Source organism: Dreissena polymorpha, chromosome 10, assembly GCF_020536995.1.
Source record: "Dreissena polymorpha isolate Duluth1 chromosome 10, UMN_Dpol_1.0, whole genome shotgun sequence".
Lineage (NCBI taxonomy): Eukaryota > Metazoa > Mollusca > Bivalvia > Myida > Dreissenidae > Dreissena > Dreissena polymorpha.
In genome coordinates this window covers 70020755-70164933 of record NC_068364.1, presented here as the reverse complement: position 1 = coordinate 70164933, position 144179 = coordinate 70020755, and the positions used below count along the sequence as shown (strand labels likewise).

The following is a 144179-nucleotide window of genomic DNA, read 5'->3' as shown; positions in this document are numbered from 1 at the left end:
ACGGTATCATATAGTCGTTAGGGAATAATGTAATGCGTGTGTCAATTAACGCAAAATACTACATTTGAGATAAATAAACAACAACAAATATTTATCAGAAATCTGCACAGTGAATGTGCGTCACGGAAACGAGTGTTGGAAAATTGGAGTTCAGTCTACTCACAAAGTTAAAGCATTTATTATAATAAAATGAGTATCGTTTGTTTATGGAAAGAGACAAACATGATTTGAATTATATGTTAGTCAGGATCTTTGTATACTTAGATTCATATGCATATTCTGCTTTATTATGTTTGTTACGCTGTACAGTTTAATGAAATAGCATTGAACTGAGGTTGTCAAGTGCAAGATATTGAAAGGTTAACAAATAAAATATATTATTTTAACTCCATTTAATACATCATTCACACAACAATAACACTAAAGGGTGTTTGTCAATATTTGTTTATGTTTTCCCCTTATGATATCTAATTTAAAAAATACTGAATGAAATTAATAGCTACTCTTAAAGAGCTTATGATCAAATGGTGTATTTAAGAATCTATAGATTATTGCAAGTTTAATATGCATGTGGATGGATATTGACTACATATTGTCTTCATTGTAAGAAGACATTAAAGCAGCATTTTATAATATAAAAATGCTGTCAAACATGCACTTAAAAACAATTTTATTTATTTTTACTTATAATCATATTTATAATGCTTAATGTTTCCCAATTTCATCGTTTATCGCGCTATTTTATCCAATTTCATGGTTTATCACGCTAATTTTCCCAATCCAAATGGCACAGGCTGAAACAAAAAAAAGCAAAAAAAATCACTTAACAGATTAAATTATTAGCAAGTAAATTCATCTAATGCTTTATGTACCGTTAAACTGATATGTGACCCAGTCATGGCGTTCTAATGCTCAAAATGATTGAAAAGGTTAAAACTACTGACAACAGCCCAAAACTACTGAGAGATGCCCTCCATACTACTGAGAAGCAACCGGTAGGGTAAACAGGTCTGTTTTATGAATACACCGAAATTTCGTGGGAACAAAAAACTATGAATCTACAGTATGTCAGATACAATGGTTTGACATGTAACTCCTAAACTGTTGCTATGATCTCTGTGCAGACACTTGGTTTATCCTTCACCCAGTCATAAGACCAGTTGCGGATCCGAAGATCAAACAATTTTTGGCCCATTTGTTTCCCTTCAGAACATACTTTACAACACTATGAATTACTGGGTTTGTAACATCCCAACATCTCTGTGATATTATGGCAGTAATGTGTTACCATTGAAAAACAGTTTAACCCATTTATGATGGTGGACTCTCCCATACTTCTAAATTGGATCAATTTATTTCCAAAATAAGGGATGTCTTGTATACTGATTTCTATATTTGGAATATTTCTTACAGAAATTTCTTTAAGCAAACAGCGCAGGCCCTGATGAGACGCCGCATTATGCGGCGTCTCATCTGGGTCTATGCTGTTTGCCAAGGCCTTTTTATGTCTCCTTTTTTTTTCCTGGCAATAATTATTTTCCAACAACAGTCTGTATGAGAATCAACTTGATGGTTCAATCAATTGCTTAGCCTCAAACGCTTCCTCATCACGTGAATTGCTTGGGATAAATGAAACAACCTCCATGATAATCCTTCATGACTCCTCTGTTCTTTTTTTCCTTTGCCCTTAAAGTGTCAAAGGTGTATGCAATAGTAACAAATGCGTTAGTAGAACATGGTGCAATTGGTCTTCTTAATTTTACCCACATTTACACTGCTTGCTGAATTTCAGACAGATAACTTTGTGAAACTCCTTGATTCAGAATAATCTAGTGTTTTATTACCCTTGTTTAATTCTGCAATAAACAACATGCAAAAGTCCTTGGTTCCACAGATCACAATGTACCAGAACTATGTGGGCCTTGTTCTGTGACAATGTTGCCCAATTCTTGTGGGTATGGCCCATCCTAGGTTAGCCTTTGCAGTCTGCATGGTCTTATCAGGGACAGCACTTTAACCCTTTGCAGTCTGCATGGTCTTATCAGGGACAACACTTTAACCCTTTGCAGTCTGCATGGTCTTATCAGGGACAACACTTTAACCCCCAAAACTTGATTGTTGCTAAGAAGAGAATTATTTAAACGAAAAATACCAAAAAAATGAAAGTGTCTTCCCTTATTTGTACTGTGCAGATTGCACTGGCTTATCTGGGACAACACTTTACGTACACACATAAAGCCCTGTTTTTCAATGAGGTAACTTTGTCCATTTATATTTCAGTGCTGGCCCTAAGGGAGACAACTTGTTTGAGTGGGTGTCCACCATCCTGGGACCCCCTGGCACTGTGTACGAGGGCGGTGTCTTCTTCCTGGACATTCATTTCACCCCAGAGTACCCCTTTAAACCTCCCAAAGTAAGTCCTAGACATTCATTTCATCCCAAATTACTCATTTTAACCCCCCAAGTTAAGTTCTAGACATTCATTTCACCCCAGAGTACCTCTTTAAATCTCCAAAAGTAAGTCCTAGGCATTCATTTCACCCCAGAGTACTCTTTTAAACCTCCAAGAGTAAGTTCAAGACATTCATTTAACCCTGTAATACCCCTTTTACCTCCAAAAGTAAGTTCTAGACATTTATTTCCCCCTACATGTATAGTTCACCTTTTAACCTCCAAAGGTAAGTTTTAGACATTCATTTCACCCAGTAGTATTCCTTTCCACCAAATGTAAGTTCTAGACATTTATTTCACCCTACATGTATAGTTCTCCTTTAAACATCCAAAGGTAAGTTTTAAACATTCATTTCACCCTGTAGTACCCCTAAAAAATTGAACCTCCAAAAGTAAGTTCTAGACATTCATTTCACCCCAGAGTACTCTTTTAAACCACCAAAAGTAAGTCCTAGGCATTTATTTCACCCCAAAGTACTCTTTTAAACCTCAAAAATTAAGTCTTAGAAATTCATTTCACCCAGTAGTACCCTCCAAAGGTCAGTCCTAGACATTCATTTTAACTCAGAGAACTCCATTAAACCTCCTTAGGTTAGTTTTAGACATTCATTTTACCCCAGTATACCCTTTAAACCTCCTTTAGGTGAGTTTTAGACATTCATTTTACCCCCAGAGTACCCCTTTAAACCTCCTTAGGTGAGTTTTAGACATTCATTTTACCCCAGAGTACCCCTCTTAACCTCCTTAGGTGAGTTCTAGACATTCATTTCACCACAGTGTGCCCCTTTAAACCTCCTTAGATGAGTTCTGTTAATGGGCATTGCTTTTGGAAAAAAGGGCCTAATGCATGTGAGTAAAGTGTCGTCCTACATAAGCCTTTGCAGTCCACACAGGCTTATCAGGGACAACACTTTCCATCTTAACCCTTTGCATGCTGGGAAATTTGTCGTCTGCTAAAATGTCCTCTGCTGAATTTCTAAAATTAGCATTTTCTGTGATTTTTTTTCAAAGAATACTATCAGAATAGCAAACAGTTTGGATCCTGATGAGACGCCACATTTTGTGGCGTCTCATCTGGATCCAAACTGTTTGCAAAGGCCTTTAAAATTTGGTTCCAGCACTGAAAGAGTTAACTGTTGTTGTTTTGTTGACAAAGAAGACCCTTTCTTAAAACGAAAAATGCAATAAAAGTGGAATATTAAAACATAGCTCACTATGACTTTTAAAGTTTCTTCCTGTACTTGACATTATGTGTTTGACATTTTTACAAGTGATAATTGAGTCAATAACATTTATGTAATACAGTTTATTAAATGATTGTTATTGAAATAATGTGTGGGGATTCACAGTCATGTTTTTAACACCCTTAACTTTTCGCTGTAGCTAGAATGCTCTTTACAGGGGTGTGATTTTATCTCCTTTCAGCCGATATCCTTTCTTTCAATGTCAAACTTATTTTACAAATAGTTGTAAACTTTACTGAATCTATATTAAAATAAAGAGATTAATTTAAACCTGTTAGGGGTGCAGGGCATCCCCCCCCCCCTGAGGTTGTTTTTAAATCCCACCCCTGTATTTACACAAATGTAGGTACAGGTATTATTTTATGCATTTTTAACTCACCTCTGTTTAACTCTGTGAGAAATTTACCCCAGCATAAAATTCAATACAAAATAATGCTGTTCACGAAACCAACACAGATGCTTACTGTCTTGAAGATTTCAAAGCATGAATTGATGAGTTCTTTCATCACAGTTCACAGTTTTAACTTCAAAAATTTCACATGACCGTTTACTACTCTTTAAGCCATTTGAAGTCCTTTAAAAAATCAAGTAAGGTAAATTAAGGTCCTTACATAATATATTCAAGTTTGAAAGGCTTCATTTCCAACTCTAAGATACTAAACAGCATAAAACCTGAACAGACTGTGAGTTACTCACAGACTGTTCTGGTTTTATGCTGTTTGCACATAGCCTTTTTATGTCCCCCACCCACTATAGTGGGGGACATATTGTTTTTGCCCTGTCTGTTGGTTTGTGTGTTTGTTTGTTTGTTAAAACTTTTAACATTTTGCCATAACTTTTGCAATATTGAAGATAGCAACTTCATATTTGGCATGCAGGTGTATCTCATGGAGCAGCACATTTTGAGTGCTGAAAGGTTAAGGTCATCCTTCAAAGTCAAACCTAAAAAAAAACAAATCCAAGGGAAGTAATAAGCTTTAAAGGGAGATAATCATCTGAACCTGCCAAATGATAAAAAAATATAATAAATCAAAGCGGCACAGTAGGGGACATAGTGTTTCTGACAAACACATTTCTTGTTCACTTTGCCTCTGAGTGGGAAAGGGTTAAAGGGGTATCATCATTGGTTTGGAAATATGTATGTCATAAAAGAGATTTACTTTGAATAAAGTCTATTGTGATAATTGTGATACCCCTTTTAATAGCTCTTGATGCATAAAGTGGATTTTACCATGCTACCATGAGTATTTTCACAGATTCCACATCTTATTAGAAGCCTTTTAATTACTCTTTGAAGTCATGCACATTTAGATACTTATTTACACAGATAACATTTCTCATCTGAAACCCTTTAAATGACTTATTTAATCCAGATTTAATAAAATGGCTGCAGCTTACAATTCGCCTGCTCATTTATCACTGCAACATCAACATTGGAACGTGTGTTTATGAAAAGTTTAATTATGAACACAATTTTCTGCTGCAGGTGACAATTTGCACCCGCATTTGTCACTCCAACATCAACATTGGAACGTCTTTTAATGACTTCTTTAATTGCGAACACAATTTTCTGCTGCAGGTGACATTTCACACACGCATTTGTCACTGAAACATCAACATTTGGAACGTCTTTTAATGACTACTTTAATCGCGAACACAATTTCTTGCTGCAGGTGACATTTCGCACGCGCATCTACCACTGCAACATCAACAGCCAGGGCAACATCTGCCTGGACATTCTCAAGGACAACTGGTCGCCAGCTCTGACCATCAGCAAAGTGCTGCTCTCCATATGTAGCCTACTTACTGACTGTAACCCCGGGGACCCCCTGGTCGGTTCCATAGCAACGCTGTACCTGCAAAACCGGCAAGAGCACGATAGAGTAGCTAGGCAGTGGACCAAACGATTCGCGACTGGGCTGGAGGCCAGAAACAGTATTAATGGTAGTAACGCTAGTAACGGGAATAGTGACTCGAACAATGTATCTGACAGTAACACGCCTAGTCCAGCGTCAGTTTCATAGTGGGTCTGTGTCTGTCAGTGCGAGGTTTGTGTGGGCGTCTTTGGTGATGTGACAACGAGTGGTGTATTTGTTGAGGAAAAATGGTTAATTTCTGAATGATAAACGTGCTTGAATCATAATGTTTGAACTTGTGTTGTCATTGAACTAATGCCACATACTTCGTGTCTAAGGGGGTATAAAAATGGATTGTTCAAGGTTACCTTGGATACTGGAGCTTTCTGAGTGTTGCAGTGGGAAATAAGAAAAACTTGCTGCGTTATTTACGAGTCGGCAGCAGCCAGCATGGACATTATTGTGAACGATCTGTGTTTCTGTTCTTTTGCTCCAGTCATCTGGGGGACACCTACTGGAATTGGATTGGTCCTTAATGATGTTACATTTAAGCAACCGCATGCAAAAATGGGTCTTGTGCCATATGCGACTCTGTCTGATAATGAGGCCACAAAACCTTGCATGATGTTATATACTGACAGTGATCTTCCTGATCAGGCTGCGTGATTTTGACGGTGGGTCTTGAGCTCTCTGGCCTAAGACCCATTTTCGCATGCGGTTGCTTAAATGTAACATCATTAAGGACCATTTAGTTCAATAGATTACAAATTGTTTGTATTTTGCACTGCAGATAATTGTTGATTATTCCTCCAAGGGGATGTAAACATAGGAATTAATTTTTAAGCATGTGTATTGAACCAAAGAATAAATGAATGACGTTCGCATGCCATTTGTAAAAGTTTTGTTCTCGCCTCTTTTGTTCAACCCTTTACCACATATTTTGACGCATTTGTAGTTCCTTGCCAAGTTAAATTTAATTAAAAACCTTTCTTACCAGATTCAAGTTTGAAAGGCTTCATTTCCAACACTTAGATACTGATACTCTATGATTGTTATGAGCAGCAAACAGCATAAAACCTGAACAGGCTGCGAGTTACTCATAGGCTGTTCTGGTTTAATGCTGTTTGCACACAACAATTTTCAATTTGCTTTTGAGTTTGAAAGGGTTAACAAATATATAATTATATATAGGTAGTGAAATACATTTGACAGGCTGAATTTGTATTCTTTCCTTGTTGTTACACTCAGGCAAACTGTATGATTAACCCTTTCCCCCATAAGAAGTGAAAATGGCTTTTGCAACCAGCATAAAACCAGAACAGCCTGCAAGTAACTTGCACTTTATACAGGTTTTTTTATGCTGTTTGCTGCTCATCAGTAACTAAGGATTGGAGATGAAGACTTTAAAACTTGAATCTGGTAAGAAAGGTCTTTTATTAAATGTAACTTTCTAAGGGATTACAAGTGCATCCAAATACATATCTAAGTGGTAAAGGATTAAAAGTATAATACATCCCAAAGATTTGCCAATATTTGGCTGAAAAAATGTGGTGAAATAAAATATGCATCCACACCATTATTTTGAAGATAAAATTATATTATTTAAGTGGACATTGGCCTTTTTTTGGTTAAAGTTAACACTTACAAATGGGTTTTTATTATTTATTGTATTGCAATTGTTAAAATTGATTCATTCTCCACTTCACTTATACACAAACATGTACCATGTCACTGTTGTTATTGCTATGTTTTGCATTCATTTATTATTAAGAAGAGTAAAGTAAATGTCTTTTTCATAAAGTGAGTAGGGTGAATGAATTCACTCTGGCATCTACTTAATTTTTAGCTCGGCTGTTTTCGGAGAAAACCCGAGGTATTGTCATAGCCAGCTCGTCGTCCGCCGTCAGCTGTCCGCCGTAGGCGTCGTGCTTAAACCTTAACATTGGCTCTAAAATCAAAGTGCTTCCACCTACAACTTTGACACTTCATATGTAGATGCACCTTGATAAGTTCTACACGCCTCACCCATTTTTGGGTCACTAGGTCAAAGGTCAAGGTCACTGTGACCTCTAATATAAAACTTTAACATGGGCTCTAAAGTCAAAGTGCTTCCACCTACAACTTTGAAACTTTATATGTAGATGCACCTTGATGAGTTCTACACGCCACACCCATTTTTGGGTCACTAGGTCAAAGGTCAAGGTCACTGTGACCTCTAATATAAAACTTTAACATAGGCTCTAAAATCAAAGTGCTTCCACCTACAGCTTTGAAACTTCATATGTAGATGCACCTTGAAGAGTTATACACACCACACCCATTTTTGGGTCACTAGGTCAAAGGTCAAGGTCACTGTGACCTCCAAAAAAAGAAAAATTCTGACAAGCTTTTGCAGCCAAGCGTGGCACCCGTTATGCGGTGCTCTTGTTTAAAAAAGGCACTTGTTCACAGATTTTTGTTATCACTATCGAATAATGAAAATGTAATTTTTAAAAGTTGAATAAATGTTTAAGGATTCGAACCTCATGAGACCTCTTGATTGAAAAGTTGTTTTGCAACCACTTAACATCTCATACTTAGATACACAGTATATTTCAAACTTTATGAACATATACATTGATTTTCAAAATTATTATTGAGAAGTGTTAAAAATGCTTTTATCATTTACCTATTTCAATTGATAATTATGTATAAGCAAGCCAAAATTTTGAACATTTACATAATGCAGTTTTTATTTTGCTTTTTTTACTATAATGCAATTACTATTTTTTCAATCTTTGAGAACAAAAATTGTCATTTTGCCAAACTGCGAACATGTCACTTAAATTTGGTGAAGCAAGAACGCTCGTCATGCTTAGATGGTGAAAAGGCGCTTTTATGTTTTAGAGATAATGTGTTAGTATATATTTATTAAGAAGATACATTTTCAAGTCACCGTACAATTCTGTTTAATTTAGCAAAACTATTACCAGTTATTTCCTTGAAATATTTAAATTATCCTTCCTGCGATTAAAATTCCCGCATGTGGAATATAATTATACAGATAGAAAGAGGGAGAACATGAGGCATATATGGGCTGTGCTCTTTGAAAAGGGGGTTTAAAGCATGTGCGTAAAGTGTCATCCCAGATTAGCCTGTGCAGTCCGCATAAGCTAATATGGTCTATACTTTCAGCTTTATGATATTTTTCGTTTAAAGAAAGTCTCTTCCTAGTATAAATGTAGATAAGGCGGAAAGTGTCGTCCCTGATTAGCCTGTGTGGACTGCACAGGCTAATCTGGGACGACACTTTGCACACATGCATTAAACCCCCTTTTCTCATGAGACATATATCTATCTTCAAACAGTTCCATCTTATTACAGAATAGGCCCTTTTATGGTCAAGATTTGCAACCACATGTAGGTATATCTACATCGGATTATTTTAAAGACAGGCTTTGCTTGTCAAAAGCCCCTACAATTTGTTGTGGGCCCCTAGCTTTGCAGACAAAACTCTTACTTCACACAAATGCTGAACAAGGATGGGGCAAGGGTAATTAGAATGTCCTTTAATAATTTTTATGTCCCCCACTATAGTAGTGGGGGACATATTGTTTTTGCCCTGTCTGTTGGTTGGTTGGTCTGTTGGTTGGTTGGTTGGTTGGTTGGTCTGTTGGTTGGTTTGCGCCAACTTTAACATTTTGCAATAACTTTTGCTATATTGAAGATAGCAACTTCATATTTGGCATGCATGTGTATCTCATGAAGCTGCACATTTTGAGTGGTGAAAGGTCAAGGTCATCCTTCAAGGTCACAGGTCAAATATATGTGGCCAAAATCGCTCATTTTATGAATTCTTTTGCAATATTGAAGATAGCAACTTCATATTTGGCATGCATGTGTATCTCATGGAGCTGCACATTTTGAGTGGTGAAAGGTCAAGGTCATCCTTCAAGGTCAGAGGTCAAATATATGTGGCCCAAATCGCTTATGTTATGAATACTTTTGCAATATTGAAGATAGCAACTTGATAATTGGCATGCATGTGTATCTCATGGAGCTGCACATTTTGAGTGGTGAAAGGTCAAGGTCATCCTTCAAGGTCAGAGGTCAAATATGCGTGGCCCAAAAAGCTTATTTTATGAATACTTTTGCAATATTGAAGATAGCAACATGATATTTGGCATGCATGTGTATCTCATGGAGCTGCACTTTTTTTTTTATCCAAATGGCTTTTCTCCTCGCTTAGCAAGATTCATAGAAGGATGTTACAATGGACTGGTTTAGAAGGCTGTTACAATTGACTGGTTAAGAAGGGTTATACAATGGACTGGTTAAGTTTAGAAGGCTGTTACAATGGACTGGTTTAGAAGGCTGTTACAATGGACTGGTTTAGACAGTCTGGTGACCTTTTGGTTTTCACCAATCCAGGGTAGTTTTTCTTTAGCTATGTCCTTATTTTGTGACTTTTTCAAGCAGTTGTGTACATTAAAAAGGTCCCTCATTAAATTGTGTTTGTTTTTAAATTTCATTAGGTATGAAGAATGCTTTGTTCAAAAATGCATTTTTGGGCAGATATTGGTCTATTTGTATGAAGTTCTACTTTGAATATCATTCATAGAGATTAAATCGAAGACCCATGTTATTTGTCTTTATAGGTAGATGTCCTATATATATATATATATTATGTTGCATGAGTTATAATTTTGCGAGTACCTTTTGTTTTAAATATGATTATTAATTGACAATGATTTTATTACTGTATTTTGTCTACGGTCAACAATAAAATTGTTAAATTTATAATTGTGTCCAAGAGTTTGATCTTTATCAATGTTTTTAGAGTTGTTATAATGTTAAGTATATAGAGGATATTTGTTGGATTTGGTGGAATATCAATTTTAAATCACTAGTGATCATAGAAAATGAATTAAAATCAACATTCCACTGAATCTTTCAAATTTTCTTTTTCTTTTATGCTTGCAGATGATTTCTTTTTAGCTCACCTGTCACAAAGTGACATGGTGAGATTATGTGACCGTGTGATGTCCGGCGTGTGTGCGTCCGTCAACAATTTGTTTGTGTAGACAGTTGAGGGCACAGTTTTCATCCAATCTTTATGAAATTTGGTCAGAATGTTCATCTTGATGAAATCTGGGTTGAGATTGTATTTGGGTCATCTGGGGTCAAAAACTAGGTCACTAGGTCAAAAACTAGGTCACATAATAGGTCAAATATTAGAAAAACCTTGTGTAGACAATAGAGATCGCAGTTTTCATCCATTCTTTATGAAATTTGGTCAGAATGTTTATCTTGATGAAATCTGGGTTGGGATTGTATTTGGGTCATCTGGGGTCAAAAACTAGGTCGCTAGGTAAAAAACTAGGGCAAATAATAGAAAAACCTTGTGTAGACAGTAGAGGTCACAGTTTTCATCCAATCTTTATGAAATTTGGTCAGAATAATTATCTTGATGAAATCTGGGTTGGGATTGTATTTGGGTCATCTGGGGTCAAAAACTAGGTCACTAGGTCAAATAGTAGAAAAACCTTGTGTAGACAGTAGAGGTCACAGTTTTCATCCAATCTTTATGAAATTTGGTCAGAATGTTTATCTTGATAAAATCTGGGTTGGGATTGTATTTTGGTCATCTGGGGTCAAAAACTAGGTCACTAGGTCAAAAAATAGGTCAAATAATAGAAAAACCTTGTGTAGAAAATAGAGGTCGCAGTTTTCATCCAATCTTTATGAAATTTGGTCAGAATGTTTATCTTGATGAAATCTAGGTTGGGATTGTATTTGGGTCATCTGAGGTCAAAAACTAGGTCACTAGGTCAAATAATAGAAAAACCGTCAACAATTTGTTTGTGTAGACAGTAGAGGTCACAGTTTTCATCCAATCTTAATGAAATTTGGTCAGAATGTTTATCTTGATGAAATTGGGTTGGGATTGTATTTGGATCATCTGGGGTCAAAAACTTGGTCACTAGGTCAAAAACTAGGTCACTTGGTCAAATATTAGAAAAACCTTGTATAGACAATAGAGGTCACAGTTTTCATCCAATCTTTATGAAATTTGCTCAGAATATTTATCTTGATGAAATCTGGGTTGGGATTGTATTTGGGTCATCTGGGGTCAAAAACTAAGTCAAATAATAGAAAAACCTTGTGTAGACAATAGAGGTCACAGTTTTCATCCAATCTTTATAAAATTTGGTCAGAATGTTTATCTTGATGAAATCTGGGTTGGGATTGTATTTGGTTAGTCAGGTGAGCGATTCAGGGCCATCATGGCCCTCTTGTTATTTTTGCCGAAATAATGACATTGTAACATCATGAAAAGTATGTCATTTCACAATTATCTTCACTGTTTTAAACTGAATTATCAGTTTTAATTCACTGATATTTCTCTATAAACCACAGAGAGTTATAAAATAAACTTATAATCACAAAAATAACATGAGCATCAAACTGAAGGCACTGTTCTGGTAAAATTTCACCTCAAACGCTTCAGCGCAATCAACAATGAGTATATTAATATATGACACAAATAAAACAATTAAATTGCTTAATATATGCTTTTGAGATTCTTTGTGTTCCATTTAATGTTTGCAAGCTATTTAATTACATACAGGATTAGGGACTTATATCTTGTAATCTGAGATTAAATAAATAATAAAGAAAAATAAATCTACATTGTATAAACTGTTTATGCCAATTCTAAAGAAAGTCTTTCAAATAAAATAGGATTTTTTTATCATGGCCCTCTTGTTATTTTTGCCGAAATAATGACATTGTAACATCATGAAAAGTATGTCATTTCACAATTATCTTCACTGTTTTAAACTGAATTATCAGTTTTAATTCACTGATATTTCTCTATAAACCACAGAGAGTTATAAAATAAACTTATAATCACAAAAATAACATGAGCATCAAACTGAAGGCACTGTTCTGGTAAAATTTCACCTCAAACGCTTCAGCGCAATCAACAATGAGTATATTAATATATGACACAAATAAAACAATTAAATTGCTTAATATATGCTTTTGAGATTCTTTGTGTTCCATTTAATGTTTGCAAGCTATTTAATTACATACAGGATTAGGGACTTATATCTTGTAATCTGAGATTAAATAAATAATAAAGAAAAATAAATCTACATTGTATAAACTGTTTATGCCAATTTTAAAGAAAGTCTTTCAAATAAAATAGGATTTTTTTATTTTTTTTATACCCCCACAAACGAAGTTTAGGGGGGTATATAGGAGTGAACGGGGTCACTTAGTGCGTTTTAACATTCAGCATGTTGTCCGCTCTCTAATTCAAGTAGTTTTCATCCGATCTTCACCAACCTTGGTCAGAAGTTGTATCTAGATGATCTTAAGGCCAAATCTGAACATGGGCCTTGCCAGATCAAAAACTAGGTCACAGGGTTACTTAGTACGTTTTACACATTGAGCATGGTGTCCGCTCCCTATTTCAAGTAGTTTAAATCCGATCTTCACCAAACTTGGTCAGAAGTTGCATCTACATGTTGTCTAGGCCAAGTTCGAACATGGGCCTTGCCGGGTCAAAAACAAGGTCACGGGGTCACTTAGTGCGTTTTAAACATCGCGATGTTGTCTGCTCTCTAATTCAAGTAGTTTTCATCCAATCTTCACCAAACTTGGTCAGAAGTTGTATCTAGAGGATGTCTAGGTCACGTTTGAATATGGGTCATGCCGGGTCAAAAAGTAGGTCACGGGGTATCTTAGTGAGATTTAAACCTCACCATGTCCGCTCTCTAATTCAAGTAGTTTCCATCCAATCCTCACCAAACTTGGTCACAAGTTTTATCTAAATGATCTCTAGGACAAGTTTGAACATGGGCCATTCCGGGCCTAAAACTAGGTCACTGGGTCACTTAGTGCGTTTTTAACATTCAGCATGGTGTCCGCTCTCTAATTCAAGTAGTTTACATCCAATCTTCACCAAACTTGGTCAGAAGTTTTATGGAGATGATCTTAAGGCTAAGTTAAAACATGGGCCTTTCTGGGTCAAAAACTAGGTCAAGGGGTCACTTAGTGCGTTTTAAAAATTGAGCATGGTGTCCGCTGTTTTTTGTGATGCAAAATATTATGTGTCAATGCGGCATGTGGGGGTATTCGTCATGCCTGTGACAAAGCTCTAGTTTTCTTAAAGGGGCCTTTTCACAGATTTTGACATTTTTTTTAACTTATTCATTAAATGCTTTATATTGATAAATGTAAACATTGGATCGTAAAAGCTCCAGTAAAAAATCAAGAAAAAAAATAAAAAAAGGAAAAGAACATTGCCCGGAGCAGGTTTCGAACCTGTGACCCCTGGAGTCCTGCCAGAGTCCTGAAGTAAAAACTCTTTAGCCAACTGAGCTATTCCGCCGTGTACACATGCTTGACGTATTTTATACCTTATATAAGCAATCTTCGTAGTTTCACAAAATTTAACGACAAAAACAGAACTCTCCAAATTATTCAATCGTTTCGCGTTGCAATGCTTTATAATTTTTAGGTTTTAAAATCGTCAAAAGATGCATATAATGGCTATATTAGAGCATGGTTAATGTTCAGTATTACTGTTTCCTCACAAATATCATAACTGAAACGAAAACTTACGAATCTGAAACAATTTTTTTCAATTTTGTCAATTTACCAAAGCGTGAAAAGATCCCTTTAATTATGGTAGAGTTATGCATTTCAGTTAAAGTTGTATTAATTATTGTTCACAAATTTCTGTTTCTCTTACAAATTTCTGTTTCTCTTTTTACTCTCCTCTTGTAAACGGCATTTCTGAGAAAAAAATCTACTGGAATTTATTTGTAAAAAAAGGTGATATTAAAGGGAGAGAAATTGTTTGCTTATCAGGTGGCTCTATGTAAAAGTGACTTCCCTTGAACCAATGTTCCCATTTGCACTGTAAACAAAACAGAATACTGCCCACTTAAATTGAAATTTGAGGTTTATTTTTCAGGTGTGTTAAAAAATAAATAAATTTATACCAGTATGGTGAAAATGAACTTGTTAATTTAAACAGTAAAAGAATTTCAAATACATGTGTCCTTATATGAAAGCAACATGCAACCCATGATGTGTAAATACTAAATCTACTTAATTGATCACTTAAAACAAAACCTTTGGAATTTAGGAATTAAAATCACCATTTTAAATTCTTCCGATAAATTGTGGGGAATATTGAGTAAATGTAATATCTACATATATATTAATATGATGACTGTTGGCATTAACAGACTGGTTATGGAGGTAAATTAAGGCCTGCTGTGTGTTAGTCATATGTGTCTATGACATGCCTTATGCCCAGTTTTCTCAGAACAAGACACATATGTCAGCTACTACCTATCCTTAAGTTATTATTTTTCAGGCAGATCATATTGAACATCACTTGAAACAATGTCAGGAATATAACTTAACATTTGAACCCAAGTAGCCCACAACAGGGATAGATAGCTCATTCGGAAGAGAACTGGACTTGAAAGTCCAAGGATCGCAGGTTCGATACATGACCCTTCCCCTGCCACATAACTTTTTTCCTGATTGGTAGTGAAATCCCTTCAACAGCCATTGTCCCCCTTCCATTGATATAGAGGTGCTGTTGGCATTTACTAGTAGATGTGTTCACCTTAATTCTGGTACTCCAACCTCCGCCCAGGGGTTTGACAGGGGCCAGCAATGGCTGGATCAAATCCCTGCCTCCATAACCAACCACGTGATAATAGCCTAACCCCGTGGTAAATTTATCGTTATTTTTCTTTTTATAATTTAGGTAATTTATTTTTATGCCCCCGGATCAAATGATCGGGGGTATATTGTTTTTGGCCTGTCTGTCTGTCTGTCTTTCTTTCTGTCATTCTGTCCCAAAACTTTAACCTTGCAGTAAAGTTTTGCAATAACTTTTGAAATATTGAAGATAGCAACTTGATATTTGGCATTCATGTGTATCTCATGGAGCTGCACATTTTGAGCGGTGAAAAGTCAAGGTCATCCTTCAGGGTCAAGGTCAAAGGTCAAATTTTGCAATATTGAAGATAGCAACTAGATATTTAAAGTGCGTATCTCATGGAGCTGCACATTTTGAGTGATTAAAGGTCAAGGTCATCCTTCAAGGTCAAAGGTCAAATATATCATGGCTCCAAAGCGGCAATTAGGGGGCATTGTGTTTCTGACAAACACATCTCTTGTTTTATTAAGAACCTAAACTTATACATGATTTTCAAGAAATTATATTACTTTTCATAAAAAACAAAAAAATAAAATCTGGTAGAATTTTCTTGTGATGGCAGAGATTGTATATGAGAGCACGTGTGGAGATGTTTGGTAATCCAGCATACCTCGGGTGTTAGTGTTCATCTTGCTCTGATAATACTGAAATGCTCTTGAAAACTTGAAAACCACAAAAATACAACGTCACAAATAAACACAACATAAAAAGCCCACTTGTGTATACCGGTAGTTTAAATTTCCTTGAAATCTACAACCACATAATATTTTGGGCTAAGCGCTGTTAATATACTATCTGAATGTACTGCCTATTAAATTGCAAGATAAAGTTAGGTTGGTGATGTTTGTCTGGTCAAAAACTATACAGACTGATGTGTTTAGTGTTTGGCTAACAAAACGTGATACATTGATTCGAACTGCCTCTGCTGTTTGAAATTTCTCAGTAAGTTTTGAAAACACAATTTATTTGAAGTGCCTCTGAATCATTCTTTGAAAATTTTGAAAACAGGCAACACAAAGATAAAAGAAGAAGCAGGAACATACAGTGGGCAAGTTATAACGCACAAAACACTCTAGTATTTCTTAATATGAAATGATATCTTGGACAGGTTTGAAAATAGTTTCAGTTGGTTGATAAACATGGCTGCCAGGGGTCGGGGCATTTTTTGCTTTAGTAAAACCTTGTTAACACTATACAATTCACATATTGTTCAATCTTATAATATATTGGATGAGTTCAAATTGGTTCAGGTTTTAAAAAAAATCATGGTCACCAGGGATCAGGGCATTTTTCCTTTTATGGCTATATTAAAAACACTCTAAGTCACTTTTATTTTCCATCTTCATGAAACTTGGTCAGAACATTTGTTCAAATGATATCTGAGTTTGAAAATTGTTTTGGTCTGTTACAAAACATGGCCACCAGGGGGCGAGGCATTTGTCCTTTTTATGGTTATAGTAAAACCTTGTTTACTCTCTAGAAGTCACATTTATGGTCCAATCTTTATGAAACTTGGTAAGAACTTGTGTTCTAATAATATCTCAGCTGACTTAAAAAAATTGTTGTAGTTGATCGTAAAATTGGCTGCCAGGGGCGTGATATGTTGCCTTATGTAGCAACAGTAAATTTTTTGTAGCACTCTAGAAGTCACATTTTTTGTCCAATTTTCAACAAACTTGGTCAGGAAATTTGTTCTAATGATATCTGGGCTGAGTGCCAAAATGGTTCCTGTCTGTTGAAAAACATTGCCGCCAGGGGACGGGGCATTTTTCCTTATATGGCTATTGTAAAACCTGATTAACTCTCTAGAAGTCACATTTATGGTCCAATCTTTATTACCTGATCAGAACATATGTTCTAATTATAAATTGATAAAATGATAATGACAAGTTCGAAAATAGCTATGGTTCGTAAAGAAATATGGCTGCCAGGGGGCGGGGCATAATTTGCCTTATATGGCTTAAGTAAAACCTTGTTAACTCTCTAAAAGTGTCACATTTGTAGTCAAATCGTCATGAAACATGTTCATACATATGCTCTAATGATTACTAGGTTGAGTTTTAAAATTGTTCCTGTTCGTTGAAAAACATGGGGGCCAAGGGGGCTGGGCAATTTTGCTATTGCTATAGTGAAACCTTGTTAACTCTCTAGTTGACATTTAGTCAAGTTTGAAAATGGTTTCAGAAACGTCTCAAATTTCTGAGATCATTTAAGTTCCTCTGAGGTGAGCGACCCTGGGCCTCTGGCCCTCTTGTATAATGATGAGTTAGCCCTTTAACTCTTTCAGTGCGGGAACCGAATTTTGAAGGCCTTTGTAAACAGTTTGGATCCAGATGAGACGCCACAGAACGTGGTGTCTCATCAGGATCCAATCCAAACTGTTTGCTATTCTGATAGTATTCTTTGAAAAAATTCGAGGAAAATGCTAGTTTTAGAAATTCAGCAGACAATATTTTAGCAGATGAAAAATTTTCCAGCATGCAAAGGGTTAACCACAAAACTTTTACTAAATACACAGCATCTGTTCATGTGTTAAATCTTCTATGTGACTCAAGAATCCCTTCAAACATGTAAAAGATTCTTTCTAAAGCCTTGCCTGTGTAAAGAGCTGATTTGCATTTTTGAGATTAGGGGCCCACATGATGTGAAGATACATACATACATGTTTGTCAGTTATTTGTTCCCACACATTCAATAGCTTGTTAAACACAGCTATTCACCACAGCCCCAAACATCTGCCAGAGAACCTTGCTTTATGGGAGATATATGAAACACCACAGGTTTCTATGGTTACTATGATTATGTTTTACACATGTTTGATTGTTCAGATTATGTGCTCAAGCTTAAAATGCCTTTCAATAATCAAAGTACTGACAGTACTGGTGTGACGATGCTTTTGAAGAGGATTGATATAAAAGTATCTATTTTAGTTTATCTACATCACCACAATTGTATGTGGGTACGAAAATGTTGGGTAGGAAAAATATGGGTTCGAAAATTTTGGGTACAAAAATTATGCAAAAAAAAATTGGGTACGAACAAAGATTTGGTTACGAAAACAAATTTGGGTAGGAGCAAAAATTATGGTTACAAAAAAAATTGGGTACGAAAAAAATTGGGAATGAAAAATGTAGGGTACGAAAAAAATAATTGGACGGGACAGTAGTACACGTGGGAAACTTGATCCATTCAGCGAAACTGGGAGGTGGGTTACATTCTCGATCAAATATAACAAGAAATATCTTTAAAAAGATATTTAACGTGTATTTTCTGTACCACTTATCTTAAAAAAACGTTCTGTTACACTCAAACATTTGTTGGTTATAACATAACGTTTCAGCATATAAATTCAAAACTTGACATGCTCTTTAATTACACCATGCTCTTTAATTTCACATGTACATCATACCATAATATAGCTTTATATTTCGTTGTTCCTTTCCTAAGTTTATGATGCAATGTGTACGAAAGTGATTTCACATGCCCATGTGCATGAACATATAATTTTTCTCTTTTGATTTTTGTTTTTTTCAATAAGCTTAGGAATGTTTGTTCGTTAAGTACGGCAATAATTTCATGATTCCCGAAAGTAGGTATGAGCACATAGTCGTAAGAGCACTTGAATACATGAGTTTGCCCATGAACACATGTTAAGGTTAACTAAATTTCCGCGATATGACCTAATATGTGTTTAAAACAGCAAACAATATCCAACAAACAAATGAATTATCAAACATAGTATGTGCACTGATGTGGCTCTGTAATTTCTGTTTGAAAAGTTTATTAAATATGCAAAATGAGAAAGCACGCATAAGAGCGAGTTTCACAAATGTCATATGGCTATTATGCTGTTTATATACCATAGTCGCTACAACGTTTACAAATGGCAGGTTCGAAATAATTCGTTTTTTCTTTACACTCATGATCGCGTTGAAAGTTAATTATACACGTTTTAATTCGCAATTATTTACTGAATCACGACAAATGTCAAATACAATACAGAAAATGCATAATTGTTTCATTGATCTATACACATATAATGGATTGAATATAACTGATTTAAAATTAACTTTTTCAAACTACATGTATTATTAAATTAGCTGAGCTTCCTATACCTTTATCAATGATAATCAGCGAGGTATGCCGATAAGAAAATCGAGCTATCTCAATCAGGCTGTCTCGGTCTCTTACATAGGTCGCCATTGTGAAGAATTTTTTCATGGGATGATAACTTAGACGAGCTGCTTGCAGCTTCGCAGCATCGTCAAAAATTCTTCTTAAAGTCCAGTAAAAATGAAACGACACTCATCTTATGTACATAGAATGATAAGCACTAGTGGCTGTATAAAACTACAAAATACTTAATGGGGAGGTACTCCCATTCACTAATCGGGCACTGGTTGTACTTCAGACCACTAAGCAAGGGAAAAGCATACTACTTGACATTTGTCCCAATATCAAAGAAGTTAGTCATGTGCCTTAATTGGGCAATTACCCCTTTGCATGCTGGGAAATTTGTCGTCTGCTAAAATGTCGTCTGCTGAATTTCTAAAATAAGCATTTTCTTCGAATTTTTTTCCAAGAATACTATCAGAGTAGCAAACAGTTTGGATCTTGATGAGACGCCATGTTTTGTGGCATCTCATCTGGATCCAAACTGTTTGCAAAGGCCTTCAAAATTAGGTTCCAGCACTGAAAGAGTTACTAGTATTGTATTAAACACAGGCCTAAATGCTGAGTTGTAGTGCAACAACTGAAAAATTATTTTTAAAGCAAACCCTTGTGATGTCATCTTTCTTACATGTGATTGCACAGAATAATTTTTTAAACTATTTGCATGCTGGGAAATTTGTCGTTTGCTAAAATGTCGTCTGCTGAATTTCTAAAATTAGCATTTTCTTCGATTTTATTTCAAAGAATACTATCAGAATAGCAAACAGTTGGGATCCAGATGAGACGCCATGTTCTGTGGCGTCTCATCTGGATCCAAACTGTTTGCAAAGGCCTTCAAAATTCGGTTCCAGCACTGAAAGAGTTAAAGCTCCACAAAAGCCTCTTTCTACCAAAGGGAGAGGGAAAACTATTCGGATTAAAATAAACGCTTGTTGTCACTATTCACAATGTATGGAAAATAAATAATTAGATCTACAAGGGTTACATCCACTTGCAAGAAAAAATGTTCATTGATTATTTTATATTTAAAAGAAAATATGATCCATTAATTTATTATATGTTTGTACAAGGCATTTACAAGACATTCAGAACTTGAAGAAAAGGAAAAATGATTACAGAAATTAGGCACTCTTATTTGTTTATCAACATACAGAGTACTAAGAAGTCAGATAGTTTAAACAAGAAATAACTTTAAGGAAGATTTGGCATAACATATCCTGACTTCGAAATAAAGCAAGAATTTTTTTATTTTAAAATAATTAAATTGAAAACAAAGGCGAAATTGCTTGTTTTTTCACTTGTTAGTAGCATATCCACTGCATGAAATGTGTGTTATTAAGTGCACGCATATTCAAACCAGGCAATAGTGTTCGTAATACATGGTATGTTAATATTTGATTACCACAAATTTTTCTTTTGACACATTCAAATCACACTTTCAGAGCTACATCATACAAAAATAGGTCTTATGGCATTTCAGCTAGCGTAGCTCAAGCCCAGCTAGTCTGTGCAATTGCGCGGTCTGGTCAGGAGCTGCGGTGTCCCCTTAAATATGCGCGAATGTATGTGGTCTCAACAGGTATCTCCTGATACATCTGCAAGATGCGCAGGCTTGGCTATAGCTATGCTGGCCGCAAATGATCTATTTTTGCATGCTGCATGTCTCTTTGCTTCTTGTAAATGGAACATCTTAGCACAATTCTATTTGATAGAAAATTGAAGTCATTATGTTATTAATAGCAAACGGCAAATTTTGGTAGACAATTCAGGCTTTTGTGAATGATTTCAAGACGGGCTAATCAAGTCCAGCAAACATTTGTTTAAACAATTTCCGTCATATCAGGACACTACTATTTTGGTAGTGTGCATTTTCTCATCTTGAAAGCAATACTGTGTTATCAACATTTATCAATAGTTAATTATGTCTTCCCCATAAGATTAATTGACTGAGTAATGCCCCTGAAATTATGCTAGATGGATTTTATTGTGAACCAGTATTTGTAACTCGGCCAAAATGTGTGTCTTTGTGACTCATGAACATTCAAAGTGGTCTGGCATTTCTTACACTAAACATAAGCTCATGGGGATTTCTCTCCAATCAGCCACTGAAATATTAACCCATTTATGCCCAGTGGACTCTCCCATCCTTCTAAATTGGATCAATTTATTTCCAAAATTAGGGATGTCTAGTATATTTATTTCTATATTTAGAATATCTCTTACAGAAATTCCTTTAAGCAAACAGCGCAGACCCTGATGAGACGCCGCATCAAGCTTTTTGCCAAGGCCTTTTTTCTAGACGCTAGGCATATGTGGGTTAAATACAATCAAATGTTCTCTGTGGACTAAACCTTGTTTAGACATGCAATCCTTTTTTGCATTGGGTGCATTGTGACCCAGTAAATACATCTGCATGCCAGATTTTCTTTTTGCATTACCAGATACCTAAAATTTAAACAGGGATTAGTTTAAACCTATTTATTTTAGCTCGATTGCATCGAAAGCCTGAGGCTTATATAAACGCTCTCGAGCCCGTTTTCTGGGCCTAGAACCAGTACTTGAAGTCTTTGGGAGAGATCTAAAGAATGCTCCCACCGTGGAGATCGAACCCATGACCTCCCGATCGCAAGGCGGACACCCTATGCATTACACCACTGCGACCTTGACAGGGATTTGAGTGTAGAACTGTTGTGTCTGCTTACCCAGTAATTATATAAAATACAATACTTTCATGCTCAAACTTTAAAACAAGGCCCATGTAATTGATTTACACATGCGAGGGGGGATTATATATCTGTTACCCAAGATCAGCACCTAGCCAGTCTAACATTATACCAAGCTTTGTTATTGTTGTGTTCAAAATTGCCATAGTATCTATGTGCTAATGACATGATCTAATTATTGTAGTTAATTATATTCATAAGTAAGCTACAAGAAATGTTGGTAGAGGTAGACCTCAACAATGTTATTTTTAACTACCGTAATTACTGTAAGTTTTCAGACACTATAAGTTTTCAGAAACCCATTTTTGTTGGCCAAAATAATTATTTTTGTGACTTTTAATTTTCGGACATGCGCGTTTTCGTCTATCATTAATGACTAAGTTTTTAAACAGTATATTTTACAGCGCTATTTTACCAGATTTCGACACTGTATTCGCTTATCTTGTGACACTTAGATCATAAAACCTGGCAGACGTATGCCTGAAGGCAACGTACCATTTGTGTAATTGGGTAAATAACCATTTATACCGGTAGAAAATGATCGCTTCACCAAACAGCATTTTAAATGATATTTGCCTTTGAAGGAAGGGGTACCGGTATGTCTAATGTTTTTACTTTTTTGTTCTGTATCATTTCAGGCAAGGGTAAGCAAAGCTGTGAAGTTTTTATTTTAAAGCAGAAACACTATTGTGCATTGATTTATTGCTTTTAATTCAATATAATTATAATTTTCGGACATTTAATTTGTGTCTCTAAATTTTCGGACACCTGAATTTTTAAAAATATTTTCCTTATCTAAATTTTCGGACACGAAAAAATTTATTTATATTTAAGTGTCCGAAAACTTAAGAGTAATTATGGTAGTTATTAAATAAGTCTACAGCTTAATGCATTAAAGATAATCACCCTCCTATGGCCTCTTGGGAGTTCTCTGGTTATCCACTCAAGTATATCCATTTTTATTAACACAAGAGGTTTCATTTCAGATTAATTTTTATTAAAGCAGAGAACAAAAGTTTGGAAGTCAACAGCTCAAAAACAGATTTACAAATCCCAGTGAAGCAAGTCAAGCAGTTTCCTAAAAATATGGCCTTCCTAATCTATACCAATGGATTAGGTTTGGTAACATAGTTCAGTTTATTTCAAATCAGATTACGATATCAGATATTCAGATTAAGAAATCAGATTTAGAAATTTGTTGTAGCAGATTAAGAAAAACAGAGGCAACTGTTGTTTATTTCAGTCCTTCATATGGATTTCACCTTTGTGTTTAGCTACCATCTGATGTATGGTATTCATGCATTTAATCAGTCCTTTAAAAAATCTCCTATTACTTTAAAATGAAACAAGAGATTGCCAAGCAATATGGTCCCCTACCGGTGAAACTCCACCATTGTATTTAAAAACAACAAAAATTGTTGCCATAGCAACCAGAATTTTTGACGTAGGAACAAAATGAAATGACTTGCATAATCTCCATATTGCCATCTACATGTATCTATGTTTCAAGTTTCATGAAAAAATATGAAGAACTTTTAAAGTTATTGCAGTATCCAAAAAAGTGTGACGGACAGACTGACAGACAGACAAAGCGCAAACCATAAGTCCCCTCCGGTTTCACCGGTAGGGGACAATAAGCTAGGAGAAAATACACATTCAACCATTTTTGTTCAATGTATCAACTACTTCCGGTGATTAACTTATGACCAATGAAAGGTCTACTAATTTGTCGTTGCATCTTAACATCACAATTAAGTGCTTCCTCCTACAGTTAGGGCCCATTACTCACAGTCCATGGTTAAGTCCTCAAGAAAGTTAAATAACAGTCAACAATGTTAGTCATGTGATCAATCTAATTCACAATAGTAAAATGGTGGCAGATTTGAAGTTTGTTTGTCCATTTTCTTCATTATATAATTTTTTTCCTCCATTTTAGCATTAAAAACTCCATGCTGGTTATAATTGTTGCCCATAAAACATTGTTAAGTGGGGTTTATGATATTAAGATGTACCGGTAATTAGCCCAATTAATCTATTACCAATAAAACAAAAACCTTGTGTCTTGTCACAAGTTTACTAGGTAAGCTAAGTGGTCTCCATAAAATTTTGAGGAGCCACTTAGATAGGTATTTTGATGCATTTGTAGTCCCTTAGAAAGTTACATTTAATTAAATACCTTTTTTACTAGATTCAAGTTCTAAGACTTCATTTCCAACCCTTAGATACTTAAGAGCAGCAAACAGCATGGATTTATGCTAGTTGCAAAAGCCATTTTCACTTTGCTTCTTATGGGGTAAAAGGTTATGTTTTCAAAGTAGCCAGCGCCTAAGAACTAAAACAAGTGTTTTTTTGCACTGAATTGATACTTTGAGGAAAAGTAGTGAGCGCAAAGATTGTTAGTAACCATTGATAATGCCGGCATCCAGTGCTTCTGGAGAACACTGCAAGTAGCTCTATAAGCCATGGGCCCAGTATCATCAACAATTTTGTAGCTCAGCTGTGCACTCGGCACAGGCTTATCTGGGACGAGACTTTACAAACATGCATTAAGCCCAGTTTTACAAACATGCATTAAGCCCAGTTTTACAAACATGCATTAAGCCCAGTTTTACAAACATGCATTAAGCCCAGTTTTACAAACATGCATTAAGCCCAGTTTTACAAACATGCATTAAGCCCAGTTTTACAAACATGCATTAAGCCCAGTTTTACAAACATGCATTTAGCCCAGTTTTACAAGAATGGGGCTCAAATGTCAATGGTTAAGATATATCAGCAAGTTAAGAAATGTCAAAAGCTAGTACACAAATTGATCAATAAAACTTGATAGTTTTGATTGACATGTTTACTATGAACAATTAACCAAATTAAAACAGTTAAAACTGGTATGTTTATGACAAAATGATCATATTAACTCTTGGCAAAATATCTTAATGTACATGTAAAGTACAAGTAAACAGTATCTATTGGTATAGGTGTCATGAAAATCAGTCCATCACTTAACCCTTTCCCATTTAGAAGCAAAGTGAAAATTGCTATGTGCAAACAACATAAAATCAGAACAGCCTGCGAACAACTCTCAGTCTGTTCAGGTTTTATGCTGTTTGCTGCTCATCAGTATCTATGGGTTGGAAATGAAACCTTTATTTTATTCTAGTGGTAGTAAGAAAGGTCTTTTATTTAATTTAAATTTCTAAGGGACTACAAACGCGTCAAAATACGGACCGGGTATCTAAGTGGTAAAGGGTGAATTACAAGACTAATTGCTAGTTGAAGAGGAATTTTTCATCGATGCTGATCGTTATCCAGATTTTTTTCCCTTATTTTGGTGTGGTCAGGTTTATGTGTGGGAAAGCCATACTTGATGAATGAAACCATCCCTGTACCCTAGGGCAGGCACCAAACTCACATGAGCTGATTTTTGTTTAAACCTATTTATTTTAGGCAGATTGTATAAAAAGACCAAGGCTTATCTGAAACGCTCGTGAGTTTGTTTTCTGGTACTAGAACCAGTACTCTCTATGGGGGAAATCTAAAGAACGCCCCCACATCGGGGATTGAACCCGTGACCTCCCAACCGCTAGGCGGACCCCTTATCCACTGGGTGGGCCGAGTCTGTAGCAACCAAGAAGGCCTAGATGACAACAATTTGACATAACCCTCTCTTGCTTTTAGTTGAAAACACAATATCTTGTATCACCCCCTATGTGGTGAGATTTTCATATAACGCTCTCAACTCGTGGATTTAATTACGGATGACAAAAACTTCCAAAGGCTTTGCAATAACATGAGCACCGCCTTTCGGGTGCAGACCGCTCATCTATTTTTCTTTTTAAAGGTGTAGGGACCTATCTCAATTTCAATCACAAAGGAGGGAGGGGTGGAGTGGAGAGGGGTGTATAGTGTGGGGTTGTGTGATCATTTATAACATTATCTTCCAAAAATGCAAAAAAAAAAATTTTTTGGGGGGGGGGGTGGGATTCTTGGGTGGGATGGTTGGACGGTATTTCAAAAATAAAATAATAAACAAAAAATATTAGTGTTTTATTACCATGTTTGAAAAAAACATGAGATGTGTTTGTCAGAAACACAACACCCCCTTTTGCGCCGCTTTTTTTTATTTTTTACTTTTGACCTTGAAGGATGACCTTGACCTTGAACTTCCACCACTCACAATGTGCAGCTTTAGGAGAACACCGCTTTGAAATATTTTTTAATGACCTTTGACCTTGAAGGATGACCTAGACCTTGAAGGATGACCTTGAACTTTCACCACTCAAAATATGCAGCTTCATGATAACGCCGCTTTGAATTTTTTATATTTTTTTTTAACCTTTGACCTTGAAGGATGATCTTGACCTTGAACCACCACTCAAAATGTGCAGCTTCATGATAACGCCGCTTTAAATTTATTTAATTTTACCTTTGACCTTGAAGGATGACCTTGACCTTGAAGAATGACCTTGACCTTAAACTGCCACCACTCAAAATGTGCAGCTTCCCCTTGTCAAAAAAGTGGGCAAAACCCGGTTTTAATCCGTGTTAAAACCGTGTTAAACCCTGCGGTATTGGCACCGGGTTAAAGCGTGTCTTTTAAACACACTTTTTGCTTACCGACTTGGTTTTTTGTAGGTAAAACCTGGATTTCACTCACATAAACCAACACGCTTATACCTTCTTATACCAACTAAAACTAACTTAAACCAACTTAAGTGGGTTAAAAGTGAGTGTGTTTTCCTTCTCTTTGTTGGCTTTTAAACCCGCTTCTACACATCAAGTCGGTTTTTCCTGTTCTAAAGCGAGTGAAAAGTGGGTTTTTGTTTGAGCGTTAAGTGAGCTAAATGTGTGCTTTTCACAGATTAAGCGCAGTTTAAACTTACTTTAAAACCGTCTTATACCAACTTAAGTTGGTTAAAGTGAGTGTGTTTTCCTTCTTTATGTTGGCTTTTAAACCTGCTTCTTCATATCAAGTCGGTTTTTCCTGTTCTTAAGCGAGTTAGAAGTGGGGATTTGTTTGAGTGTTAAGTGAGCTAAATGTGTGCTTAACTCAGATTAAACGCAGTTAAAACACGCTTTAAAACCGAGTTTTACCAACTTAAGTTGGTTAAAAGATAGTGTGTTTTCCTTCTTTATGTTGGCTTTTACACCCGCTTCTACACATCAAGTCGGTTTTTCCTGTTGTAAGCGAGTTTAAAGTGGGTTTTTATTTGAGCATTAAGTGAGCTAAATGTGTGTTTTTCACAGATTAAACGCAGTTAAAACTAGCTTTAAAACCTGTTAAATGCTCAGTAAAAACCCACTTTTCACCCACTTGAAAACTGAACAACTTTATTATGAACAAAAATATCATAAATTATATTCTAATTACTTTTTTAAACGCTAAAACATAAAACTTTACATATATATCCATATACACAACATGATAAAACTATTTTGACAGACATGGCATTGTTATAATAAAATATAATAGTGTTATAACATAACATTGAACACAAAGAAAGAACTGAAAAAAGTAAGATTGTATGGAATAAATACAAACAAGAGATGTGTTGGTCAGAAACACAATGCCCCCTACTGCGCCGCTTTGAAATAAAATTTCTATTTATCATTTGGCAGGTATAGAAATTTTCTCTCTTTGCTTATTACTTACATTGGATTTTGACCTCTGACCTTGAAGGATGAACGTGACCTTGCACCACTCAAAATGTGCAGCTCAATGAGATACTCATGCATGCTAAATATCAAGTTGCTTTCTTCAATATTGCAAAAGTTATGACCAATGCTAAGTTTTCGGACGGAAAGACAGACAGATTAAGGATCAGACAGATCAACTGCTATATGAGACCCTACCGGGAGCATAAAAATAAGTTAATGTTGTTGAAACAGGTGCAAATCTATATAACAAAGTGAAAACAATGGTTAAATAATCATTTTAACAGCACATTTTATTTACAAAGACTTCAGTCTAGTTGTTCATCAGCCGCAGATGCCTTAAACAACCTCTCATCTTTTCTTCAACATCAACCAGAGGCTTGTCAACGGTTTTGGCTATGACATCTGAAAAAATATAATAGACTATTCATTTTAAAAACATGCAAAAAAACAACAAAATCTGATCTTAAATAGAAAATACTCTAGCCAGAAAAAGAGGTTAAATATTTGCATATTAAGGAAGTCAACACAAATGGGTTTATTACCGATTGTCCTGGAGACAGTGACTAGAGACACGGACAAAGTTTTTCAATCCCTGTCTTCATGAATAAAAAAAAACCTATTGTTAACTGTCACTTGGATTATAAAAACTCCCCCTTTTCACAAAATTTAATGATGTAATATAATGATCATTTATGCGACTGTAAACAGTAAGTGATCTGAAAAATATTTGTAGAATGTGTATTTAATTTCTATATGGTTAACTGGTACTTCAAATTTTTATGATGAAGAAAATACCAATGATTGCATTTCTCTCAGCAGCGGGGAGGCTTGGTCTTGGTGATCCAGTTGTAGTTGTTGCTCCCTTCATGGAGCAAGTCACAAGCTGGTGGAAAGTGAATAGTCGGCACATGGCCTGTGCGATGGCCATCACCTCCCTGGTTTCATGCTGGATTTCAGCTTAAATGATACTCTGGAACCAAAAAAAGAAAAGGAGTTTTGACAAAATATTTACAATTGGTAATTTTCCAAAGCTTGTAATTTACTTTCATCACATTTCAAACTCTAAAAATATTTGTCACATTGGTCAGAATTGTGACGCTTTTAAAATGCAATAACCTGTATAGTTTTACCTCTCAACAAATCCAGCTTTCTTGTTCAAGGACAGGGCGAGGTTTGCCCACTTCAGTTCCCCTCAAGTTGGCCAGCTCGTGCAGGGTAAAAGCCTGGTGTAAAAGTCCATACATCAGGTAGTATGATTACCCCTTTTGCTCTTGGGGCAAGAGTTTAACCTTCAAAATTAAAATATGAGGGAAAGAAATCTGTTCAGTAATAACCAGAAATATCTATAAATAACAATAAAGATGAAAATAATCATAAAACACAACCACAATAATTCACTGTACACAACATTTACACTTTGTCATGTGTATGTTCATCTATTTTTGCATCAAATTGTGTTGTTTTTCCTTTAAGTTGCAATACATTAACTTATCAATTTACATTTCCCAGTGACAATACATAAATATAATAATGATCATAATTAATTCAGTAAACTTAATAAAAAAGGATGAAGAAATGACAATACAAACCTGTTAAAACTGTTCTTCAGTATTCCAAAAAAAAAACAGTTGAACTTCTTTTCCAACAAACTTATTGTTGATTTCCATATTGTAGTAAATACACATTGTTTTCATCACACAATACTTCATGCTGACAGTATTTCAATACATTTTACAGAACAATTATAAGTCTTAATGTTAATTTAATTTAGCTCAATTCAATTGCTGAAACCAGCTTGTTTTTCAAAAGTTGTTGTTTTCAAATAATTTCCTGTGCAAAAAATTGAACCAATCAGAAGTCTTATACCTCATTCCAGCCTTATGTCTGGGCAAACCCTATCAGTAGCCTTATCTGCCCCTGATAATCAGTACCCTGTTTAGCTCTGAATGCCTGACAGATTGTTATCTGTTTATTGTTGGTGGTGTGAAAAGGGGTGTTTTTAGGTATTGTCTTGTTATTTTGTTGACTGTTTATGTAACACAGGTCATGTTTGGCATCTTATTATTTTATTGCAAATTAAGAAAATGGATATAATGGTATCATATGAAAATATCAAAATCTTGCATAACTTATGAACACAAATTAATAGATTATTTCCAAAATAATGTTTCCAATACCATAATTATTTAAATATGCAGAACAAGTAAATACTGTTTTAAACAAATATAAACAATCATATAAGATTGTTTTAAAAATTAAAAAAAATAAAATAATTTTAAGACATAAAGCAATCATTAGATATTGTTTATAATAAAAACAAATATAAAGAAAAAAATCTAAGCGAAAACACAAACTCTTTCATTTTCAGGTATAAAACTAAGTTTTATCATTTTTATAGTTTTTGGCAGTGATACTTGTTGTCCATCTGTGAACCTGTGATGTTCTGAAAGAGCCATTTTCATCCAATATTCACTAAAAAATTATGGGGAGCACACACATTTACAATAGGGACAATGGCAAACAAGCTGTAAAAAAGCACCTTTACAATTGACTTGTATTATATATGGCTATAAACATGAAACAAAGACCTATTTGAAGAATTATTGTTTTATTGATCAGTATTATTTATAAACAAAAGACCAACTTATTGAAAAGTGTGTTAAAGTGAGTCTTTTAGCCTGGTTTCAGCTCTCAAATTATTTACAAAAAAAACAATTTAAACTCGCTTAAACCCACTTCTGTTTAAAAAGGATCAGCTCCTGTTGTAAAAGACTCGCTTATAAAACAAAAAGACACACTTAAACACACAAAAACCAACTCATAAATAAAAAGGCTCACTTTTGACACACAAAAAACTGACTCCTTACAGAAAAAAACTCGCTTAAACACACATCTTCTTAAAATAACCAACTTTAAACTCAGTTAAGCACAGTTTAGCGCACATAAAACTCGCTTTTAATAGCAAAAACCAACTTCCTCTGAGAAAAACTCAGAATAAACACAGTTTTATGTTGGTTTAAGTGTGTTTTGGTATGAAAGTGGGTTATTTTTTTGACAAGGGTCATGAGATACACATGCATGCCAAATATCAAGTTGCTATCTTCAATATAAAAAAAGGTATTGCCAATGTTAAAGTTTTTGGACGGACAGATACCATATATTTGACATTTGACCTTGAAAGATGACCTTGACCTTCATCTTTCAACATCATTGTGAACTACCGGGGGCATAAACATTATTTTTTGGGGGTGGGAGGTGGGGGGGGGGGTATAGTATAGTGTGAGGGTGTGGTGGTCATTTATTAGATGATCTTTAATAATAAAAAAAAACATTGGGGGGATTGTGGGGGATTCGGGGGGGGGGAAGGGGGGCGTGGTGGATGGTTTGGGTGGAGTCTATTGTGGTATGTTAGGTAAGAGTTGTTTTGTCAAAGAATCAATCAAATCTTATCATAAATAAAATAGTTATGGCAATTTTAGCAAAATTTAATAATTTGACCTTGAGAGTCAAGGTCATTCAAAGGTCAAGGAAAAATTAAACTTGTCAGGTACAGTACCCTCATGATAGCATGTAAGTATTTTAAGTTTAAAAGCAATAGCCTTGATACTTTAGAAGTAAAATGGATCTAAACACAAAATTTAACCATAAATTCAAAGTTACTTAGTCAAAAAAGGGCCATAATTCCGTAAAAAGGACAACCAGAGTTATGCAACTTGTCCTTTACTGTCCCCTTATGATAGTTTGCGAGTGTTCCAAGTATGAAAGCAATATCTATGATACTTTTAGGGTAAAGTGGACCAAAACAAATTTTCAAGTATAAAGGGCCCATAATTCCGTCAAAATGCCAGTCAGAGTTACATCACTTTGCCTGCACAGTCCCCTTACGATAGTTAGTAAGTGTTGAAGTATGAAAGCAATAGCTTTGATACTTTAGGAAAAAAGTGGACCTAAACACAAAACTTAACCAATTTATCAATTTTCTAAGTATAAAAAGAACACATAATTCTGTCAAAATGCCAGTCAGAGCTACATAACTTTGCCTGCACAGTCCCCTTATGATAGTAAGTGTTGCAAGTATGAAAGCAATAGCTTTGATACTTAAGGAATAAAATGGACCTAAACACAAAACTTAACCAAAATTTTCAATTTTCTAAGTATAAAAAGGGCACATAATTCTGTCAAAATGCAAGCCAGAGTTATCTAACTTTGCCTGCCCAGTCCCCTCATGATAGTAAGTAAGTGTACCAAGTTTGAATGCAATAGCATTGATACTTTATGAGAAAAGTGGACCTAAACGCAAAACCTAACCGGACGCCAACGACAAGGTGATGACAATAGCTCTTTTTTTTTTCAAAAAATAGGTGAGCTAAAAAGGGATTGTCCTACTGAAATTCAAAGTCTATTCAGTACTTTTAATTTTCATATTATCAATCATTTATAAAAATATTGTCAGCCTTTGCATGGTTGCTAAACATGAATGTCATATTTACGCCCATTATTTATTTATCAGTAGTTCTAATATGGAACGTTTTTCTTTTATAATGAGATTTGTGACTAAAAGAAATCAATATTGATTTTAAAAATATGTTTAAATCATTTTATGCCTCAATAACCAGGCAATCCTATCCCTTATTGTCATATGAATTTTACGTGGGTAAAACTGTAAGTTGATAGTATTTAAGGAATGGTTCAAAACAAAAGAACAATAACAAACTGACAAAACTGATTTATCAAATGAACTATAATAGACATTTTTAAAGTGGAAGCTTTTGTACACAACAAACATACAAGCTTACTTACGAAATAAACATAAAAACCAAAAGAAATGCAATACAAGAACAAATTTAAAGGCAGTAATGAAATACTACTAAACTGAGGAGCCACATTGTCTTATGAAACTTAATTACAACATTAATACAAATGACTAATTAAGAAATTGCCATGTCTACCTTCTCAAATGTTTGGTTGTTTACAATGGACTCAATAATCTACATGTGTAGCTGCAACTTATTACAATTCTTAATGCAACGAGAAATAAAATAAGCATTTCACTTCCTATTGGGAATAATTATAGCCTTTACCATACATTGGCACTTACGGCGTAAATTTCCTTTTATTTGGGAAAAGTTTTTATTGCTTGAATAATAACAGTTGAATACTTATTGAGAACACTTAAATAAAACTGAAAATTATAACTACAAACATATCTATAAAATGGATATTATGCATTTAAAACACATTATTTCTATTGCATGTACATGTAGTCTATTGGACCAAACACTTGCTACAAAATCAGCACAAAAACAATCAAACTGTAATGCCAGGTATAAAATGCAGGGCTTATTTATGCAAATAGCTTCAAATTACACACTTTTTCTGTTAGGTTACATTTTCTTCATAAAACCTGCTTAGTTCCAAAACTGATAGCTTGCAAATTCAGCTCATGCAAATTTATATGTAGAACTTCTAGAAACCAGGCTCTCTAACAAGTACATGTAACACGCATGTAGTAAATTGTACCCAGTCACACAGTTAACTGGAATATAACGCATTCCCACTCAGAATCAAAGTAAAAATGGGATTATGGCCATGTGCAAACAACATAAAACCAGAACAGCATGGCAATCTGTTCAGGTTTTATGCTCTTTGCTGCTCATCAGTATCTAAGGTTTAGAAAAAGAAGCTTTTAAACTTGAATTTAGAAAGAAAGGTCTTCAATTAAATTTAACTTTCTATGGGACTAAAAATTCGTCAAAAATGTTTCTAAGTGGTAAAATATGTACCTAAGTGGTAAAATATGTACCTAAGTGGTAAAATATGTACCTAAGTGGTGAAATATGTACCTAAGTGGTAAAATATGTACCTAAGTGGTGAAATATGTACCTAAGTGGTGAAATATGTACCTAAGTGGTAAAATATGTACCTAAGTGGTGAAATATGTACCTAAGTGGTAAAATATGTACCTAAGTGGTGAAATATGTACCTAAGTGGTAAAGGGTTAAGTGAAGCAGAATCCTGCATTTTGATGCAATCATTTTGCATTTTTTTTTCATTTTTGACTCATAAATACCCGCCATTCACCAGAAAGTTAAATAAATAATGTATTCAGTATAGTACAAATTGCATAGTAATTGACTTAAATATACATTGCATATTACAAACATTTTATGAGAATTTCGCAATAAAGCACAAACAATCACTCAGTACTGCAATTTTCTGAGAATTTCGCAATAAAGCACAAACAGTGTACTGCAGCTTTTTGACCCTTGAAATCTACATATGATTGCCAAACTTTTCAAGCAAGGGGCCATTTGACTCCTTGTTTTCACAATGATCAATCTATTGAAATCACAGATAGTAGTGTTCATCAAAGCAATTACAATTTTAAATTACTGAAAAACTGACACAGTCACAACATTCAAATATAAAATAATATCGAGATGATTTCTATCAACATGTGACATGAACATGATTAACATGTATGTATGTAAATTAGGATGACCACAACAAAATTGATTTCAACAGTGTGCATGTATAAATTAATTAAGACAAAAATGGAGACAGTTGCATAAAATACAAAACTATCAACTTGTGAGATACAAAATAATGTGTTGAACACAATATGGCATGTAAAAAAAGATAATTTTGAGTAACAAGGCCTTAGGAGATTCAATTGCTTGTTCAATTTTTTTGAGCAATGGTCTCACTAAAAGTTTTAAACAAAATTTAAGGAGCCACCCAGTGTATATTTCGTACAACCATTGTACATTGTCCACAACAGTATTCACATTAAACTAATTATACCTGTTGAATACATCAACAGCATCAGATGACATCGTTATGCAGTGGTTTTTTTATGGCAATTTCGGGGCCGATATTCAGCCCCATCCCTAAAAAAAAAAGAGTATATATTTTTCCCCACTTTTGTAAAAAAAATCCCCTCCAGAAGTAATAAAAAATTTATTTTTTTTATATATTTTTTTATAGAAAGAACTGTTTCATAATCATGACAAATATATCTCAAATTTATTTCATAAATAACTAACAAAGTATATAACTATAATTTATATGATTTTTAATTATTATAAAGTGTTATATTAAATTAGATTAGTTTTTTCCAAATCAGTGAATTTTTCACATGAATTGCATTTGTCTCCCAAAATGGCCAGGAAAAGGCCTGATGTATCTATATTGTGTCAATATTTGTTGATAAAAACATTCCAATTTGGTCCATTTTATTGATCAAAATGCTCAAATTTGCCATTTAATCGATTTAAAAAAAACTCAATTCGACTCAAAACGGCTAAGAAAACTGAGATTGTGCATGAAGGCTGAACTGTCTGAAACTAATGTTGAAAAAATCATTGATATATATTTCAGAAAAAGGACAGAGACATTCTGCTGTGAATATTATATTCATGCAAACATGTGTATTCATATAATAAATATCATTACAAATAAAAGAGTGAATTTTTAATTTTCCCCTTTTCCTAAAAAACGACGCATTTAAATCCCCTTTGGACGGGCCCCGCCACCATTCCCCTATAAGTGAAAAAAAACACTGTTATGCTTTTAATTTTTTAAGACTTTACCCCTATACCACTCAGATGCAAAACGAAAATGGCTTTTACAACCAGCATAAAAAAGAACAGCCTTTTACAACCAGCATAAAAAGAACAGCCTTTTACAACCAGCATCAAAAAGAACAGCCTTTTACAACCAGCATAAAAAAGAACAGCCTGAGAGTTGAATCTAGTAAGAAAGGCCTTTTATGAAATGTTATTGTCTGAGGGACTACACTTGCGTCGACATGCCAGTGCATATCTGAGTGGTAAAGTTGAGACAGGGGACACCAAAAACCCACCCTTTCAAGGACAGGATGCCCCCAAAAAAAGGCTGGACAATCATCACTCAAGTCCTTTATGTTTTCAGTTTGCACTTCCTTTGAGATCATACTGTTAGTAATTTATCTATTGTCCATCTAGAACTAGCAACTTCAATATTAATGTCATAGTTCATTCCAAACCATTTTTCTCAAATAGACATTTATTTAAGTTTGCAAAATCGTCATCAAACTGCAGCATCATCATCTTGCCAAAAAAACAATCTTAAACAAGGTCATATCAATAACCCTCAACAAGTTACCCAGCAAGTTCCAACTACTGATTGGTTTTTTGATAACTGCAAACAGGTTACACCTCACTGATTCTTTTAAACTTATGCAGACTACCATTTTGATTTTTGCAGGGGCATCTGGCATGCTGTCATACAGAGCGAGTTAATTGTTAACATTTGCTGATAACTACTGTTCCAAATTTCAATAGGGCATATTCCAGTGTCCAACGTACATAGCAAGTTCAAAATCACAATGTTTTCCAAAACCTCTCGATATGTTACACCTCACTGATTGTTTTCAACTTCTGGGGACTACCATTCCTGTTGTCAATTGGGTATCTATCATTGTCATTGTCCACCATTGGTTCAGCGTCTACGTCCTGGTCTTTCAAGTACGCGGTGTTGGAGCGATTGTTAAAAGGTGCTTCCTTATACATTATCCAAAGCAATCTTAAGAGATCGGAGAGAATAATGTCGGTAGAGTTCTTTCCCACCATTCGTAGCAGAAAGCACCCGTCATCCCGTAGATATTCGTTAGCAAATCTGCGCGACAATTTTTTGTCAAAACCCGATCTAATCTGATTGCCAATGCGTAGATATTTACGCACAAACGTTTCCTTATTGTGTGAGAACAGTAGATAGCATAGCCACGAGGCCAAGTTGTAAAACGACAAGATTGCAATGAAGAAATACCAAAACCAAATTATGGCGAATATCTTTTCGTTGAACAGATTAATAGGAAGCACGCACTGCACTGTGAACTGCTGAATGTTCTGCAGCTGGCGGATCTTGAAGTCACAAAGCGTGACGCGTGGAAATCTTGAAGTCTCCTTCCACTCCCCATGATCTCTGAAGTAGGCCATAATCTCGAACCCATAACCCCCAAAATCCATGGCGAGGAAGGCATCAAGTAGATAGAACTGTCCAACGCAATTTACGCAATAAAGTGCCTTCACAAACAGGTAGAAACCCGTCAAGTAGTAACCGTCGCGGCGAGCGAAGCACCATACAAACAAATTAGACAACTTCTGACGGACCCTCACCAAAATATTTCTATGATAATTCCGATTTTCCCTCAGCCACCTATCGATGTGTCTTGCGATTTGCTTCAAGCACTCCTCGCGTTTTTCCGAATCCCCAAGGTTTATAGTGTCCGTGAGCTCGCAGATCCGGCTCAGATTTATCCCGGATTTTGTGTTCAGCAGGTGCCAGATGATGTTGGGAGACTTGAAGAGAAAGGCCATCAACACCAGTATGAGGGGGACCCACTGGTAGTAATTTATTTCTGCCTTCTGGTGTTGGGCAATGTCCTTGGGGATCGCTGCGTCCATCGGGATGTAGTACGTGTTGGCGATCCAGCAGTAATTCTTTGTGTAAGAAACAAATGTACCTGTGAAATAATGAATACACAGTCATGGCTCTGATTTAATTCACTTGATCATATAGACATAGAATCTTGTTACTATTGGGTATGAGCAGTTTTGACCTCACTATATGAATTGAACAAACTACATAGAGGACCACCATACAATTGACATGACGCCTTATCTATGATCGCTCCGCCCACTTAATCACGTGGCTCAGCGGGTAGCAAACCTAGACAAGCTAACACCAAAATGGCTTCATTGCCTATATACTGCATGTAGATTAACGCGATATTCTGGATTATTTTTGTCTGCACATGAGTAGATACCGTTATTAATATAATATATCACATGTCACCTTCTAATAACATGTATAATGGCAATAAAGTGCATTACTATCCGAGTTATAAAACACAGCACAAATAAGCCTTCATGCAGGGTTTTATTTCTCTTTAAGTAATGCAGATGAACCTCGCTTCTGTATATTAATGACCTAGTAACTGATAAAACTATTTTAAAAAAAAACGTGCAATATTATGTGATAATCAGATGGATAACATAAACTATTTAAATCTGCTAGTATATCCGATAAAAATATATTATAATTGTCTTTGACAGTGTTGACGTTCAGTTGTTCGTGGTGACGACCGCATGCATTTATACATCTATTACACTTCTCAAGATCTCTTTTCCGCTTTGGAAACAATAAAAATTAAATGTCACCAACTAATCTTTCAGGATATCGATTGCCCGAGTTACATAGTCCCCATCAACACCGTTTACCCATTTTTAATCTACTTTTTTAAGAGAAAAACAAAAGAAACTCGCTAAAGTAAAAGTGAACCTATACATAGCTTGTCTAGAAAATGGCGGACAGTTCGTTGCTAACTAACGCGCCCGTTCAATCGATCGCTGCTTGGTAGATCAGTTCTTAGATAAGGACTTGATTGACAGGCGGCGTCATGTCAATTATGTATGAACATGCCAAATATTTAAATTTTAGAGAAGAACTTAAGCATGATGATATAAGGAAAATAAATAACCAAGAGCCTAGAAAGCCGGAACAATTTTGAGCACAGAGTGATTTGATCAAACTTTGTCAAGGACCACTGTTTGATGCTACACACCAATATTAAAACCACTGACCATTTCAAATACATAGAATGATAGAAGTTTTAAAAGTGATGAAATGCACTACACTTATTATAAATTATGTTATCATGCCATCAAATATTGAAGCCCAGACCCTTGTTGTTTCAGAAAAGATTTTCACTTTAAAAATCTATCGCTAGGTCCTGTGACCTACATTTGCAATGGAATGACATGATTTGAACATCTCCTACATGCTTTGAATATCTTTGAGGAGGGTTACCAAAGGATCATTATAGTTTTGTAAAAATCTGCCCAGCTGTATGTTAGAAGAATAAAATAGACAGACAAACACACAGAATGTTGGACAACACATAACAAGGTATTCTTGAAGCTGAGGTGAGCTAAAACAATATTGCCTTAACAAAAAAATTATTTCTATTGTCATAAAAAAATACGGGGCTATAATTTTTATAATATTCCCAACGATTCTTAAGTAAGACCACCGCAACAGACCTGTGAACTCTGCAGGACACCAGCAGTGTATGGGGTCGCCGACATACTGGCCGGAGCTTACTATAACTGCGCACAGCAGCAGCAGGCAGACGGTCCACAGGTGGTTGGCTCGGTCGATCCAGTCATCGTCCGTAGAACCTGTCAGTGTCTTCCAGCTGATACCTCCGAGTATAGAGATCCTGAAGAGTTTATAAGGGGAGATAACAATAGAGATACTGAAGAGTGTACAAAGGGAGACAGGGCCCTTGCTTCACTTTGGGGGATTGGGGCCGGGGCCCTTAGAGGGGAGAATTTCGCCTTGTTTTGGGCAAAAAGGCGAATTTAAGATAATCTTTTCACCAACCATTCAACACTTAAAATTGCTATATTTTATATCATTTACATTAGTATACATTTAATCAAAGGTTAATAGCACAATACCAGCTGGCAACATTGATATAAAAGTTAAAAAAATAAATTTGGAGGGGGGATTTTTAGCTGAAATAGGGGAAAAAAGTATACTTTTTAAAGAAGGGAATGGGGCCATACATACAATGTATCTTGGAGTATTAGAGATCCTAAAGAGTTAACAAGGGGAGATAAACATGTCATTGATACATCCGAGTATAGAGATCCCGAATAGTTAACAAGGGGAGAGTACATGCCATCTGTGCTTCTGCTCATATGTATCATTTGGACAATACGAGTGCTTTAAGAGTCAACAAGTTAATTACAAGTGCTTTTTTATTCCAGTGCATGTTTTTGTAGGTGCTGTTTATTAGAACACTGTCCACTTTTTAATCTTTAAAACCAAATTAAATGAATTGCCTGAAAAATAAAAAGAGTGCAAAGGTGACTAGTGACACAGGTATTGGGCGCGTGGCCAAGACACTTTAACACTATCAATATGTCATAAAACTAATTTTTTCATCAAACTTAAAAAAAAAAAAATTCAAATAAAATTTACATCATTACATGTATATATACAATATAGGTATCACCTACATCAACATTTTTAAGCCATTAAGTGCCTAAATGGCGGTCCATTGTACCATTTTGTTGGGAAAGGATGCCTCGTGACGAAAAATGACCACAAAACAAAAAAACGGCTATCTTGCCAACATTAACTACAGGAAAAACTTCTTGAACTCTTAGAAATGCTAGGTGGGCTTCGATATATATTATATCAGAATTATTTTGAATTGAAAAAAAAAAATTTGATGAAAAAAATTGTTTTATGACATATTGATGGTGTTAAAGTGACTTGGCCAGGCGCCAAAGACCTGTGTCACTAGTGAGCCCTTCTTAAGCGGACAAATAAAAAACAACAAGTAAAACATGCTTCCATCATGGAAATAAAGTTTAGCTTCATTATTTAGTCTTATTTGAGATTGAAATTTGACCCTATTCCCGATCATAAAAGTTTGTTCTTTCTTAATCACAAAATGACTGTTACATTTACAATTCAAAGTGAAACTCGTTTTCTTCAAATGCAATTTTTAGTTCATCTCAGTAGTAAGCTCTTATGAGTGGAACCTTGGCAAATATAATGCAGCAAAATTCGATTCTTGAAGAATGATCTGATAGTATTAAAAAGCAAAACAACAACAACTCAATATCTTAATTTACGCCAAAAGGCAAAACTACACAATGTTACATGTACCAATCTGAATTGCGGCAGCCCAATTCCCAAAGTGTCAGAAAAAAACACTGGTATTATTTTGAGCATTAACAGAAATGTTACTAACCCGGTATTTTTAAAGCTGCTATTGCAAACCGCAACTCAAAAGTTTGCTTGAGGGAATATTAAACTGCTATGCACAATCAAATGATGTTAAAATATGTTAAAACAAGGAAAAATCATGAAATACTTAAAAAACATGCATGCAGTAAGTTTAATAATTGAAAAATATAGATACAGCTTTTGTATTGTTTTTTATTTATATTTTTTATTTTCAACATTTGTAACTTCCATTTTTTTTAGAATTTGTGACATTCATAGGAGAAAATAACATGTGAATACCCAAACATGTGGTTATTTGATCAGAGCAGTATGACATAAAGGGGCCTTTTCACAGATTTTGGATTGTTTTGAAGTTTGTCATTAAATGCTTTATATTGATAAATCGAAACATTGTATATAAAAATCTCCAGTAAAAAAAATCAAGAATAAAATTTAAAAAAAGAAAAAAAGGTAACCCTCAGCAGGACCCGAACCACTGACCCCTGGGACCTGGAGTAAAAATTATACGACTTAGACCACTCGGCCATCCTTCCGTTCACAACGCCAGATGTATTTTATACTTAATATAAGCAATCCTAGTAGTTTCACAAAATATAACGACAACAACAAAACTCTCCAAATTATAAATTCGTTTCGTGTTGCAACGCTTCATAATTTTCGGGTTTTTAAATCGTCAAAAGATGATGCATGTTTTTTTTAGAGCATGGTTCATGTTCAGTATTACTGTTACCTCACAAATATCATTAATGTGCGAATCTGAGACAACTTTTTCCAATTTTGTCAATTTACCCAAACGTGAAAATGCCCCTTAATGAATTCACAGGGAGGGGGGGTTGTAATACCCGGTAATTTTATTTTTGAACAATTGAAATTTGTTTGTCATCCATAGAATTTGCTTTCAAGGACCTAGAATATTTTAAGGATGTTCACAGTGATATTTTTACAATTTTTCTCATCTGAGTTCTGGGACTCGACAACTTGCAAATATACGAGTCACCGAATTGAAAGAATGCAGGGCCCTCAATCCATTTAAGGGGAAGCGGGTCGCTACCCATAGCAGGGGGAATTTTTGCGGCCTTTCCCTTTTTGGGGGATTTTTTACTTACTCTCTAATTATTACATTTGTACATGTTTGCACTATATTCATTGCTTATTTCATAATTAAGTATGTTTGAAAAGATTAAATTAAAATAGAATTGAGATATAATAATCATGAGACATCTATCTATATATTTTTTTTTTTTTTTTAGGGGGAATTTTTCCCCCAAAAAGGGGAATAAAGTATAGTTGTCAGGGGGGGGAATGCGGCCGAATTTCGGCCGTGGATTTGACAGATTGAGGGCCCTGGCATGAGTCCAAATATAAAACAATATTATTTTTAGAGCGATTTCAATGCATTTTTGGGACTTGTATATTTCGAAACTTTGCATCCCCAGAGGTTTTTGTGAGTCCATGATACAGGACTCGCAGGTAAAACAATCACTGCGTTCATTCCAAATAAATTTGATTAAAACATTGCATAAACTCAAAGAATTGAAGAAATCAAAACAATAGTTTATTTCTCTATTGTATTAGAGAAATATTTTAATTGAGCTATAATACTTGAATTGTGCTTTTCTCATGCTTTCAAAAGAGGTAGGACATATATATTTATGTATTTAGACGTTGTACTTTTGCATGTTTAAGTCTGAATTGTAGTTCTTCTTGAATGCTCTGAGGTTTTATGAGTACAGTAGACTCTCTGTAAACCGGACGGTCTGGGGACCGGCCTGATTGTCCGGTTTTCAGAGAGTTCCGGTTTACCAAGAGTATGCATATTGCCGAAATATACATTGTATGCATTGTGTACAAAATCATATAAGAATAAAACAAACCATATACATTTACATGTACCATGTACTATAAATAGCTCTGAATTAATTAAACCTCAAAGACAATTTTGACCAATAACGATTTGAGAAGACTTGTAGATTTGAGACTATTAATGCTGAAGATGCGTTTGAAATTAAGAAAAGGCAATGAATGAATTTGCAGACAGATGGATGGATACTTAACGGTAACAGTGCTCCAGCTAGGATTTGAAAAGGGCAGGGGGGCTTTTTTGTCAAAAGGGCACTTTTGACGCGCAGTATTTTGTGAAAAGGGCACTTTTGACGCGCAGTATTTTGTGAAAAGGGCACGTTCGAGCGCACAGGTGTTTCTGGAGTGCTTTTTATTGCATGTTCATTTATATGTTATAAATAATTGTATTATTCCCATTATTATTAAACCATTCAAATATAATGTCTACAATGAGGATTAAACCAATTGCAATGTAATAAGAGATTTTGTAAAAAAAATAAAAAATAAAAAATATTTTTTTTGGAGGGGGGGGGGGGGGCAGGGCGGAAGTTCGGGGGGGGGGGGGGGGGGCAGGGCGGAGGTTAGGGAGGGCAGGGCGCGGCGCCCTTCGATTTAGGCCTAGCTGGAGCACTGGGTAATATTTCTCAGTTTTATCGGACAAACAAACAAACAACCATTTAAGCGTTAAAACATGGCTATTAGATCTTTTTAACTACCCGAGAAGAGCACAAGAAAGTGATCGTCGCATCGCGGCATGCATTAATTTTGTAATTAAATTGTTTATCATAAGCTTAATAAAACGATCAAGTCAATCACTTTTTGGTGTTACCGCACGTCTATTATAGACATTAACAGTTTGTTTTACATTAATTTATCTGACTTCTTTAGCGCGGTAACGACTTGACGCCTTTAAGGTATGTTGAATCCGATTATTGATGATTGCGCGAGCAAAATGTGTGACACTGCACAGGCTGTGCTGAATAGGTATTGTTATTTTCACGCCTCGGGCATCTTGAGAATTTGGACGGTCCGATGTACTCAATGTATTTTACGTTGAAAATGAACAAATTCACTGAGATATCCGTTCTGTTTCTGGTTTTGAGAGAGTTCGGTTTATTCAACATTTTTTAACAAAGAAATAGAAGGAGAAAATACGGGACTAGCCCGACCGCTCGGAATCGGGAGAGTTCTGGTATTCAGAGAGTTTGGTAGTGGCACAGTCTACTGTACATTCATACACCCATAGGGTCAATATAGCTGGGAGTTGGATTATTGCAACTAGTCTGAATTGGTGAATAATCTGTCTGTCTCAAAAATAAAATGTTTCACTTTAATATGACTTAAGTTGAGATGTTCCTAAGAGGCTTTCCATGGACATGATGATGGCACCATGTTATTTTGTCATTCATTGTTTATTAAAGTGAAAAACTGCTTATCCATGTATGACAGACATTTGGCTTAAAAACTACTTGTTTTAACTTCAGTGCGCGTGTTCTTATTTCTAAATGAATAAGTAATATTAATTTAATATCACATATATTACTCAGTTTCTTGAAATATCAAACTACACAATTATATCACTTAAGAAAGTCAGCAAAAGTAGCTAAGATGTAATTTCAATACAACTAAAACTTACAACTTTCATGTACAAGTGCCAATTTGCGTTTAGTTTAAACAAAACGTCCTGACTGCTTTGTACATCAACTTATTATAAAAACAGTTAAAACAATCAAACAACTCACATTTTAAAACCTTATCCACTTTATCCTTTGAACTTGTTCAAGTGGTTCAAATAAATTTCATTTTTGTTCGCTGTTATGCACGTTCTTCTACTTTTCTGTATATACACAACGACTCAACTCACCACTCCTTTGTGTACAAATTCAATAATTAGTGAGCAAGTATCACGTTCTCAAGAGGCGGGATTAATCATGTGGTTTCTGATTGGTTGGAATTTCAATGGAAGACTTTCAGTCCGCACACAAAATCAAAGCGCTGACGGCACCACAGTTTTTAGTTTAGTTTAAACCTATTTATTTTTGCTCGATTGCGTCGAACAGTTTTTCGCGAATACATAGCCATAGAATAAAGCTGTTCAGCGATTATAAACGAGCGTTAGATAAGTGCCACGCTATAATTGATGTCACAGCTTTTGAAATCTGATTATCGAGTCAATAGTTTATTGATTTGAGTAAAATGTCATCGACACAATCGTTAATTGAGCCGAATCAACACACGTATCATAAGGAGAAGAAGAGAACATAACATCAAACCCAGCACCGACGACACACACTATTTAAAAAGTCAACTTTTGTGATTGAAAAATTCGAATCTCGACGACAATGCATCAACACCACACAAACTAACATCATGTCATTCCTAAATAACTAACAAATAAATGACTAGTATTGTGTAATATTTCTGTGATGTGTATATAGTGCACAAGTATGTTTTGTATCTTAGAACTGTTTCTTAAATGTACCTTTAAATGTGCTTCGTAAAAACGAGCTGATCCTATATGCATTTACAACATGATATCTGTTTGATGTATGTGTAGCTGTTATGGTTTGGATTCATTCATAAACAGAAAGTAGTTCGGAGCTTACGCAGTATAAATACTCTTCTACATGAGATGCAAATCTGTTGCAGAATGTTAAAAGCAAACACATAATAATAGAAATCGTTTGACTCGAATTTCGGACGGCTCGAACTTTCATGTCGGTCCCCGCGAGTTCGAACCATCAGGTTTCGACCGTATATTCCGTAGCATCTAAGAAATTATGAACGAATCAATCTTTTGGTAAAAAATAGCTATATAAACTCACATATTTATACTAATATTTAACCCAAATAATTTACTTTTTGCGACACAGTCTAGTAACAGACAATTTTTTTCTAGGCAATTAGAATAATATTTATATTGTTTGTATATTTCAGTATGTTATATTGAAATAATAACGAATAAATATAATCTGCCAAGAGTTTTGCACATGGTTTATAATCATTAGTTTATTTCACAAACAATGAAAAGCTTGGCGTTTCTCATAACTATCTGGATTCATTCATGGTCATACAGAGAATGATTGCCTTCATATTTCCTTAACTTTGACAAATATCTATGGCAACTAGACCATGAAGATTTCAAATTGACACCATCTACACGAGATGTGCATTATTCAATACCGATCTGTCAATTATGCCATGTGGTTTATAGCAATTTGGGTAAACATTAATCATTATCAGACCAGTGCTCCAGTAAGGCCTAACAAAGGGGTACAGCAACCTGTCGTGCAAAGTTCCAATCCTTTCCCGTTTTACCTACACAATGCCCTGGTTTCTATTTTATTGCATAATTATAAAGATTGTCATTAAGAATTGTTTCAAGTATACGTTCTGTGTTGATTATTACGAACCGCGCATATTCATATTCAACGCAATCGTACCGGAGAATAACTATCAAAGAATCGAATTTGTGTTTTGTTTCTGAGATTGGCATTGCACAAAATAAGACAAGTATATACATGTATTTACCAATCCGTATTTTCAACACGATGGTCATTTGGAGCATCGGAAAAAGATTCCTCAATGTCCGAGTCAGATTCAGAAACATCTGACGGACAGTCACTAGATTCCGGCTCATACACGTACGGTTCAACGGAACAATCTTCTACATCACTACTTTCTTCATTGTCACCAATTTCTCTTACTAACGTTGTGAGAAATATCACATCTGAATCCCTATCATGCATGTTTATAACTGAGGGCGAAAAAACTTAGGATGTTCACACGTCACTTCCTGTTTGAATGAAGAAGGCTATTAGATCGTTATGTGTAAAAATTCGCGACTTTGCTATATTCGTTGTCGCTAGTAACACGTACCCATATTAAATCGAAGTGAATTGCGAACATGTTTTATATGCACTAAATTTGATGAATATTATATTGTTTTTTTCACCTTTAACTTTGATTCAATAACGGTGTTAATTGGCGAGAACTAATATGACAAACTCGCGAGTTTGAAATTAAAACTCAATTGAGGAATAAGCTCATCAGTTTCTGAGATCATCAATCTCACCACCACGCCCTCCCCCTTAAACAACTTTACAACTATAACATAAACTCCGCATGAACAATTTGGTGTGTTTGTTTTCAACTGAATATAAGTTACTTTTGATAACACATACCGGTAACTTGACCAATATTAATCTTTATCAGTTCAATTATTTTTATAGAAAGGGTGGATTTAGGAAAAAATTAAAGTAAGCCCATTTTTCTTTTAAAATTCATAACTTGACAGTCGACTGGGGGTCGGGAAAGTAGTATTCTTATGCCGAAGGCGAAGTGGACTAAAGAGAGAGAGAGAGAGAGATAGTACGGTTATTAGCACGAACAAAAATGCTAGGGTTCCACGTTTATACGATTTATACGATTTGCAAATATATATCGATTATAAGGATGGAGAAAGAAAAGGTGATGAAACCGCTCTCCCGCCCCTGAATGTATAATGTGTGTATTAAAATAATCGGTTTCATTATTTTTACTTCCGTTTTGTTTAAATGAAAACTAAAAGTAAAAATAAATGTACCCGAAACTAAGAGTAAAAATAAATTTACCAGAAACAAAGAGTAGGCACTGCAACATTATCGGTTCTTATTGCCGACTGATCTTTATTACATGTAAATGTTGTTGTTGTCTTCTAATACAATTTACTAACCAGAAGACTCATATCATAAGTCTTTTGAGCAGTTTATTACAATACATGTAGTACAATCTTTAGCAATAAATTATATGCATTTTATACATTAACATTCAATTTATGGACCAGTATGTGTTCTGTATAATTATTATTTAAAATGTTATATTCTTGAGCCGCGTTCTAGGAAACTGGGCTTAATGCATGCGCGTATAATGTCGTCCCAGATTAGCCCGTGCAGTCAGGGAAGACAGTTTCCGACAAGACTTGATTTTCGTTTTCACAGACTTCCTTTATACAAGAAGATCCATAAAAAGCGGAAAGTGTCGTGCCTGATTAGCCTTCGCGGACTGCACGGGCTATTCTAGGACGACACTTTACGAACATGCACAGTCATGCATACATATATTCTACGGAGTATACGTTTAATCTCTGGGGGCATGGCGTCGATGAGTGAAACTTAAGGCGGTTTTTGCAAAATCACGGGTAGACGAACAGGTCCATAATGCAGGAGTTGTACATGGAAGAAAGAATGTCAGTTTGTTGACCCTCTCCGTATCATCGGTGGCCAACGTGCTCTTCTTAGAGGTCAAACGCATCATCCGTCCCTTTCTGGAAATGCAGGCCACAAGCGCTTGCGTTTGTCCGGCGCCTTATTTCGATCTATGGCATATCTTCAAGCATACAAACATGTCTTATTACGTTTTATATGTTTGTGTAAACTGTACAGCCTAACGGTATCTATTTTTCGTCGCACCTATGTTGAATGTTAGCTGCGCCCCTGAATTCTAATTGCGACATTGAACTAATGGGAGGACAACCTCCGCGCAGAGATTTGACTTGAACTAGCATAGCTGGTCAAATCCTTGCCTTCATAAACAACCACGTGACGATAACCAAACCACGTGGTACAATAATTTTACCGTTGTTATTTTTATGACCCCATTCGAAGAAGAGGGGGTATATTGCTTTGCTCATGTCGGTAGGTCGGTCGGTACGTCCGTCCACCAGATGGTTGTAAGACGATAACTCAAGAACGCTTGGGCCTAGGAACATGAAACTTCATAGGTACATTGATCATGACTCGCAGATGACCCCTATTGATTTTGAGGTCACTAGGTCAAAGGTCAAGGTCACGGTGACCCGAAATAGTAAAATGGTTTGTCGGTACGTCCGTCCACCAGATGGTTGTCAGACGATGACTCAAGAACGCTTGGGCCTAGGATCATGAAACTTCATAGGTACATTGATCATGACTCGCAGATGACCCCTATTGATTTTGAGGTCACTAGGTCAAAGGTCAAGGTCACGGTGACCCGAAATAGTAAAATGGTTTCCGGATGATAACTCAAGAACGCATACGCCTAGGATCATGAAACTTCATGGGTAGATTGATCATGACTCGCAGATGACCCCTATTGAATTTGAGATCACTAGGTCAAAGGTCAAGGTCACGGTGACCCGAAATAGTAAAATGGTTTCCGGATGATAACTCAAGAATGCATACGCCTAGGATCATGAAACTTCATGGGTAGATTGATCATGACTGGCAGATGACCCCTATTGATTTTGAGGTCACTAGGTCAAAGGTCAAGGTCACGGTGTCCCGAAATAGTAAAATGGTTTTCGGATGATAACTCAAGAACGCATATGCCTAGGATCATGAAACTTCACAGGTAGATTGATCATGACTCGCAGATGACCCCTATAGATTTTGAGGTCACAAGGTCAAAGGTCACGGTGACCCGAAATAGTAAAATGATTTTCGGATGATAACTCAAGAACGCTTTTGCCTAGGATCATGACACTTCATAGGTACATTGATCGTGACTCACAGATGACCCCTATTGATTTTCAGGTCACTAGGTCAAAGGTCAAGGTCACAGTGACAAAAAACGTATCACACAATGGCTGCCACTACAACGGACAGCCCATATGGGGGGCATGCATGTTTTACAAACAGCCCATGTTTCCCTTTTTAGCTCATCTATTTTTTGAAAAAAAATTATGAGCTATTGTCATCACCTTGGCGTCGGCGTTGGCGTCGGCGTCTGCATCGGCGTCGGCGTCCGGTTAAGTTTTGCGTTTAGGTCCACTTTTCTCAGAAAGTATCAATGCTATTGCATTCAAACTTGGTACACTTACTCACTATCATGAGGGGACTGGGCAGGCAAAGTTAGACAACTCTGGCGTGCATTTTGACAGAATTATGTGCCCTTTTTATACTTAGAAAATTGAAAATTTTGGTTAAGTTTTGTGTTTAGGTCCATTTTATTCCTTAAGTATCAAAGCTATTGCTTTCATACTTGCAACACTTACTAACTATCATAAGGGGATTGTGCAGGCAAAGTTATGTAACTCTGACTGGCATTTGGACGGAATTATGGGCCCTTTATACTTAGAAAGTTGAAAATTTTGTTAAGTTTTGTGTTTTGGTCCACTTTACCCCTAAACTATCATAGATATTGCTTTCATGCTTGGAACACTCGCAAACTATCATAAGGGTACAGTAAAAGGACAAGTTGCATAACTCTGGTTGTCATTTTTACGGAATTATGGCCCTTTTTTGACTTAGTAACTTTGAATATATGGTTAAATTTTGTGTTTCGATCCTCTTTACTTCTAAAGTATCAAGACTATTGCTTTCAAACTTCAAATACTTTCATGCTATCATGAGGTTACTGTACCTGGCAAGTTGAATTTTACCTTGACCTTTGAATGACCTTGACTCTCAAGGTCAAATTATTAAATTTTGCTAATAATGCCATAACTTCTTTATTTATGATTAGATTTGAATGATACTTTGACCAAACTACTCTTACCTGACATACCTCAATAGACTCCACCCAAACCATCCCCCGTGCCTTCCCCCCTCCCCCCCCCGAATCACACCCCCCCGAATTCCCCCCCCCCTAATTTTTTTTTTTAAGATCATCTCACAAATGACCACCACACCCTCACACTATACTGTACCCCCCCCCTCGAATCCCCCCCACCCGAATCCCCCCTCTAAATTTTTTTTAAGATCATCTCACAAATGACCACCACACCCTCACACTATACTATACCCCCCCCCCCCCCAACCCCACCCCCATTTTTTTTTTGAAACGGTTAAAAAACACAAATATTTATTTTTACTATTTTATGTTTGAAATACCGTCATACCATCGCACCCAAGAATACCCCCCTCCCTCCCCCCCTCCGAATTCCCCTCCCCTAATTTTTTTATTTATTTTTTATTTTTTTTAAGATCATCTCACAAATGACCACCACACCCTCACACTATACTATACCCCCACCCCCACCCCACCACCCAATTTTTTTTGAAACGGTTAAAAAACACAAATATTTATTTTTATTATTTTATGTTTGAAATACCGTCCAACCATCGCACCCAAGAATACCCCCTCCCACCCCCCCGAATCCCCCCCCTAATTTTTTTTATATTTTTTTTATTTTTTTTAAGATCATCTCACAAAGGACCACCACACCCTCACACTAAACCCCCCCACCCCACCCCCCCCCCCAATTTTTTTTTGAAACTGTTAAAAAACACAAATATTTATTTTTATTATTTTATGTTTGAAATACCGTCCAACCATCGCACCCAAGAATCCCCACCCAACCCCCCCCCCCTCCCAATAGTTTTTTTTTGTTTTTGCATTTTTTTTCGCATTTTGGGAAGATAATGTAATAAATGTCCGAGCCCCCACACTATTCCCCTTCTTCACTCCACCCCTCCCTCCTTTGTGATTGAAAATGAGAGTCCCTTCACCTTTAAAAAGAAAATAGATGAGCGGTCTGCACCCGCAAGGCGGTGCTCTTGTTTAATTTAGGTCATTACTTTTTTAATATGACCCTAAACTTAAACACTATTTTCAAAATTTAAAAGAACATGATACGACTTTTCATAATATGATACTTACACAAAAACAATCCAACCAAATCTGGTAAGATTTTCTTGTGATGGCAGATATTGTATACGGTTGAGATTGCATGTGAGAGCAAGGAACGACAACTCTGCGTGGAGATTGATGGGAGGAGTGGGAGAATCTTCAAAGAAACGTGAATTTTAAAAACCACACTTTCTTTTTTAAATGATTAAATATGCAAATGGAGTTAAAATGAGTAGATTTATGCAGAAACACAATTCTACATATTCTCTTTATATTTGTATCGTTTCTTTGTAGTACCAATAAACTTGCATAAGATATTTTTCGAAGTTAACATAGTATTGAAGCAAAAATCTGACCGCCGACTATAAAGTCCATATGCGTTAATTATTTTTCGACTATATTAATAAACGCAGGTTTGATATTTGGGAAAACATAAGTAAGAACTCATTTTTCTTGACAATCGCAGAAAGTACGGATTCTTTTGTATAATTAATATCGTTTAAATATTAAATCAGCAACCATTTAGCAAATTACAATATGCATTACCGATAACTTCGATAAAATAGTTGCATGGTTCGGTCAGAGTTAGCTTTTTGTTTGTTTTGCTCAAAATCTATATAACTTTTTGAACAAATGCTTACAACATCATACTTTTTTATATTGCCATAGTCCTTTTATTATTTTTATAGCTTCTTTTGTCCGGCTTAAATTGAAATAATTTGCATTTAGAAAGGTAAATAAGACAGTAGGATTTCTTTGATAAACTACTTTTTTTTTTAAATCGCTAAGTCGTAGAAGATACGTGAATTAAAAGAACGTGTTCTGAGAGTTACTTTATATTGTGTTCTAGGCCTTAGTGACAGACCGGCACTAGGTCACATGTCACTAATAAAGGGCTACGTACTATGATCAGATTTTTTTCCTGCCCGTGCCGCTAAAGTTGTATTTAATTTTCACTTTAAAACTTTCGCACGCATTCAAAGAGCTGTAAATTTCGTCGGATCATTCTTCACCATGATCTAACAATTATATACAAATATCGCGTGCCTGCGGACATTTCCAGGGTCAAGGTCACACTTAACTTCAAGGTCACATTTAAATATACGTTAATTCCTGTTATCACTCGGACAAAAAACATGTACTGGACACATAATTGTGACAAGCCAGTTTTAATTTATTGCATCTTATATCAATGATTGATCATTACTGTATGACCTGCAAGTCTGACCTTTCCACCAATTTGTATGCAACAGCTAAGTTCTTATCTGCGACCTTTATGACAATGCATTTGAGATTTATTCACGAAGAATGAACTAATTATGAGCGAATCAATGTGTTGGTAAAAAATAACTATGTAAACTCACATATTTATACTGATATTTAACCCAAATAATTTACTTTTTGCTACACAGACTAGTAACAGACAACATTTTTAAAGGTTATTAGAATAATATTTATATTGTTTGCATATTTCAGTATGTTATATTGAAATAATAATGATAAAATATAATCTGATCAGAGTTTTGCGCATGGATTACAATCATGAGTATTTATTTCACAAACAATGAAAGTTGGCATTACTCAGTAAAGATAACTATCTGGATTCATTCAAAGGTCATACAGAGAATGATTGCTTTCTTTTTTCCTTACCTTTGACAAATATCTATGGCAACCAGTCAATGAGGATTTCAAATTGACACCACCTACCAGCGATGTGTATTATTCAATACCGATCTGTCAATTATGTCATATGGTTTATAGCTATTTGGGTAAACATTAATAATTATCAGACAAGTGTTCCAGTTAAGCCTAACAAAGGGGTACAGCAGCCTGTCGTGCCAAGGTCCCATCCTTTCCCGTTATACCTACAACATGGCCTGGTTTCTATTTTATCACATAATTATAAAGATAGTTGTATTTGTAGTTTCAATAGATCCATTTAGAATTGTTGCCAGTATACGTTCTGCGTTGATCATTATGAACCGTGCAACGTAATCATATTTAACGCGATCGTACAGGAGAATAACTAACACAGAATCGAATTTGTGTTTTGTTTCTGACATTGGCATTGCACAAAATAAGACAATAACATGTATTTACCAATCCGTATTTACAACACGATGGTCATTTTGAGCATCGGAAAAAGATTCCTAGCTGTCCGAGTCAGATTCAGAGACATCTGACGGACAGTCACTAAATTCTGGCTCATACACGTACGGTTCAACGGAACAATCTTTTACATCACCACTATCTTCATTGTCACCAATTTCTCTTATTAACGTTGCCATTAATATCAAATCTGAATCCCTATCATGCATCATGATAGGGATTAAGTAGCACCCGAGCCGACAATGAGCGTTATTTAAATGGGCCTTTTTACAGATTTTGGCATGTATTGAAGTTTGTCATAAAATGCTTTATATTAATAAATGTTAACATTGGGTCTAAAAATCTCCAGTAAAAAATCAAGAATACAATTAAAGAATTAAAAAAAGTGAACCTCAACGGGGTTCGAACCACTGACCTCTGGAGCCATGGAGCAAAAGTCTATCGCTCTATCCACTAGACCATCCGCTCTCACATCAAATTCGTGGTATTTTTTTTTACTTAATATACATAATCCTCGTAGTATCAAAAAATACAACGACAACAACAGAATTCTCCAAATTTTCCAATCGTTTCGCGTTGCAACGCTTTATAATTTTCAGGTTTTTTAATCGTCAAAAGATGCACATAATGGATATTTTAGAGCATGGTAAATGTTCAGTATTACAGTTTCCTCACAAATATCATAACTTCAAGGATAATTTGCGAACCTGAAACATGTTTTTTTTTCAATTATGTCAATTAACCAAAGCGTGAAAAGGCCCCTTTAATACTGAATCATAAACATAAATATATAGATCTACGACGAGCGTTATTCAAGCTTCCGGCAACATTTAAAGATAATAAATGCCTTTTAAAAATCCGCGTTGACATTTATACTCGTGTCATTTGTTGTCCTAAATGTACAAACGCAAGACAAAGATGACCCTTGATTTTGGCTTCCTAGTTATAAACGAGTCTTCTCACGCACTTTGTTGTAAGGCTGTCCTTATTTACCAGTACATTGTTTGTGTTTAACTGCGTCAATATTAATATCTATACCATCTTTCATTTTCGTAAATGAAATTTATCTTTATACTACAGAACGATAAATTGATTCATGAATTGACAGGCAAATTTTACAAAGAAATTAATTAGGCTTAAAGAAAAGCATGCAACTAGCTTTTTTGGCAAGTGGAAATAGCATTTTATTTTTGGCATTTACAGAAAATGATACCATGAGTAGATGCATTTTAGTTAATACCAGTAAAATGGATTAAGGTCAAGTTACGTGAAAAATATATTATATGCATCGTTCGTATTTAAACTTGTGTATATATTCTGGGTGCATAAAATAACATGCAAACATTTCGATGAAGTACACATCTAAAAGGGAAACTTCATCAGCGGCAGTAGGAGACAGATAGTGCAAGTTTTGTCAATTATCAAACCAGAGCATATTGTTTTCCAAAATACTAAGTGTAGTTAGATTTTCGAAATAACTTCTTACATGTGGTAACTATATCACGTCCAGGGCCAGATTAAGCTGTTTGGGGCCCAAGGCTGCACAAGATACAGGGGCCTCCTTCCCCCTGACCCCCTTCTGTATATTGAAAATCATACTTGATACTACAACTACAAAGATTAGAAAACTTGCATTTGTAACCAGTTGACAATTACATTATATATATAGCAAAACAAGTTAAACAATGTATAACAATTTTATTAATTGAATTTAACATACATGTTACATTTAACAGATTCCAGCCTATAAGTCTCTTCTACGACACTTCAGCTGGCCAAAGTCACCGATCAGCTGTGTGACGTCTAGTTCTCGGAGGACTTGACATTCAATAGACAATAGCCCCGATGCTGTCAACCTTTCCTGACGTATGGTGTTCCATAGATAGTTTTTCACGCGTGAAAATGATAAAATGACATCCTATCCTGACAGTTATTAACTGGAATTGTTAAACAGCGATGGCAACGTTGGAAAAGTTGTCTGTAGTTGATCTCCATCAAACTTCAGCAGTTCACTCATGTGGGGGATGGTTCAGTCTTGGTCCGCTTCTTAGATGGCTTTGAACTGAACGAATTCGTCAACAAAAGACGATTCAATGCCATCTGGATAAGATTCCACTAGATGCGCTGCACATTTCCGTAGATCATTCAATTTGAGAGACTCAAACTGTGTCATGAAACCAAACAGTTTGTGAAGACCAGAATGTGCGCTCAACCGCTTGCGAAGTTCAACAATGAGACGATCAACTATGCTCTAGAATGTGTGAATTCGAAAATTGTCGCGTGCACTTAGCCCCGAATTCGCATCTGGTGTCGTACTCTCGTCACGAAATAGTTTCCGCCGTTTCTTAACGCTTAATCGCATCCTTATATTTGTTGATTGCAACAAACGCTTTGGCCTTCTCTTCAATTTCGTCAAACGTGTCCTTATATTGTAATGACAATTCGATATTCATCGGGAAACTGGTAACATCACACAGATAATTTCTTCTGCAATCCCGATAGAGTCGTTAAATGGCGTAATAAAGAAAGATAATAGGTTGAGAAACTGGTCTGCCATAGGGGGCCCCTTAAAAATCGGACACCGAAAGCTGCAACCTTGTTAGCCTAGCTCTAAATTCGACCCTGATCACGTCCGGTGTTGAAGACAAAACCCAGATGACTTCATTTCATGGCAAAGTAATATTTTCAGGCAAAAATTCAAAGTCAATCCATGTTGTTATTGGTTTAAGATATGAACTTCTTCATTTTCTGTATCGATTTAATGATTCACATAAGATAGACAAACGGGATTTAACCATATTTACATGGTTTAACTGTTTTTTATTTTGGTTAAACTTAAACAATATTTTTTAATTCGTACGTAGAGATTAATATAGAACGGGTATAGCCCTAGTTCTACGTAAACTACTGAATTAGGAGTAATCATTTTGACACTAAGTAATCGTTTCTCTGAAATCTTTCAACATCCTCAGCATTTGAAAACAAACAAACAAACAAACCTCACACGCATAAACATAAAATTGAAGTATCATAGGAATCAAACAAATTAAAACATTTTACACTGAGGTCGCAGTGGTGTAGTTGATATGGTGTCCGCCTAGCGATCGGGAGGTCACGGTTTCTTTAGCCGTCTTCAGATTTCCTCCATAGACACCAAGTACTGGTTGTAGTCCAAGGAATCGAGAGCGTTTAAAATAAGCCATAGGCTTTTTATGCAATCGAGCTAAAATAAATAGGTTTAAATTAAACTAAACTCAACTTGAAAACAATAGCTGGAACACATGCCTGCTATTAATGCATTTAAAATTTAGGCATTATCTACTCTATGTTATGCACACGACTTTGTATTAATAAAGTTTAATTCAATAAATATTCCATGCATGTTAACAATTAGTAATTAATTTTGTTTGCCAAATGAACAGATGGTGACCTTTTCAGGACATCATTGGGCGTCTCCCATGCCCTGTGTAACCTTTCCTCTGAGAAGACAATGCAGGAGACCCTTCAAGACCGTCACACCTCCATCTCCATCTGTGTAACAACTTAATTCGTTTTATTCATCATGAATACATGTTTGCCCGTCGAGAAAAACTATAATAATGTATTTTCATCTTTTGTAATTTATAAAAACTTTTTTTGTTGATTTAAATTCAATTTATTAATCATCATTATAGATTAATCGAACGAAAAACTTTATTATAGTGGCAGCATAGTTTGTTATTTGTGAAAAATCACAAAACAATTTTTATGGTATGTGTGATTATTTTAACGCGATCAAGATAATTTGTGACAAACAACTCTAAAGTATACGTAAATAAAACAGTCTGTCTGTCTGTCTGTCTGTCTGTCTGTCTGTCTGTCTGTCTGTCTGTCTGTCTGTCTGTCTGTCTGTGTGTGTGTCTGTCTGTCTGTGTGTGTGTCTGTCTGTGTGTGTGTCTGTCTGTCTGTCTGTCTGTCTGTCTGTCTGTCTGTCTGTCTGTCTGTCTGTCTGTCTGTCTGTCTGTCTGTCTGTCTGTCTGTCTGTCTGTCCGTCCGTCCGTCCGTCCGTCCGTCCGTCCGTCCGTCCGTCCGTCCGTCCGTCTGTCTGTCTGTCTGTCTGTCTGTCTGTCTGTCTGTCTGTCTGTCTGTCTGTCTGTCTGTCTGTCTGTCTGTCTGTCTGCCTGCATGCCTGCCTTAGCTCGTTCATAAAATAAGATATCGATAGTCAAAACACATCACATACTAAGACACGTATATAACCCGTTCATTTCAACGGATCAATAGATATCTTCTCAATTTTGTCGTGTTACAATTTTTGAGGGGGGGGGAGTTCATAAGTTCACCACACAGTATATGTACTCTACATTTTATTTACACACTACGAGAATAAATATATACACTAATGAATAAGTCTCTCATACTCCTTCTCTCTTTACATTTCAACGGTCCATTCAACTCTCCCCAGCCTCTCTCTCAACCTGGCTTTTCATACAATTCTGCCCACCCTCCCATATTTGGATGTGTGGACAGACACAGATAGAACTTAGCATTTAATTGGTATTTATTATTGCAAGTGTTGACATATTTGACAAGCAGACTCTGCGAGCACCAGAACAGACCAGATTTGCTAATCTTTATTACAAAATGATGACCAACTGGTATCCTGTTCTGGTAACAAATGCCCACCATGCCACATGGCATCAAACAGAGCAGTCTAAATTGAAATCATATACTAAAATTACAACACTCCCCTCACCTTAGCTTCTTAATTGTCCTCAATTAAGCCAAATAGTTGCATACATGACTAAATAGCCAGACTCACACTCACAACATATTAAACGGAAACTGTTATCAAAACACTTTATATGAATATAATATTACATCACAAATCTACAGATACAAATAAACTATATGTATTATTAATACTTATATTAGAAACCTTCTACAAATAAGGAATTTTACAATGAGATGATGATACATTGTGATAATACATAACATCATAAGAATCATCCCTTTTAAATTACTTGTACATGATTAGAAACCTCCACAACAAGGAATATTACTTGTAAATTACTACATGACATGGCATTAAACATCCATATACATTGACTTGTATTGCAAATAACTTCTCAATAAAAATTACACAGATCTATCCATCAATATAATGAATCATTAAAAGTATTGTCCTTTTAAGGTAGTGCACCTCTAATGATTTCCCGCGATTTCTTCGAAGGTTGAAGAGCCTACTATTAGGTGCCGTAGCCTAGTGGTTAAGGCGATAGACTAGAAATCTTTTGGGATATTCCCGCGCAGGTTCGAATCCTGCCGACGACGTATACTTTTTTGCGACGCGTTTTATTTATTTTCTAACGTAATTTGATTTAATATGGCATATAAGCTATATTTATTGTTAAATATGTTGCAATTTTTATGCACATTTTTCAATTATTAAAATTAAAACAACGTTACGGCGAAATTGGGTGATTTACTGTTGAAAATACGAACCATGCATGTTGCATTTTTATTTTTATTTCAAAAAGTAAACGGTAAATCTGTCTAGTTCTTGGTATTTTTGCTGTATATAGTGTTTCTATAAAAACAAAGTTTAAAATATGACTTAAATGATACTATTTTGAATTTTATGACACTTTGTTTTTAACCGACCCAATTTTTACTTGGCTGAAATCACTTACATTTCATGGTGCTCTTCCATAGATAAAAATTTGTAAAAAATAAATGTCTGTAAAAGAATACTTATTTCATCTTGTTTAAACTTCAAACACCTTTACAGCATCTGTACACACCAACTGCATGCCCATATTTGGAAATTTGAATGAATTATGGAACTTTTATATACCCCAGGGGTGAAAATAAACTGGACAAAAGCCGAGCGTGGGGGTGGTTTTGAAAAAATCGGTATATTTTTTTAAAAAGCATGGAAAGCCTACCTACAAATTTGCATGTAGTTCAGTGAAATGATGCTGATTAAGAAAATAATTAATTAGATTATATTTGGATATGTGCCCATTAGAGGTGCACTACCTTAATTAACAAGAAACACATTCAAAGAAATATTATTCTTCAACAACTTTATCTCCAACATCATGCATTACTAGTATATCTAAAACATCGTAACAGTTTTATTATATGAAAGCAAGAATATACATTCTTAGTCATATGCAAAGTAAACACTCTGTTTAATAAGCACATCTACAAAATCTTCTTTTATTGTCCAACTTATTACTTGAAAGTCTTAATATTTAGTTGCACATATTCACACAAGCACACATATCACTATCACACAAGTCCTAAAATGCATCCGCGTTAAGTGCCTTACACTTATTACTTTAAATTAACATTAACGAATGTATAATTTAGGCACAACAATTTTGTTAAGTTCATACAATTATAAGTAGCAGTCGTCCTGCTTAATTGTCCTGTGCGCCTTACTTATTAAATGAACATATGGTTATATTATAAACAATTCTATAAGAATATGGCGCAATGTTTGATTCTGAAAAAGAATAAATCCAAGTGTACACGGTTTTAAATCCAGTGAAATTTTCAAACACTCCGTAAAAGTCACTTAATCCAACAAATTAGCACAAAATATATACCAAAGTCATTGGTTTGGAGTTATATACACTAAATTAAACACTATAAAAGCGCACACAGTGACACTACATTTTCTATTGTTACAGTGGAGACACACACATGTAGAATGATCCTGTCGGCTGACAGATTCTATTTCTGAATTTAAGTCGACATTTTCTTTCAACAATTAATTGGGGTCAAATTCTTGTAAAAATCCCAGTGTAGCACCTTTAACCAGCGTAACATTACTGGAAGAAGTATTCAGCAGTCTAATTGGTATTTGGTGGCTTTTAACTGTCCTTGGGGAGCTTAAAGTGTGCCCTAATGATATCCCATTTGTTGGCTGTTTATTTGACGAAGGGCATAGAATCCCAAGAGTTGAATTAATTGATATAAGATTTATTGTCTGTCCAGGTTTGATACACTCCGAATTGGCTGGAATTTTTACCTTGGCTCGTGATGTGACCCTAACTGCCCTGAGAGGTATTTTCTCAACAAATGTTGCACACCTCTTCCCATTCAAACGTAATCCACTTAATTGATAATCAAAGTCATACAGAAAATCCATACCAATAAGTCTGTCTTCACGAATTGGTGCAACAAACACGGTATATTCAAACCACTGTCCACATGATTTAAACTATATTTGATAAGGTCCTTCCCATACATTTGGTGTAGTTTTCTTTGATAGTCTTTTACATTTTGCAGTATTAATGCACAACCTAAAGTCCCCATTTAGCCATCAATTTCGAACACTAGGTGAATAACCAGAAACGGTCTTTTGGAGGTCTTCGGCTGTCATATTTAAGCCACTTCAAAACAACGCCAATATCTGGATCCTGCTGTTGAAGTCTGGCCATTCTCTCCGATGATCAGAAGACTTTGCTGAATTTGACAAGACTTTTTACAGAAGATGACATTTCACCTAATGCAGTCTTTCCGTCTTTATTCGGCATTTCATAGTTTCTGTCATCCGCCTTCGAACTGTAATCTGCATCAGAGTTTTCAGAATGTTCACGGAAGCGCAGTCGGAATATCCGGTAGCGACGATATTTCCTAATTCTGAGTAAACCACGATACATGAAACGTACACAGTTCAACAACTTCACCACCTGAAGCTGTAGCAGCAAGAAAATCCAACCCCAGAATCCGGATTCATGAAGTTTTACTCTGGAAACTCTTGCTTTCGATGACCCCGAGATTTGCACAATCCTTTTTGCAAATAAAGGTACGCGTCATCAAACTGAGAGAAATCTGACCACTGCTTATGTTTCCTCAAACATGTGTCACATCCCTTACATGATGGCTCCTCTAGCGTTAGATGTCCTTCATAACACTCACATACTTCTGGTTCACTTGGTATTCGACTGAGGCTGTCCACATTAACATGTTTTCGGCCACTTCGGTGTTGTATCCGAAAATCATACTGCAATAACACTTCCAACCAGAGGGGATTGTTGTCACAATCACACTACTGAAGACATTTCCATCGATCCCTAAACTTTCTGTGATCATTCCGATCAGAATCCAGTCCAAACATGTCCACAGGTTCCACTAACCAGCTAGCAGCTAAATAAATCTTTTCCACGGGTTCCACTAACCAGCATGTGCTAAATAAATCTTTTCGGGCAACAATAACCGAAACTCCAAACATTGAAACAACACCAATAATCAAAATAAGACATCGTAACATTCCCATATGTCCAACCTCAATGAAACAGTCCCCTGATGATTTCGTAAGTCCAACAGCTCACTTTAATCCTGACACAATGATATAATATCCACTTTCCTCGCGTGTTAAAGTCCTTATCCCACCGCTGCCACCAGTGTTACCGTTTTTTGAGGAGGGGGGGGGAGTTCATAAGTTCACCACACAGTATATGTACTCTACATTTTATTTACACACTACGAGAATAAATATATACACTAATGAATAAGTCTCTCATACTCCTTCTCTCTTTACATTTCAACGGTCCATTCAACTCTCCCCAGCCTCTCTCTCAACCTGGCTTTTCATACAATTCTGCCCACCCTCCCATATTTGGATGTGTGGACAGACACAGATAGAACTTAGCATTTAATTGGTATTTATTATTGCAAGTGTTGACATATTTGACAAGCAGACTCTGCGAGCACCAGAACAGACCAGATTTGCTAATCTTTATTACAAAATGATGACCAACTGGTATCCTGTTCTGGTAACAAATGCCCACCATGCCACATGGCATCAAACAGAGCAGTCTAAATTGAAATCATATACTAAAATTACAACAGTCGGTACATTTTCCTCCCACATTGGTTGAAAGTGCGCTTACCTACACAAGGAGACTTCTAACGCAATACGTATTCAAATCAATATAGCTCCCTTTTTTGACAACGGATTTTGTTAAAATTTTGACTCAGACTAGTTCAATACATAATCTAATACTTCGTGTAAATTTAATTGAAATTTATCAATATTAAAACATAACAAATTAAAAAAATCACTGAAAATTCTCAAAATCGTTCATTGCAAAATAATAATATCAAAAGTCAAACGCAAGAATGCACGTCTTAATGACCGACCGGCTTGCAAAATTGCGCTCATGCATATTTATACGAGCCATAAGTTTTTTTTTAAATTAATTGTCTGTTTTTCTGGTATACCGAGAATGATACAATAGAAATTAAATTGGAAGAATTCTATAACGGTGTACTTCACTTAGTATTTTTACGAAAAAAGTATTTTTCAAACTTAAACAATTCAGTTATGAGTAAATATTTTGATTTAAATGTGTACATGTGGTCATTTGACTACAGTATGTGCAAGCAAACGATAAAATCATTCATCCGTAACGATCGGATACTTCAGCAAGTGGGGAAGGTAGCCTGCAGCATGCCGATTGCGCTGTTGCGCTCCTGAAATTTTATACGAGATATATTGATTTTTAAATTAATTTTATGTTTCCTGTTGTATCAACCCATCTAAAATGAAGAAATTGAAATAAAATTAGATGCATATCGCGTTTCACCATTTTCACGTGCAAACAGATGAAACCACACCTACCCCACGTGAAAAAGCGCCCCATTGTCACGAATGAATGATTGTATCGTCATCGTGCACAGAATATAGTCAAATAATCGCATGTGCAATTTGAAATCAAAATTTTAACCCACTACTGAGTTATTTAAGTTTAAAAAGTGTTGCTTTAGAAAAGTCTCCAAATACCCGCACCTGACAAATGTGGCTCGAGCGAATCCCTATGACGTACCCTTTGGGTCAAAAGTACATATACGCCAACAGCTAAAAATAGATATCACCGCGGTGACAAAATTGTCACTGCGGTAACAATTTTGTCATTGCGGTAATAAATTTATCACTGCGGTGAAATATTTGTAACTGCGGTGATACTTTGTCTGACCCAAAGAGCTTGATAAGAGCCAAACCAAACTGACCAATGAAATAACGTCTTGCAAAACGGCACATCGGCGAATATTTTAATGGAAGCTTTATTCGTTGTAACTTATGAATTGTCACTTTATGTTTGTATAATTATAACTTCATAAAAAAATAATAATCTAGGTGACAATTTCAGAAACCTTATTATTTTCCGTTGTCTCAACGTCTGTGCGTGTTTTTACAGCCGGATAAGTGTCATAAAATCGGGTATACCGTGAAGGCAGTAGACCGTTAAACAAGCGATAACGGATTAATATCGCAAATCTTTAACAATGGATTTCCTATGATCTAATTGCGATAAAGCAGATGATATGCCAATAAGTGTAATTTAACAAATAAAATGTACGATTCACTAACCATTTATTTACTCAAACCGATAAGTGTGATATTCAGCTGGCGATCTCTATAAAAATCTTGAAAAATTTGCTGGTTTACTAAGAATAAATCTATAGATAGATAGATGTTTATTCAGGAAAAAAGGCAATATGCCCATCATTCCGCATGCAACACATGACAAAGAAATATACAACCGGTTAATGGTGAGATATGTTGCATCATGTTAGATATCTGCATATATATATGGGGAGATATAGATACATCAGCATGTAGTTTTGATTGTGAAGATGCAATAAAAAGATAAATAAATAAATAAACGTTTGGAAGCAATGGAAGAAAAAAAAATATAGCGTGTATTTGTCTTAGACCAGGGTTATTGGGTCATTTCGGAGAAAAATGTAAGTTCTAGTCTAATGAAATGTAACTAGAGTTTATGTATTAAACTCCAGCTGGCCAAAGTCACCGATCAGCTGTGTGACGTCTAGTTCTCGGAGGACTTGACATTCAATAGACAATAGCCCCGATGCTGTCAACCTTTCCTGACGTATGGTGTTCCATAGATAGTTTTTCACGCGTGAAAATGATAAAATGACATCCTATCCTGACAGTTATTAACTGGAATTGTTAAACAGCGATGGCAACGTTGGAAAAGTTGTCTGTAGTTGATCTCCATCAAACTTCAGCAGTTCACTCATGTGGGGGATGGTTCAGTCTTGGTCCGCTTCTTAGTTGGCTTTGAACTGAACGAATTCGTCAACAAAAGACGATTCAATGCCATCTGGATAAGATTCCACTAGATGCGCTGCACATTTCCGTAGATCATTCAATTTGAGAGACTCAAACTGTGTCATGAAACCAAACAGTTTGTGAAGACCAGAATGTGCGCTCAACCGCTTGCGAAGTTCAACAATGAGACGATCAACTATGCTCTAGAATGTGTGAATTCGAAAATTGTCGCGTGCACTTAGCCCCGAATTCGCATCTGGTGTCGTACTCTCGTCACGAAATAGTTTCCGCCGTTTCTTAACGCTTAATCGCATCCTTATATTTGTTGATTGCAACAAACGCTTTGGCCTTCTCTTCAATTTCGTCAAACGTGTCCTTATATTGTAATGACAATTCGATATTCATCGGGAAACTGGTAACATCACACAGATAATTTCTTCTGCAATCCCGATAGAGTCGTTAAATGGCGTAATAAAGAAAGATAATAGGTTGAGAAACTGGTCTGCCATAGGGGGCCCCTTAAAAATCGGACACCGAAAGCTGCAACCTTGTTAGCCTAGCTCTAAATTCGACCCTGATCACGTCCGGTGTTGAAGACAAAACCCAGATGACTTCATTTCATGGCAAAGTAATATTTTCAGGCAAAAATTCAAAGTCAATCCATGTTGTTATTGGTTTAAGATATGAACTTCTTCATTTTCTGTATCGATTTAATGATTCACATAAGATAGACAAACGGGATTTAACCATATTTACATGGTTTAACTGTTTTTTATTTTGGTTAAACTTAAACAATATTTTTTAATTCGTACGTAGAGATTAATATAGAACGGGTATAGCCCTAGTTCTACGTAAACTACTGAATTAGGAGTAATCATTTTGACACTAAGTAATCGTTTCTCTGAAATCTTTCAACATCCTCAGCATTTGAAAACAAACAAACAAACAAACCTCACACGCATAAACATAAAATTGAAGTATCATAGGAATCAAACAAATTAAAACATTTTACACTGAGGTCGCAGTGGTGTAGTTGATATGGTGTCCGCCTAGCGATCGGGAGGTCACGGTTTCTTTAGCCGTCTTCAGATTTCCTCCATAGACACCAAGTACTGGTTGTAGTCCAAGGAATCGAGAGCGTTTAAAATAAGCCATAGGCTTTTTATGCAATCGAGCTAAAATAAATAGGTTTAAATTAAACTAAACTCAACTTGAAAACAATAGCTGGAACACATGCCTGCTATTAATGCATTTAAAATTTAGGCATTATCTACTCTATGTTATGCACACGACTTTGTATTAATAAAGTTTAATTCAATAAATATTCCATGCATGTTAACAATTAGTAATTAATTTTGTTTGCCAAATGAACAGATGGTGACCTTTTCAGGACATCATTGGGCGTCTCCCATGCCCTGTGTAACCTTTCCTCTGAGAAGACAATGCAGGAGACCCTTCAAGACCGTCACACCTCCATCTCCATCTGTGTAACAACTTAATTCGTTTTATTCATCATGAATACATGTTTGCCCGTCGAGAAAAACTATAATAATGTATTTTCATCTTTTGTAATTTATAAAAACTTTTTTTGTTGATTTAAATTCAATTTATTAATCATCATTATAGATTAATCGAACGAAAAACTTTATTATAGTGGCAGCATAGTTTGTTATTTGTGAAAAATCACAAAACAATTTTTATGGTATGTGTGATTATTTTAACGCGATCAAGATAATTTGTGACAAACAACTCTAAAGTATACGTAAATAAAACAGTCTGTCTGTCTGTCTGTCTGTCTGTCTGTCTGTCTGTCTGTCTGTCTGTCTGTCTGTCTGTGTGTGTGTGTCTGTCTGTGTGTGTGTCTGTCTGTGTGTGTGTCTGTCTGTCTGTCTGTCTGTCTGTCTGTCTGTCTGTCTGTCTGTCTGTCAGTCTGTCTGTCTGTCTGTCTGTCTGTCTGTCTGTCTGTCTGTCTGTCTGTCCGTCCGTCCGTCCGTCCGTCCGTCCGTCCGTCCGTCCGTCCGTCCGTCTGTCTGTCTGTCTGTCTGTCTGTCTGTCTGTCTGTCTGTCTGTCTGTCTGTCTGTCTGTCTGTCTGTCTGTCTGTCTGTCTGTCTGTCTGTCTGTCTGTCTGCCTGCATGCCTGCCTTAGCTCGTTCATAAAATAAGATATCGATAGTCAAAACACATCACATACTAAGACACGTATATAACCCGTTCATTTCAACGGATCAATAGATATCTTCTCAATTTTGTCGTGTTACAATTTTTGAGGGGGGGGGGAGTTCATAAGTTCACCACACAGTATATGTACTCTACATTTTATTTACACACTACGAGAATAAATATATACACTAATGAATAAGTCTCTCATACTCCTTCTCTCTTTACATTTCAACGGTCCATTCAACTCTCCCCAGCCTCTCTCTCAACCTGGCTTTTCATACAATTCTGCCCACCCTCCCATATTTGGATGTGTGGACAGACACAGATAGAACTTAGCATTTAATTGGTATTTATTATTGCAAGTGTTGACATATTTGACAAGCAGACTCTGCGAGCACCAGAACAGACCAGATTTGCTAATCTTTATTACAAAATGATGACCAACTGGTATCCTGTTCTGGTAACAAATGCCCACCATGCCACATGGCATCAAACAGAGCAGTCTAAATTGAAATCATATACTAAAATTACAACACTCCCCTCACCTTAGCTTCTTAATTGTCCTCACAACATATTAAACGGAAACTGTTATCAAAACACTTTATATGAATATAATATTACATCACAAATCTACAGATACAAATAAACTATATGTATTATTAATACTTATATTAGAAACCTTCTACAAATAAGGAATTTTACAATGAGATGATGATACATTGTGATAATACATAACATCATAAGAATCATCCCTTTTAAATTACTTGTACATGATTAGAAACCTCCACAACAAGGAATATTACTTGTAAATTACTACATGACATGGCATTAAACATCCATATACATTGACTTGTATTGCAAATAACTTCTCAATAAAAATTACACAGATCTATCCATCAATATAATGAATCATTAAAAGTATTGTCCTTTTAAGGTAGTGCACCTCTAATGATTTCCCGCGATTTCTTCGAAGGTTGAAGAGCCTACTATTAGGTGCCGTAGCCTAGTGGTTAAGGCGATAGACTAGAAATCTTTTGGGATATTCCCGCGCAGGTTCGAATCCTGCCGACGACGTATACTTTTTTGCGACGCGTTTTATTTATTTTCTAACGTAATTTGATTTAATATGGCATATAAGCTATATTTATTGTTAAATATGTTGCAATTTTTATGCACATTTTTCAATTATTAAAATTAAAACAACGTTACGGCGAAATTGGGTGATTTACTGTTGAAAATACGAACCATGCATGTTGCATTTTTATTTTTATTTCAAAAAGTAAACGGTAAATCTGTCTAGTTCTTGGTATTTTTGCTGTATATAGTGTTTCTATAAAAACAAAGTTTAAAATATGACTTAAATGATACTATTTTGAATTTTATGACACTTTGTTTTTAACCGACCCAATTTTTACTTGGCTGAAATCACTTACATTTCATGGTGCTCTTCCATAGATAAAAATTTGTAAAATATAAATGTCTGTAAAAGAATACTTATTTCATCTTGTTTAAACTTCAAACACCTTTACAGCATCTGTACACACCAACTGCATGCCCATATTTGGAAATTTGAATGAATTATGGAACTTTTATATACCCCAGGGGTGAAAATAAACTGGACAAAAGCCGAGCGTGGGGGTGGTTTTGAAAAAATCGGTATATTTTTTTAAAAAGCATGGAAAGCCTACCTACAAATTTGCATGTAGTTCAGTGAAATGATGCTGATTAAGAAAATAATTAATTAGATTATATTTGGATATGTGCCCATTAGAGGTGCACTACCTTAATTAACAAGAAACACATTCAAAGAAATATTATTCTTCAACAACTTTATCTCCAACATCATGCATTACTAGTATATCTAAAACATCGTAACAGTTTTATTATATGAAAGCAAGAATATACATTCTTAGTCATATGCAAAGTAAACACTCTGTTTAATAAGCACATCTACAAAATCTTCTTTTATTGTCCAACTTATTACTTGAAAGTCTTAATATTTAGTTGCACATATTCACACAAGCACACATATCACTATCACACAAGTCCTAAAATGCATCCGCGTTAAGTGCCTTACACTTATTACTTTAAATTAACATTAACGAATGTATAATTTAGGCACAACAATTTTGTTAAGTTCATACAATTATAAGTAGCAGTCGTCCTGCTTAATTGTCCTGTGCGCCTTACTTATTAAATGAACATATGGTTATATTATAAACAATTCTATAAGAATATGGCGCAATGTTTGATTCTGAAAAAGAATAAATCCAAGTGTACACGGTTTTAAATCCAGTGAAATTTTCAAACACTCCGTAAAAGTCACTTAATCCAACAAATTAGCACAAAATATATACCAAAGTCATTGGTTTGGAGTTATATACACTAAATTAAACACTATAAAAGCGCACACAGTGACACTACATTTTCTATTGTTACAGTGGAGACACACACATGTAGAATGATCCTGTCGGCTGACAGATTCTATTTCTGAATTTAAGTCGACATTTTCTTTCAACAATTAATTGGGGTCAAATTCTTGTAAAAATCCCAGTGTAGCACCTTTAACCAGCGTAACATTACTGGAAGAAGTATTCAGCAGTCTAATTGGTATTTGGTGGCTTTTAACTGTCCTTGGGGAGCTTAAAGTGTGCCCTAATGATATCCCATTTGTTGGCTGTTTATTTGACGAAGGGCATAGAATCCCAAGAGTTGAATTAATTGATATAAGATTTATTGTCTGTCCAGGTTTGATACACTCCGAATTGGCTGGAATTTTTACCTTGGCTCGTGATGTGACCCTAACTGCCCTGAGAGGTATTTTCTCAACAAATGTTGCACACCTCTTCCCATTCAAACGTAATCCACTTAATTGATAATCAAAGTCATACAGAAAATCCATACCAATAAGTCTGTCTTCACGAATTGGTGCAACAAACACGGTATATTCAAACCACTGTCCACATGATTTAAACTATATTTGATAAGGTCCTTCCCATACATTTGGTGTAGTTTTCTTTGATAGTCTTTTACATTTTGCAGTATTAATGCACAACCTAAAGTCCCCATTTAGCCATCAATTTCGAACACTAGGTGAATAACCAGAAACGGTCTTTTGGAGGTCTTCGGCTGTCATATTTAAGCCACTTCAAAACAACGCCAATATCTGGATCCTGCTGTTGAAGTCTGGCCATTCTCTCCGATGATCAGAAGACTTTGCTGAATTTGACAAGACTTTTTACAGAAGATGACATTTCACCTAATGCAGTCTTTCCGTCTTTATTCGGCATTTCATAGTTTCTGTCATCCGCCTTCGAACTGTAATCTGCATCAGAGTTTTCAGAATGTTCACGGAAGCGCAGTCGGAATATCCGGTAGCGACGATATTTCCTAATTCTGAGTAAACCACGATACATGAAACGTACACAGTTCAACAACTTCACCACCTGAAGCTGTAGCAGCAAGAAAATCCAACCCCAGAATCCGGATTCATGAAGTTTTACTCTGGAAACTCTTGCTTTCGATGACCCCGAGATTTGCACAATCCTTTTTGCAAATAAAGGTACGCGTCATCAAACTGAGAGAAATCTGACCACTGCTTATGTTTCCTCAAACATGTGTCACATCCCTTACATGATGGCTCCTCTAGCGTTAGATGTCCTTCATAACACTCACATACTTCTGGTTCACTTGGTATTCGACTGAGGCTGTCCACATTAACATGTTTTCGGCCACTTCGGTGTTGTATCCGAAAATCATACTGCAATAACACTTCCAACCAGAGGGGATTGTTGTCACAATCACACTACTGAAGACATTTCCATCGATCCCTAAACTTTCTGTGATCATTCCGATCAGAATCCAGTCCAAACATGTCCACAGGTTCCACTAACCAGCTAGCAGCTAAATAAATCTTTTCCACGGGTTCCACTAACCAGCATGTGCTAAATAAATCTTTTCGGGCAACAATAACCGAAACTCCAAACATTGAAACAACACCAATAATCAAAATAAGACATCGTAACATTCCCATATGTCCAACCTCAATGAAACAGTCCCCTGATGATTTCGTAAGTCCAACAGCTCACTTTAATCCTGACACAATGATATAATATCCACTTTCCTCGCGTGTTAAAGTCCTTATCCCACCGCTGCCACCAGTGTTACCGTTTTTTGAGGAGGGGGGGGGAGTTCATAAGTTCACCACACAGTATATGTACTCTACATTTTATTTACACACTACGAGAATAAATATATACACTAATGAATAAGTCTCTCATACTCCTTCTCTCTTTACATTTCAACGGTCCATTCAACTCTCCCCAGCCTCTCTCTCAACCTGGCTTTTCATACAATTCTGCCCACCCTCCCATATTTGGATGTGTGGACAGACACAGATAGAACTTAGCATTTAATTGGTATTTATTATTGCAAGTGTTGACATATTTGACAAGCAGACTCTGCGAGCACCAGAACAAACCAGATTTGCTAATCTTTATTACAAAATGATGACCAACTGGTATCCTGTTCTGGTAACAAATGCCCACCATGCCACATGGCATCAAACAGAGCAGTCTAAATTGAAATCATATACTAAAATTACAACAGTCGGTACATTTTCCTCCCACATTGGTTGAAAGTGCGCTTACCTACACAAGGAGACTTCTAACGCAATACGTATTCAAATCAATATAGCTCCCTTTTTTGACAACGGATTTTGTTAAAATTTTGACTCAGACTAGTTCAATACATAATCTAATACTTCGTGTAAATTTAATTGAAATTTATCAATATTAAAACATAACAAATTAAAAAAATCACTGAAAATTCTCAAAATCGTTCATTGCAAAATAATAATATCAAAAGTCAAACGCAAGAATGCACGTCTTAATGACCGACCGGCTTGCAAAATTGCGCTCATGCATATTTATACGAGCCATAAGTTTTTTTTTAAAATTAATTGTCTGTTTTTCTGGTATACCGAGAATGATACAATAGAAATTAAATTGGAAGAATTCTATAACGGTGTACTTCACTTAGTATTTTTACGAAAAAAGTATTTTTCAAACTTAAACAATTCAGTTATGAGTAAATATTTTGATTTAAATGTGTACATGTGGTCATTTGACTACAGTATGTGCAAGCAAACGATAAAATCATTCATCCGTAACGATCGGATACTTCAGCAAGTGGGGAAGGTAGCCTGCAGCATGCCGATTGCGCTGTTGCGCTCCTGAAATTTTATACGAGATATATTGATTTTTAAATTAATTTTATGTTTCCTGTTGTATCAACCCATCTAAAATGAAGAAATTGAAATAAAATTAGATGCATATCGCGTTTCACCATTTTCACGTGCAAACAGATGAAACCACACCTACCCCACGTGAAAAAGCGCCCCATTGTCACGAATGAATGATTGTATCGTCATCGTGCACAGAATATAGTCAAATAATCGCATGTGCAATTTGAAATCAAAATTTTAACCCACTACTGAGTTATTTAAGTTTAAAAAGTGTTGCTTTAGAAAAGTCTCCAAATACCCGCACCTGACAAATGTGGCTCGAGCGAATCCCTATGACGTACCCTTTGGGTCAAAAGTACATATACGCCAACAGCTAAAAATAGATATCACCGCGGTGACAAAATTGTCACTGCGGTAACAATTTTGTCATTGCGGTAATAAATTTATCACTGCGGTGAAATATTTGTAACTGCGGTGATACTTTGTCTGACCCAAAGAGCTTGATAAGAGCCAAACCAAACTGACCAATGAAATAACGTCTTGCAAAACGGCACATCGGCGAATATTTTAATGGAAGCTTTATTCGTTGTAACTTATGAATTGTCACTTTATGTTTGTATAATTATAACTTCATAAAAAAATAATAATCTAGGTGACAATTTCAGAAACCTTATTATTTTCCGTTGTCTCAACGTCTGTGCGTGTTTTTACAGCCGGATAAGTGTCATAAAATCGGGTATACCGTGAAGGCAGTAGACCGTTAAACAAGCGATAACGGATTAATATCGCAAATCTTTAACAATGGATTTCCTATGATCTAATTGCGATAAAGCAGATGATATGCCAATAAGTGTAATTTAACAAATAAAATGTACGATTCACTAACCATTTATTTACTCAAACCGATAAGTGTGATATTCAGCTGGCGATCTCTATAAAAATCTTGAAAAATTTGCTGGTTTACTAAGAATAAATCTATAGATAGATAGATGTTTATTCAGGAAAAAAGGCAATATGCCCATCATTCCGCATGCAACACATGACAAAGAAATATACAACCGGTTAATGGTGAGATATGTTGCATCATGTTAGATATCTGCATATATATATGGGGAGATATAGATACATCAGCATGTAGTTTTGATTGTGAAGATGCAATAAAAAGATAAATAAATAAATAAACGTTTGGAAGCAATGGAAGAAAAAAAAATATAGCGTGTATTTGTCTTAGACCAGGGTTATTGGGTCATTTCGGAGAAAAATGTAAGTTCTAGTCTAATGAAATGTAACTAGAGTTTATGTATTAAAAAGTGTAAATTTAAATATGAACGGTATATTTAGTATATATTTGACACACAAAGTTGAGTTAACCAAAAATGGATATTAAATCTAGGTAGCCTTTTTTTTTGGGGGGGGGGGGTTGGGGGGGGGTTAGATTGTATATTCCTTGTTAGAGAGCCAAAAATATAGAAAAACTCACGTAGGCATGCTATAGTGTTTGATTTCAGGTACATGTACATATCAGGTGCATTTATCAGTAAAAGTTATTTACATATATATTTACATACATGTTTAACAGTTTACAAAATAACATTTGTTATTTACACACACATACACACACGCTTATATATATATATATATATATATATATATATATATATATATATATATATATATATATATATATATATATATATATATATATATATATATATATATATATATATATATATATATATATATATATATACACATACATATACATATATATATACACAAAGTATCATATAGTATTTTTACAACGTTGGTGATGTAATTGGTGCATGTGTATTTTGCGATTGATGTTGGTGTTGTGTAGCCTTTCATGTTCAAGCTCATAACGATATTAATATCCGATATATCAACTCGTGCCTCCGTTACACAATCGATTTATAATTGGAGAAATCATCAAATGTGTCTGGAAATAATCGGATTAACTACCGTCGTGGATACAGTTAAATGGATTTTATCATGGTAAGTCAACGTTGTAAGTGTGGTACAGTTTTACAAGCTTGACAACCTAACCCGAAATCAAAACGTTAGGTTGAGGCGCATGTGTAAAATTGACCAACTTTTATTTAATAATAATAGGTCTGCTCATGACTCATGTTAGTCAAGTAATCTAATTCGAGGAATTAGGTTACTACACATGATGGAGCTATATGTATATACTAATGATACAATTGAGTGGCTTGATATTTGATGGCCAATTCATCATGCCACGGACTCTAGATTACACGGATATGAAACGGGACCGTTACGCCAAATATCTTGTTGTGTCTAAGTCACGTGACCGTGTCGTAACTATCGATCTTCTATCGAAGCGCCGAGGTTATAAATTTGATGTACCCACTCGCGTATTTTGTTAAATTATAGTTTCATTTCTAGGCCGATTTTGACAGATTATATATCATTACAAAGCTTACGTAACGTAGTTTTCAGATATATAAATATATATGTGGCTGGGAACGAGACTTTGACCCTTTCGGCGCTGACGTCGTTAACGAGAAATAACGTTGCAAAGTCGTGACAACTTTTTCGCGCAATTTTCACACGTTTTTACTGCGATAAATATCTTATTTCTTTTATTTATTTTCCGAAACAATCTATGAATTACCCAATCAGTGATTATGTTACGGTTTTTATACGAAAACATTAGTATAGTTTAACCATAGCTGATTTATAACCCATCGTACACTACGGCACCGTGTGACTGCATCAATTAATGGATAAACTTCCTGCTTACAAAAAGGTTAGTTTTTCTTTCTTTTTTGTTGTTTTTCCGTCAAATAATGTGAAATTAGTCGGCAAAGGATGTATCCCATATAAATTTAACCACGTCTAGTGTTTATTACCACTGTTAAAATTAGTTTGGCTCTCGATTCATGATTATATGCGATAATTGGAATTCTCACCCGGAAGTTGTCAAAAAATGTCGTTTGGTTTTGATACAATGATAGTTTATGTTATGTGAAGTTTTCATAAGACTGATGAGCCAAACTAGTGAAATTCATTCCCAAGAATCTACAATTCCATACGAATTGTCACAGACTGATGACGTATTTTTAAATGAACTTGCACAAGTTGATGAGTTATACCACATTGGCCATGAATCTTTTGCAAAATCAAATGATAACTTGACATTTTCCAATCCAATTTTGTACAGGTTGAAACTTGTGATGTAGATTTGGGAAATCATGCAAGTATTTCATTTGAAGATGTTGATGATCATTTTGATGATTATGATGGTGATACATGTGATCAGGTTGATTGCTTACTTGTGGCGAATCCGAGTCTGACCAAATACAAATGAATCACAAACAGAATGACATTAGAAAAGAAGATCAAAAAGAAGCAGAAATTATTTCAAATTTCACGCGTGAAACATGCCAGTGTAGTGTCTTTTATGGAAGTAAACCATGTTCAACAATAGTTGGTGTTGATAATTTGCTAGAAAATAGGACCCAATGCCAGGAACTGTCTTCAAGAGAAAAAGAACTTGTAGTTAAATCCCAACTTTGTACCCAAAGAAAAAATAGTACTTTTACATCTGAAAACAAAAAATCTAAAAAGTTGCGAACGAGACCGTCTCAGAAATATTTTTTCCATGGTCAGCAAATTTGTAAGAAAACTTTCTGTTTTGCATTTGCAATTTCTCAGTCAACTTTGAAAAGAATGAGTAAGTCTTATGACATGTATGGCCTGAGTGTCAATGAACATGGTAATTGCAAAACAACACCTGCCCATGCACTTTCATTCGACGATACTACAAGAATAAAAAAATTCATTGAAGAATATGCAAATAAAAATGCATTACCTTTGCCGGGACGACTGCCTAATTGTCCAAAGCAGACAGTTTTGCTTCTTCCATGTGACAAAAATGTAACTGACATTTATGACTTATACATGAAGAGTGCAAAGGAAGCAAACTATAGAGTTGTGTCTTTAAAAACATTTAGAAACAAATGGAATTCATTATGCCCCCACATTGCAGTAGCTACACCAGCGACAGATTTGTGTGTAAAATGTCAAAAATTCATGGGCAAATTAAAAACCAATGCTCATCTGTCAGATGAAGAAAGGCACAATGTACTAAGTGACTATACATGTCATGTTCAAAAGGCCAACCGGCAACGCCAACTTTTCAAGGACCAGGTTCTTTGTAGTAAAGCTGTGTGCAGTACTACAGATGTCACTGAAGGTCTTGAAAAATGAGGATTTTTTAATAAACACATTTTATTTCCATTATAAATTCATAAATTGTAAATTAACTATTCAAAAATATGTTATACAAATAAGGTACCTCATATGAGGTACATTTGTGCTTTGTCCTGGAAGATGAACCGCAGCATTTTATGCATTTTGCCATGAACATGCTATAGCTTAAATGTTGAACATTCATTTATATGGTGCATCTAGCTGTACATGTTGGTAAACAATTATAAAAATATGTATATATAATAAAAAATGTCTAAATAAATTGATTCACTTAATACAATTTGGTTCATTTTGTTAACAGGTGCAGAACCATGTTCACTAGATGCCACACTTCACTACTCATGGGATTTTGCCCAGTGTGTACACTACCCTCATCACGCCATGCAAGTGGGGCCAATCTACTTTGCGACACCAAGAAAGTGCCATGTGTTTGGGATGTGCGCTGAAGGAACAGGTATGTTATTGTAATTATCAGTTTTATATATCTTCATAATATGTAATAATAACTAATTGTAACTACATTGCACTACTATAAGAAAAACATTTGTTAATATACTGCATTATTTAGTTGTTGTTTTTATGCCCCCGAAGGTGGGCATATAGTGATCACACTGTCCGTCTGTCTGTCTGTCTGAAATTCAGTCACACTTTGCGTTTAGGTTTCGAAAAAGTGCAAAAACACTTTGCGTTTAGGTTTAGAAAAATGTGGAAAAAGGAGGCATATGTCATCCTTTGCTGACAAGCCTTGTGTATATTGTAATTAAACAATACAAGTGTTTTGCACAAACATTAAGTGAAAATCTTGTATGCATGGCATATTAAAATATAGTCTTTTTTATAGTTTTTATTTGTAAAAATTATTTTTATGTACATAAAACAATATTACAGGAATACAGAGATTCTATATGATTGACGAGTCAGAAATGCCTGGGAAAGGTGGCGATTGTGTCACAAGTTTGGTGCACCACTATTTTTCTCACTTTGGCGCTGGAGAAAAACAGGCAGAGGTAATTTATTGCTATACATACTCTGAGATTAACAAAATAATGTTTTGTCTTTCTTTTCATTGGAAAGATTAAGTAAATTTATACATAGTTGCTTTTGTAATAATTGTTACTTTAATCTATGTTTTTGTAATTATTTTAAAATATTAAAGTAATTAAAACTATTATTTCATTTTGTTGCTGGACATAACATAATTCTGTTTCCATTAATTCATAAATGTTTTCATAGGTGTAGCAATAATCTCCATTTAAATATATATTAATTATTTTAAACAAGAAATGTTTATTTGCAGATTCACTTTGACAATGCTGTTGGGCAGAATAAAAACAACACCATTCTGGGCTATTGCATGTGGAGAGTGTTGACAGGTAATAAAACGGTCATTGTCTTTCTTTAAAATATAACCATTTAAAAAGTATAATAATGTGTAGTGTGTAGAGACATTTGAAAAGGTTTGTGTTTAGGTCCACATTATTTCTAAAGTATCAAAGCTATTGCTTTCATACTTGCAGCACTAATCATCTAATAAATGACCACACTCCAACTATACCCCTCTCTTAACCCCCCCCCAATTAAAACATTTTATGTTGTTAAAAAATCCTTTAAAAAAAAACAAATATTTATTTGTATTATTTTATTTTTGAAAGACTGTCCAACCATCCCACCCAAGAATCCCCCCATTTCATTTTGGAAAGATTTTACTAAAATTGCCATAACTTCTTTATTTATGATCAGATTTGATTCATACTTTGACAAATAGATGAGCTGTCTAGGTGGTGATCTTGTTATACTATATGATAAGAACTTTGGTCGCTTGTTTCTATCAATTACAAAATGTATAAAGCATATTGAAATGAATCTTTCGAGGTTGTAACCTGAAGAAAAAGATTATAAAATTGTTACTGTTTTTTTGGAATATCATTGCAGGTCTGCATGGGTCTGTTTCCTTGAGTATGATGCTACCGGGACATACCAAATTCACGCCAGATTGGCACTTTGGTGTGTGGAAAATAAAATGGCGCTGATGTATGCTGAATGTATGGAGGACATTGCTTACACAGTTAAAGCATCTTCTAGGTCCAGGCATAACATTCCGCAACGCGTAAATGATCCATCTAGACCGGTGATGTTTTTGAACTGGAAGACATTCTTAGAAAACTATTTCAAACTTTTAAAAAACATCACAAAATACTACCACTTTCGTTGCACTGCGGATGAGCCAGGGGTTCTCATTTGTCGAGAGTTCTGTGACTCGGAGGAAGTTAGATTTAATCTTCTAAAGGCAAGACCCGAGGCAGGCTGCCTTCCGACAGTTAAGTTTATCCCCCCTCTAGATCATCTGAGGCAGTGGTATCTTTACGAGTAAATTGCACCGTTCTTTATCAATGAAGTTGCCAGAGACATTGTGTGTCCCAAACCATCTATTCCAAAGTAAAAAATGTGAGAGCTTGTTATCCTATTAACAATTGTTCATTTTCTCAAATTGTTGTTCTTGCATTATACTTATGATAAACTGTTTTCTGATTAGTATTCATGACTATGACATTTACATGGTATTGTTATTTGTATGACAATTAGCTGAATATATTATTAACCAGGTTTTCCGAAGGAAAAAACTGGTTATTAGATTGGCGAATGCGGGCGGGCTGGCTGGCTGGCGGGCTGGCGGAATAAGCTTGTCCGGGCCATAACTATGTCGTTCATTGTCAGATTTTAAAATCATTTGGCACATTTGTTCACCATCATTGGACGGTGTGTCGCGCGAAATAATTACGTCGATATCTCCAAGGTCAAGGTCACACTTTGAGTTCAAAGGTCAAAAATGGCCATAAATGAGCTTGTCCGAGCCATAACTATGTCGTTCATCGTCAGATTTTAAAATCATTTGGCACATTTGTTCACCATCATTGGACGGTGTGTCGCGCGAAATAATTACGTCGATATCTCCAAGGTCAAGGTCACACTTTGAGTTCAAAGGTCAAAAATGGCCATAAATGAGCTTGTCCTGGCCATAACTATGTCATTCATTGTGAGATTTTAAAATCATTTGGCACATTTGTTCACCATCATGGGACGGTGTGTCCCACGAAAGAATCACGTCAATATCTCCAATGTCAAGGTCGCCACGACTAAAAATAGATTTAAAAAAAAAAAAAAACTTACAAAGGGGGTTAATTTTTTTTGGTCATTTAAAAAGTTCAGTTTGAGTTTTCTCCCTTTATCAGATTTTTTTTTCACAATGAAAACCTGGTTTTGTGACAATTTTGTCCCTTGTTAATAGTGTGTTTCTTTATTGAAAGTGACATAGCAATCAATAATCAAAAATAGTTTATGGGCATATATAAGCTGAACTGAGATTTATAATTAATTAACAACTCAATCATAGTGATTTCACTATAAAATATTCTGTACAGTATGATTATTACATTGTATAATATGACTGGTATGTGTTCAAAGATAACTTAAACTGTTGTAGTTTGTATTGACATCAAAATGTGTGATGTAAACATATGTGTTCATATTATGTATCTATTATATTTTACAAGTAAACGAACATATTTTGTTGTGTAAAGTTTAATCTATGGTGACGTTTACCATTGAATATTGATGTGCTTATTGCTGTAATTTTCTTTTATTTGAAAATCATGTTTTTGGACCTCTATATATGAAATGGGTTGATATTATTTTCTATCTACACTTATGGTCAATTTCATTGTTGATAACAGGTACAAATGAAATTGAAAATTTACTGTTTCCATAGCAACTGTTAACTTAATTTAAAAAAATCTAATTAATTGTGTATCAATCTTTGAATAAAATACAATTGCTAAATAAACCATGTATGGCAGTATAGATGCTTAACAAAAATTCAAAATGTCAGGTTTTTTTTTCATTTTAGTTTCAAGTTCGTTGCTATACAATATGTTCAATTTCTGAATACACCCCTATTTTCAGAAAATGTTCATACATTGATTTTACTATAAACATGTTGGTAATGTTTATTATCTGTCCAGAAGATATTTTGTTGATGTGTTGTTATTCTGTGTCTTAAATTCTTTAAAATGACAATACATTTGAAAAAAGAACAGTGTCTGTTTCCATGGCAACAATGAGCGTTTAATGTTTTATAATAATACAATTAATTATGTAAGTCATAGTTAATGACTGTCATCACCATACACACACAATTGAGTGATTATCAACATTTCGTACAAAATCGCGCAAATCAGTGTTTCTGACATGCAATACAAAAAATGACATAACTTCGTCAAATTTAGGAATTCAATGCTCGAATTTCAGATTTTGATTTTTCAGATGTAGCACTTTCATAATATATGCTTAACTGAAAAAGTCATTTTTTGACCAGATGGGTCAAAATCTCGTTCCCAGCCACATATTAAGTTTTTCTTCTGATTTCGGCAGCCCGGCGAGTTATAACTTTAACTTTTGCAAATAACATACCGTTTTGGAGTTTTAGAATCTAGATTTACGGTTGACATGTTCGTACTTTATACATAATTGTAGCGTTTATATTTGGAGTTCAGTTTTAAAAATAACATCTTGCTTAGGAGAATAGAATTCTGTATACGATAGAAAAAAAAATTGTTTAAAAACGAAAGTAATTAAGGAATGAAGGCCGGAAAATGTAGCGCGCGTTCCTAACGCACTGAACTGATGCTACGGTCTTGGCGATTATGCTTTTGTTTAGATACCGGCCATTGAATTTCCTTTGCCATGATTATTATATTTTTTATGAAATATATTGAAATATTTTGTTCTAGAGACATATCCATAAAGCTAAGTATTAATGAAGCTTTATAAATTTACGATTTCATCTCTTGATTATAACACAGAAAGGGTGTTAATTTTATGATGAAACAGCGTATACAAATGTATAGCGGACCCTCTTGATATTTTTCGGCTTTGCATACTTCAAATATAATGGGTGTCAAAACATTCATCGTTTGTTGTTTATTATCAAAAAGGTAATTATGTAAAATTATATGAAAGGTTATTAACCATAAATTATCAATTAATTAAAATTATTTAAAGATTCTTGAAAATCACGGTCAACTGTCTATGCATGTATATTGAAATATCTTTATAAGTTAACAGAGTTATAAATATATAGAATTCTAAATTAAAACTCTGTATTATTTGTATTTTTCGGAAAGATTATTTAACCCCGTTGTGGTCAAATGAGAATGCTGTTTTTAATTATGTTGTTCCGTACACTACCATACACTCTTTATAGGACTACGAAATGACGGAGTTTTTTTACCGGTACTCGCTAAATACGTTAAATGTTAAGTATTAGATTTTTTAAATGTTTAAAATGTACATGTATAGGTATTAAGCACTTATAATTATTGTGATTTAGCTGGCTGACATCTATACAGTATTTAGTTTATGGCAATCTGTATGGGCAGATGACTATAAATGTTTTCAATACGCTACATATCTTATAAACGCAAAATTGAGTATTTGGCGTTACATTACTCCAAGAAATGACCACTAATACCACGAGAAGACATGGAGGTATCATAAAAAGTGTAAACTGACCAGACATTGCCACCTGTGGTTAGGGACCAATATACAAGTATAGGTCCCTGCTGTGGCGTATGACACCATAGTGTTATTTAGTATTGGTCGGCACAGTATCTGATCATAACGAGATAATTGGCTTGTGCTGAACACAGGGGCAATAAAACCACAGATCTATCAATAAACAAGATTATTGAGATATCTTTTATTGAACACCGCGATAAAAATGCTCAAACCATGGACTCTAGATTACACGGATAAAAAACATGGCAACATTCTCAGAATCATCACTGCTATATGTGTAATCACCTAACGATTCGTCTTAAAATAATTTATATATTTGAGTTGAAGACGATGTACTGTTGTTTAAGTCTGAATAAACTATCTGTCTGCCTGTCTAAATCCAAGCCGTCATCGTCCCGGTGAAAAAAATCTGATTTTCAATAGTTGGACATGATGCCCTGATGTCAAAATACGAAATGACCCGCGTAACACGGACCGTGATTTTCAAGAATCTTTAATAAATTGATAATTTAAGGTAAATAACATTTCAAATAATTATACATAATTACCTTGTTGATAATAAACAGCAAACGATGAATGTTTTTGACACCCATTTTATTTCAAGTATGCATGCAAAGCCGAATAATATCGAGAGGGTCCGCTATATACGCTGTTTCATCATAAATTTTACACCCTTTCTGTGTTATAAACAAGAGCTGAAATCGTTAATTTATTAAGATTCATTTATAATAAGCTTTATTGATATGTTTCGTGAACAAAATACTACAATATATTCCCTAAAAAATATATTAAGATGGCAAAAGAAATTAAATGGCCGGTTTCTAAACAAAAGCATAATCGCCAAGACCGTAGCATCAGTTCAGTGCGTTAGGAACGCGCGCTACATTTTCCCGCCTTCATTCCTTAATTACTTTCGTTTTTAAACAAATTTTTTTTCTATCGTATACAGAATTCTATTCTCCTAAGCAAGATGTAATTTTTAAAACTGAACTCCAAATATAAACGCTACAAATTGGTATTAAGTACGAACATGTCAACCGTAAATCTAGATTCTAAAACTCCAAAACGGTATGATATTTGCAAAAGTTTAAGTTATAACTCGCCGGGCTGTCGAAATCAGAAGAAAAACTTAATATATATTGATATATCTGTTTACTACGTAACGTAAGCTTTCTAATGATATATAATTTGTCAAAATCGGCCGAGAAATGAAACTATAATTTAACAAAAGACGTGAGTGGGTACATCAAAATGTATAACCTCGGCACTTCGCTGTACGCTAATCGTAAAAGATCGATAGCCACAACACGTTTAAACGCGCGGTGGTAAAACATAAAATGTGTATTTCTTGTGTTTAACTCGCTATAAATCCATTAATAACAACGGGAATATACTAAAAGTTATATTTTTTTGAAAGAGGAAGTAATAAGCAACAAGATAACGTATAAACCAATAAAATCGGATGAATAGTTTTTGCATAAGATTGAATTTACTACAGTAAGGGTCAAATACTCGATTCATCTCCTGTCAATATACACTCCGTGATCATGCTAACAATTTTTGAAGATTTAAAAGTTACACATTTAGACAATTAGAGCACACATTTATCTAGTCCAAAAAATTAGACGTAAGCTACCCCGCTTACGTCTAAACGGCTACCGTCGTTTTCCTATAGCAAATTGAGTTCAACTTAAACTTCAGTTTTTCTCGTTAAATCTTTGCTAATGCATAAAATTATCATTAATTAGACATAAATGTGAGCGATTACCTCTTAAATGTGTAAAAATTGTGCTTTTAAACCACTTATGTACATTTTTAAAAATAAACCTACACAACACACGAAGTGTGTTTGTCGTTTATAGAATTACATTGAATTATATTGAACGAAATTATTTTTTGAATAGGTTACACATAACCAATTGTTGTTGTACAACAAACCACATCACTTTTTAGCTTTCTGTACTTTTTAATTAAATGAAACCTATATGTGTGTGTTAAAACTACCAGTTGTATCACGAAGTGTATATTGATAGGAGATGAATCGAGTATGTGACCCTTACTGTAGTAAATTCAATCTTGTGCAAAAACTATTCATCCGATTTTATTGGTTTATACGTTATCTTGTTGCTTATTAATTCCTCTTTCAAAAAATATACGTTTTAGTATACTCCCGTTGCTATTAATGGATTTATAGCGAGATAAACACAAGAAATACACATTTTATGTCTTACCACCGCGCGTTTTACCGTGTTGTGGCTATCGATCTTGTACAATGAGCGTACAGCGAAGCGCCGAGGTTATACATTTTGATGTACCCACTCACGCCTTTTGTTGAATTATAGTTTCATTTCTCGGCCGATTTTGACAAATTATATATCATTAGAAAGCTTACGTTACGTAGTAAACAGATATATGAACATATATTAAGTTTTTCTTCTGATTTCGACAGCCCGGCGAGTTATAACTTTAACTTTTGCAAATATCATACCGTATTGGAGTTTTAGAATCTAGATTTACGGTTGACATGTTCGTACTTAATACCAATTTGTAGCGTTCTTCTGATTTCGACAGCCCGGCGAGTTATAACTTTAACTTTTGCAAATATTATACCGTTTTGGAGTTTTAGAATCTAGATTTACGGTTGACATGTTCGTACTTAATACCAATTTGTAGCGTTTATATTTGGAGTTCAGTTTTAAAAATTACATCTTGCTTAGGAGAATAGAATTCTGTATACGATAGAAAAAAAAATTGTTTAAAAACGAAAGTAATTAAGGAATGAAGGCGGAAGAAAGTAGCGCGCGTTCCTAACGCACTGAACTGATGCTACGGTCTTGGCGATTATGCTTTTGTTTAGAAACCGGCCATTGAATTTCCTTTGCCATGATTATTATATTTTTTATGGAATATATTGTGGTATTTTGTTCACGAAACATATCAATAAAGCTTATTATAAATAAATCTTAATAAATTAACGATTTCAGCTCTTGTTTATAACAAAGAAAGGGTGATAAATTTATGATGAAACAGCGTATATAGCAGACCCTCTCGATTTTATTCGGCTTTGCATGCATACTTGAAATAAAATGGGTGTCAAAAACATTCATCGTTTGCTGTTAATTATCAACGAGGGAATTATGTATAATTATATGAAATGTTATTTACCTTAAATTATCAATTTATTAAAGATTCTTGAAAATCACAGTCGGTGTTACGCGGGTCATTTCGTATTTTGACATCAGGGCATCATGTCCAACTATTCAAAATCAGATTTATTTTCACTGGGACGATGACGGCTTAGATTAAGACAGGCAGACAGATAGTTTATTCAGACTTATACAACAGTACATCGTCTTCAACTCAAATATATGAATTATTTTTAGACGAATTGTTAGGTGATTACACATATAGCAGTGATGATTCTGAGAATGTTGCCATGTTCCTTATCCGTGTAATCTAGAGTCCGTGGTTTGAGCATTTTTATCGCGGTGTTCAACAAAAGATATCTCAATAATCTTGTTTATTGATAGATCTGTGGTTTTATTGTCCCTGTGTTCAGCACAAACCAATTATCTCTTTATGATCAGATACTGTGCCGACCAATACTAAATAACAGTATGGTGTCATACGCCACAGCAGGGACATATACTTGTGATCATGGAGTCTTAGTGCAAGACTTTAAAAAGTATGTTGTTTCGCTTGCGGTTGTTAAAGCCAAAACGGGGCTTCCCAGCTGGCACAGCTGCTACAGCTGCTGATATTCGGATCTGAATACCTAAACTTATTCAGACCTTATTCTTAACCGTTGCGCGTTTTACGATATCGGATTTTAGGCGGGAATACAACTCAGTGAAACTATTCAATTTCTTATACAACATTAAGCATATTAACAGTTATTGAAATTAACAATATCAGCGACATCTTTTTAAAGACTAAACACGTTTTCAAGTATCGAATTTAACATGTCAATAAAATATATTAATACCAAAAAAGGTTTCATTTAATATTGTTCACATTAAACCTTTAAATGAAAGTGTCGCTTTAACTATTTTCCGTGTCTTATTAAGCCGCGAATCGTTTGCTAAAAACAGCTAACAAAAAGGGCTACACGTTCTAATTCTTAATGAAATACAAAAATAAGTATAACATAATTATTAACGTCCATAAACACACACGGCAAGATCAAAGTTTTAATGGAAAACTAATATGACATTCCACGTAAATTATTATTTTCGTCTAAATCGAATACTATATGTAGAGAAACAATGTATTTATAACCGACCAATGAGGTAACATTATGCAACTTTCAATTTACACAGTGCTATATGGCAACAATATGGAATTTGAACAGTGGTAGTGTTTTAAGGTCTGGACTATCATTACTTGTAAGTTTGTATAAACATTTTTCTAATGCAATTAGTAAAATAATGTTTATATTTTATGTTTAATAATTTATTGCATGATTATTCTGTGCTGTTATATGAATTTGATGCCGTTAAAGCTTCCGACATGAATTCATGTCGGAACGATGCTATTGCAAAATAACGTTAAACGATATGAGGTCGATGTAAATCGACCTCATATTTATAGGAGTAACATTTATCGATTGTTATTTGATATGTGGTAAACAAATGCATTGTATTTGCGTTCACCAATAAGAAAACCTTCCAGATTATGCACATTTTGTAAGTTTTAGTAACAACATAGAATAAAATAGCATGGTATATGATGGACAACTGTTATAAACTTAGATACATACATGTACACCTACATAAAAATGAGCAATATACATATACTGGCTTACATGTTAATAAAATATGTTTACTATTGATTTTTATTTGATTCTTATGTTTGCAATACACCTAATAAACATAATTGTGTTTTATGTTGTATCTTTTTGTAATACCAGTGTATTTTTGTCTTTTTCAATTTCAGGTACCACTACTGTTTCTTGACACAAATTGTTTTTCTACTAATTTGGTTAAAAAATAGTGGTGTGTGTTTTCATCGTTGCTGTAATAAGAGGCTGTGAAAACATAGAAAAGCTGGATTGCCATTTCACAAATTGACGGGTTTGCCAGGCTCGCATGGTTGTGAGTATAATTATATTTATTTTATGTAATAGGTGATTAATAACTAATTCTGTGAGTATGCCTCATTCTCATACTTTCGTGTCTTCTCATTGGATTCGTGCTCATTTTAATACGTCATTATCGCTGTCACCAAATACTGCACGTGCCCGGTTTCTATGCAAGTTGATCGAGCTTTTACAACTGTTGTGTATTTTGCCGTGGAAAATGCGATTTAAACAGGTAATGTCCCACAACACGTAAATAAAATGCTAAAATTAACGTTTAACTAATTATTTAATCAGGTATGAATGCCTTATAGGTCACTTTCACCTTAGTAAAAATGAGTTTCCAAACTCTGTTTACATGTGTCAGCCATTTTGTTATGTATTTGTACCAAAGTTAACGCTCTATTGATTTCGGAGCGCTTTGAGGGTCCCGACGGGGTATTGTAACTCACTGAAGAACAACTCATGGTGCGCAAAGAAATTAAATATCAATTAGCGCATTGTAGAATCTGACAGTTCCCAATATAAATTTACCATGTTTATTGATCCATCACAGATTGAAATAATCATTCTGATTCTTGACATTTTTATACATTCACAATCATGAAATCTTTTTTTTTTAATTATTAGTTACATGTAGTTAACAAATTTTGAAAGAACAATTTTAATAATAATTAAAATCATAATAAATTTATTGTGCGCGGATTGTATTAGCATATACATGTAAGCATAGTTAATGTGTCTGGCCAATTATTAAGTTTGTTTCCCGCCCGTAGCGTATGTATTTCACACATAAACAAGGTCACATAATTATGTTTTCGCACATACAAGTGGTCAAGGCTCCAGCATATGGTGGATTTATAAATTAATTGCATGTTGATTCCGCTATTATATTTTAGCTGAGAAAATTAGCAGTTTGAAGCCACATCAATAATCAAGACAGTGACGACGTATTTGTAGTTTTGTTAATTATCAGCTTATTATAACTATTGTTTGAATTTGCATATATAAACACGTTTTATTTTGTTCATATTATCGATTAATATCGCTACTAATTACCCGATAATCCCGTATATTCCAGTTTTAAAGCAAATGCTGGTAAATATTTACGATACACAAACATTCTCGATATTTCCTTAAGTATCAAATACATTTGGGCATTTGTTACTATTTATAGAGATGATGAAATAACGTCTAATCGGGGCGTTTTTTTTCTCCACTGAACACGCGATTTACGCCTGACGTGATGTTCATGTATTTATACAACACAAAATACACCTAACCTTTCCAAACGACGTTCTACATGTCTGCATAATTTTCGCGCGCTTTTTATGAAACAAAGGATATTTTAGCACTGTTTATTTGACGCTAGAATTTGCCAAAGGACGCGTTAGCATTCAAATTCGGAAGTGTATTTCGGATTACAAATATAATAATGATAATGGAACGAAACATAAACAGTTGCGCGTAATTAATTCTACGCTACACATACATGTATGTACATGTGGGTGGATATCTTTTCACTCGATCCGCCGCGTACGTTTGCGGCGGATTTACTCCGCGAAAGTACGCGAGGTTTATACAGACTCGGCGTCGTTGCGCGGATCGATGCCGAGTGCAACGGCGAAACGCCGCGTGAACACACGATTCGGCCGCCGCGGACTAATAATCTGGCCGTGGCGTAGCCGCGGATTATGTTTGTGCCGCTTTGGCTGTACTGTAGATCCATTTAATATTGGATTGGGCTCCGAGTTAATCTTTTCAAAAGAAGAGGAAACGGGTTTGGTGGAGCATCTGGAGAGCATGTCCCAGCTCGGATATGGTTACACCAATGTACAGGTCCAGCACCTGGCTGGGGAACTGGCTGAACATTTAGGGAAACGCCCTACCAACAAGCCATTAAGTATAAATTGGTTGTATGGCTTTCTAAAGAGATGGACAGGCAGGCTCTCTTCCATAAAACCACGCGCCCTGGATAGTGGCCGTGCGAAAAACTCAACGCCGGAGATCGTTGAAAGCTACTTCAAAAACCTCGGGGAAGTAGTGGAGAAACACAATCTGACCGACAAACCTCATCTCATCTACAACATAGATGAAACCGGGATTCAACCCGAACACAGGCCCCCTAATGTCATCGCTGCCACTGGCAGTAAGCCGCAGGCTGTTACCTCGCCCCGCTCAACAACCACAACATTAATCGCATGCGCTAACGCAGCCGGTAATCATATACCACCATTTTTCGTCTTCAAAGGGAAACGAAGCAACCCTGAACTAATGAACGGCTCGTCACCTGGTTCGAAATTCACAATGTCCGAAAGTGGCTGGTCAAATGCCGAAATATTCCAGCATTATTTGAAGGACCATTTCCTCCCGAATGTATGCAGGGGTTCAACGGACCAAGCGCTGATACTTGTCATTTATGACGGCCACTCCTCGCATGTTTCCAGGCAACTTACTGAATGGGCCAAAGCAGAGAATATCATCCTCTTTGTTTTGCCTGCCCACACATCGCACATCCTGCAGCCTCTGGACGTGTCGATTTTCGGCCCATTCAAATCATATTACTACCGTGAATGTGCCAAGTTTATGCAGGAGCACATTGGTGAAACTGTCACGAAATATATGATGGCGAAAATTGCTTGCAAAGCGTATCTAAAGGCCATGGTTCCAGCCAACATAGTCGCAGGCTTCCGAAAAACTGGCATTTTCCCATGCTGCCCAGAGGTTGTTCCTGCAGATAAGCTTTCTCCAAGCGAAGCCTTCCGAGAGACATCACCCCTGTTCAAAATTATGGCAATTAAATCCGGAAAAGAAGCAGTTGAAAAGTACCTCTTGTTGAAGGCTGAAAAAAAGTTTACATGCGTCTGCCAGGCCTCTAAGCAACCTAAAGCCAAAAACACAAAACCCAAGCCAGGGGGGAAGGCTATTACAGAAGAAGCATATGCTGAGGAGCTGCAAACATACGATAAAGAAAACGCAACTCCCAGTACATCAACAACCTCAACACATGCAACAACAACATCGACGAAAAAAGGCAAAACCTGCAGAAAGCGCCTATCGGAATCTCAATCCCAAAACAAGTCTACTGCCACAGCAAAAGACGCACTGTGCAGTGATTCTGAGATGGAGTTCGAGCCGGAAGAAAAAGACCTGTGCTGCGTCTGCAGGATGATATCGCCACCAAACCTGCCCGACTCGACGTTCTTAAAAATCCTCATGTGGGGCGAGTGCGCCATTTGCAGCCACTGGGTGCACCTAAAATTCTGCACGAAAACGCGCGTTGTAAGGAGAAACGACCGTTTTGTATGCCCTCATTGTGAAGTTTAGTTGTGCAGCTAATCGGACATGGGTCAATTGTGTTACTTACAATGTTAAAAGTTTCGTTTATATATGTTATTTTTAAGTGTAAAAAGAAGATTAAATTTAAAACACAATTAATTAGTTGATTAAAATCATTACATACCTGCTCTCGGATGGAATATTATATTATAAAATAAAACGCCAATATCGAGTTATACACGTGCCAGTGTGTCGAAGAAAATAGCCATTTAAATATGTGATTTATAAGAAAATTCCCCACATGGTGCCCCATTTAGAACGCGGTCAAGAAAGAGCACAAATCCAATGAGAAAATTCTTCTGCATGATACAGATCATTGACCTTCACCTTAACGAGGTAAATGTTTAGCAAATATGTAAACAAATACTGTTTTCTTGTGTTTCGTTTTAATATAGTATTTTATTGACGAAATAAAAGTTAAACAATGCTAAAAATACCAGCCAGTGTATGCGCATGCGCGGTAAAAATAGTTAAGAGGCACGAAAGGACGAGAAGATAGCATATATATTTTCTCTTAACACCAGTGATTTATGTATATATATTCCTAGGTTTTTAGTATACCATTGTTGTTTGCGGACATTAGTTCTGAAAATTTAATTATGTTTGGATGTTTCCAATAGTATTTTTTAATGTGTAATTTTCTTATTTCCTTGTAAAGTGGGCATTCTAATAAAAAGTGGAATTCATCTTCTAGTGTATTGCAAGATAGGCATTTTCGTTCGTTTCTTGGTATTTTGTTTGGTTTGTGCCACCTTCCTGTTTCTACAGCGAGTCTGTGTGATGATGTCCTGAGACGTGTGAAAGCTTGTCGGTATTTTTTTATATTTAAACTGTTGAGATAGTTTTTGTAGCCAAAGTTGTGGAAAAGTATATAAGTTGATGCTCTTGAGGACATGTGGAGTTCATTGTTTAAGTTTTGCAAGAAAATATCTTGTGCTCTTTGTTTTAGAGATGACATGAATAAGTCTTCGTTTTCAACACCCTGATTTAGCCATACATGAAAAAAGCCTAATTGTTCTAGACATTCTTTTAGTGATTTCACCCAAGATGGTTTGTTTGGGTTAGCTTCTAGTTCTATCAACATCATTTTATATGCGATTTTGATTAGTTTGGTCTCTGGGCATTTTAAGATTTTGAACCAGTATCAAATAATATTAGCTACAATGCTGCATTTTAGAGGAAATCGCCCAAGTTCGCTGTATATAAAGTTATTTTGTGTTTGTAACTTAACTCCTAAAAGCTGTTTGCAAAATTTTAAGTGTATCGTCTCTAATCTTTTACTGTTATTGAAACCCCAAACCTCACTTGCATAATTCAGAATTGGTGTTATTAGTTTATTGAATAGCGATAACGAGTGTTCAATTGAGATATCAGTGAATTTATATAAATATGATCTTAGTTTAAATATTGCTTTTAGGCCCTGTCCTGCAAGTTTATCGAATGTTAGGTTGAAGGATCCTTTTGAGGAAAATGTTATTCCCAAATATTGAAAATTTGTGACAATTTCAAGTTCTTGGTTGCCGTATAGAAAATGTTGTCCCCTTGGGTTTCTTCCTCCTTTCTTGAATATTAAAACTTTTGTTTTCTGAACATTCAGCGTCAATTTCCATTGATTACAATATTGATATAAAATGTCTAATCCATGCTGAAGGTCTTGTTCATTTTCTGACATTATTGTTATATCATCAGCATATAAGAGTAAGAATAGTTTGAGCATGTGGATACTTATTCCGTTGTGGCCTTTTAATATCAATGTCTCTTCAAGGTCGTTTATATACATTGCAAATAGAAACGGTGACAAACAGTCTCCTTGGCAGACCCCGAGGTTGCATATAAAGCTTTCACTTAAGCAGTTATTAAATTTAATGTATGATTTAACATTTGAGTAAAGCGATGTGATGATGTCTAACATTTTACCTCTGATGCCTAGTTTGATAAGTTTGTGCCATATATTTTCTCTTACTAGTAAGTCGAACGCCTTTGTGTAATCGACAAAACAGACAAATAATTTCTTGTTGTTATTTAACATTTGTTGTGTCACCGCGTGAAGAATAAAAATATTATCAGTAGTACACATGTTTGATCGGAAACCGGCTTGTGCTTCTACGTAAACACTGTAATTTTCGGCCCATGCATTAAGTCTATTATTGAGGATTCTTGTGAATAGTTTTCCGAGTGTGCTTAGTAGTGTAATTCCTCTATAATTCTCTGGATTGTTTATATCTCCTTTTTTATGCAGTGGTATTATGAAACCGTTTGACCATTTTTGTGGGAAGTAGTTTAAATTGAAGATCTTATTAAATAATTTACTTAAATAGTTAAGAAGATTATTTATGCCGTATTTGAAAAATTCGTTTATGAAGTAGTCTGGTCCTCCTGATCTATTATTTTTCAACTCTTTACATGCTTTAAGTATTTCATCATTGCTTATTTCAATGTTTAGTTCTTCAAACATAATATTGAATTCCCCTTTAACATATCTTTCATTAAAATGTAGGGTGTCTTCATCTGCTTGGTAGAATGTTGAGTCTGGACAGTTTACTGCTTTAAAATATCTAGCAAAGGTATCATGTGTTATGTTTGTAGATGTGTTATTTGTACATAAGCTTTTTAATAGTTTCCAGTAGTCCTTTGCGTTGTTCATTCTAGCATTAATTAGTTTTTCTGTATTTTTTCTATCGTGTTTGAACTTTTTTGATCTTACGAGTGATTTGTATTGTGACCTGACTTGTACCATATTTTTCCTGTTTTCGTCACTATTATCAGATCTGTAATTATTGAGGGTTTCGTAAAAATCTGTCTGTTTTTGTTTACATTCATTGTCAAACCAACTATTCTGTGTTTTTGTCTGTTTATTTCTGTTTTTGATGGGTTTTTTTAATGGTGAGCAAGTTTTGTTTAATAAGTTGCAAAATGTTTCAAGATTGTTATCAATTTCTGAAGATTGGGTAATTGTGTCTATATTTGAGGTTAGATTGTGTAATTCATGTGTTATTTCCTCAGATTCAAGTTTATTGATAAAAAATAATCTTTTATTTTCATCCCATATAAAAGTATGATCTATTTGCGGTTAGTTTCTTGGTTCATTTTCGCTGTTTATATTTAATTCCGCGTTTCTGTGTTCAGTTTTAATGGAAAATTCTTTTTTGCAGTGATATGATTCTATGCTTGGATCTGATATTGAGAATTGTGTGAACTTTGGCATCATTTCTGGCATACATAGTACATAGTCAACAACACTGCAACCAGCGTCCTTTATACATGTGTACCGACCTAAGTGCGAGTCTTCACATACACGACCATTCATGATACGGAGGCCTGTTTGTTTACAGAAGTCAATTAACAATTTGCCATTTTCGTTTACAATTTTGTCTTGACTGTTTTGCGGCAAGAATACATCTATACTGTAATCATCAGGCATCATATTTAAGTTATGCAGGTATTCATCATTTACAAAGTCATTGCGATTCCCAGTTCTGGAATTAAAATCACCTGTAATAATAAAGCTAGTTTTGTTTTCATATATAGCATTAAATTCTAGAATATCTTGTATTAATGAATCATAAATGTTTTCATCATCATACACTTCTCTCGCACTGCCAGTTGGTACATTGTATAAAAGACATACAAATACATCATTTTCAGAATTGAAAACAGACTTATCTATTTTTAACCAAATTATTCTATCATTTTTAGCTCATCTATTTTTTGAAAAAAAATTATGAGCTATTGTCATCACCTTGGCGTCGGCGTCCGGTTAAGTTTTGCGTTTAGGTCCACTTTTCTCAGAAAGTATCAGTGCTATTGCATTCAAACTTGGTACACTTACTTACTATCATGAGGGGACTGGACAGGCAAAGTTAGATAACTCTGGCGTGCATTTTGACTGAATTATGTGCCCTTTTTATACTTAGAAAATTGACAATTTTGGTTAAGTTTTGCGTTTAGGTCCACTTTTTTCAGAAAGTATCAATGCTATTGCATTCAAACTTGGTACACTTACTTACTATCATGAGGGGACTGGGCAGGCAAAGTTAGATAACTCTGGCATGCATTTTGACAGAATTATGTGACCTTTTTATACTTAAAAAATTGAAAATTTTGGTTAAGTTTTGTGTTTAGGTCCATTTTATTCCTTAAGTATCAAAGCTATTGCTTTCATACTTGAAACACTTACTAACTATCATAATGGGCCTGTGCAGGCAAAGTAATGTAACTCTGACTGGCATTTTGTCAGAATTATGTGCCCTTTTTATACTTAGAAAATTGAAAATTTGGTTATGTTTTGTGTTTAGGTCCACTTTATTCCTACAGTATCAAAGCTATTGCTTTCATACTTGCAACCATTATTAACAATCGTAAGGGGACTGTGCAGGCAAAGTTATGTAACTCTGACTGGCATTTGGACGGAATTATGGGCCCTTTATACTTAGAAAATTGAAAGTTTGGTTAAGTTTTGTGTTTTGGTCCACTTTACCCCTAAAGTATTATAGATATTGCTTTCATACTTGGAACACTCGCAAACTATCATAAGGGTACAGTAAAAGGACAAGTTGCATAACTCTGGATGTCATTTTTACGGAATTATGGCCCTTTTTTGACTTAGTAACTTTGAATATATGGTTAAATTTTGTGTTTCGATCCACTTTACTTCTTAAGTATCAAGGCTATTGCTTTCAAACTTCAAATACTTTCATGCTATCATGAGGTTACTGTACCTGGCAAGTTGAATTTTACCTTGACCTTTGAATGACCTTGACTCTCAAGGTCAAATTATTAAATTTTGCTAAAATTGCCATAACTTCTTTGTTTATGATTAGATTTGATTGATACTTTGACAAAACTACTCTTACCTGACATACCATAATAGACTCCACCCAAACCATCGCCCGTGCCCCCCCTCCCCCCCCCCCATTTTTTTTTACGGTTAAAAAACTAAACTATTTATTTTGATTATTTTATGTTTGAAATACCGTCCAACCATCGCACCCAAGAAACACCCCCCCCACCCCCCCCACCCCCCCTCCCCCCACCCGAATCCCCCCCCCCCTAAATTTTTTTTTTTTTTTTTAAGATCACAAATTACCACCACACCCTCACACTATACCCCCCCCCCACCTCACCCCCCCCCCAATTTATGTTTTTTGAAACGGTTACAAAACACAAATATTTATTTTTATTATTTTATGTTTGAAATACCGTCCAACCATCGCACCCAAGAATCCCCACCCCCCCCCCCCCACCCACCCCCCACCCCCCCCCCCTCCCCGATTTTTTGTCCTTTTTTTCGCATTTTTGGAAGATAATGTAATAAATGTCCACACCCCCACACAATGCACCCCTCTTCTATCCACCCCTCCCTCCTTTGTGATTGAAAATGATAGTCCCTTCACCTTTAAAAAGAAAATAGATGAGCGGTCTGCACCCGCAAGGCGGTGCTCTTGTTATATTTAAGCAATTCTACATTTTGTTTTAGATTATTTCTAACATATATAATAAGTCCACCACTGTCTCTTTTTGCATTTTTATGCTTGTTAGTTCTGTTCAGTATAAAATGTGAAAAGCCGTCCACTGTGCAATTGTGGAGTTTGTTCAACCAAGTCTCTGTTAACAAAATTATGTCTTTATTCAAAAATAATGATTGCACTTCTTCACTGTTGTTTAATTTGTCAAATCTTCTTCCAATTAATCCTTGAATATTCCAAAGGCAGAAATCAAGTCCATTTTTCTCCTGTATTTCCTATATCAACATTACTAATCAAGTTTGTATTTATTTTTTGTTTTTTTTTGTTTTAAAGATCCATGTATGAGTAATTATACATTTGTAGACAACACTTGACAACAAAATAAAGGTTGACATGATTTTGATATATGAGTCGGTTTGTTACGGGGAAAATGATTGAAAACTGACCCAAACTAAGAAATGTAACAGCAGGCATAATATGACAATATACCAACAGTCATAATTTGTCACCGCTGTGACAAAATTGTTACCGCAGTGACAAAATAGATATCACCGCGGTGACAAAATAACAATTTTGTCATCGCGGTGATATCTATTTTTAGCTGTTGGCGTATTTGTACTTTTGACCCAAATGGTACGGCATAAATCCCCTCTATGGATCCGTGTGTGTGTGTGTGTGTGTGTGTGTGTGTGTGTGTGTGTGTGTGTGTGTGTGTGTGTGTGTGTGTGTGTGTGTGTGTGTGTGTGTGTGTGTGTGTGTGTGTGTGTGTGTGTGTGTGTGTGTGTGTGTGTTGTTTACAGGTAGGATAACGATAATAAATAACTACCGAACTTTTATCCACTCCGATTTCTAAACGTTATCTTAGATCATTAGCATCATCAATAGGCTGTTTTAATATACCTTTCTATGGCAAGCGAAATGCACATTAATTCATAAAACCACGGTTTAACAGTTAACTATATAGTTAAGAGACTTTGAACTCGGGTTCAAAGTGCCGTTTGCACATTAATTCCTTAAACCCGGGTTCAAGACTTTGAACTGCGGTTTAAAGTCTCTTAACTCTATAGTTAAGAAAAGACCAATGAAATCGTGACATTTGCCTTCTAATTGTGGTTTAAGCTCCGCTGATTGGTTGTCTCTGAATTATGTTGATATCTATTTTTAGACACACTTTGAACCGCGGTTCAAACTCGGTTACAGTTAACTAGATAGTTAAGGGACTTTGAACCCGGGTTCAAAGTGCCGTTTGCACATTAATTCCTTAAACCCGAGTTCAAGACTTTGAACCGCGGTTCAAAGTGTTCTAAAAAAAGATACAAATCTGTTACCTGAGACAACCAATCAGCAGAGCTTAAACCACAACTAGAAGGTAAATGCCGCGACTTCATTGGTCATCTCTTAACTATAGAGTTAAGAGACTTTGAACTGCAGTTCAAAGTCTTAAACTGCGGTTAAGAGGCGCGGAATGCACATTAATTATTTAACAGTTAACTATATAGTTAAGAAAGTTTTAACCCGAGTTAACTGTTAAACCGTGGTTTAAGGAATTAATGTGCATTTCGCTTGCCATACCTTTCAACAAGAATAGATCATTCATTGATAGAAGCTTCAGTACTGTTGGTCCAAAACTATGGAACAACATACCTTTGAGTTTAAATGTACTTCAATAGACACTTTCAAAAAACAACTTAAGACATACTTTTTCGGTGACTATTTTGCATTATTTTAAGGTTATATGGGATGAACCTTTGATCAATTTATAAAGAATCTCCTATTTTAAAGAAAACGTTTTGAAAAATAAACAACACAATATATAACATGAGCATTTTTTTTATATATAATCGGGAATATATATATATATATATATATATATATATATATATTTCTCATGTTATGTGTAGACTTGTTTGATACTTGGCACTGGTGTTCGACTTGTGAATGAGGATTGCCTCGCTCGCTTGTTGCAGATCGGTCGCTGTGTCACTCAATATTATTGTATGTTTTTAATTTGTGTTTAGGTTTTTTATTTCTTTTGTAAAACGCCATTGAAAATGTTTTATACGTAGAAAAAGGCGTTCAATCAAATGCTCTACTTTCAAGTTTCAAGTTTCGTGTTCTGTACTTCCTTGTTGTCGATGAATGGTAATTTACGTTTTATCGACCACAATTTTTTATTTTTAATTTATAGTTGCCTGAACTGATAACCGTGGACCAATCGTAGTTCATGTACATTGTGTTTTATAGCCGTATAAATTCTCTGATCTCATTTTAACATAATATTTGGTGTGGATGTTATTGAAAGAAAAATGTGCACCTGCTTGAAAGTTACTTCTCTTTGGATTGTATTAGCAACCGCGAACATAACTTACTCTGAAAGTAAGTGAACATACTAAACTGCGTCCGTTAAAAAAAAATGAAGTTATGGATATGCATAATTCATGTTGTTTAAAAGAATACATATGGTTGAAATTTGAAAAATATACCTTTTTATAAATATTTCGATAATTATACATGCAAATATATAACTAAACAAATACATATAGATATATGCTGTCACTAAGCCTAATTGTTGTTTCTTAGGTATAAATTAGTTATATATGTTAATTGAATTAATACAGAGTAAACGTTTGGATTCGACGCAAAATAAGGTATGCTACATATCACATTATCAAAATAACAAAAAGATTTACATATATATAATGCATAATGTGGCAAAATGCCAGCTACTTCGTTTATAGTAAACACAGCATGATTACAGACGGTCATCTGAACCCCAACTTAATTGATTTATCAACAATGTTTACAGAATATGTTGCTTGGCAATTCTATGGATGCATTGCTACCTAACATACTAGTGCCAAAACAACAAACAATAACAACAACAACACACAAAGCAACATAACCGCCTTGATCTTATGGGGATACACAAACAACTATGTCATTACTTTCAGAATGCAGCACATCGACGATGGCGGATATAGTGTTCATGGTGGACGGGTCTGGAAGCGTTGGCTCTGCGGGCTTCCAGTCCGCCAAGGCGTTCATGTCGCAATTTGTTGACCTTTTCAACATAGGTCCATCCCACACGCAGATTGGGGTCATGATTTATTCGAGCCAGATAACCTTCCCAATACTTTTAAAGTCTTATTCGGACGCGAACGAATTAAAAAATGCAATAAACGGAATAAGGTTTGTTAATATATTTTATGTTTGTATGACGGCATATTGTTATTCTCAGAAAACACGCCTCGACAAAAAGTTCAGTAAATATCAGTAATTATTCGTTGTATTTTTTCGTAACCACTCGATATCATTGGTTTTTGTTATTAGACCAAATTTTACATAACATCGAAGCTAAGGATATTCGTATTGAAGTCGTACTGGTCACTTACTCAGCTATCAAGGCGGCAGCGAGGATACTTCTGAAGCCCTTAGGCAGCTGGTGTCTACCATGTTCATAGAAACCAATGGCAAGAGGAGCAACGCTACACAAATCGTTATTATTGTCACCGACGGTAAAAACCCACTATGCATTAAAAGTCTAATACGTAAACAAGATTATGCATTTTTGAACCGCGTTTTAATTACATTGGTATGTTTCAGCGTGTCATTAAACGCCTAAATTGCTAAATTTAAATGTAAGAACAGTAGAGATCAATAACAATTACACGTACATAATTTAAGAACTAACAAACTACCTGGTACATGAAGTACCAGTTTCGTGTGGATTAATTAGCCGTCTTTAGCACCCAGTCGATAAGACAGATATGTATCAACGAATGCGAATTATTACTAAATATAAGCGACCCATGCGTAGTTACAGACTACAAGGAAAACAAAGAAACACTCCAAACTATTAATTAAATATTAATTTTAGCAATTTTAAATTACGATAAATCATAAGCGAAACTTTATTTTCAGCATGAGTCTATGCCATAAGTGTTATTTTACTCCCTGTTGTAATGTGTTGCTAATAATGAAGTTAGAAAATTGGCAAAAAACGGCAATCTGTGAACAAGTCCCTTAAATTAAGACCTAGCAGTGACACTTGATTTTTTCTTAAATGGTACTTCAATCACTTTTACAGGTGCGGCCAAAGACCTATATATAGTGTATTATAGGTCTTTGGTGCGGCTGACTCATCGACTGTTTCCGAGTCAAACAATGTGAAATGCAAAAGCGTCGTTATTTACGTAGCGTCTGTGACCACGTACTCCGGCGGCATCTTTGATCAAGTGGCGTCCGGGATAAAGTATTTTATGTCGATAAATGACTACAGCTATCTGCAGACGCTAGTGGGGCCATTGGCTGTGGCCGCGTGTGAGGGTAGGGATAAGCATAGACTCATTAAACAACAATATTGATTTACCTGCTATTTAAAAAAAAGATAACTCTCTCCTAACGTTTGCATTAAACTATCAAATTGTGAAATGATGTTGCATTTTGTGCTTGATATGATCATTAAGTTGGTTAGATTCCCAAATACATAACACGAGACAGGTGGAGGATAAACTCAACAACCGGTATATAATTCGTATGTTATAATACATGTATGTAATTGGTGTCTGCATTCATATTATCTTGTCGAAAACAGCATAATTCCGAGTGTGCCTTTTCGAGTAATAACCATGTCCGCCGACGTTTTTTTGGATAAAATAAAGTCTTATATTACATATGATACTAACTTTAATTGCTCTACCAGCGCTCCACACTTGCCTTCCAACCACGTGTCAGAATGGCGGCACGTGTCACGTGGGCAGTACGGCCTACAGCTGTGAGTGTCCCGCAATATACACCGGCTGGCACTGCGACCTCTGTGAGTTTGTGAATAAAGACACGCAAGTTATCTTGATGCTAAATTTTTTGCAACGTTCTTTTATGGTCCACTGTTTCTTTTTACATTCCGCTTACATGTTAAAATGTATAGTTATGGTGCATACATCTATATATTTGAACATCCTTAGGTTATTGTGACTGCATACTTCCTGTACGTCTCTGTTTACAGCAATATGTTCTGCTAGTCCGTGTGGAAATAGGGGCCAGTGCAAAATCGAAGGCAACACATGGAAATGCACGTGCTATGCTGGATACACTGGGGCAACCTGTTCTACTAGTACGTACGATAACATGCATTAAATACGTGTATATGCTTCTCTAAACTCTTATTTATATATTTTAATATAAAAAAAAACAGATTAAATTAATTGTTAAAAACATATGGACTTTAATTACACGTAGATGTTTCTAAATGTCTTTTCATCGACTAGAATGGTACTTCAGGCAAAAGTATAATCGGAGGAATTTGGACGTCATGTAATGAACACATCAATAACATAACGTTTTGTTTTTAGTTGTTCGCAAGCGAAGTTAGTACCACGCATTTCAAATCCAGTTCTCTCTTAACTACGATAAACCTGATAACTGCCGCATCTGCCGCAGCCGCGCGAGAAAGAGTTGTTTAATTTATGAAAGAGGTTTGATTTCTTTAACTATAATCATTCACACACGGAAGCATAATGTGAATATCGTGTTGAATGGAATATTTTTGAACGAAGCGTATATAGAAAAAAAAAATCAATAAACAATGTCTGTATTATACGTGTCACGGAGAAGAATATTTATGAATGATTAAAATAGTCCACTATCTACTGCGTCTTATTGACGTAGTATTTTTGCTCAGCACATGTCATTCATAATCTGAGGCTATTAATAGATGCGGAAAAATAAAACTACTTCTGATAAACAAGTTAAGTCCAATACACAAGCACGTGACTGTTGCGTACCCTCGTTCATAGCGGATGCTACTACAGCGGGGTTAAATTTGATATGTCTGGGATACGTTCTTTTGTTCTCAACAGATAGCGGCGATCTTTTGTATTCACGGGTGCTCACAACGCAATAGTAAAAAGTTAAGTTTGTTCATATTCACAGTTCTCAAGTTATAAAACGTTAAACACGAGTTCACCAATAACTACAAGTGTACTATAGACAACAAAAAATGCTTTATAATCGCTAAAACCGGATATGAAAAACAACTAAATATAACAAGAAATATCCTTTAAAAAGGTAGTCGGCGTAAATGCTGTCTTTTAAATAAAGTATATGTTTGAGATTTACGTTTCTAAATATTTAAATTGAAAACAAAAGTTTAACTATTGTGTTTTTTCACTTGTGCGTCGCGCTCGATTAGTCATTGTCGGCTCGGGTACTACTTACATGTACCCGGGTACTCTTGAGTATACTTACATGTACCCCGGGTACGGTAAATATACTTAAACGTACCCGGTCGATATAAGACTGTACCCGAGTTGTATTCCCGCCCAAAATCCGATGTCTTAAAACGCACTACCGATTACCGTAAAACGATATTGTTTATCTTAAACAAATCTATTTTACAAAAACTGCATCAACATGCTTTTTGAGTACGAGTTCCGATAATATAAAGGCAATTTAACAGAAAATTGACATAAATTTGAACATAATTAATTTAAAAAATAGCCGACAACGACCGATTTAGCGTTAAAATACCCAGGTACGTTTAAGTATATTAACCGTACCCGGGGAACATGTAAGTGTACTTAAGAGTACCCGGGGTATATGTAAGTAGTACCCGAGCCGACAATGACCAATCGAGCGTTAGTCGCATATTCACCGCATGAAATGTGTGTTATCATTGTCAAACCATACATAAGTGTTAGTAGATAAAAATTATACTACGGGAGTGCACATCATATGTGTCCTCACGTGCCTTATTATGGGTGTATTTTTTCGCCATCGAAATATATCATATCTAATATTTGATTTACACGCAGTTTTCTTTCTACACATTAAAATCACACTTTCATAGCCGCGTCATGCGAAAATGGGTTTTATGCGTTTCAGTCGGCGTATCTTAAGCCCAACATGTGCATTTGCGCAGTCTGGTCAGAGGTGATGCTGTTCGCTATAAAATCAGTCAATATGTTATAGTCTCATTATGTAACTTCTGACCTTACTGAGAGATGCGCAGGCTGTGTGAGCCATATATATGATGGGCGTATATGGAATATGACCCATTTTCGGATGGCGAGGGTCGTTAAAAATATCATTGCGAATTGTAGATGGCACATTTTAGCACAATGCTTTTCGATACAAAATTGAATTCAAAATAGCAAACTGGTAAATAAGGGCAGCATATCCAGGGTGTTCATGAACGATTTCCAGACGTGCTGACAGAGTACGGCAAGCATTTGTGGTTGGATAATTAAACGATTTTCCTCTAATCGTGACTCTATACTATTTCGGTAGTGTTTGCTTCCTCGTCTTAAAAGCAAAACTGTGTTTATCGCTAGTCAATTATATTTCCCCGGACGATTTAGTGAATGAGTACTGGCCCCGAAATTCTGCGAGATGGATTTTAACGCGTTGTTGTAACTGGGCACAATTTGTGTCGTTTGAACATACAGAGAGTAGTCCGGAATTCTTTATATTGAACAGTGCTTTAGCCTTTACGATGATCACAGACACAGTGATGTAGACACAGTTCAGAGGTTTTATCTCGAATCAGGCTATGAAATATTTGAATATATTCATGCGTGTCTGCTGACGTTATGTAAAAGTCATTCAAGGTTCAAGGTGAAAAGCTGGGTAAAACATCTACGCCGAAAAAGCGCATGAGTGCTCTATACCCATGTTTAGGTCAGAGTTGTTGACACTTTTATTAATATTACTGCAGACATCGATGAGTGTGCGAGTTCTCACTGCGTACATGGCACGTGCTCTGACCGGTTGAACGAGTACACGTGTCACTGCGAACCAGGCTACACCGGTATCCATTGTGAACAAGGTAACTAAAATTAGCTCGTGCTTTTTTAATGTTGTCTGCGTATTTCATGCGAACGAAAGAACACTCCTAGTTCCGTTGTTGTTACCAGCCAACGAATTGGTTTCAATATTGATTGCGACCAGAGAAATCAACACAGCACTATAATCAACATATACTGGAATAGTAAACTTAGTCTTCTTTAAATGTTATGTACGAACATTTCATTGTCAATATTAAAAGAAAAGTGTTGTCAATGGAAATTGTACTGTTTTATAGATATTGACGAGTGTGTTTCCGGTCCATGCGTTCACGGCACGTGCCACGACCACGTGACTGCCTTCTCCTGCACGTGCAGTGCAGGGTATACAGGGATCCTGTGTGAGAAAAGTTAGTGTGAGCATGTACGTTGTACATGCATGCATAACGCAAATTGTTTAATAAGGAAATTAATTCTGCAGTTTTAACCGGATGTTCAAAAAAGTTTAAAATTCTTGTTAGTAGTTTAGGATATCGCGGGAGGTGGGCGGCGTCAAACATGTCAAAAACTTAGTTTTACTTGGCCAAGATCATCGTCACTGTTACTGAAGATCGGTTTTGCTGATTAACTCAAGTTTGGAAACATTGCGCTAAAATTTTATGCGTGGAAAGCTTACGTTAAGACCTAGTTCTGATTATTTATTATTATTATTTTATTTATTTATTTATTTTGGTGGGTGGGGATAACTGTAACTTAAAATTGACAACCATTAAGCATTAGATTTACGGTCAATATTGACTACCGGTAGTTTGCAGTGGCAAACCTTGATGGAAATAGTGCTATAGCAAGCTTACATGGAGACATAGCTTCTGATTGCAAAACGGACCAGTGTGGTTTGGGCCAGTGTAACATTTACTAAAATTAGAAAAATAATTTGCAAGCTGAGTAACTTGGGTTTGGGTAGAGATAATCCACTGAACCTTTGTGTGTAATTACTTATTTGCTTACCTAGAATAGGAATTTATTTGTGTCCAGAAGGTCAATGTAGCTGTTAAGAAAAAAATGGAAAAAAAAAATGCGAAATATCTAAAGTGTTGATGAAGATATAGTGTTGAATTTTAGTGAATGTAGCTGACATGTATACTCATCTTGGGATTTCAGTTGTGACCAGTTGGTTAAACAGCAAAAGCTTAATTTTCTATGCGAGTATTTAAAAAAATGTGTATGTTAGAAGCATACATGCAGATCTAGCTTGTGATTGCAGTTGGGACCAGTTGGATCGATATCAATATAGAACACGTTAAGATTAAAAGAATAAAGATTCAGACAACAAAAAACTAATATGCGCTCAATAAGTTGAGTTTGGATGGAGGTAATGTGCTGAGTTGTGTGGGTATGTAGCTTACATGCAGATCTTGCTGTGGATTGCACAATTATTGAAAATAAATGTATTACTAAAATGCGGAAAACCTGGTTAGTTGTTCGCTTGCGGACAAATAAGGTTAGTGGTATGCGTTGCAAGTCAGTCTGCTCTTAACTACGCTAAGAACGATAACCACCGCATCTGCCTGATTATACCCCACCACTGGTACACTGCAAAAAGTGAGTGTGTGTATGTAATCAATAGTGTTTAACAGCTTGTGCGACATTGACCAGTTTGTCATAAAAATCTGTACATATTGGCTGCTTTCAGGGAAAACGGGGCTTAATACATGTCAAATAAGTGGTGTCCTGTGCACACTGATTAGCCTGTGCAATGCGCACAAGCTAATCCATGACGATACTTTCTGATTGTATGGTGTTTTTCGTTTAAAGAGAGTCTCTGGTACTGGGATGATAATTAATGCATATACATTAACCACTGTTTTCCCAAAAATGAAGATTAAATTATCTTTTCTATTAATGATTTAAAAAAAAAGATAAAAGTGATAATAGCTTCAAAGTAACCTCGCTGACAAGGCAAATGAACAAAATCACGTTTAAATCAAATAAACAAACAATGAGTTCTAAATTTGTGCTTTGTGACATTTTTAGTAAACATCTAAAAGGGACCTTTTCACCGTTTGTCATTAAATGCTTAATATAAATAAATGTAAACATTGGATCTTAAAAGCTTCATTAAAAAATTAAGAATTAAATTAAAGAAAAAAGTTACCCTCAACTGGGCTCGAACTACTGACCCCTGGAATAAAAGTCTATCGTTTAGATCACTCGGCCATCCGTGCTCATACAATGAGAGGTGTATTTTATACTTTATATAAGCAATCCTCGTAGTTTGAAAAAAATATAACGACAACAGCAGAACTCTCCAAATTATTAAATCGTTTAATTTTGTCAATTTACCAAAACGTGAAAAGGTCCCTTTAATGTCTTCAGACTTGCAAATTGAATGAGTTCAATACACTATCAGATCTTACATCATGAATAACTTACAGGTTTAGTGGTTGTTTATTAGCCTGGGGCCAGTAGATTTAAGCCCAGGAAACTCAATTTCAAAAGTTGGTTACAGTTGGGCTAAAAAGCAGGGCAACTAGCTTTTTAAAGCTTGAACGACTCAATCCAATTAAACATAGAATACAAATTGCCGACTGTGGATCAATTAGGCCTAGGAAATGATTCAATTCTGGCTCACAACAAGACATGATGCACTTAAAGTATGTCATGTCGGCAAAATTGTTGCTCAATAATTTAAAGAAAATAGATAATGTATTAGATACACATAACACAACCTGTATATGATTCTAGGCTTGTTATTCTTTAGCAAGGCAACCAAAATTCTAAAGATGGTTGCCAGTGCAGCAACCAATTGCGAAAAAACAGAGACATATTGTTGTTATTTTGTTTAAGTTATCTCTATAACATAACTATGAGGATAAACAGTGCACACACATCACGACCTGTGCTTTAAGACACACTCTTTATAAATTTGAATTGGTTGTGTTCTTTTCAAACTTGCGATATAAAAAGCTATAACATAATTTTTTAAACAGAGTTGCGTCTAAGATTATGCAATAGCGAACAACTTTAGTGCCCTCAGCGCTTTGATTTTGTTAAATTGCCATGTTTGTAGTAGAGCTTTAAAATAGCCACATCAAGTGACACATTTCTAAACATTGTGGTGGGCGGCTATATAGGACATATTCAGAGACCCCGTTTTTTGGGTCCCTGGATATTTTACTGAACCTGGTATGCTTATCTTTTTCGAAACTTATATCCTCTACGGGCACAAAAAAGACAACCGGGTTTGAGCGTCTTATTGCTCCTATCTATTAAAACACGAGGTAATTTTACTAGATCGGGAAGTAATAACGAATTTTGTTTACAAATAAGGTCAAACATTATAAGTATATCGAATAGTTGCCAAGTCTTGACTTTTGTATATGCCTAAACGCAATGGGAAAATAAGTGTTTTGAAACATTAAAAATTAAAAGTAATTTATTGCAACGCTACTTATCTAGACGGTTATGTAATGCAAGAAAGCACGTTAAACTCTATAATCAACTCGAATAAGACATATTTTAAAATAGTGTATGCATTATGCACGCCCAAAGCAATCAAACAAACATGCATCTATATTCTTAATATAAGGCCACAACAAATTGATGATTTGTTCTACGGATTTTTGCTTCCCCAAAATGGGGCGAGCGAGCGAAATAAAAATAAATTTATTTTTATTCATTTTTTTGTTAAATCACATGCGAGCGAAAAGCGAAAAATAAAGAATACATATATTCTATGTAAATTGATTTTTTTTGCCAAATAAATGCATGATATCTGCAAAATACCAGTACAAGATCATTTGGAGTATTAATTGAGTTTAAGCCCTTATCAAATGTTTGTAAAAATAATAAAAAAAGTCTCTAATAGCTGTTCTGCTTACTCACACCAGGTAGTGATTACTTAAACATGGTACATGTAGTTTTCATTATCAAAGTTATATAAGAAGCTCAGTTTTCTGTCAATGATGGTTTAATAACATGACAAAATGAATAATACAATAAATATCAAGCATAAGCATTGATTTTTCTTCGCGTCATATTTTACAGCCTGTGCCTTTTTGATTATTGATAACGTGCGATAAACCATAAAATTTGGAATATTGAATCAGTATTATTATGATTATAGATAACAGTATACCAATTGTTAATAAGTGCATGTTTAACTGCTTTCTAAAATGTATATTATAAAGTGCTAGGGCATTAGACTGCTGTATGATAAACTCAATAAACCAATTGAGTTTATTTAAAAAATATGACTTTTTTTTGAAAGTTTGGCAAGCTTTTTAAAAGAAAAAAGTTTTTTGGGGAAACAGCTTTTTTCACAATTTTCAATTTGGACACAGCCTATAAGAGTCTGTAATTTGGGGCAAAAAACACGGATACGAAATATCTCGATTTGGTATTAGTTCTAAATATCACAGGTTATGGTATTATACAATACTCGATGCATTACTTTTGTTATTCAGGCACTAGTAAAATTAGAAATGAGAAGTTTAAGTTTTGTAAAGAAAAAAAACCCCATAACTTCCTAATGAAAGAAAAATAGGAAATGGGTAGTAAAAGTTTTGTATTTTAATATAAAAAGTCAATAAAATGCCAGTAAAGTTGTTTAAGTCCAGAAAGTTTCTTCACTTTCTTACTTATGTTAAATTCATGTTTTAGGGGCATAATGTACACCTTGCACTTAGCCATCAACAGTTTGAACTGGTAGATAGGTGGCTCGTACAATTTATATTATACTCGACATTTTTGTTGTCCAGTTCAACGGCGACACTCCTTAGTATGTTATTGTTTAATATTTTAACTTAATCAATACCAAGTTTATTGCAGATTTTTACCAATCAAATGCATACCGGCGACATTTCACATCCTGATGTAGATGCGGTTGAAATTATAAAATAATTAAAATCATCTGTGATGCAATGACTAATTGCCCGGGGGAAAATTAACATTTTCATTTGTGTCTTTTGCCGACATGACACGACAGAAGAACGCTGCCATTTGTTTTTACCATAAACCAATCTTAAAACGCAAAGCGTTAGAACACTCTATGACGTAAAATACGTAGGCTAAATAAAACTAAATCATTTAACAAATAGGTGGGCAGCAATTTTTTTGCTACGGGCGCAAAATAAAAAATTAATATATTTTTATTTAGTTTTAAGATTTTTAGGTGCGGCGAATCCATCGAACATTTAATCAATTTGTTGTGGCCTAAAGTAAAAAGTTTCTCAGTTATTATACAATTATCGTGATTTATTCGTGCATTTCTTTGGTAATGGTCTTTTTCGCTAATATCTCCGTTACTAGTAACAGGCATTTTATATGTGTACATGTTTCAGACATCAACGAGTGCGAGAGTTCTCCCAGTCAGAACGGTGGGGCATGCATAGACAAAGTGAACATGTTTGAATGCGTATGCGCCGATGGATACTATAACCTGCAGTGTGAAACAAGTAATAAACAAAAACTTTTATCTAACTTCTATGGCACATCTATAGCGAACATGTGCACATTAAAATATTGTGCAAAAATGTAAAGAATATTTTCAGATTTATCAATATTAATAATTATGTGAACGCTTTAATATGTCACATATCTTAGGCTCCGGTGGCAGTTCTTATAACACAGTGAATGCACGAAAAGCATAGCTTGATCAGGGGTCTGCCTCTGACTACGCACTTAGGCATGTCCTTACTAGTGTTTCATAAAGTCGAAACATGAAAAACGCTTAAAGCGCAATTAAATCCGCCCCTATAGTTTTCTTTCCACAAAATTACGTAATTATGACCTGCGAAATACGAATACCGGGTAGTACCGTAAATAAAATTAAAGGCAGATTTAAGCGATCCGTTTGTATCGATATTAATACGATTTCAAAAACATGGTCACTATTTCACAATACTATCAGAACTCATTGAAGAACAGAACAAAACCAATAAACTTTTTATTTGCGTATGCCTAAATATGTCCATTCATTCACCGGTTGATATCCGGTTTGGTACCAAATCGCAGCGTCATGGGATGGCTGACCACAATACAAACAACAAAGCAAGTAAGAAATATATGGAAGGGAATTTAACTAAAAATTTGATTCATGTGAAGGACTGATTCTTACGTATAGATTACATTTGTCTTCCAAAGTATACATCGAGTTCATATTACTTTAAAGTTCTTGCGTATGCATTTTATTTGTCTTCGCAAAACCGACATGTGTATGTATACAACTACATTCATTGCAGTTTTTTCGCTTCAATTGAGGTCAATACTTTTCATGCGTATACGGGAGCTTACCGGGTTTAAGTGGGTTGCAGCATAGTATTCCGTTTAATGCATATTCAAACATAAGTATGTTCATATGTATTGAAATAAACGGGTAAGAATTCCACTATGTAAATAATACCGCCAAATACCGTATATTAAGCACACCAGTTGTAAGCGTTTAGTATATGAGAAAACATATAATAATACAAATTAATAAAAAAACATTATTTATAAAAATAACTCTTGATCTCTAAAAAAAAATGTTCTCCAAAACATTTACACAAATGCGGATTTCATTCACGACAATTTCTTCATGTAAATTCTTTTTTACAAACGAAAAAGCTGTTTGTTATTTGGAAGTCAGGTCCCAAAATGTGCTGAATAAGAAAGTCAGTTTTAAAAAGGGGGGTGGTGTGAATCGATTTTGCGGCAATAAATTTAGTTATCAGAGATATTTTACTGTCAATACTGTGTATGATAAGATAAAATGATATTTGTGCAACCAATGTCTCGAACGTCATGTAAAGAGAGAACATATTTATGGACGGTTTTTCTTCAAGAACTTTTTCATCCCGACGTCTACGATCTTGAAACAAACAAAAAAAAACAAGGGGAGCGCAAACACTGTAGAGCCAAAAGGGCGTATCCATTTAAAAGAAATTTAAATATTAAGTGGCTTACCGGGTAAAAATATCCGCTTCTTCTTCGCTTAAAACACGAAAATGACGCCATCTTGGAAGTATGTTCCAATTAACCTCTTAAATCCGGGAAGCTCAAGTATATTGCTTTTAGATATATGATGCTAATTGCTATTTCTTACATTTTAAATTACATTACCGAAGGTTATTTAGTTGAACTTCACCTTAAATGGAAATATAGAATTTCTGTAATGACTACATTCGAACTGTTCATTTCAACATATTGTTTAAAAAGAAACTAATTGAAATCTATAATGCATGAAAATACATAACACGATTTTTTATTTTGAATAAAAATGTCATTTAAACTCAAATTTAATCATATAAAAGAAATGGCTGTTTAGATTATCATCCCATATGGTACTGCATACATTTTAGATATCTGTCAGCCCACAATGGCGGACGTGATATTCCTTCTTGACTCATCTGTCAGCCAGTCCCGCGACCAGTTTACCAGACAGCTGGATTTCGTCAACCAGTTCATAGATCACGTGGTAGTCGGGACGGAGAACTTTCAGTTCGCAGTCGTCACGTTTTCCTTCGCGGCGAAAGTCGAGATAAGATTGGCCGAGTTCAACGACAACGCTACTTTGAAGGAAGCCGTTAGGAACATATCATTCCGGTAGTCTCAAATACAAGTTTATATATGCGTTTGTTTTTTCTTTGTTCGACTGTAATTATTTGCATAATGTATTATGGTTAATATTTTTTTTAATTAACTGACCGAAATGAATTACCTATTCAATTGACATTGTCCATATATATCCCACTTAAACTAAATGCGAGGATAGCTTTTATAGTAAATTTTACAATTTACAATAATATTTGTGTTTGTTGAATGTTTCGTGTTGTATCACGTGCTTTATGCTTTGCCATACTGTTCGGCAATTAGTGACTTGTGATGAAAGAAGACCTCGGGCAATAATACGATTTCGGTCCTGATGTATTATGTGTATTTATTAGCAGAGCTGGTCTTATTTGATAAGACTTATGTTTTAGTCCCGGAGGAACATTTACACACAAGGGTTTGCAGACGGTGTCGCAACTTGTCGCTAATTCTTCATCCGCAAGGTTAGGTTACACAAAGTCTTCTCAAACATATCATGTGTTTGTACAAAACCACCAAATTAAATAAAATCCCATTTTTTACATTACACATTATGTTCAAACAGCAGGACTTGCAAAACAAATAATTATTCATTTTTTCTATTTTAATATTTAAATTTATTACTTGTACATGTATGTTGTAATTTTTTTCCAACCGAAGACTAACGGACGTTTGTTAACGTGAACGAAAGGATCGAGCGTTTAAAATGATCATTAATGCTCGACAAAGTTTTAAAGACAAAAAGAACGCCTTTATTTAGATGTGCCATTATTGAAAAACTGTCGGTGTATCAACAGGCCATTCAACCATTCTGCCCGACGCTATGTGGTTCTCTTGACGGACGGAATGTCGATCAACAGGGCAGAAACGAAGAGGGTTGCTAAAAGTCTGAAACAACAGATCTTTAAACTGATAGCCATTGGTATACTTTCAATCTTTTACACAGTTATGAAATGGTATATTTATCAAATATCGTGTGTGTGTGTGTGTGTTTTCCTTCTATCAGTTGAAGATATAATTAAAGAGGTGTCAGTAAAAAGGTTTCGTCAGATTAAAACTATGACTCAACGAATGATGACTCAATTTTCCATTTTATATCACACGCTATACATTATGTTATTCGCAGTGAAAAACGTTTATTGCTACATTCATTTACATATATATAGTCTATCAATCAATTGCTTAAATAAATGCATTTTGATTTTCAGTCAAATTTATGTATGAATTATATCAAAGGACGTTACGATGTGTTTTACTAAGAGATGAAAACTATCGGTTGTTTTGATGTAAATGAGCTTAGCAAAGTAAATTAACATAAAAATACGTTTTTGTAAGTGCCATGTTACATATGTTATACATGTAAATGTTATATGAGTTATATATCTTATTAATCTTATATATCTCATTTATCTTATGCATCTTAAATACCTACTATATCTTATATATCTGATATATCTTATTTATCCTATATATATAGCATTTATTTTATTTATCTTATATATCGCACATATTGTAATTATCTTATAGATCTACAATGTATATCTTATTTATCTTATATATCTTATATATTTTATATATGTTACATATCTTATGTATCTTATATATCTTATACATCTTATATATCTTTTATGGTCAGGGGTCGGTCCCGAGGTGTCCCATCGAGAGTTGCTGGATATAGCGTCTCTAGGTGACAAGAGGACGCCCCAGTACGTGTTCGCCGTCAGTAACTTCAATGCCCTTTTCACCATCGTGGCGCAGCTTGTTCACCTCACGTGTCAAGGTGATATATTATCCTTGAACTTACTGTTTCAAACGCTTAATTCCACGATTGTACCGTTTTAATTGCTCATGTTCTGAACTTTTATGTTTTTAAAACACTCCATAAGCACTTTGTCTTTGACGTCGTCTGCCAGTTATATGTTTAATCTGATAAATTAACGGAGTTTTTTTAATTTTCCGAGAAAAGTATAAAGAGAATACTAGGTTAGCGTTGAATAGAGAGAAGTTTATGTTGCGAGGCTTAGAACACCGGGAGCGCGAGCAACATAAACTTCTCTCTATTCAACGCTAACCTAGTATTCTCTATATACTTTTCTCGGAAAATAAAAAAAACTCCGTTTTTGATGGCGTTTAAATCTAGCCTGCACATCACGTAGTTAGTGACCCAAACACCAGATAATCCGTAATAATTCTATTAAGCTTTGAAACACTTGTTGCAAACGGGTTATTATTACTGAAAAGACTTTCTTTGATTAAGACAATAACACAATACCCTTATGTTTACTTACATCCAAAAGCAAAACAATTCGAATAAACTACTGAACCAAAATACACACCCATCAGTATGTTCTACACACACAATTTCACATCCAAGTAGGCACGCACATTCTGAAAATCAATAACACGAATAAGCTAAATCTATGTAAATCTAAATCCCTCGTTTCACCGAGGTAAGTAGTCAATAGAATATGCACTTTTTTATAATAACATCCAGGATACATTAACACGAAAAAATGCGCGTCTTCAATGTTTTATCCCCAGGCATCGCATACTAGTTTCGAGTACACCAAAATATGACATCAAATATTATTGGAAAATGACGCAATCAGTATGTCATTTTATGACGCAGTCAATCAGCTGATTCATTATACGGATGGCGAAAAATTATGTCCCTTGACTAGATCTAAAAGTTGAAGGTCGTATAATTTTAAAGCTAAAGTTTTCTCGATTGCTTATGAAAAACAATTCAGTGGTAAATAAAAAGTAGTCGTGCAAGCGACAGGTATATTCAACAAGGTGGGATACAGGCTAGTTTATTACATGGGGTGTTAACCCGTCAATGTGAAGATGGGATAAATAACTGGAGCGTGTTTTCAGTATTTATGTAACCTACTTTATACAATAAACGGATGCGGTTAGTAATTTACAATATGTTTCATTTTTAAGAATGCACATGGGACACGGCAACAGATGTTGTGTTTCTTATTGATATGTCGACGGGGATGTCGCAGGTGGAAGTGGACCTCGGAATCGACGCGATGACGTATTTGCTGAACGCACTTCTGGACACACGCTACAATACGACAGTACGGGCCGCTCTTCTATCCTATGGAAATGAGTTCCGCGTTCACCGTACACTGGATGAACCCATGGAGTCTCTACGAGATTACATACAGATACTGACTGTGCCTAAATATTGTGACGCAAGTGGTGACGACGATTGTGACGTCATTAGAAGTCTGTCACGAGCTTTTGCTCACTTGAATACAAGCATGTTTAAAAACAATGAAAATAATACTCGAGAGGTCATAGTTATGATCAGTAATGGTAGGCACGACATTGATACTTCAGTCCGGGCACTGGCCAACGACTTAGTCCGTACAGGAAAGATAGTGCTTGCGATTGGAGTCGGGGATAGTTGGAAGGTCGATTCCTTCAAACAGATGGTGGAAGATCCTTCTCACATCTACACCGTAGAGTCGAAGGAATCTGTGAACGTGCTGGACTCTGTTATGACGGAAATTGTATACAGCTCGTGCGCGCTTTCAAACGATTTTAATAATAAACCATAACATGCATTCGTATATTTGATAACAATTGAACAGTGTAGGAAACCATGTGGTACATCAAGTAAATGTAATCTATTTATGAAACGTGCGTGTTCTACGTCTACTTCGTACTTCCTACAGTCAATTACTGACTATTACAGGAAGGCCTATTATAGGCAGATATGGGCACTGTCGAGTCCGTTTCATGGGAAGAACCAGTACATGGTGTCTATGGAGGAGATAATGAGAACGCTCCCCGAGTAGGGAGCGAACTCCCGATCGCTAGGCGGACACCTCATCCACCGCGACCTTTATGTTGGAATGTGCCGTATGCCAACACATGTAGTTAGGACATATGAAGAGAGGAGAGAACGGTAATGGTTTAGCGCGAACAAAATGCACGGGTTCCTCGTTTGAGCGTTTATAGGAGTTGCAAATCTATCGATTTTTAATATTGCACAGAGAAAGAAAGGATGACAAAACCGCCCTCCTGCCCCTTAATGTAAAATTTGTGTTTTAAGATAACCGGTTTCATTATATTAAGTTCCGTATTTTTTAAATAATAAAAAGTTTATATTGAGTTTATTACCAGTCCAATTTTTTAGTTTATTTGAGATGGAATCGTTACACGAAGCCATTTATTACTGGAGAAAGCCCTGTCAAATACAAACACAAATTCATAATGTGTCTTTGTGATTTGTATAAGGAAAGAACTTGTTACACATGTATGATCAACGAGGATAATACCGGTAATTATGATTTCATTGATGATGATGATTATGATAATGTTGATAATTATGATGAGGATGATTTCAATTTATTTTGATAACAGAGAATAATAAATGTACTCAAAACTAAGAGTAAAACATCGTTTAACTACTTTCTAAATGTGGCGTATTAAGCCACTGCAACATTATAGGCTCCTATTGCCGTCCCAGATTAGACTGTGCAGTTTGGGGACGATATTTTCCGCTTAGACTGGATTTTCGATTTCCTTTTAAACAAAAAAGTCCATATAAGCGGAAAGAAGCGTACTTGATTAGCCTGTGCGGACTGCACTGGCTATTCTGGGACGACAATTTACGAACATGCACTGTCATGCATACGTGGGTGATTCTATAAAAAAATATTCATAAGGTCACAACAAATTGATTAAATGTTCGATGGATTCGCCGCACCTAAAATCTTAAAACTAAATAAAAATATATTTATTTTTATTTTGCGCCCGTAGCAAAAAAATTGCTGCCCACCTATTTGTTAAATGATTTAGTTTTATTTAGCCTACGTATTTTACGTCATAGAGTGTTCTAACGCTTTGCGTTTTAAGATTGGTTTATGGTAAAAACAAATGGCAGCGTTCTTCTGTCGTGTCATGTCGGCAAAAGACACAAATGAAAATGTTAATTTTCCCCCGGGCAATTAGTCATTGCATCACAGATGATTTTAATTATTTTATAATTTCAACCGCATCTACATCAGGATGTGAAATGTCGCCGGTATGCATTTGATTGGTAAAAATCTGCAATAAACTTGGTACTGATTAAGTTAAAATATTAAACAATAACATACTAAGGAATGTCGCCGTTGAACTGGACAACAAAAATGTCGAGTATAATATAAATTGTACGAGCCACCTATCTACAAGTTCAAACTGTTGATGGCTAAGTGCAAGGTGTACATTATGCCCCTAAAACATGAATTTAACATAAGTAAGACAGTGAAGAAACTGTCTGGACTTAAACAACTTTACTGGCATTTTATTGACTTTTTATATTAAAATACAAAACTTGTACTACCCATTTCCTATTTTTCTTTCATTAGGAAGTTATGTTGTTTTTTTTCTTTACAAAACTTAAACTTCTCATTTCTAATTTTACTAGTGCCTGAATAACAAAAGTAATGCATCGAGTATTGTATAATACCATAACCTATGATATTTAGAACTAATACCAAATCGAGATATTTCGTATCCGTGTTTTTTGCCCCAAATTACAGACTCTTATAGGCTGTGTCCAAATTGAAAATTGTAAAAAAAGCTGTTTCCCCAAAAGAAACTTTTTTCTTTTAAAAAGCTTGCCAAACTTTCAAAAAAAAGTCATATTTTTTAAATAAACTCAATTGGTTTATTGAGTTTATCATACAGCAGTCTAATGCCCTAGTATTTATAATATACATTTTAGAAAGCAGTTAAACATGCACTTATTAACAATTGGTATACTGTTATCTATAATCATAATAATACTGATTCAATATTCCAAATTTTATGGTTTATCGCACGTTATCAATAATCAAAAAGGCACAGGCTGTAAAATATGACGCGAAGAAAAATCAATGCTTATGCTTGATATTTATTGTATTATTCATTGTGTCATGTTATTAAACCATCATTGACAGAAAACTGAGCTTCTTATATAACTTTGATTATGACAACTACATGTACCATGTTTAAGTAATCACTACCTGGTCTGAGTAAGCAGAACAGCTATTAGAGACTTTTTTTAATTATTTTTACAAACATTTGATAAGGGCTTAAACTCAATTAATACTCCAAATGATCTTGTACTGGTATTTTGCAGATATCATGCATTTATTTGGCAAAAAAAAAATCAATTTACATAGACAATATATGTATTCTTTATTTTTCGCTTTTCGCTCGCATGTGATTAAACAAAAAAATGAATAAAAATAAATTTATTTTTATTTCGCTCGCTCGCCCCATTTTGGGGAAGCAAAAATCCGTAGAACAAATTATCAATTTGTTGTGGCCTAAAGTGAACAGAAAAAATCGGGCTGGTCCCTACACAATTGTTATAACTTTGTGCATTAAGATGAACTATGACATGTCTTCAAGTACCTGCAGTGATTTTAAATGTAAACTTATTGTCATTTTTTGACATATATTTGGCATACGGGGGACTTATGTCATTTCCGCAACATTCATTTAATAAATTCTCAATTGTAAAATAATAATACATTTTTAAAAATTCACAAATCATATAATTATATGTACAATTTTCACGTTCATACATGAACGTTACGTACGAAAACATTATGCAATTTAAGTAGATTGCAAAGAAGCTCTCGGTTTGGAAAAAGATACAATATCGAGGTAATTATCTTCTGTTTGTGTCATAAGTGAAAACTAATTTTCACTTAAATGCATACGGTTTACTTAATTGTGAATGTCTTTTTACTCATGTTGCTGAATATTTACAGTTGCGATGTTTTCTATGCAAATATATTCTACGGAGTATACGTTTAATCTCTGTACGGAGCCATTACGTCGATGAGTGAAACGTTAGGCAGTTTTTGCCACATCACAGATAGACGAACAGGTCCATAATGCTGGAGTTGTTCAAGGAAGAAAGAATGTCAGTTTGTTGACCCTCTCCGTATCATGACATCAGTGGCCAATGTGCTCTTCTTTGAGGTCAAACGCATCATCCGTCCCTTTCTGGAAATGCAGGCCACAAGCGCTTGCGTTTGTCCCGCGCCTTATTTCGATCTATGGGATATTTTCAAGCATACAAACATGTCTCATTACGTTTTATATGTTTGTGTAAACTATACAGCCTATCTATTTTTCGTCGCACCTATGTTGAAATGTTACCTGCGCCCCTGAATTCTAATTGCGACATTGAACTAATGGGAAGACAGCCTCCGCGCAGAGATATGACAGGAACTAGCATAGCTGGGTCGAATCCTTGCCTCATAAACAACCACGTGATGATAACCAAACCACGTGTTACAACAATTTTACCGTTGTTATATTTTCCCTTTTTTAATTTAGGTCATTACTTTTTTAATATGAACCTAAACTTAAACAATATTTTCAAAATTTAAAAGAAAATGATATGACTTTTCATAATATAATACTTCAACAAAAACAATCCTACCAAATCTGGTAAGATTTTCTTGTGGTGGCAGAGATTGTATACGATTGAGATTGTATGTGAGGGCAAGGAACGACAACTCTGCGTGGAGATTGGTGGGAGGAGTGGGAGAATCTTCAAAGAAACATGAATTTGAAAAGCCACACTTTCTTTTTAAAATGATTAAATATGCGAATGGAATTTAAAATGAGTAGATTTATGCATAAACACAATTCTACATATTCTCTTTGTCTTTGTATCGTTTCTTTGTAGTACCAATTAACTTGTATAAGATATTTTTCGAAGTTAACATAGTATTGAAGCAAAAATCTGACATCCACTATTTAAAGTCCATACGCATTAATTATTTTTCGACTATGTTAATAAACGCAGGTTTGATATTTGGGAAAAAAGTAAGAACTCATTTTTCTTGACAATTGCAGAAAGTACGGATTCTTTTGTATAATTAATATCGTTTAAATATTAAATCAGCAACCGTTTAGCACAAATTACAAAATGCATTACCGATAACTTCGATAAAATAGTTGCATGGTTCGGTTAGAGTGAGCTTTTTTTGTTTTGCTCGAATTCTATATATCTTTTTGAACAAATGCTTACGACATCATACTTTTTTATATTGCCATAGTCCTTTTTTTATTTTTATAACTTCTTTGGTCCGGCTTAAAATGCAATAATTTGCATTTAGAAAGGTAAATAAGACAGTATGATTTCTTTGATAAACTACAGATTTTTTTTAAATCGCTAAGTCGTAGAAGATATGTACATCAAAAGAACGTATTCAGAGAAATAGTGCTTACTGTGTTCTATGCCATATAGTGACAGACCGGCACTAGGTCACATGTCACTAATAAAGGGCTACGTACTATGATAGGATTTCTTTCCTGTCCATGCCGCTAAAGTTGTATTCAATTTTCACTTAAAAACGTTTGAACGCATTCAAAGAGTTTTAAATTACGTCGGATCATTCTTTACCATGATCTAACGATTATATACAAATATTGCGTACCTGCGGACATTTCAAGGGTCAAGGTCACATGTTTAAATAAATGCATCACTGTCAACACTCGGACAAAAGCCACGTACTGGAAAGATAATTGTGACAAGCCAGTTTTAATTTATTGCATCTTATATCAATAATTGATCATCACTGTATAACTTGCATGTCTGACCTTTCCACCAATTTGTATGCAACAGTGTGCATTAAAGAAGTTCTAATCTGCGTCCTTAATGACAATGCATTCGAGTTTTATTCACGGAGAATTTTGTTGAACAACCATTTTCGCACCAGCTGTCGCTTTAAGGAAATAATTATCCCGATAAAGTCACACAATATGTTTGCTTGTCTGCTGTATTATTTATAGGGCTGTCACGATTCACCGGTATACCGGTATATCGCGGTGCATGTCGTGAAAAAAATCGCACCGCGGTACGGCGTTGCCGCACCGGTTTTTTTAATATTATTATATTAGCACAGATATAAATACATTACATAATTATTTTGATATAGATATCGTTTTGAAAAATGTAGAAGCGATTCAAAAGGGCTAAATAAATAATCCGTTAATATCCAGGTCAAGCAAGCGCTTCCACTTGCGATGTATGGGTCCGTACCTTTTTTGGAATTAGGGAAAGATTTCATTTGCAAATAAGTTCATAATTATCAAAAAGATGTTTTTTCTATTTCTTATTTTCTTTCTTTAGTATACGATCGTTCAAAGCATGGCACTTCCGAATCATGTTATCTTAAGATTCTGAATAAGTCGAGGAAGAGTCAGAACGCTACGGATTTTCAATACTGGGCCCGCTGACTCCGCATTTTGAACATGCCCTTGAAGCGTTCGATTTACACAGATCGTAGTCACAGCTATTGTTAACAACATGGCGGACATTTTAGAAAAAGACGCGAACAATAACAATGACTACTTCTATCAAGTTTATTACAGTTTCTTTTACAGTTTCTAGTCATACTATGATACCAGTGTTTTCTGATTATTGAGTTTAATAAAGTTTGTAAAACTTGTTATTCTGCTGTTTTCTTCACAGATACATATTCTGTAAAATATCGCGGTACGTACCGCGATACAGTGTTGACGTACCACGATATACCGCGGTACGCTCACGGCGTATCGTGACAGCCCTAATTATTTATAAACCACATTGTTATCGTTCTTGTGTTCAATATATGGATGGCTATTTATGCCAGCTCTGAATTCCCGTCCAGCAACGCCGAATATGCATTGATCGTTTTACTTCTTTTCATAAATCTGATAGGAATATTGTTAGAACCTATTTTGAACACATGTGAATCTTGAACCTTCATTCACCATGCAATTCTTATACTTATTTATCAGAAAAAAGAAGATCCTTAACATTTTGAAAGATTTCAAAATTCTTATCTGTTTAGTCTTACCACGCATTTAATACATTTACTTACACTTTTTTCAATATGAATAATCCCCCCAAAAAATATTAATGGCATAGACAACATTGGTAGCCTGTTTATATTAAAACGATCAAGTGTGATTTATCCGTTTTTTCTTTAATCTGATTTTATATGAATGGGTTCTTAAATACGAGTGCTGATAACGTTTGAAATACAAAATGCAGTTAAGAAAGATCACGATGTGTAGTTAATTTGTATTTGTAAATTTATAAGCAATGAATGCGAGATATAATCCATGTTTACTCACTAGGATGTCCAATGGAAACATCGTTGTTCAATATGGCTTTATACAGACACAGCTACCAAACTCAAACGCAAACAATTTTATTTAAGTAAATACAGGCAACCGGCCCAGATTACATACACTACAAACACAAATTATATACCATCACACAGTTACCTTGTAACTACTTCTCTCCTTATTTATTATACATTGCGTTATATATAATATACACAAATTATATACCATCACACAGTTACCTTGTAACTACTTCTATCCTTATTTATTATACATTGTGTTAGATATCAATATACGTACAAATTGATGTTGTTTCACATGTAGATAGATAAACATACAAACACAAAGTTATGAATTGATGTTGTTAAGCCGATGGCATACAAAACTTGCGACTTTATGGATAATTTCATCATTATTTGATCCATTAAATGAATAAAAATCAGATACAGAACATCCACCATGGTACCAATAAAAAATATATTGGGTACGGATGTCTCTGTATTTAAAACACTGGAAACATGCATGAAATTCACAATCAATAACACGTAAATTATTTTTATTTATATTAGTTTTATGACCGTTATTATGCCGAAACTGCTTGTCAAAAGTTTACTTAATCGCGCTTGTAAGTACATGCATTTTACTGGGCAATTTCTAGAATTTCCGGAACTACCGGTACTTTCCGAATGAAAGTTAGTGTGTGTCATCGGCAGAGCCTTCTATTGTGACGGTAGTTTCGGAAATTTCAGAATGACCCGCACTTACCTCACTTTTTTGACCATAGAAAACAAGCCGTGATAGAATAGATATTTTGCAACGCGTTTTGTGTGTGTCTGTCTATATAATACTCTGCCGGCACTTACGTAAGAATCTCATATATTAACCCATTTATGTCTCGTGGACTCTCCCATCCTTCTAAATTGGATCAATTTATTTCCAAAATTAGGGGTGTCTAGTATATTTATTTCTATATTTATAATATTACTTACAGAAATTCCTTTAAGCAAACAGCGCAGACCCTGATGAGACGCGGCGTCTCATCTCGGTCTACGCTGTTCGCCAAGGCCTTTTTTTCTAGACGCTAGGCATAAATGGGTTAATGTCTAATATTTTATTTGTTTATTGGTAATTTGACAACGTTTTGTTTAAAATTTGCTATGTAACAATAGTGCATGGTAATTCATGAATAAATCCTCGATTTGTTGTCCTTAAAAAGGTCACCGTTGTGTAATGAATATGGTGTCCGCCTAGCGACCGGGAGGTCACGGGTCGATCCCCCCGTGGGAGCGTTCTTTAGATCTCCCCCCAAAGACACCAAGTACTGGTTCTAGGGCCCAGGAAACTATGGCGTACGATTTGGGTCGAAAGTCAACAAGACCGACTAGGTGAAAAGAGAAATGTACGTCGACGTACAAAAATGAAATTCACTTCGACGTATATATTTGTACGTCGACGTACAATGACGTACAATTTTGTACGTCGACGTTCAATTTTTCTGAGCAGCCAATCAAAACACTCGTCTCTTGAATCGCTTTTCCTTCAGATTTATTCATAATAAATGTTCAAAATCTCTTTTTAAATTGAGGAAAAAAATACATTAAATTTGAAACAGAAAATAATAAAAAATAAGTATCTACTTGACGGTATTTATTCTAAAACCGTTTTATGTAATGATTATTATCTAGTAACTGCTGAGACAGGTCGAGTCCATTTCCGGTTTCTGAAAAATATGGCGGACGTCGAAGGTTTTCGAGAAGAAGCAACTCGCATTGTTCACTCTTTATGTAGAAGTTTAATGACGCAAGCTACAGATGCAAATTTATGTGAATCTAGTCTTAACACTTTTACAGCGTTAAGCCGGAATGCACGACGTATGTGTACCCGTTTTCCCATTTTTGAACGGTTGTGTGAGATTCTCGACTCGTTGATGTCAACAATTGAAGATCGAAAGAGGTTAGTATTTTCCCTGACCATTTAAATAATTTTCGATCCCATTACTTGCGGACCATTTGTTTATATTAGCCGACTTACAGTATAAACTGTTCAGTTTAGAAAGTTCACCTCCCCGCCCTAACCTGGTGACCCAATGGCACTGGCAAATAACAATGAGACACATTCAAGGCCATTGACTACACACAGGACAGGCACACTGCTATATACCTATATGAAGCCTATCTATCTATACATACTTTCTAACTCCCCTTTCGGGTATTATTTACAGGTGATATTATTGCCTATAAAACACTTGTCCTGACTTGATAAGCCAATAATGATTACCCACCTCTGGACATTAACGAGAAACGTATTAAAATTTTCGGAGGTGGTGCTCTTGATATTACTATAATTTTATTTGTGTTATAACTTTTGTTGATTTAATCTTTTCAGAACGCTGCAGCCTCTCGTTGGTCTCTTCGCCGCAAAACAGACTACAACCCGAGGCAGACCACTTTACGTCATTAGTCGAGAGCAGCTGGAGTATCTAGTTGAAGCGGGCTTCAAACGACGAGCTATTGCTAGTCTGCTTCATGTGTCAGATTCGGTTATTAAGCGCCGCCTCAGGTATGTTATCCAGTCAATTGAATAACAGTGTGTATACAGGGTGTCCCAAAAAACAAAGCCACTGTAAAATGTTTATTTTTTCTTAACTAAAATAGGCACAGGTATGCCCTTTTAACACATTATTATTGTATTTCAAATGGGTATTGGTTTGTTACCTTAAGTGGCAATTTGTAGATAGTGGTTTAATTTTTTGTAAAATGAGTCATTTAGTACTTCTTTTACAAATTAAAATCAACCTAAAATTCATATTGAACAACAGACATTTCCAAAAGTGCTTTTAATCCACAGGACATTTCTATGTCTGGTTAACGTTGACAGTTTGAATGACATAGGCGACCATGTTGTCAGGGCCCTCGTTTTGCACTTTTTACAACCGAATATCGGCGGCTTCCCCCATGAAAAACATACTTTTTCAGCTAAATAAAATATTTTTATTTTTTTACTTTTATATCTATGTTGCCAGCTGGTATCATGCTGCTAACCTTTGTTTAAATGTATATTTATGTAAATCACATTAAAATAAAGCCATTAAAGTGTTGAATGGTTGGTGAAAAGATCTTCTAAAATTCCCCTTTTCGCCCAAAACGATGCGAAAGAGAGGGCCCTGGCAGTCAATGTGATAAAAATCATATCCTCAAAACCTCTACGCTGTGAGGATCCGATGACGCGCTGAACTAGTCCATCTCTGCCAATCAGTGCCTTTGTTAATGAATCCTGTGTAAATGATTTGAATTACCAGTATTTTTTAACGTGGAAAAAAACTTTTAATTTTCAGACTTAAGTGCTTATCTAACCGAAGTGAAGATGAAACATGTTACATGTATTTAAATGATTATATCGATTCGGTAAATCTGATTGTTTAAAATAGAAACAATCTCAACTCCAGATCTGGACGAATTGAAGATCGAGTAATACAGTCAGATTGCACTGCGATGGGAGCCACACCACATCTTGATTGCTGCAAAGGCACAAACATACCTGAAAAAAAACATATTTTCTCCCTTCTCAGAGAGATATATATTTTTCATATCCCCTCAAAATAAACAAATATTCTCTATTATATATTTTCAGGACATATGGTATAAGCATCAGGGGAAGGTACTCGAACATCTCCAACGAGGAACTTGACAATTTGGTCCGAGAGATAACAAATGGCAATCAGACACTTGGGCAAAGAATGGTTCAGGGACAACTTCAGAGTGTAGGACATCGGGTTCAAAGACAACGTGTTGCTGACAGTCTGATCCGGGTCGACGAAGCAGCCGTAGCCATGCGATGGTGTCATTCGATTCGACGAAGGGTGTACAATGTTGCTGGTCCAAACTCATTGTGGCACATAGATGGAAACCACAAATTGATAACGTACAAAATTACTTAGTCTGCTAGGTCAAATGAAAAAAACCTTGTAAAGATTACAGTTGCCGCTTTTTTGCTTTAATCTTCATAATCTTTTGTCAAAATATTTATCTTTATGATATTGTCAAGTTCAAATCTGAGTCATGTGGGGTCAATAACTATGTCAGTTGGTCAAATAATGGAAAAAACATTTTAAACACTCAAGAGGCCACAATTTTGCTTCAATCTTCATCACAATTGGTTGTTACAATTTTTATTTTTATTTATTTGGTAAAGTTTGAATTTGGGTCATATTGAACAAAACACTAGTTCATAAGGTCCAAGGATTGAAAAGCTTGTAAACTCTCACAATTCTATGCCAAAACACTCATTCCTATGGCATAGCATTTTACAAATACAGTCTTGTTTAAGCTTTCTATTTTGTACTGCAGTAGTTAACTTTGTACATTAAGCCAGAGTGCATTTTAAATGTTATCTAAAACATATGTTATATATATATATATATTTATGGGGGGGGGGGGCATTTAAATATTGCTTTATTTGCCCATAATATGCATGACATTGCTCAAATTTCCAATTTTTCTAATTTTAGCTATTTTTAGAATGTTGTGGAAACTGTGTATCAGTTTTCTAAAATTTCTTCCCAAAATTTTATAAGATTAAAAATTTAAATTGGGGTGACAGTAAGATAACAAGGTTTATTGGGCAGATTTGTATTTTGTGATTAATTTGGGCCCAAATAATTTGTTTTGACTGGTTATCCCCCCTCCACTTGAGGCCATATATACTCACACCTAATTAAACAAAATACTTTGCTGTTTTAGTACATGTGCATTGTAATATCTATACAAGTATGTACAATTTTTATACCTTTTTTTCAGATGGGGTTTTGTCATACACGGAGGCATCGATGGCTTCTCGCGGATGTGTGTTTTTCCTCCAAGCTGCGACCAACAACAAGGCTACCACGATGCCAAAAGCCTTCATGACAGGCACCCAGCGCTATGGTGTCCCATCAAGAGTCCGGAGCGATCATGGACTGGAGAATACCGGGGTTGGGGCGTTTATGATAGCGCATCGTGGACCTCGAAGGGGGTTCTTTCATCACGGGAAGGAGCGTTCACAATCAGCGGATTGAACGCATGTGGCGTGACCTGTTTGCCAGTGCAACAAGCGTGTTTCACAGCTTGTTTACGTATCTTGAGGAGTCTGAACAGTTGGATTTGGCAAATCCAATGCACTTGTGGTGCCCTCATCACGTGTTTGTGCCTCGTTTCCAGCGAGCATTAGACATATTTCGTGAGGGCTGGAACTTGCACGGGTTGAGTGGTGAAAGAGGGAGAACCCCAACACAGCTCTACATTGAGGGCATGATGCGCCAAGCTGGGCAGGGTCATAGGGGCACCGACTACATGGTGTTCCGTGCTCCGGAGGAGGCCATCCAAGACCATGACGAATATCGCATTGACGATGAGGTCGAGGTAGCTCCCCGAGAAGACATGATCATCAATGTGTCAAATGTAGACTGTCCTCTGAACGAGCAGGACTTCACAAGACTAGAACAAACTGTGAACATTGAAAGTGATCACCAGGGTGTGGATTGTTTCTTGGCATGTGTGGAGTGCAATTCTGTGTTGTGACCAAGATATCATAAACATGAAACTGTGTACATGGATGTCAGATAAAGATGTTTATATACTCATGTCGTGTTTCAGCTATTGTGGCCTAAAGCAAAATAACTTAATAAGCTTGACATTTTGTACAAAATTATAGTTCTTACAAGTGGAAATTATATAGATGTTTCTATTTCCCTAAACTTAAAATTTTTAAAATAGTTTATGTTTCAAGGAAATCTTTCATTCAGTAGGAAAAAAATAACCATGGCTGACAGAAAATTTGTTAAAAATGTACAAAAATGTACAAAAATATATAACAAAATATAGGAATAAAAGAGAACTGGATATAATTATCTGTCTATTTTATCAGTTAGTTGGGATATAGATACATGTATGCATAATAAACATCCTTTTATGAAAATAATTAATAAAATAAGTGTCAAAAGGTAGCGTAAAAAGAGTCTCGAACATGGTCAGTTTTATTTTAAGAAGATTCAAGGACTATTATGTACACAAACATGTTTGTCATTGACTACCAGGGTTTTAAAATCAATGTTCAAAGTTTGACCAACTTATCTTGCATAGTTTTTGAGATATGATGTCCTGAATTAAATCACTAAAACTGTGACTGGTGGGACAAAAATGAGAAGTTACATATGAAGTATTAGTTATTAGTGTAATGGAATTCTTGCTCTTTTATAGCATCATATAAACTGTTCTATATGGCAAGAAAGGACAGTAATCTTGTACATTAGTTTTTGAAAACTAAGACTTAGTATAAAAACGTAATATTATGTTGCACTTCCTACTTAATTTATTGCCATTTGATAATTCAGTATTTTTTACTCAAAAGAACCTAGTAGATCTATATTTTTCATTATTTTATGCACAATGAAAACCAAAGCAGGAAGAAAAATAATTTCAGTTGAAATATTTAACAGTTTATTGTAGATATTTTTAAGAATTTATAAATACATAAATGTGACTGTTGGGACATGTTCAATTGCATTAAGACCATTATTTTGTGTGTATTTATGCATATTTTACACTACAATTTAATGATATTAAAATAACAGAGGTTTGTGAATTATTTGGACCACAAAGTAATAATTTTTGGGCTAATTAAAAGTTTGTGATATGTGTATATTACATCAGCCGTGACTGTTGCGACAAAAAGTTTCTAAAGTTAGTTATGATGAATTTATAAACTGAAAGGTCAAAGACCAGTCTTATTCTCTCAATGGCTGTTCAATGAACACAATGACATGCATACTCATGTTTAGGGTGATGTTAAAGCAGACAAAGAGGCACTTTAAACAGCCGTGACTGTTGGGACAAAAACCGTGACTGTTGGAACACATATTCCATGCAATGTACAGTTGTTACTTGTCAGCATATAAGTTTGGCTGAAAAATGTATACCTGTGCTAGGGTCTTGAGAATAAGTGAAGATAGCTTTTTCATAAAAATCTGATATCATCAAACAGTGAGAATTAGAAGAGACACACCATCAAGCTGTGACTGTGTAAGACAATAGTGCTTAACGTCTAGTGATATAGATAGGTTACATACATTTAAAGGCCGCCTTTATTGTTAATTTCATGCAATATGTAATGAAGGCATGAAAATGCTCTTTTAGACTCAATTGAGTACATTTAAAAAAAGAGGGCCTGAAAGGCCCAAAGTCGCTCACCTGAGATTAAAGGAACTGACCTGATCTGTGCAGCCCAAGATGTCATTATAACAAAATGTTCTTACCAACTTTCTTGACTAGTGAACACCCTGGCAGCCATGTTTTTCAACAGACCATAAAGATATTCATACACATCCGAGATATCATTTAAACAAATATACTGACAAAGTTTCATGAAGATTCATAAGTCCATATCAGGAAAAATGCCCCGCCCACTGGTGGTCATGTTTTTCAAGCAACTGGAACCAATTTCGAGCTTGTTCAAAATATCATTTGGACAAATCTTCCGACAAAGTTTTATGATGATCGTACAATAAATATTGCTTCTAGAGTGTTAACAGGGTTTAACTATAGCCATATAAGGAAAAATGCCACGCCCGCTTGGCGGCCATGTTTTTCTACCAACCAAAACCATTTTCGAACTCATCCAAGATATCATTTTGACAAATCAACTGACCAAGTTTCATGATGATCGGACAATAAATGTGGCCTCTAGAGTGTTAACAAGGTTTTACTACAGCATGATATATAGCCATATTAGGAAAAATGCCCTGCCCCCTGGTGGCCATGTTTTTTAACCAACCGAAATCATTTTCAAACTCATCTAAGATATCATTATGACAAATCTTCTAACCAAGTTTCATGAAGATAGGTTTTACTACAGCATGATATATAGCCATATTAGGAAAAATGCCCTGCCCCCTGGCGGCCATGTTTTTCAACCAACCAGCATCATTTTTGAACTTGTCCATGAAATTATTGGGATGGATCTTCTGACGAAGTCTCATGAAGATCGGAAATAAATGTGGCCTCTGGAGTGTTTACAAGATTTTACTATAGCCATTCAAGGAAAAATGCCCCGCCCCTTAGAAGCCATGTTTTTTCAAGCAAACATAACCATTTTCGAACTCATACAAAATATCATTTAGACCAATCTTCTGACCAAATTTCACGAAGATTGGACAATAAATGTGGCCTCTAGAGTGTTCACACGGTTTTACTTAAGCCATATATAGCCATATTAGGAAAAATGCCCCGCCCCTTGGCAACCATGTTTTTCGAGCAAACGTAACCATTTTCAAACTCATCCAAGATATTATTGAGACCAATTTTCTGACCAATTTCATGAAGATTGGACAATAAATGTGGCCTCTTGAGTGTTAACAAGGTTTTACTATAGACTAACGAAAACTGCCCCGCCCCCTGGCGGCCATGTTTATTCACCGATCTGGACCATTTTCGAACTCATCCGAGATATTAATGAAACCAATGTTTTGACCAAGTTTCATGATGACTGGGAAAAATTGTGACTTCTAGACTGATCACAAGGTTTCTCTATAGCCATATAAGGAATACTGCCCCGCCCCCTGGCGGCCATGTTTTTGCAAGGACCGGATCCATTTTTAAACTCAACCAATATATCATTTTGACAAACATTTTGACAAAGTTACATGAAGATTGGGCATCAAATGTGATTTCTACAGAGTTCACAAGGTTTTTCTTTTTTTTTGACCCAGCATGACCCAGTTTCGAACTCAGTCGAGGTATCAATGGGACAAATGATATGACCAGATTTCATGATGATCAGACAATAAATGTGGCCTCTAGAGTGTTCACAAGGCAAAATGTTTACGACGGACGACGCACGACGGACAAAAGGCGATCACAAAAGTTCACCATGAGCACGTTGTGCTCAGATGAGCTTAAAACACCTAAAATTAGCAAATGCTTGTTTTTTCTCTTGAAAATGACTTTCTGAGAAAGACAGATAGTCTTGCTACAGTATAGATACAAACATAATTTAATATGATACTATAATATTTTTTAAAAGCACTTCTTATTTACCAAAAAATAAATGTCACACTAAAATGGCATTTTTGCAAGTTTAGGCAACTTTAAAGTTTCCTAATTTCCAAGCGAGTCGGCCGATTAATCTGAAACTTTCAACACAGAAAGAGTTAAACCTATTAAAATGAAAACATAATCAAATATATAATTGTAAAAAGAAACACTTCTTAAACATGTTGTCTGTCCGTTAAACATTTCACACTTAATACTATAGTTCTTTCGAACAATATGATACATGTTTGTATGAAGTTTATATCTTTATACTCAATGTATGCTTCGGTCAATTTGATGGACAGAAACATACACAGATGATGGAGAAGTGATCCATATTTGTGACTTTTGTCGCAGCTACTATTGTAGCCGGTGACCCGAAAATCCTAGTGTTGAAATAAGTAACCAAACAATTTGTTAAGGCATATAATTTTTTTAATTCTTAAAATAACTTGCAATTGTTTGGACAATGCATGTATGAATGACCATATTCCATTAAAAAAGTTGAATACAATTTATTAAATCACTTTCAAATACTAAACATTTGAGGAAAATAGTAACTTTTAAAACATATTGATAAATGATGGCTGAGAAGTCTTAAGCTTTAACAGAAGATTTTTTTAGCTCCAGTTGACATAACTAAATAATTATTACAAAATAATAAACAATAAGGGTAGATATTATTTCCTTCCGTTTATATAAAGTATTTGCATAACAAATAAAAATATATACACAAATATATTTGTATTTCTGTCTAACAAAATAAATAGATTCGGGCCTGTTCACAGATTTTGGCATGCATTGAAGTTTGTCATTAAATGGTTTTATTGATAAATGTAAACATTGGATCCCAAAAGCTCCAGTAAAAAAAAAAAAAAAAAAAAAAAAAAAATAGACAAAATTATCACAAAACCAGGTTTTCAAAAAAATATTTATAACTAAAGACCTTTGTCACAGACATATCACGTATAACCCCACATGCGGCATTGACACAGAATATTTTTCATGCTGTCTTCGCTTAACAAGAAAAGCTTATTTATGGAGATTTTTAAGAATTATTAATCAAATATCATTTATGGCCATATTGACCTTTGAACTCTTGATTTCTTTGGCATGACACGCCGTCCATTTACTGTGAACAATATTTATGTACAGAGTCATTTTAAAATCTCACAATGAATGACATAGTTATGGCATGCACAAACTAATATATAGCCATTTGTGACTTTTGAACTGCAAGTGTGACCGTGACTTTGGAGATATCGACGCTATTCTTGAGCATGACACACGGTCCAACGATTGTGAACAAATGTACCGAGTAATTTTAAAATCTCACAAGGAATGTCATAGTTATATTGCCCTGACAAGATCATTTATGGCCATTATTGACCTTTGAACTCATAGTGTGACCTTGATGTTGCAGATTCCAACGTAATTCTTGCGCGTATTTGAAACAACTTTTTTTTTAAATCTATGTTTAGACAAAATTTCATGATGATTAGGCAAAAAATGTGTCTTCAAGAGTGTTCACTACTTTTTTTACTATATAAATATAAGGACCCCCCCCTGTGGCCATGTTTTTTTTTACTGATCTGAACTATTTTCGAACACAACCGTCGTTACAAATGTTCTGACCAAATTGCATCTAGATTGGACCAAATAAAGACTTCTAGAGTGTTAACATGTTTTCACTGTATACATATAGAGAAAACTGCCCCGCCCCATGTCAGCCATGTTTTTATTTTACTGATCAAGACCATTTTCGATCTCGTTCAAGATATCAATGAAACCAATTTTTGACCAAGTTTCATGATGATTAGGCAAAAAATGTGACTTCAAGAGTGTTCACTAGGTTTCTCTATAGCCATTTTAGGAATAATGCCCCGCCCCCTGGCCGCCATATTTTTCAAGGGACTGGGACCATTTTTGAATTCAACCAACATATCATTAGACAAACAATTTGACAAAGTTACACGATGATTGGGCATCAAATGTGACTTCTACAGTGTGAACAATGTTTTATTTTTTTTGACCTTGTGACCAAGTTTTTGACCCAGCATGACCCAGTTTCGAACTCTCCTTTTTAGGATAGCTAAAAATACAACACAGTTGACAGTCTCCATAACATATAGACATGTCACATAGCACCAAATGTTGATGAGTTAATTAAACGCTCAGTGAAATACAACACAGGGTCCTCAACCATCGGCGTCAGATGCTTGAGAGTTACACATAGTGCACATGTGTTAACCCTTTCCTCCAACCCAAACTCTATGTCAATTAGCTTGTGGAAACCCACAGCCGGGATTTCTAATGATCCCGTCATCCACATGAGGACATCATGTGGCTTCAGGGTAATCTCGTTGACGGTGGTCCCATCACCCTTTGTCGCCTGACTAAATCTTAGAAACTGCTGGCCAGTTTCACGGTCAGCCTCCCGGTTGATATCCTGACGGTACTTGAAGTTAAGCAGACCTCTGACATCAGCAGCGGTGACTAGATGCTTCCCACCGCTGAAGAGACAGCACAGCTTCTCCTCCCTCACCAATGTCAGCACATTGTGAGTTCGTAGACCTGGAATGATAATATCAAATTGATTTAATGCTACTAACAGTCATTTAATAGAGCTGTCAATCACACAGTAACATGTTTAATAACACATAGTGTCAAGACATATGCAGTTGATTCATAAAAAGCATGTACTTTAAACCGTCCCAGTAATTAATATTATGCAATTTAATAAATAAATCAACCACACATCTGATATATTGGCACTAAAGGCAGTTTAATCAAATTTTTTTATTAAAAATGTTTGAATAATACATGAAAGCCTTTAGGTTTTAACCAGCACCAATTTCACTATTTTTTATGTTTTATTAAAATTCACTTGTACTAAGGTGTGTTTAATTTGAATTAAAACCAATCATCTATTGACTAGCCAGCTTACAAAAACATCGTATTACATTCGGAGGAGTTTTGTTACTCAATTTAATAATTAAATCTCATTACCTTAAATGAACTGGTCCAGTTCATCTCTGCAATCCAGGACCATGTTGCTCACAAGGGCGGACTGCAGGAGGGGGATGTGGTCTTTTTTGAATGAGTTACACGGGAGGATGAAGCCTGCTGCCTCTCGCTGGTCGTAAATGCTGAAATACAGCTCTTGTAACTCTCTGTCTGATGAGGCATGTGTTATCTGGAATTATACGTCTTTATTATATGATCTATTTTACAAAAATCTTGACTCAGATGGACTGCATTTAATTCATTTCAGCACAAACAAATAAATTTTCATCAAGAATTGACTACTTCAAATTGTTATTATCTATTTATCAAATTATGTTCAGCTATATTGCTATTACTCATGCAAATAATATTTGCTATTTGGCTATTTTTTGTTCTGATTATGTATTGTTGTGATAGCCTAAATAATTACAAAGTATGATCATTATGCAACGTTCGTCATGATAGAAGGTCCCTATTACACATCTGACTTTACAGTACTCGAGTATACGATTTCGGAAAGGGAATTTTTGGACGAAGGGGAATTTCGTTAAATATAGCATTATTTCAATTGAAACCCACTATGACATTACCGATAAGTAAAGGAGCCCAATATATAGAATAATTGCTCATGTTCTCTTTGACTGACATTAGTTTATTGGACTATAATTGTTAGCAAACAGTTGTTTTTTCCAGAACCTATTTATATTATGGAGACCGCCATTTGTTTACAATTCCGCAGTGAATATTTAACAAACGGATCAGTTGTAATGCGTCTTCTGATTGGCTAACACTCAAGGGTCGGTAAAAATTGTTCGTCGACGTACAATTTTGTACGTCGACGTACAAAATAATGTACGTCGACGTACATAATGTACGTCAACGTACATTTCTCTTTTCACCTAGTAGATCTTATTGACTTTTGACCTAAATGGTACGTCATAGGAAACGGACTCGAGAGCGTTTATATAAGCCTTAGGCGTCCGATGCAATCGAGCTAACATAAATATTTTTTATGTTTTATATTCCATTACATTTTATGACAAACATAAATTATTTATCATCTAGCCATTTAGAATAAAAACAAACACATTTGTTTAGGTGTCATGACAAGCAGGGTATTTTATTTCTTGAAACACACGCACGGAGTGGGTGTTTGTATTTGACAAGGCTTTCTACACATAAATGCAAGAAACAAATCTTCTGACGATCGTATGTGTTCAATGAGCAACAGATATCGACCCCAATGGCACCGCTCAGTTGAAGAGTCTCGAGACGTCAGTAAACGTTGCGACATCCTTTTCATATATTTAAGAACTGAAACGATACTAAATCCATTCTGTAGAACATGTCGTTATACGTATCATTAAACATGCTCATGCGTTACATGTGAATAATTGAATATTATTAATACCCATCAGACGTCAAGCCTAAACTCAAAATCATACAATTGCACAATTTAACTACACAATTCAAAATCACAAGCCCAACCAAGGACGCCACGGCCCTAACAACCGCCCGTCCGCCGCCGATGCCCAAAAAGCACCAAGGACGCCCCCTATGCCCATCCACAACGCCTAATTGCGAAAAGTACATAAAGTGAAGCATTAGTTTTGATAAAAGCAGCTGCGATGATTACAAGATTTATTCATTACCATCAATTAAGAGAAGTGCACATGACTTCACGTACACCCCAAACAATAATCGGTGGTAACGAACGATTCAGGTGTAACCGCGAGCGGGATACGCAACCCTACTGCTCATTTGTCATTTTTCTTTTAATGGCAGGGGGACGTATGAGGACCCATGGCTCAAGACCGGTGTCTAGGTGCCTTCATCACCCCCTGAAACCTCTAATTTTAGAGAAATCTACAAATAATCAGCTGTTACTATATCGTAAACGTTAAGTATTCTTTTTAGAAAACTATGTAAATCCCATGGTAAAATGTCCGGAACCAATGCCCCTTTCTATCTCAAGTCAGTCATCCGTCTGCTCTCATAAAACTCACTGAAACACATAAAACATAATATTAACATCAACACACAAACAGAGCATAAATAAATAAAACGATTTAAATCAAGTCTTCGCTCTACCCTGCTTGCCTGTCGAATGACTAAACCTACAAATCTGTGCACGAGGAAATCTTGATTTCCGCACCATTGGACATATATCACCTTCAAAAACCTGTATAACCAGTTTATTCATTCACACAACGATAATAAATACATTTATGTTTTATATTCCATTACATTTTATGACAAACATAAATTATTTATCATCTAACCATTTAGAATAAAAACAAACACATTTGTTTAGGTGTCATGACAAGCAGGGTATTTTATCGACAGAAAAAGATCGGGGCAAAAAAAACAACGCACAACTAACAACATACAACACCAAGTACCATATATATTTACAAATCCAAACGAGAAGAAACAATTGTTTGTGTTTCATCCGAATCTCTCACGCAGTGATCCTAAGCGCCAACAGTCTTCCACTGCCCATGCTTTTTTAACACTATCAGATACACCGCTATTTGCAACAGCAGTTGCTTCCCCCGACCGAAATTAATGCAACCCGTAAACATTAGGTTTAAGTCAAATTTCACGAAAGATGTGGTGCAAAATATCTAATTGTCTACTGTAACTCATCTTCTTTGAGCCAACTAAAATGTATTAATGCATTTTCTTACCATTTGTTATGTTTCTAAACGAAACATATATTGCAATATCTAGAATAGTTTCAACCAAGATACATTTTTTCAAGTAGAAGACAGGGCATAAAACTGCATTTGTTTTACAAAATGTCAAAACCTGTTCGCTCTTGCACAATTGAACCATTTTACTATTGAAAATAATAATTATAGCACAATCCTCAAAAATCTTGTATCGCATCCTTTCAATTCAAAGTCCCCAAACCGCCAACCCCCCCCCCCCCAAAAAAAAAACGCACCAAACGCACCGTTACACATCTCACATCAAAGAATCAAAGCCTCTACACATCCGCTTTAGTCACTAAGCACCTCCGAACCAGCGGCCCAGAATTGGCCCTTTTCAATCCATCATCAGAAAACACAACCAGACCAGAATTACAACGACCACACGATCCCACAACCCCATGAGCCCACGAAATGCCACACACAATCGCGTCTACCCCAGAGGCAGACAGACACGAAACACACACACCAACATTTTAAATTGACTTTCTGTAACAAAACCGTTTCCCTTGCTTTCTTTTTTGCAAGTATTTTCCAATTTGAAATAAATATTACCCTTGCTATCTTTTTTGCAAGTATTATACTTTTAAAACTTTTATTTTTAACCCTTGCTTTCTTTTTTGCAAGTACTGTTTTTGCTTTCTTTTTTGCAAATATTTCATTTCTCGTGTACTGTACACGACTTCGTAAGCACCAGGTGCAAACGGACATACACCAACATGGTTTCTATACATACTTAATGGCTATACAAAAACAACATCCATTGAATCATTTCTACACATATAAACACGTGAAAAATCCCAACTATACCACAAGTATAGCAAAACAGTCAAACCATTCATATCACTGATTCACATATAAACGACATATAGTATAGTTAAATTCGAATAGCAAGAACATTTCTTGAAAAAGGTCTTAAACTGAAACAGAGTGGTTATTACTCATACAAATAGTTTGCCCTTTGTCAAACACAATAATATCATTCTCAAAGTGCATTTGTACATTACCAGCCTCAAATAAGAATGGCCAAAATGCTGCACTAGGCCATCTGTGTACCATCAAAACGCCATATGCGTTGCATTCTAGAAAGTGCAAAATTGTTTTTCCTACGAGATAAATAGGGGCATCAACCAACTCAAATCGGCACCCCAAAACTGTGTAAAGCAATCTGCTTCTGTTTCAAAATCAAAGAATTTTGAATTATATCTTTAAGTACTTCCATTTTTAACAGTAGTCAAGCGATCAATCAAAATCGGACCCGAGCTACCATTTAAATACTCAAAGAAATCTCGTGAGATTTACCATTCATCTGTATTGCTCATTTTACTTATACTGTCGGCAATGGAGTTTAATTCTCTTGGAATCCATTGTATTTCTAGTCCTCTATTCATCTTCAAACACATACTAAAATGCTTAGTGCTAGATCATGTTACTCAATTTTAGAACTTCCTACCTTTACCAACTTTACACGTGATTCAGAGTCAGAAAACCTCTTAACAGCCCCCCACCCTTAAAAAAATCCCATAGGCACGTAAAACTAGAACTACTCTATTAAGTATTCTGTAAGTAGAACTTGTATTGCAATCGTCATTTGACCATATATCGTGTAAAATAAAACCTGACATATCAACAATAAAAGCCCCACCGGCAAACCCACTTGCATCACTGTAAACTTTTAAAACTTCGACACATGTAGTTTTACTAAAATGTCTTGATTGTATGCCATCTATGCGACCTAACCAAAATCTAAATTCGGAAATAAATAAGCTATCTGGTTCAAGGGCTATAACTCTATGCATTGACGGTCTAGAAACGATTTCAGAATAAAGATATCTAGTCTTTACCTAGCCAGACTACCAATAACAGGCATCATTGAAACAATTTTCCCCGTACATCTAGCTAAATCCCTTGCCGAAACCATTGGCATGGAAGAAAATACCTTTAAAAGAGCATTTTTAAAATCAGTTATTCTTCTATCGAGAATTTCAAAAGAAAACATTTGGCTATCCCAGATTAATCCTACCCATTTTAGCCTCTGAACTGGTACTTATATTGACTTGTCCTCATTGATCACAAATCCAGCTTCCGGCTTCATTCACGGCTACACTTGATTGACTAACAACATGAGGGATGTCTTTTAATTCTTCAATACAGCCAGTATTTTACATATCATGCACCGACTCGTTAATATCTGCAATCTATCTGCTTTAAAGCTGATTGGTTATTTACAGATACACATTTTTCAGGTAATTATAAGAATGGTAATGCGTAAGCGCCGACAATACAGTCAATTATATCAGGATTGGCACCAATGATTTTCCGAAAAAAGGACATGCCTCTTTAAACTACATTTTACAAGAGAAAAACGTGAGAAATGATACTTTTCTTCACAATGTGCGTATTATATGTAAACCAAACACGTCAAACAATTCTCCTCTATCCCCAAGGGCCTACCGATTTGACCGCTACCACGTGGTCCCTACGTGTGTCCATTTACTGTGCCAGCTCTGTCCCCGCCGGCGAAGCGATCTCTCCTCTCATCCTGACTGTCCATATTAATAAATTAACAACGCCAATACGACAAAAAAATTAATCAAATTTCACAATGAAATGTGGTTGAGAAAATAAATAAAACGATTTAAATCAAGTCTTCGCTCTACCCTGCTTGCCTGTCGAATGACTAAACCTACAAATCTGTGCACGAGGAAATCTTGATTTCCGCATCATTGGACATATATCACCTTCAAAAACCTGTATAACCAGTTTATTCATTCACACAACGATAATAAATACATATACTAATTGTTGTCCTTATGTTGCACCATACTTTATTTTCCATTACGAGAAAATGTCACACGCTGGGTGTTACACGATATTCACGGATGTTTAAATATGCATGCTACATAATGTGTTTATTTTAGATGCAAGTTTATACAAAGTATGTGCATTCATGTTTGACAGTATCTGTTGGAAGAAGATATTAAGATAGATCTATACCCATAGAAGAATTTAGGTGGATATCTAGATAGAGAAGTATTTAGTCAGTGTTTTATTTTATACTTGTGTTGGTTAGTAGCTCTAAGTAGACATGTAGAAATCAAGAGGATATATACACGTAAACACTATGGTTCTAATTAATTATTAAACCTTGGTGAATATTTTGATCATTTAAAGCAATTTATCTAGGCTAGATCTAGATGTTCTTCGAGATTCTCAATCTCTTGCACGACGGTTACATTACATTTATATGGGCCGTGCTCTGTGAAAAGGGGGTTTAATCCATGTGCGTAAAGTGTCGTCACAGAAAAGCTTGTGCAGACCGCACAGTCTTATCAGGGACGACACTTACCGCTTTAATGATATTTGTCTTTTCAAGAAAGTCTCTTCTTAGCAAAAATCCAGTTAAGGCGGAAAGTGTCGTCCCTTATTAGCCTGTGCGGACTGCACAGGCTAATCTGGGACGACACTTACCGCTTTAGTGATTTTTTTCTTGTCAAGAAAGTCTCTTCTTAGCAAAAATCCAGTTAAGGCGGAAAGTGTCGTCCCTTTTAGCCTGTGCGGACTGCACAGGCTAATCTGGGACGACACTTTACGCACATGCTTTCAACCCCATTTTCACAACGCACGCCTCATATGTATGCGAGAGCATGAAACGACAACTTTGCATAGAGATTGCGAGATTCTAAGCCTAGTTTTCGATTTACAGTACAAAGAAAATGTGTGGCGTCATCAAATGACGTCATATTTGACTAAATTACAAAAACACGGATGTAGAGAACACAATTTCCATTCTTTCATTTCAGGCTAGATCTAATACACTTGACACCTGAAATATTCGCAGATAATAAATCGAGACTACTGTAAATATAGCTTTAGAAAAAGCGATGTGGATTGTTATCATTGCGGTCTGCATCGGAAATATAGCTCCCGGTTCGGCTACATCCGAAAAGCGTGGCTTATCGAAAAACAATGACATCAAATATGACGTCATTAGGAAGGTGTTGACCGACGGCTGCGACTCTGATAGAGTTGCGGTACTTGGTGTTGCATTTGAGGGGCAGGATTTTGAATGTGGCGTCACATCCAACAGACAGGCTACATCTAGACAACCGGAAGTAACTCTACCTACAGCTCAAAACGTAAGTTAGTAAAATGGTTAGGAAATCTATCCGTGTAGCCATTGGTATAATGTACAGCCGTCTTTCTGGCCCTGTAATTGTATTCACATGTAAATTATTACTAAACATACATGTATTTTCGAACACACTTTAATATATCAATACGTAATTAAATCTGTAAGCATGGAAAATAAACAACAGTAAAATCTTTTTTGCAAAATTTCAAGCTAAATTATGATTTATATCATAACATGGTTTCCCATTACGGCATTATACCGATCTTTCTTTTTTGTTTCCGAGATGTGTTACGGTGCGCACTTTTCTTGTTCAATAAATAGTTTCTTGATTGAAATTAGGCATAATTAATAGATCTACTGTTTCTTTATTATTTACACTTTTAAATACGAATTATTTAATTGCATACCATTTGTAAAACCTACAAAAAACATATTTACATACCGATATGCTTTGTTTAAATTAAATAATCACAGCATTATCTAGAGTTAGCATGACCTTCTTTTATATTAAACTCCGCAAATCATGGGCTAGATCGTCATAATAATTGTTACTAAACAGGAAATAAATTAAAACTTCTCAAAGTTGTAATACACTCTCTGCATGTATTGACGCGCATGTATTAAGCCCAGTTTTCCCAGAACGAGGCTAAAATCTTGCACGTTTTATTTTTCCAGGACATTAAGTATACCTTAATTATGATTGACCCGGACGCGCCGGGTCACAGTCTTCAAGACCTTACTTTTTGGCTTCACTGGGCCGTCACTGACGTCAAAGTAAGTACATATGGTCAATTCTAGGCTAGTAAAATATATCTGGATTGACTGGGCCGTCACGTACGTAATGGACAGTACACGTGGTCAATTATAGTCTAGTAAAATATATCAGGCTCCATTGGGCCGTCACCTCCGGCATGAAAAGTACATGTGGTCACGAATAGGCAAGTAAAATATATCTGGATCCCCTTGGCCATAAGGCACGTACACATCACATAAGAATAAACATAATATGACTTGCTCCACTGGGCAGCCAATGACCTCAAGGTAAGTACAATCAACTTAAGGCACCTACAAATCACGTATTTTGGTGTAAGAAAGTAACATGGAGACTGCTTAATTGTGATACTTCTGACGTTAAGGCAAGTACGGCTGGTGAAATTGTACCATCATTGACGTAAAGTGCAATCACCTCAAGGCAAATACAGTGTAGCTGGATTCACTGGGTCATGATTGACGTCAAGGCAATAACAACAACGCAAGGCAAGTTCGAGCTGGTTTCACTGGGTCAGTACTCATAATTGACTTCAGTGCAGGTACAATCACCTCAAGGCAAGTACAATGTAACTTGGTTCACTGAGTCGTGACTGATGTCAAGGAACTTACAACAACTCAAGGCACGTACGATGTAGTTAGTTCCACTGGTCTGCAACTGATGTCAAGGCAAGTCAAGGCAAGTACAGCACCTCAAATCAAGTACAACGTAGCTGGTTCCACTGGGCTGCAACTGATGTCAAGGCAAGTCAAGGCAAGTCAATGCAAGTCAAGGCAAGTACAGCTCCTCAAATCAAGTACAATGTAGCAGAGTCAACTGGGCTGCAACTGACGTCAAGGCAAGTCAAGGCAAGTACGGCTCCTCAAATCAAGTACAATGTTGCTGTGTCCACTGGGCTGCAACTGACGTCAAGGCAAGTCAAGGCAAGTACAGCTTCTCAAATCAAGAACAACGTAGCTGGTTCCACTGGGCTGCAACTGACGTCAAGGCAAGTCAAGGCAAGTACAGCTCCTCAAATCAAGTACAACGTAGCTGGTTCCAATGGGCTGCAACTGACGTCAAGGCAATTCAGGGCAATTCAGGGCAAGTACAGCTCCTCAAATCGAGTACAATGTTGCTGAGTTCACTGGGCTGCAACTGACTTCAAGGCAAGTCAAGGCATTTACAGCTCCTCAAATCAAGTACAACGTAGCTGGTTTCACTAGTCTATCACTGACATCAAGATAGGTTTAACCCATTTATGCCTAGCGTCCAGAGAAAAGGCCTTGGCAAACAGCGTAGACCCAGATGAGACGCCGCATGATGCGGCATCTCATCAGGGTCTGCGCTGTTTGCTTAAAGGAATTTCTGTAAGAAATATTCTAAATATAGAAATAAATATACTAGACATCCCTCATTTTGGAAATAAATTGAACCAATTTAAAAGGATGGGAGAGTCCACTAGGCATAAATGGTTTAATCTACCCTAGACATGCGCAATGTAGTTGGATCCACCATGCCGTAATTGCTGAGCAGGGACAAGTAAAAATCACGTGTAGGCAAAGGCAATATCGTCTCTATCCCGTCAATGACGTCTAGGCAAGTTCAATCACTTTTAGGCAAGCACACTTTGGCTGGCTATACTTGATCATTACGGACGTAAATGCAATACATACTAGTAGAATTAGTTCTGAATCAAGTAAGCGTCTTTTTTTTAAATACAATTAATGTCTTTCTAACATGCCATGAATTATTGTTTATGGTCAGGGGCTTTCAGTCTGAGAACAAATCTCACTAGGACTTCTCTATCACGAATTCAAGTTTATGACTCACATTTTTAGCATAGGTGCAACGACATTTCGAAAACCCACATCGATCGGTTGACCATTATGAAGCCTTACCTGATCAAAAATCAGACGAAATATCTATTTAATTTAGTATATGGTAATTCTTACAATTTTTTTTGGAAACGTTTTTCTAACGTTTTCTTCCAAGAATATTGCTGACACCGTTTTTATTGAATTTTTCTAAGACCGTTTTACGTGAAAAAACCTTCTAAGAAACTAAAACAAATTTCGTTAGTAAAACTATTCTGTTCTTGTTGATAGTGACCTCACACCTAATTTCTATTTCCTTTGTTTACTGTTCTGTGAGAGGTCAAATGTTTACAAAACTGAATTCATAAGGCCCTGGTTTAAGGATATGTAACATTTCATCGGTTAATTATAAATAGAAATTAAAACATATTCTCAGCAGGAAGTGGGGCATAAAGCACTTTTTTCTTTGAAAATGTGTAAAAAATGGCGGAGTACGATGAATGTTTTCTGATTTATGACATAGATTCTGACCTGCCTTTCTATGGATTTGATGAAGTAGAGTTTGAAAGTAATAGAGATGTGTTAATTGAAGTTAAAATGATTTACTTTGAGCCAGAAATTAACGTTACGAGTAGAGCTAACGGTTTAAATGTGGCATCGGATGTAATGGATTTGCGCGAATTCTGGACGAGTGTTGTGTCTGTAAAATATTAAATGGAAAGCTGTAAATGTATCAAGTCGGAAAAGAAAACGGATGGTTGCATAATGGTATGCGTGAACTAATGTAATTCTACGTATTTATTTTCATAGTTATGTCATTTTGTAACCATTCACTTTCGTCACTATTTGGAATTCCCGTTTCTAAAAATAGAACATTTTGGTAACAAGGGGGGCGACTCGTGATGCCAGCAATTGTTAAGGTTACAATATACTAAATAATCGAGTCATGAAGGGCTGTACTCTCTAAACAAATCATCATATTTTCCTCGAAGGCATGTTATACACTTTAGACTGTTGTTCGGGTTTTATCGTTTGGAGATATTGATAGGGTAAGCATAGGTGTTCACTACTAAATCCCTGAAATAGGATAAAGTTGGAGATTAAAGAAAATATGGCACTGCAAAAGGTTACAATCCACTAGAAAATGGCCGAAAAAAGGCGCAAAAACAGTCGATTTTGATTTGAGTCGAATTCTTTTTTGGTTTGAACATGACATATCTTTTTTATTGCTTAAATCGATTCAGCTAAGATTGCCCATCAAGAAAATGTATGGTTATGGGGGTCTCTATGTGCGAAATGGTGTATTTATTTTAGCTCAAAGTTGTCGCTTTTACATCAAAACATATAAGGAAACTATTTAGTATATTTTGACCTAAACATTTACTTCAGCGGCAACTTCCCTGTATCTTGCAACTATGCTTTCAGCGTCATCGGCGCTCTCGTTCTCTTTACAGGGATCTCATCTCCGGGACGGTACAGTTCAAGGGCACACGCTTATGGGTAAGTTGCTATTTAAAGCGCGTTTACTTACTTAAGGGAAAGCATTGATGTTTCCACACATTTTCTTACTTAAAGCGTTCCGATTCTTGAGTTTGTTGATAATTGAATATGGTACTTGTGTTATTGGCGTCGCACTGAAGTGCGGCGACTAGTATGTAATACGTTTTTTTTTCGCTTATGGGAGGAAAAGTTATTTTATGGATCAATGTATATATTTTTGTTGTCAGAATATCTTGCATAGTGGTGATTTGTTTTTGTAAATTAGTGTAAATAAGTACAGTTTGTGCCTATTACATTTGCTACAACATTTATTGCCAATAATGCAAAGCTAATTATTTTAATTAATAACTG

General features: G+C 35.4%; 5 protein-coding genes and 3 long non-coding RNA genes across 30 annotated transcripts in view; 5 read left to right on the top strand and 3 right to left on the bottom strand.

The window, feature by feature from the left end:
• Positions 1-10333, top strand: part of LOC127847644 (ubiquitin-conjugating enzyme E2 E1-like) — a 35803-nt gene extending 25470 nt beyond the window's left edge. Inside the window, exons 4-6 of one of the 2 annotated variants that reach the window (XR_008034095.1) lie at positions 2281-2413; positions 5369-9340; positions 9487-10333. Coding sequence is in view for 1 of the 2 variants with exons in the window: in XM_052379680.1 (XP_052235640.1) it covers positions 2281-2413; positions 5369-5719 (484 nt within the window). In the remaining variant the exon portion in view is untranslated. Of the gene's footprint in view, positions 1-2280; positions 2414-5368 lie in introns of both variants that reach the window. The other variant, XM_052379680.1, reaches the window with a different exon arrangement.
• A 357-nt stretch (positions 10334-10690) lies between these two features.
• Positions 10691-11789, top strand: LOC127848782 (uncharacterized). Its single transcript, XR_008034770.1, has 3 exons — positions 10691-10744; positions 11059-11409; positions 11711-11789. It is a non-coding gene; the product is annotated as an uncharacterized LOC127848782 (long non-coding RNA).
• A 14886-nt stretch (positions 11790-26675) lies between these two features.
• LOC127848909 (uncharacterized) lies at positions 26676-29426 on the bottom strand. Its single transcript, XR_008034810.1, has 3 exons — positions 28966-29426; positions 28631-28805; positions 26676-28237 (listed from the first exon to the last, which is right to left on the bottom strand). It is a non-coding gene; the product is annotated as an uncharacterized LOC127848909 (long non-coding RNA).
• Positions 29427-32546: 3120 nt separating this feature from the next.
• LOC127848045 (innexin unc-9-like) lies at positions 32547-44395 on the bottom strand. 15 transcript variants are annotated; one of them, XR_008034270.1, is made up of 5 exons: positions 44227-44395; positions 38920-39098; positions 33819-37340; positions 33739-33758; positions 32547-33658 (listed from the first exon to the last, which is right to left on the bottom strand). XR_008034270.1 is itself a non-coding variant. In XM_052380330.1 (3 exons), coding segments are annotated over exons 1-3 (1293 nt in total). In that variant the 5' UTR covers positions 44229-44395; the 3' UTR covers positions 32547-36228. The 15 variants fall into 15 exon arrangements, 1 of the variants encoding a protein (XP_052236290.1); XR_008034272.1 differs by having other exon boundaries at positions 32547-33598; positions 33659-37340; XR_008034277.1 differs by having other exon boundaries at positions 32547-33638; positions 33699-37340.
• A 29751-nt stretch (positions 44396-74146) lies between these two features.
• On the top strand, positions 74147-80099 carry LOC127848677 (uncharacterized). 2 transcript variants are annotated; one of them, XM_052381266.1, is made up of 5 exons: positions 74147-74453; positions 76221-76373; positions 76808-76926; positions 77217-77292; positions 77852-80099. In XM_052381266.1, the coding sequence occupies exons 2-5, from the start codon at positions 76301-76303 to the stop codon at positions 77947-77949; spliced, it is 366 nt and encodes a 121-aa protein (XP_052237226.1). In that variant the 5' UTR covers positions 74147-74453; positions 76221-76300; the 3' UTR covers positions 77950-80099. The 2 variants fall into 2 exon arrangements, with proteins under 2 accessions (XP_052237226.1, XP_052237225.1); XM_052381265.1 differs by lacking the exon at positions 74147-74453 and adding an exon at positions 75258-75902 and having other exon boundaries at positions 77852-80096.
• A 10007-nt stretch (positions 80100-90106) lies between these two features.
• LOC127848287 (sushi, von Willebrand factor type A, EGF and pentraxin domain-containing protein 1-like) lies at positions 90107-114855 on the top strand. Of its 4 annotated transcripts, none has more exons than XM_052380660.1 (14): positions 90107-90245; positions 98326-98563; positions 98771-98891; positions 99505-99700; positions 100077-100190; positions 100380-100487; positions 103089-103199; positions 103455-103565; positions 108498-108611; positions 110496-110739; positions 111117-111188; positions 111522-111646; positions 112361-112504; positions 113671-114855. In XM_052380660.1, the coding sequence occupies exons 2-14, from the start codon at positions 98343-98345 to the stop codon at positions 114294-114296; spliced, it is 2307 nt and encodes a 768-aa protein (XP_052236620.1). In that variant the 5' UTR covers positions 90107-90245; positions 98326-98342; the 3' UTR covers positions 114297-114855. The 4 variants fall into 4 exon arrangements, with proteins under 4 accessions (XP_052236620.1, XP_052236619.1, XP_052236621.1 ...); XM_052380659.1 differs by lacking the exon at positions 90107-90245 and adding an exon at positions 97580-97750; XM_052380661.1 differs by lacking the exons at positions 90107-90245; positions 103089-103199; positions 103455-103565 and adding an exon at positions 97582-97750.
• On the bottom strand, positions 111353-113251 carry LOC127848289 (uncharacterized). The gene is made up of 3 exons (XR_008034440.1): positions 113061-113251; positions 112337-112650; positions 111353-111612 (listed from the first exon to the last, which is right to left on the bottom strand). It is a non-coding gene; the product is annotated as an uncharacterized LOC127848289 (long non-coding RNA).
• A 23596-nt stretch (positions 114856-138451) lies between the features above and the next one.
• Positions 138452-144179, top strand: part of LOC127849348 (phosphatidylethanolamine-binding protein 4-like) — an 8325-nt gene continuing 2597 nt past the window's right edge. Inside the window, exons 1-4 of one of the 4 annotated variants that reach the window (XM_052382085.1) lie at positions 138460-138641; positions 139432-139767; positions 140439-140537; positions 143783-143828. In XM_052382085.1, the coding sequence (XP_052238045.1) occupies positions 139513-139767; positions 140439-140537; positions 143783-143828 (400 nt within the window). In that variant the 5' untranslated portion in view covers positions 138460-138641; positions 139432-139512. Of the gene's footprint in view, positions 138669-139431; positions 139768-140438; positions 140538-143782; positions 143829-144179 lie in introns of all 4 variants that reach the window. The other 3 variants (XM_052382084.1, XM_052382083.1, XM_052382086.1) reach the window with 3 other exon arrangements.

Bases quoted from the DNA above. Each gene is read 5' to 3' on its own strand.
- LOC127848045 (XM_052380330.1), bottom strand. The intron at 37,341-38,919 runs GTCTGTTGCGGT...ATTATTTCACAG, and splicing joins GTGTCCTGCAGAGTTCACAG to GTACATTTGTTTCTTACACA.
- LOC127848677 (XM_052381265.1), top strand. From the start codon at position 75,377: ATGAGTAAGTCTTATGACATGTATGGCCTGAGTGTCAATGAACATGGT. The intron at 75,903-76,220 runs GTCTTGAAAAAT...TTTTGTTAACAG, and splicing joins TACTACAGATGTCACTGAAG to GTGCAGAACCATGTTCACTA. The intron at 76,374-76,807 runs GTATGTTATTGT...ACAATATTACAG, and splicing joins GATGTGCGCTGAAGGAACAG to GAATACAGAGATTCTATATG.
- LOC127848287 (XM_052380659.1), top strand. From the start codon at position 97,681: ATGTGCACCTGCTTGAAAGTTACTTCTCTTTGGATTGTATTAGCAACC. The intron at 100,191-100,379 runs GTGAGTTTGTGA...CTCTGTTTACAG, and splicing joins CGGCTGGCACTGCGACCTCT to CAATATGTTCTGCTAGTCCG. The intron at 111,647-112,360 runs GTATACTTTCAA...TTTTATGGTCAG, and splicing joins CTTTAAACTGATAGCCATTG to GGGTCGGTCCCGAGGTGTCC.